The following is a 144179-nucleotide window of genomic DNA, read 5'->3' on the forward strand; positions in this document are numbered from 1 at the left end:
GATGGCACATTCATGACTAGAACTGATATTTGGTCATTCTCGCAAGTAAAGAATAATGCAAAATTTAATACACATCGTATATTAATAAACAATACATATAACATGTCGGTGATTCCCGTTTATAAAGAAGGGTCTACAGGAGTTGAATTAGTACCTTGAATCCTTGCAGTCGAATGTTCATTATGCATCGATCTATTTATTCGAGGGTCTGGGAATCGAGGGTTTCATAGGTCGTGATATTACGAATCATTCCGGTAAAATATTAGTTTAGCAAGTACGGGCAGTAACTCTTCAACAGTAAGATGTTTATTTTAAAGAAAGAAAGAAACCCGAGAATTATGTGGTACAATAAAATCACTTTGTTGATTCAGATGAGAGTTTCAGTAGTGTATTTACTTTTATTATTTTTGTTTCATTTCTGCACAGAAGAAATGATTTATGTAATCAGAACTTTGAATAGTAATACTTAAATTGTGCAATATTCAAATATAACAAATCTTTGTCGTGTTATAAGGGTTTCTGAAAGATTTAAGTAGAAATCGTTCCACTTCGTTGTTTCGAGGTGCGGAGGACATGAATTACCCTATTGTCTCTGCCCAATCCACATTTGACATTACGATGAGTATTTTTCCTTCCATCTAAACCATATAATTAATGTGTTCTTTTGATTTGGATATAATGAATACACAGTATCACATATTAAAGGTATACAATTTAAAACTACACGAATCCCATACAATAAATAGCTGAACACTTATATAAGCAAAAGAAGTGATATATACACAGTTAATGGACTCGAGCGTAACACGTATATTAGCAAAATAATGAACATATACAGTTATGGTCGCTAATAGTGAACACTAAACCCTATTAGATAAAATAATCGGAACCAGCATGAAAATGTATATAGAAGAAAAACAAAGGATAGGAAATGATTATGATACACAAAGATGACCCATAAAATTTATAAATAAAAAATATACAGAAAATGAAAACAAAGCAGAACAAAAGCTTATTTGCAATGGAGTCCTGCAGCAACCAGATTTTCCAACAGGATAAAGAAAACAAAAGTTATATACTATAGTATTCAAGAAATGACTTCTCCAATTAAGAATAGTTATTACAAATCAGAATTACATACTCCAATAAAATACATTTCGAGCTAGCAATTTACCACTAATCAGATTCCCCTGGCATACTTTGACTTGAAAGCGATTACTTAACAGCTGAATTGAAATGACGGATTTACAGCTGATCTCCATACATTTTAGAATTATTTATCCAAGCCATGTTTCCTGAAAACCTGAAGGTGAACTTATTAAAAGAAAACGTTACCACAGTTTAATCTTAACGACATGATACAGATGAAACGCTTTAAAATATTCACGACAAGCAGCAGAGAGGGCGAACCCACCTTTTGCTGAAGCGTCATTTTTGGAAAAATAAGGCTTCCTACGAAAATGAAAATACAAGGTCAATAACGCCAACCGAAGCCTCTAACCAACTTAGAGTTTCTCTGATTGGTTTAGTTTATTTTTGTTACTACATTTTTGTTGTCGTCGTTTTTTAAAAAGTATGCACGCGCGTTTACCCGCCGTGACACTTATTTGTGGTAGCGGCAGGAAGGTTGAACCCACCAAGGGGAATAGAGCCCTTCGATCGTCAAATAAAGGCCTCCATTCCCCCTCAAAACGTCTGTAATTGACTACCCCACCAAATCGCAAAATAAGCTTTACACAATGTGCATACACATGCACTTCGCGTATACGTATTGTGTATTGCTCATCGCGTACACATGCACACAATTTTGTTTTTGTCCGTGTAATAATCACATAGGTGACTCGAATGCGGGTACTACAACTTGGTCACGCCCAACCCCCGCTGCTCTCCTTAAAAATATTTTAACGGCCCTGTAAATTTTTTGTTGCCTTTGTCATTAACTTTTCGTTGCTGCTAAGTATCTTAATATCTTCTCGCCGCATTTTTTCTTCCTTGGTTCGATCCTTTTCAGCAAATTTACGTTTTTATTAAATTTGAAATTGTTATGTATTTTCATAAAATGCCTGAAGAATCTAGATTGACTCATCCATTTCAGTTATCTGAACTATATGAAAAGACACTTTTATAAAATGTAGTAATTTTATTTATATGTGTCATGAAATTCATAATTCGAAAAATTGAGAAAAAAAGTGAAGCGAGCTAACTACAGAGGAAAGGAAAATTATACGGATACACCTATAGCAATTCCTTACTCAGTGGTGCATTTACGTTACAGTTTATTTTTTAAAGGAAGTGGATGATTATAAAGCAAAAGTGGAGAAAGAGCTAGATGGATAGAACGGACCGAAGAAAAAAAGAAACTTTTGGCAATGGTGGACAACTTAATAAATAATGCCGCAAAATAACTGCGAGATAAACCATTGACCTGATACAGTTATCAAAACACAACTACTGCTGCGTACCTACGACTTTTTCACGTTCGCGTGGAAACTCCTCACAGCAGTTTTACATTTTTTGAAAATTAAATTTGAAATAGTTGAAATTAAAGTATTTTTATAAAATGTCTTAGGAATCATCTAGATCGAATAGTCCATCTGAGTTATCTGAACCGGATAAAAAATATGCCTTGATAAAAGTAGGTAATTGTATTGATAAGTGTCATAAAATGTATGAAACATTAGAAGAATTAAGAGAAAAAAAGTGGAGAGAGTTAACTACAGAGGAAAGGAAAATTGTACAGGATACGGATACACCTATAACAGTTCCTTACTCAGTGGTGCATTTACGTTACAGTTTATTTTTTAAAGGAAGTGGATGATTATAGAACAAAAGTAGAGAAAGCTAGAGGGAAAAATGAGGAAGAACGGACCGAAGAAGAAAAGAAACTTCTTGCAAAAATAGACGACATAATAAATGAAATCGCATGAGAAAACTATTGACCATTTGTAATCCAAGTCGCGTTTATTTTTTCGGTCAGGTCGTTTACAGACGTTTAATTTCTTTTTTATTATATCATTCACTTCGTCATTGACAAAGTCATTGATAATGACTTCGTCAATGTCGTCATCTATAACAATTCTCCGCCACTGATATATTCTTCTGACTCGAGACACTGCGAGATAAACAAAATTTGACCACACGATACGATTATCAACTATCCAAACATCTGTATCAGAAACAGTGAATCCCTGTAATGAATGGATCATCATTGCATATCCTAGCGTCCACGGGGATTTTTTCATCGTTAAAGCTTCTTCAACTACATCAGTAGGAAATTAGATATACCACCAAAACAAAAAAATAATCGAACACACGTCATATGGGTCAGGATTGGTCCTAGATAAAATTATTGCAATTAAAATACACACATGCATTTGATATATGAACAAAAGAATTAAGTATAATGAAACGCAAAAACATCGAGACCATAATAAACCAGGTTAAGATGAGATCTAAAGAAATACTAAGACCAACAAGGTTCCGAGGAACAAAAACACCATATGAGATACTTGATCCAGCTTTCATCGAAAAAGAATACCGCGAAGTTAAAATGAGTAGAACACGTGGCAGAAAAAAACATTATCAAATGAATATCGTATAATTAGGATAATTGAAAACGCGGTGAAAAATTCACTTGAGTTTACACGTAATGAAGAAGTTAGGGAGTATGTGCCACTTTCTTGTGCAATCAAAAAAGTTAAAGACCGGTTAAGTGAAAAATATAATGCACGACTGGATTTTGTTGATCATTTAAATGCATTATCAAAAATGATTGACCACCCTGCCATTTGTCATTGCGACAACGAAAGCGCCCCCTTTCCTGAAGAGAAGGTGGATAAGTGTGATATTAAAAATATTTTTTTACCGCGGTTGCGCGGTGATGGCATTCGGGTGGTATATATATATACCATATATATTTACCATAATTACGCCCGAATTCACACTCGCATCACATATTGGAACTGACCTGTTTATCAGCAAGAAGCCTTAGATTAATAAATTAACTGTTGTATTCAGTAATCACGGTATATCTCGGTCATCAAACATCTTGAACCAACCATTAACACTCCATACATGAAATTTTAACATTTCTGAATGTTCATCTGTTTTCATAATATCGTTTCCGCCATAAAATCCTTCGCCTGTTATTGTTTTCCTCCATTCATCATTATCGATAAAATCTGATTTAGGCCAGATAGGGTATTCTAAAGTATAATCATCTCGATCAGTATTTTTATTGTTCGGCGTTAAAGAAGATTCGGATCCTTTATAAGTCATCAAAAAAATTTCTATGATGTTTCTGGTCGTCAATTTTCGTGATTTTAGTTCAGTCTCGGGAAATATGATAGTCCAGTTTTTCACCATGTCGTTATATTGAACTTTATCATGCTTCATATTCTCAGCATAGATTCTGATACCCGACACAGGTATTTTTGTTTTTGACAGATCATCAGGAACTACTCGGGGAGATTCAACATCGTCAGGAAATCTCTCATCAGATTAAGTTTCTCACGAGGACTTATTTTGTCTGATCGAAACATCGTTGTATCGATGGCTTGTCCGCTGTTAAATTTATTAACAATTACTCGTTGTGCTCGTTTCATTTTGTTAGATTTTTTTGTAAAGGACTTCAAGCTCATCCGCGGATAATTTTCCAACATCACATTGAAACAGATTATCCAGGTAAGATTTCTTTGCCGGGTATGGTGGCAAATTTTCTTCGCGATTAGCATGATCATGATCATATTTGTAGTATTTTATGGCTGCGTTATGGCTGCGTTATCAGATTGTACCCGCACTATTCGTTCACCAATGCTCGTCTTCAGAAACTCATCAACGTCGTTATTATTCTTAATTTCTTCCTTGCCGGGACTAGGATTCTTCTTTTTTTGCAACTTTTCCTCGTACTCATCAGGACAAAACTGTATGATTTCGTATCAGGTATCTCCCGTCATCGTGATTAATCGCGAAGTAAAATACATCGCAGAATTGTTTTCATCGATGATATTACTGATACACGATTATCGGACGGAGTGTTTATTTCACTTAAATTCGGTGTTCTAAACAATTTAGTTTTATCATCTAGAAATCTTTCACGATCAGTTATGACCGCGATTATCTCGTCACGGGTCTTAGGTAATTTATCACGTCGCCACGTTACTTCCGAGTAATGGATTTCATTGATACATACGAATCTATGAATCGCTTGTTTCGTTGACTCGACAGATCCTAATTCCAAAGAGATCACGTACGTGTGCTTGAATCTATCGTCGGTTATACTGACACCAGCTTCAAGAGTATTATTGTATATAACAACATCAATATCGTTATAAGCGCCGTTGACGTCAGATAAATCTGATTTCTTTTGCTGCGGATTAGTATCTGCATCATAGTATCTCACACGATATTCTCGATGTTGTAGTTGCGCCGCAAGACTTTCTACAGAGTAATTTGTGCTGGACTTGTTATGAGTAAACACAACTGCGCGATTTCCTGATTCTAGTCGCGTTAATGGCTGTGCAAAATTATCCTGGTGGGAATTTTTCACAATATTTTTTTTTTTACCTTGATCGGGTTTATAATCGTTAATAACAAATTTCATCGTTGTTCTTTTCATTTCGTCGCGAAATAATCTTAGGTCGTCGATGTTTGCATCGGCATAAATGATTATCAGGCACTTACTCTCCGCAACCAGACCTGCAAATTTTCCCCATTTTTTATGACTTGATTTTACCGATGAGAACTGCTGCCTTGAATTCCATGCCATTCTTCAACAATTATAACGTCAGGAATTCCCTGCACTCGTTCCAGTGATTCCCACTGGACTGTGACCTTACGTTGATCGCCTGGTTTAAATACTATCTTGCAGGTAATATTAGAGTAGGATTCAATATTATAATCTGACTTTGTTTTCTCGGTAAATGTTTTTCAGTAGCTTACGGCCAGCGCGGGCTGATCCTTGCGCAAAGATCTTCATGTGTCCTCGGATTTTCCCATCCCGCACGCGGATTCACCGATATAATCTTCCTCGTGTATCACTGGACATCCCGGGCCGGACTCATGTGTAGCTGATGCGTTGTACGAATAATCTGGTGTTTTTTTTTTCTTCTGGGAAATATCCTGGATAATCTCGTCTAAGATAGTCAGACCTCACTAGGTATTTTATGAACTCCTGTTCCGGTGTCGCGCTATCGGTGTCACGAGGAACCGTTATCCTGCTGACAGGAGATCTTGGACATAATACAGTATAGCAATCTGAATAAACATAAACAAGACAATTGTCGCACTTATCCTCGATACGGTCATGAAAACCGTTGTATCCGTGTCGACGTTCACAGATGTTACAGCAATGACCAGGTAGTCTCGATACAGTGTGTCCCTGTCCTCGATATCCATCGAGGATAAAATAACACTTATTAATTGATCAGGTTGACCTGTCAACAGTTGCGATATCCTTGTTATGTCATCGCCGGAAATATGATCGCGCTGTGGTATCACAATGTTATGATTCTCGATTTTTAATCGTTGTTGTTGAATCCACGTCGGACAAACAAGTAATTCAGATGAGAAAAATTTACCGTGACGTGAAATAAAAGTTTTACACAAACTTGTCTTGCCCGGTTTGTATGATCGCGTGCGGAAAGGTTTTATGCTATAAACTTCAGCTTGTCTATCAATTTGCCATGCATGCATTTTTTTTCATCAGCGGCTGGGTTTAACAGTTCTTTGTATTTTTTAAAGGATACCGGTGTTGACTTGCACAACACGTGATATCCTCTATTTGTCTCAAACAGAAATATTTTATCGATGGAACAGTCGCATAATCGCGAGAAATAATCAATGACGTCGTCGGTGTTATTTTGTGTTTTGTGTTGAGATCAAAAGCTGGACATTTCTCTATGTCGCGAGGAATATTTTCAGTGACGAATGATTGAACAGCAAATTCACCAGCAATAAAATTTAAATTTTCATCGGAGGAAAAAAAGTAAAATCTGCCGAAATGCTGTATTGTTACTCCTTGTTGTAAAAACCCATCATAACTGACGAGAATATTAGTTGCTTGCTGTTTAGTATCAAAATAAATAGAGCTATCAAGTGAACTAACAAAATATGAACAGTATTCATGTAGATGAACCCAACTGAGTACAGCTACATCACGTACCTCACTGTTGGGTGTGTCCTCAAACAATACATAATCGGAATAATTCACATTAGAATCATAACGCCAGATTTTATATTCAATTAAAAAAAGTTTAACGTTTGTCTTTTTACATAATATAATATGCCTTTTCAGATCGAGACAAACAAATGCAAATGGCTCCCAAAAGGATCAGTTGATATACATACATGCATACATACATACATACATACATACATACATACATACATACATACATACATATATATATATATATATATATATATATATATATATATATATATATATATATATATATATATATATATATATATATATATATATATATATATATATATATATATATATATATATGTATGTATGTATGTATGTATGTATATATATATATATATATATATATATATATATATATATATATATATATATATATATATATATATATATATATCCTTCGGTAGCTTATGAAAGTAATGATTTACAACAACGACATTTTGCAGATGTGTAGGTGATTCACTCGTTAAATTCCATAAAAAATAAATCTTTCAGAGAATCAATAGCTGATTCGTTGATACGATCCGCGATGAAAAGTAAACTAGTATTATTAGCCGGTGATTAACCAACCGATTATTAAAATAATGGAATCGATTTATTATAGCCCAAGAGGATATTGGAGGGGTAGTGCAGCGATTAGTAAACTCGCTGATGCAGCAAATGTTACATGTTCTGTTGCTGCGAATTGGTTAGCACGACATTGCCTATGGCAAATTTTCTACCAGCACCTAAAACAATTCGGCATGCACATTTTGATATCAGCACTCATATTGATGTTCATCAAGGAGGTATTTTATTTTTACCACACGATACTATTAAAATTGATAGACGTCAATCACGTACATACAAATACGTGTTGACTGTCGTTGACGTTGCAAGTAGATATAAGGAAGCAGAGCCGTTATCAGCTAAAACAGCAACTGAAGTGTATTCTGCTTTTTAACTAATTTATCAACGAGAACCCTTGCGATGGTCACAGTTGCTACAGATTGATCCTGACAAGGAATTTCTTTGTACAGTATCATCTCTGACGAAAAAACAACAACACATAAAGTCAAAATCAGACGAGGGCATACTGCAATTCATCGTGATCAGGCAATTGTTGAATGATTTAATCGAACACTTGCTGAGCGGTTATATGGATATCAATATGCGAAGGATGTAATTCAGAAAGATATGAGATCTCGCGAATGGGTTGCAAGATTACCAAGTGTGATAGCTGCGTTAAATAATGAAATTACTCGTGCAAGTTCTATGCAACCCATTAATGAGGTTACAAAAGAACATAGACCAATACAACGAAATGACTTTTCAAAACAATCACTATTGAGTTATGTTACTGTAAGATATTTATATGAATCTGATGAACCTGAGGGTGGTAAAAGAGAGCGACTGATCATATTTGGAGCATTACGACACATACAATTTCTAACGTGGTAAGATCCACGGGTAGACCTGCAATCTACAGATTAGATTCAACTGCTTCTCAACGTGCATTTATAAGTGAGCAATTACAAGTAATTCCTAACGACACACAAACACCACCGCATTCACTTTTGTAAACTAGCACCTCGACATCGAATACATTCAAGACAGGTCATCATCACCTTTTCGCGTGTGTGACCAAAATTACCATTAATTCTGTCTACGGTAAATTGTCTTTGATTATTATTTGAATACTGCCACAACATTACTATTACAGCACGCACAATGATTATTTTGCTGTTATTTTAATATCATGATAAATTCAGCATCGAGATCAAAGTCGCGCGTATGTTTTTTGGCACACAGTTTATAACTATCTAATTATTTTCTTACTATATTATCGTTAGTTTCCTGAATTTGATTATTATTTTCTGTGAAGTCTATGACAAATCTCCGCAGCTGAGATATTTTTCTGACTCGAGACACTGCGAGATAAACTACGTTTGACCATTCGATACGATCATCGACTATCCAGACATTTGTATTAGGGATGGGTAATCCTTGTGATGAATGAAATGTCATTGGGTATCCTACCGTCCATGGAGTTTTATCCAAAGTTAACGCGCTATCAACAACACTGACATGAACTAAAAGAATATCATTTAATACAAGATTGTGTGTCTCTGACGATTCTGGTATATCAACGTCGATATTTTATCGTCGCTTATCTGCTTGTCATGGTAAAGGTGGATTTGAAATTGTTTCTTTGTGTATCATTAATAATTGTTTTTGAAATGTATATACTTGCCACTTTCAATTCAGCTGATCTCCTTAAATTCCAAAAATTGCTAATAGGATCAATAGCTCTATGATAATCAGTTATTTCTTCATAATAATCCACAAAATTCCTCAGCCATTTATGTGGAGGCAATCCAACAAAAGTTGGTTGTTGACAATGATCGCCACACATTATTACAGTAGTATGTTTTGGTCAATAACCAGTCAAGAAATATTTTAAACATTTCTAATGAAACGGTGCATCTTTAATCCCAAACAACACTCCGTGGAATATATTTTTCACCCATTCGTTCATTAGTCCATTTATCTCCGTTCCATCGAAAGAATTTATGATAAGTGCATGATTTTATATTTCTTGCTTTAATTTCTCTTGCGAGGCTGTGAGCAGGTGTTAATGCAACTATATCAAAATTCCGAAATAGTTCAATCACACGAGTTGTTTTAGCACAACCTCCAGGCCCATATAGATAAACTGTTTTATGTCTAGCTACAGGATCATATGCAGATGGTGCAGATGATAATTTTGATATTTTTTTTTGTTGATAATAATTATCCTTAATCTCAACGTCGGCGGATACAGAATAAGTCAGTACTTTTTCTTATTTTCTTCTCCATTCACCCCATGATACGTAAGTGCCAATATGTAGTTGCTCTAGGAATACTGTGTTGTTTATTGATATAAAATGAATCCGTAGCGACTCTGACAGCAAATTCAGAAACTCTATTTATCATCAATAATAGATTTATCGAAACATAAACAAGCATTGAAGATCTTAAATGAGTAAACTGCGGTGACTCACCATCAATATAACTCACAATTGTGCCTTATTTAGTTCTGTCTGATAAGTAAAATTACTTCGACTTATAAATGTGGTTCTATTCGTTGTATCAGCAATTATAAAATCGAGTTCAGCACCATGATAATTAATCTTGCACAATGTCGTTTATGATCATATGATCCTCCTTGGGTGAATTTACCGATTATTTTTCTTCCAAGATCTTTGGCGATTGTATTTTCAAAATTTGTCATATCAGAATTTTCATCATCAGAATATTTCTTTTGTTGTGGTAACCAAACTTGTTTCGGCTAACTATATGATACTTTTGCTTCACTTACAATCAACGATATAAGTGTTTTTACATCGATCATATATCGTAATAATGCTGGTGGTGCCCACATTGTTTTTTTCTGAATTTTTTTTTTGCCAAACCAGACATAATAAATCAGATGAAGATCTTCGGAAAACTTAAATGACTCGACACAAGCGAATCCAGTCAGGTCAAAATCTGGTAATGGTCCATTTATCGATAATCTGGTCATCTCGAGTGTTGGATGTCCAAATCTCTCAAACTTCTTAGAACACTGTCCATTACTAAGAAAACGTCTTTGATAACATGCAACCATATCAACCGAGACAACATCCTTATAATCGTATCTATTATTCCATAATCCACAGTGTCCGTATTCGACACAACTCGATATTATATCATTGAGAAAATCAAGCCTCGTAGGCTTCCACGAATCTTTCTCTCTCTTGCAAAATGATCAGCAACCGATGTAACGGTAAAACAATTACTCAGTAATTATTCAGCATCGTCATGGTTATATTTCAACGCAAGATTCTTCATTATTTCATGGAGAGATTCTGTGCGATAAATATCTCCATAAGGTCATACAATCTGATCATAATTTCCATTATCTGAACTTTGGAACAATCACACGGATACAGGATGATTCTTACTTATTTAGTTAATAAAACCAAATATATCTCCCTGGTAAAATTTAACAATTCGATTTCGTGGAAATATTGTTACTGCATTAGTCCACGCATGCGCATTATGATCAATAATTTCAATCGAAGCTCCTTTCGATTTATACTTTGATTCGTACAAAAGCTTTCCGGTTATCGTTCTTATTGTTACTGGGAATTTTACTTTCTTTCATAATTCAGCAACATCATTTATTGTAGCTCTTTTATCCTTGACTGATTCGGCCCATTTGTCTATTTTATTATGTCGCTGATTTGTCAGTTGATTTCCACGTATCGCGTTTGTAAAAAAAAATCCGTTACTCGTTCGGCTACACAATTTATTTTCGAAAATTTCATCGGGTTTATATCATATACACTGGGTTTATCATTCAGCGCATAAATTGCATAAACAACTGCGGTTACATGATACGCTGTTTGAAAATACGGTTTGTCAATACCAGTCAGCATTCCTGGTCTGGAACGTTTACTTAATACGGCGATTTTTTCATTATCAAGGAGAGGGTCACGTTTGTCTCTGATAATCCAAGTATCATCTACTTCTTTAATAAACTTTACAATAAAATATATCTTTGATTGTCGAGATATTTACTAATCGTCACCGCTGGTTGGTCGTTCATTGTAGCATCGATGACTTCGGTGTTGCTTATGATTTTAAATGTTGACCACACATGAAATGCATCATCGTCGCAAAATTCTTTTTTAGCAATAGGAATACTGTTAATCGGAGTTTCCGTCGGATTAACCAGAGATCGACTTCGTGGGTCAGGGGTTCCTCTATCAAGATCGAATCTATATTCAAATGGTTTAATCTTAATCGCTGACAATAACTGTTCCAAATTATCATTAACACAAATATATATATATATATATATATATATATATATATATATATATATATATATATATATATATATATATATATATATATATATATATATATATATATATATATATATATATATATATATATATATATATAATGATTCAAACAACGAATACATGACAATGGCGTATGATAGGCTCTACAACTCCTTTTAACAAAGCTTGCGTAAAGGAATTATGTGGACTTCACTTACACAGTGTATGGAGAGGGTGTTTAGGACCTGAACCGTGTTAAAAATGGGGTGCTGGGGTTAGAGAAAAGACGGAGTTGTGTGTGCAATGTTGTGGTAAGAAATAAAGAGTACTGAAAAGATATTATGATAAAAAAACACTGAATTAGTGACAAAGTTATAAAAAGCGCAGATCATTTAGCCATATTTTCAAAATAATCATTTAGACAAATAATCACTTAAGCAAATAATGTTTATATAAATGGAGCAAAAATAATTTGTAAAATACCCTATCATAAAGAATTATGAAGGATCTTGTGATTGTGTAATCAGGAACTGTCTACTAAAACTATCCAGTTGGTTTTGTCACTAATACTGGTTATCTAATGTTTGGTATTGATGGGAATATAAACTATTACTCTCATAATTTTTTCAACTAATGTTTTTTGGGGGTAATCGAAGACGCGCTTGTGATCGATCATATTAATGGCAAAAACTCAATAACTCTTTAGATAATTTACGAGACATAGTCAAAATTGTATATTTGGAAATACTGGTTGTAGTAGGAAGATCATCAGAGCAGTTTTGTTGACAAATGTACAAACTGGTGAGGAAATTATATTTCATTCAATGAATGCAGCTGGCAATCATTTTGATATTTGCATGCCTTTGGTTTAGTGCTTCGCAAATAATATTACCAGATCTGCTTTATCTGTGAAATATAAACAAAAGATAATTTTTCATTATTGTTGAAGGTAGATAACTTTGTCAAGTTAAAACTCTCTGTAGCAGAGTAATTCAGCAGTTACTTCGCTTGTTACTGTGAATGACCGCGAGAAGGGAGATAACTCTGTAGTATATATTTCTCCGGTAGAGCTTAATTGTTTGTCATCGTAACTAATTATTAATCATCTGTGAGATATTAATTATCATTGGAGTAACATAATTTTTATAATAGTTCAAATTAGTAGAAGGGTATTTATACCTTCTAAGTTATCGACAAAATCATGGCAGAAAACAGTGGTCACACCCCCAGTTATAATCAGTACTGTTCAGTTATTTTAGGTGTCTATGTTTATACAGAGACATGTACTAATTATTTAATACGATGTGTTCTGGAAAATGGAAAATAAATTCATGCCGTGGTTGTGTGTAGGAAATCCAGCATAGGTAAATTTATACTAATTTCTGAAACTTATGTTGGCGTTCGAATCCTGAGACTAAAATATGTCGAGGTACTTGCGGTATTAATGGATACAGAATATATCCTTGCTGGACCTGATTGGATTTTACAAGATCAATTTGATACCTGCCATCAACTGCATCACATGCAAGATCGACTGCAAATGTTGCTGTTATATTTACAATTCCTGTTGAAATATGTCTGCCACCACCGTACGGATCATTGTTATGTTTAAGAATACCTGATGTTGGATTTATTTTTGTCCAGGACTCAATAAATTGTGGAGAATTTTCATTGATAATATCATTGAACCGTATTTTCAGGTCATCCGAATCAAATCCTGGTAATATAAAATTGACTAAATCTGCTTCAGCTATTTTATAATGTTCAGTAAATAGTTGCTTAAAATGTATTTTTTTTTCTCACGTTTCCTAACCGCCGAATACTGCTAACATTTACCTGCTCAATAATAATTCGATTATCATAATCAAGGTCTAATACAATTTGATTTAAATATTGTATTGTTTCAATGATTTTCCTTTATAGATTGTTATTAGGATACTCCAAAATATAATTTTAAAATAACTTTACTAATGTCGTGGACATAATTATATGCTTATCTTTAACTTTATTAGCCAGTGATCTAAATTCACGTTCACTAACAAAAGTTATATTGGTTTTTGGACATTATTCATGTACAATAGAGGGAAATAACGAAGATCAGGATTCCATGGCCACATATTTCGATATTCTGGAGGATTTATACAATTTTTCGTTAATAGAGAAATCATCTCGTTGAGGTTCTGGTGCTCCTTGCTATTCAGGTGGAATTTCAGACCATCCTAACACTAATCTGATTGATGATTGTTAAATATCTAAGTCGCAGTCTGGTGCATTTATTTCTATCGCAGCTGTTATAGTTGGGTCATGAACAGTAATAACTATTTTTAATTCTTATAGACGAAATACTACACTGGAATTCATCATTGATTTGTTAAATAGGATAATTACCTGTGGGATTTCCGACAACTTGCCAATCAGGAGTGCTACCATCTTTTTATATGAAAATACAAGCGAATTATTTGCTGGCAAGCCTTCAAATGATTTTGATCTGATATTTCGCCAGATGTAATACAGTAATACCTCGTGCATTCGCGTTTCTGGATTCGCGAATTCACGGATTCGCGAAATTTTCATTGGTGCCCTCTACGTACATGTTTTTTTTTTATTTTATTGAACTGTACCTTCGTTATATGACTTCTGTGACATATAAAGTTTACCTAGTTTACCTTCCTGACAATGACAAAGAAAACGTGAGTCATTAAGTTTACAGTCCCATTCGTTACTTGGTTTTACCTTACTGTGAGTGCAAAAGAAAACGGCAGCCAATGAATTAGTATAGGGGGTAATATTAGTATACATGTACCGTACTGTAAATGCGCTAGTGTGGCAAATACCCATTAGGTGATACTGTACTCTATTTTTACGTCAACCATTTATTTCTCTTTTTTAAGGGTAGTGTATTAAGCTAACTTTTAAATGAAATTAAAGTGCTTTGGGAGCATGATTTGGGTCATATTTAGGGTTCAAACCCTAGAAATAAGCATTTATTAGCATTTTTAGTGACTCGTACCAAACATTCGCGATTCCTCCTGATCCGCGACTGGTTCTGGAACCTAACCTCGCGAATGTTAGAGGTATTACTGTATACTCGTAAATGTGCTAGCGCTATTTCTTTTCCTGGAATCTCAGTTGGAAAGTTAACACTAAATTCTGGATTAGTTTAGCTCATCGTAGTTTTTCACGGATTTGTAATATCGACAATTTGCTGAAGTAACTCGTTCGGAGTTGACATTATTATTATTTTCTAAATCCTGATTTTCTAAATCAGACGTGGATTCTATGACAGTCATTACTTCCTTGTAAATTTTAATCATCTCCGTGAACTCAAAATTTGATTTTTTTTCATCCCTAAGACTTCATGGTAATAACGAGGATACTTTTTAGTGTGCTAGCGTCACGGTGTGTAATTTTATTGTATAATCATGCGATTTTGCATTTGTGCATGTACATATTTTTTGCGATGCTATAAGAAGGCCAGCAATTGTTGGCGCAGCTGAAACACAAATTGTTGCAACTGCTTGTGATGTTATTGTTATTGTCGATAATAATGCGCCGGTTCCAACAATAACAGCAGACACCGAATATACAAGTATGTCAACAGCAACTACACGTCTGCGAGATTGGTTTACTTTTACTGTATATTCGTCAGCGATATTTTTTTTGTTGTTTCTATTTTCGTGCTTGATTTTATCGAAAATGTTGAACGTTGATTGGGGCAGCTCATTATATTTTAAGTAGGGGTAATTTAGCAACTAATTCAAGACATCAATAATACAACACGGGGTTAACTTTTTCGTCGGATTCCACCACGAATATTCCCTCGTCGTGTTGATCTAACATCACTAACAAATATCCAGATGATCCAGTTAGTAGAAAACGCCGTGAAATTGTAGCAGATATTGTAGATGTTGTAGTGCCGTGTATTGAAAATCTATATATACCGGTAGCCTCAGCGCGATGTTAATGGGGTTAATGAGTGGTAACCATAGTGATGATCCAGATGTCACCGTATATACAAGACGATCGGTATTGTTTTTATATCAGAGAGCTTAAAATCGATGTCTGGTAGATTTCCCAAAAAAATCTGTAATAGCTCTATTTATGTTTCTGCGAAAATTTAAAAACGTTTGTACATGATTAGAATATTGAGATTTAAATGTTGTCATTCCATCGTTGATTGTTATTAACGATGTCATCTTCGGAATGTTGCTATTATCTACATATTTCTTCGTTGCAGCGTCATCGCTTGATTCTGGTTCTCCAAGACCAGTAAGTTTATTATTAGTCATATTGTGAGAACCAGTCATAATATCGCCTGCGGTTAATAAACGATCATTGCTGTCTACATATCTTTGTTTTTACACATCATCATCTGATTTTGTTTTTTTCACATTAATAATTTTATTTTTACTCATATTGAGATCCCATACATAATATGTCCAATTCTTCTGATACGTCAGCAAGTTCTTCCATGATTGATATAATTGATTCATCTGATCTTTTAATTTTACCGTTTTTAGCAAACACCACTAATCTTTCTTCTGTTGCATCTCGAACCAGCAGAATAATATACGTCAACGGGATATTACTCGTCTTTAATAGTCCTTATTTATCCTGAAAAACAACGACTTCATTTCGGTCCACCTTTGCAAGACTCAAAAGATTAGCGTGTTCATCCTTGACTCGTCAAGGGCTGCATATTGAGATAAGTCGCTTTGTCTGAGTATATCTCAGGCGAGAAGATCTTCCGTAAATATATACTATTATAATTTAAGATCTGTTTAAAATGACGCGTCTACCTGCATATTCGTGCACGACTTTATGAGTTGGTAATATTGATGATGACACAGCGTAAAGTACAGCAATTGGTTCACGCCCGCATATTGGCGGATCTGTTATTGTCTGTGTTGGTATTGTTTTATTGTTGAGTATTATTGTCTTTACATAATTTAAAAATTCTTTTGGTGGAGCCAACCCTTACAAAAAAAATCCAAGTGGATCAATCGCTTAAGCCATCCAAAGAGTACCTTTGAAATGTGTGATATTTAATTTTTAGCAGCATCGAGTAAATCAATATTTGACATTGGAAAGACCAACGAAGTGTTCTTGGAAGTCTCAGTCATTTTCCGTATCGATAAGGTGTCCCTGGTAATCTCAGATACCTTCCCTTTTTAAACCTTTGTCCTATTGTTTTCTGTATTGCCATCCCATCAGCAGTTACAACAGCACCAAGTCAAGATGCTTTTGCAACAGCTGGGGCTGCAGCGGCTATTAACGCTGGTATAGCTGCAATAAATGGAAATATGCCGCCTGTTTTAATTAGGTCTTTAACTGCACCAAAAGGAAGATTGAGGTTAACGCCTGTTTTTGATTGTTTGGCGTCATTGAAATGCCTGAGTTGACGTTCTGACACTGATATTTTATTTTGACCACCTGTGATTTGATGTTGTTAGCGATAGTTTTATTCCACAGTTCTTTGCTGAATTTGATTGAAGCTTTTTAATCTGACCAGGAGTTAGACTGGTATTAACATGATGATATGACATTATAAATATCGTGAGCGATTTAATTACATGTTTTCTACTGGAGCATCAATACCTCTCAGTCGTTCAACAACAACTTCAAATATCATTGTTTTGTCTGAGAGAATAACAGCGATTGCTCTGTAACCACCACAGAGGCGTAGCTGTGGTGGGGGGGGGGGTACATATGTCCCCGGGCGCCAAGGTACAGGGGCGCCAAAATGAGGCTTACAACGTTACATTATAATAAGTAAACAAGGGTAATATTCAAAAATGTGATTAAACGGGGAGGGGGCTGGGGCGCCAATTTTATAGTTCGTCCCCGGGCGCAAAATATCATAGCTACGCCTCTGAACCACCAGCAAGCAGTCGAACTACACGCGCTCAAAAATGTATATCATCGACAGATTTCCTGAATTAATCTAAAAGTTCCAACGAAAAGTAATAGATTGGATATAATGTTGTGAAATCCCGCTGAGATAATTGTAAACCAGTGTCAACATTTCGATAACGCCCATTTATGTCTTCAACAGATGATAAGCACGTGCAACATGATTTTGTTCAAAATTTAACAAAACTTCTTGAGAAGGTTGTTGATGTCCATTTATCCTTAAAGCAACTTTAGAAACTCCAAGTGTGTCAAATATCATTGGACTTCGTTGTGAATCTATTCAAGCATTTTCCTGTAAAACCAATAAATACAGGTCTTGGTGCAGAAACTCCTTGATGTGTTGCTATTTGCCATGTAAATAAATCAGCTGCTTTACTTTGAACGCTATACTTAGTCATTGTCAACCATGATAAGAATAATTTACCACCTGAAGTCATAAACGCAAGTAGTTTTTCTTCTTCATCAAGCGATGGAGTCATTACCGGCATCAACAGGGACAGTTTTGTTAGTATTACTTACTATACCAGCATCAACTGCGCTGGGTCGCCAGATTGCATCATTATCAGTAGCTTTTCTTACAAGTACCACAGTGTGTTTTGCACTAAATGTAATTTTTCTAACATTTCTACAAAATCCAAACCTATGTGACGAATGGAATTGTACATGAAAATGTTTCGTCTCCAATTAAATTGATCTACGTATGGCGAATCCTAAGTTAAATTTTTACCCTTACCTCTTTGCCCTTTGCTCTGCTATCTCGCGACGTTGACCTTCATCTTATACCCTTCAAAAATCTTGTATCTGTTGAGTGATCCTTCATTTGTAATATTACCTATGGAAATATTGATCTGTCTGGCATTATTTGATAGGACCATATAACTAACAGTTGTTCGGTCAATATTATGAGAAAGGGTCATAAAAATAGAAATTATTGGAGAAGGCCATGCAATAGAACATGCCCAGTATATATTATAGGAAAGGTCAATAAAGAATAATTGCTCGGTATATACTACACGAAAATGCCATAGAAATAGAAATTGTCCTGTATACATTACTGATTACAAACTTTCCAAGTTTGCTTTTAAATGTATGTATGTATGTATGTATGTATGTATGTATGTATGTATGTATGTATGTATGTATGTGTGTTTGTGTGTATGTGTGTGTTAATGTGGGGATTGTATATGTGTGCGTGTTTATGTGTGTGTCTTTATGTGGTGGGTTGTATGTGTGTGTGTGTGTGTGTGTTCGTTTCTTAAGAGACGATGACTACATGAAGTCCTTTAAACATTCGTTAATCTGTTCTAGGAAAAGTACGCCAACGAAAGCGAATATCACGACAAGTCGTTATGTAATCTGTGTAGGGCATCATGTAACACCATACAAATGTAATGTTTCAGGGAAACTTGATTCTATAGAGAATGACTACATGATTCTTAATTCGTTAAACAACATGATATTATTAATGTACGAAATTTTCATGCAGATATGGACATGAGTGAGTGAATTGAAATTTTGTTTATCGAAGGTCCAAATAGCAGAATACACGAACGTGACGATCACAACACTTGTATTGTAATGGGTTTTCTGGCCCCCGTAACTGGAAACAAAATCAAATAAATGTATCAAAGTGTTATTCGAAAGTATACACCCTTCTCAAATCTTGAGAAATACACTAACGTTTAAATCAAAAAATTTCAGAGAAATAAAGTTTAATATTTTAATATATAAATGTAATAAGCCATTAAAAAAAAATCAGTGACATAAGTAGCACCTGGAGGATTCATGATAACAAATACAACATATACAACTTGAAAACGAAATATATATATATATATATATATATATATATATATATATATATATATATATATATATATATATATATATAATGACATACTATGCTAGATAAATTGATACATGTATTTGAAATGACTCCAATTTATATCGAGTCCATACAAATTCACACAGAGTCCCGGACATTCAGGCATAATATATATTGAGTTGTTTGTGTCCATTTTCGACAAAAATTCTTAATTCTTGCACTGTCTTCGTGCTATGATGGTATTATTCGAGACATAATGGACTTGATCTAAACTTAAGCCAAAGTTATTAAGCTGACTCAATTCACGACCTGGTATAAGTACTGTGAAGGTTTGTTCTTCCTTGTTGGTCAATCTTTGCTAGCCAAGGTTCCGATATGATAACCCTATATACACCTTGGCGGATCGAACAGATATACTGTTGCTTTGTCCTAGCGATATCTATTAGATTTCATGCGTTGCCTCCCTTAGTATGAAATAGAGTGGTGAATTGTACATCGGCTGAAAATTGGGGCAATTGACCTTAAAGGAATACTTCGGAAGTTAAACATCGAAAGTATGACTATGTACCAGAGGGAAGCCATTACTGATGTATTTGAGTGAAAGGTATTTGTGCAAGCACAAACCGGTACTTGAAAATTGCTTTTTTTATCAGTCCATTCAAGTTGTGTGCTCCATTTGTCTCGCTCATGTAGGAACAGTGCTCAAATTTGAACAACTTAATTTTGATTGGATGTTGTGGCTTGCTGCCGGATCCAATGAAATTCACAGACCCGAAGCACATAAATATTTACCCGATAAGCCAAGGTGTAGATAGGGTTATCACATCGGACCCTTGGCTAGCGAGGATGTTGTTGCTCGTGAACATTCATTTCACACAAGTTACATATTAGTTATTTTGTTAAATGTGAACACTATTGGATGCACATGTAAATGATCACATTCTCTGGATATAGGGAAGTAGATAATTGCAGTACATACATCTGGAGGATGCAGAAGATACAGCTTATATACTCCGAGGGTGTGCGAGATACATTGCACGTACCCAGATGGTGTGGGAGATACAGTGCATGTACCGAGATATTGTGGGAGATATTTACAGTGAATGTACCCAGAGGGTGATGGGGATATTTACATTACATGTACCTAGAGGGTGCTAAGGATAGTAGTTGGTATTATCACATCGCTTAATTGTTCACTTTCCGTCACCAGCGTCAAATCTAGGGACATATTATTCACTGTTGACATTTACTCTTCTTCCACACTTAAGATTTCATTCATACGGAGATAATACTTATTAAACTGGCTATACCCTGAAATAAATAAACTTTGCTTCAGTAAAGTCACAGGGAAAACTGCTTCAGTATTATCCTGACGTAGATTAGACACCTTGTTCAGGACACGCCATTAAAAAGAAACAACAAAAAAAACACAACCCCAATAAAAAAACAATTGTCTACCTATATCGTTTATGTACAGGGATGTGGCGGGGCGGGGTGGGGTGTCGGTACGTTCTGTGATGAAGAATGTACTTCACTCTTTATATAAAGCTATCTATGACATCTACGTTATTTGAATGAATAGTGCTCACGTGACTACAATTCAAACTCATCATCATGACAATTAAAGCATACAGACGGTGCTTGGTAATTCGGCAATGTTAACAATGTACTGATCAGTGATTGATAAAAGTCTCTTGCGCACAATTCTGCGGTTTTCAAAGTCGTAAAGGCTCTTTTATGGATAGGAATACATGCTAATATTTCTTATTTTGGACAGATAAAGGATCTCTTCGATTATATTTTGTTTACTAATACATTACAAAACCTTGTACAAGATATAAACAAAATTAACAAGTGATTTTTTTTCAACATCGGTCTTTTTTGTATCTACATACGTCATAATAAGATTTCTTTCTCCCAGGGTTTCGCTATCTAAATGTAGCGCACGTGTTAGCATCTGTTTCAATTCCAAATGGATAAATACCAAAACCTTGGAATGTCTACATATTCTGTTTCAAACTCTGCATTTTGGATAAACTATCCGTTCAACACTGAATGAAATAACATAACATGTACTTTCACGATTTTGTATTCTTTAGAGCGTCTATCTGCTGATTATAATTTTGTATTCAGATTAGTTATAGACATGTATATTATTACCAGAAGATGAGCAATAGTTTCATCAAAAATATCAGTGACGTTATAGCGGTCACAGAGACAAGTGTTGCTGACGCGGACGTACGTCCCTTTTGGTTGGTCTGTTTGGCTTTACTTATTGACACCACTGGTCTGCTACAGTGAATTTTTCTGCGATTGAGACATTGAGGGGGGCGGTAGTCGTCGGATATATCTTTGGTTGTTTCGTTGGCATAGTTCTCGTGAACCGTGTGTCTGAATTGATCCAGCTGAAAGGAACGGTATTTGAAAATCTTATGAAATGAAAGAACAAATCATCATCAGATCAATATATCTCAGTTATGTTGGTTGCATACATACATACATACATACATACGTACGTACGTACGTACAGACAGACAGACAGACATATATGCATACATACATACATACATACATGCTTATGATGACACTTCCACTCATTGCTTCCATATGTGTCGATAATTTTTTCAAAGAATAAGCTTGCGCAACAAAGAGAAGATATTGTATAGATTCAGTTGCAAATTAAACGGGCGTATCTTCACCAAAAAACACGAGTGTTATTTAGTGATTACAATTCAGGTTCATATTTACCTGATTTTCAGATATCTCAATCGTTTCGTAGAATATGGACCAAATAACACTCTCATAGCAAGGAGGCGTGGTTAAGCTTCCATAGTAACGGTAATATCCGTCCAAATTCTCAGGCAGAAGCTCACGCAAGGCAAACGTCTCTATTTGCGTGTGTTCATCTGCAAAACGAAACCACTCACTGTACGTTTATTCCATACTGTTTAACTTATCGATAATTGGTACGATATTTTTTATCTACATTTTTTATTCCACTTACTTCATCAAAATAATAACCTTAATTCACGGAAAGCTTTGAATTTATCCATACACGTAAGTCCATGAGATGCGTATGTCAGTACAAGAAGGGTGAGTAATGAATCTGGGTCATTTTAGTGTCCTAACTGGAATCTTATCCATGTCTTAAATATTAAACGATCGCGTTACTAAACGGTTTCGAAAAGTCAATAATTGATCCTAACATGTTTGCCTTGGCTACCGCGATAATCAGACGTAACATCCTATAACGCGAGCATTTAGATCAATTCGGCTTTTCTGCTATCATTTTAATTACATCCAATTCAATCCATTAGTCGAAGTGTTTGAAACGGAAAAAATGAGAACCGCTCAGATTAGAAAACTAGCTGAGATAATAATAATAATAATAATAATGAGGAATTTGTATAGCTCCTAATCTTTAGAAGCTCTAAGCGCTTTACCAAATTAGACAACACCTATAACATAAAAGACACATAACAATATGATTACGAAAAACAAACATCATAAAATTAGAAAACATAAAACATGCTGAAATATTTAAGGTAGGAAAGGTAGGAAGTTAAGTCTTTTTGTTTGTTCTTGCAGTCGAAATAGGTGCGTTTTTAAAAGCACTCTTAAATTGGATCACTGTGTTTATGTGTCTAAGTACAGTGAGCAATTCATTCCACGTTTCTGGGCCCTGGTATGCAAACGAACGTTGTCCATATGACTTTCGTAGTGGGAATAATGAGTATACGATTTTCAGAAGAGGAGCGTAAGTGTCTTCCTGGTGTATACACATGGGTGAGGTCAGATAGGTATGTTGGACTGGAGTCCGCCAGTGAAACGTGTCACAGAAAAAAAAACATTTTTGATTCTGGATCGAATGGATAGCAAGTGTAAGGTACAGAACAGGGGATGTGTGCTCTGGTCGTGGTACTCTAAGCCGTGTTTTGAACTTTTTAAAGTTTCTGGAGTAGATATTGAGACGAAACATGATTGATCTGAGTTACAATAGTTCAGTTTTGAAAGTACTGTGTGATGTGATTTTGATTTTTAACGTAGCTTTAACGATATTTCAGTCATATCGCTATGATGTCTGCAATGCGGCAGTTTATAGTGATGTCTAGCGCTGAGGCATCATGCCGTAGACATGTAGCATGATGTCCTACCCAGTCACATTATCCTGACACCAGGCCGACCTGTCCTACCACTAACCTCTTAATGGTGAGTGCCAAGCGAGGCAGCTGTTAGTATCATTTTTGAACATCTTTGGTATGACATCTTTGGTACGACCTGCCGCATCCGCTTGAAAGTAATACTGAACACACGATAGTTTTAGTGGCATCAACTGAAAGATATTTGCGAATGGAGCTGATGTCGACTGGAGAGGTTGTAGTTGAAAGTGGTGTACATTTGTTCCTTGATATTAGCTTGTAGATAATCTCGAAGAGCTCTTTGCAGCTGTAACGTTGATAAAATTAACTATTTCTGTGCGCTTTCCGGTGGTCCTACATTGAATAATACAATACGCTGTGGTAACTCTCGGATAAATGACACAAAAGATGATGATTTAATAGGGATTTGAATTAGTTTATCTAAATTAACGGCCGAATTTTTTAACTGTTGAGCAGGAAAGGGTGAAAGGGAAATAATTGGAATTCTTCTTCCTGTTTTACGCCGGCCAGCATTGAAACGACGTTTAATTTTTCGCTTCCGTTTACATTTAGGTAATGGTGAATGTAGTCCCAGTTCGTTTAGTCTGGAGCACAATGTAGTGTGGAGAGCCAAGGAGTGGTCATTTAAAGCAATTAATGAGGGTCCGACATAACGAAAACGGGATGACTGGCGAGTATCACGTAATGGCGGTTTGTTCAACAACAAAGGATGTTGTAGCAGTGGAGAAAAAGTCTAATTGTTCTCGTTTCCAAAACAATGAGATGAAGAGACACATTCGAACTAAACAGCCAATGCATGATGAACACAATAACGTAGACAAAGACAGATAACAAGCACATATATCATGAAAAACGGTACCAAAACAAAGCAAAAACGGAACAGCTGCTTCAAGCCGGTTAAGCGATATCGATAGCGGCCATCTTAAAGCAGTCTTCTGTAACAGGCAGCGTCTTTTTAGCATTCAAAAGACAGTAAATGAATTTATTCGCTGAAACTATGTACCGCACTCAAAGACACAGATATATTAGTTTAATATATCTGCTAGTTTTTCAGGTCGGAAAGGCGGTCGGTGGTTCTTTCCGGGGTTTTCTCGGGTTCTTCCTCCTCAATTAATACTGGCCGCCATGTATAGCCTATCGTGTGCTGCAAAATGGCGTTAAACCCCACAACAACAACAACAACAACAACATGTCGGAAAGGCCCTTTTTTGTTTCCTAAAGACGACCAATTGACTAATTGTTTGACTAATACAAAGTCACTGCCAAACACCAGAAGTCATTTGCATGCTCTGCATGTAGTCTGTATGGTTATTGTTGTTGTTGTGAGATTTAACGCCATTTTTCAACACACAATAGGCTATACATGGCGGCCAGTAATAATGGTGGAAGAAGAACCCGGGAAAATCCCAGAAAGAACCACTGACCCAGGAGAGACCACTCGGCCACTCGGGGGCCCAGTCTGTATGGTAATATTGATATTAGGTGAAAAAGTCGGATTGCTAGGATTTTGTCCACAGTCGTGGATTAAGATTTCTTACATTTTACATTTTTTATTTATTATTCCTTTAACCAGTGAAAAAGAAGACATTGGTTCTGTGCTGTCCGTCTGCCTGTCCATTCGATGATTACGTCACGGATACCTGTGAAGTCTTGCTGTGCATATTTTCAGGTAACATGGTATCTGTACTTCATCAGACACTTACTCTTCAAAACAGTTGATAATAGCTTTTAAACAATTCTTTTTTAAACAGCATCGTACTTACATTATTTATATTTAAATGCACGTGCCTATTCACATTGGGGTGAATTCTAATTCAAGGGAAATAACCGATAATAAGAAAACGAAAGTAATGTGTAGTAGTTGACACAGTTGTTCTTTCCTGCAGAGAGAGAGAGAGAGAGAGAGAGAGAGAGAGAGAGAGAGAGACTTTGATTTTATATAACGCTAACTCAGGTCTTTTTTCTTTTAAATTTATCTATGAAATTTTCTCTCTAGGTAGGAATATGCACTTTTGCATGTGTTATCGCTCAATCATGATTTTTGGCACAGTTAATTTTTCGTGTCCCATGTATATTTTCTTGGAACTAGTAAAAGTTCTGTTTGCTTGGCTCCTGTCAATTTATAGAAATCATTTTAATACACATTTTTGCCTGTGAGGAAAAATGTTAATTTTGTTATACTTTCGTTGACTGTGCTTGCTTATGGATCTGAGATATAAGGTTTCCACCAAGTTAAAGTTGTTGAAAAATTCACACATAAGTTTGTAAACAATTATAAGAGGTTTAAAGATCTATTCATTTGGATGTTTGCTGTGTTGAATTGGGGAAATATTCAATGTAGGAAAACTAAAAATATACGTTTGCTAAACCTTTGGACTCGAAGATTGGTTGAACATACACTATTTATAAAAATGTTGCTGATAACACTAATTGTAACACTAATAATAGAAAAATTGGGTTCAGGTTACGTCTCTGCTAGACTATCTATATTTGCAACAATCGGTTTAATTTTGTGGTACCAGTCAATTAAATAGGGATTTTGTTTTATTAGTGTAAGCAAAACTTAATATCCTCTATCAGGTCATCAGGCAAGCTAGAACAGTATTCCTTGTATAATGAATGCTTATCGTTTGAAAAACAGTACTCATATGTGATAAATTAAGATTTCTTTTAAAATTACACAAACGAGTAGTCATCAAGGTGTACCTAGGAATGTACTTAGGTACGAGGTGATTTGAAATATGTATAATTTAAGAACTGGCGATGATGAATATATTGTTTATTTTACAGAGAAATGAGAGGAGAATATATTTACAACAATATTGTTGTTTATGGTCGAATATTGAAGTCATTAAGCCCATTAATTCAAAAGGAATCTTACACGCGCTATCAAACTTTATAAACTTTGCACAACAGAAAAGGTCAGAAAATGCCTACCTTTTTATAAGTATTTAATGGTTAAATAACATTCCAATAAAATAATAATTCAGCAGAAATTGGCATGTACATTTTATGTAAATTTAATTGTATTGTACTTATACTTAAGTGTGAACTATAGCTAATAATTGGTGAAATATATTTCATACTCTTTTATTCTTATATAATCATATTTTGAAAAATATAGCCTTCTTCTGACAATCGTATACTCATTATTCCCACTGTGAAAACGAAGTCATATGGACAACGTTCTTTTGCATACCAGGGCCCAGCAACGTGGAATGAATTGTCCACTGAACTGAGACACAAAGACACAGTCATCCCATTGAAGACTGCTCTTAAAACTCACTTATTTCGAAAGATAGAACGAATTTAAAGACCTAATAATGTTTCCTAACTTAAATATTTCAGCATATTTCAGCATGTTTTGTATGTTTTCTAATTTCATGGTGCTTGTTTTTGTAATAATATTATTATATGTTGTTTTTTATCTTATAGGTGTTGTCTAATGTTGTAAAGCGCTTAGAGCTTGTAAAGATTAGGCGCTATACAAAGTCCTCATTATTATTATTATTATTACTATTATTATTATTATTATTATTATTATTATTTTCATATGAGAAAATACATTTCTCATCTATTTATTGCTTGTGTCAATGTAATTTATACTTGCAGCAGCAAGAACAACAAAGAAAACCCCATCATTTTGTGGTTATGGTCAGTTAAAAGAAACTGCATTAGTTTCAGGCATTTGCCAAGACTTTTAGCTCTCCAACGCTTTCTCTTTTACGAATTTATCTCCCGTAAGCAATCATGACAGCACTGTACTTCAGTTGGACTCGCCTTTGTGGTCAGAGTGTAAAATATTGATTAAAGTTCACCAGTTTTATTTATTGCAACAGGGTGTGCCATCGCAAACATACCGTTATATGAGGCCGCTTATATTTTTGTTAAAAAAAGGATCAGCCAATAAATGCGACTGAAATTGAGGCTAACTTACGAAAAGCGATTGAGCACGTGTGTATGCCGAAGGGTGAATTTTAATCTTTAAAACTTCGATTGAGAAGCAAGTTTGGCATATAATAAACAAATTCTTTTCCTGTGTAAATATCGAATATATTTCATCCCGTGATACAAAATTATGATTCGTGGTTAGTGCGCTCTTTCAAATATCACGTTTCTGTCGCACACGATGAAATATGTCCCGTATTAACGCATGAAAGATGCTATGCTATTTATTGGTCATTAAATGTTATCTGTATTATATTTGGTATTACTTATCCTGACCCGTACGCTACATGTGAATCCTTACGTCAATAGCTATTAATTGCTTTCATCAATTTAATGCTGAAACAAATTGTGTTCTATCTCAGTTTACTCTGTAGTATCTGAAGAATTAATTACTTTGTTTTGTTTTGAAATATCTAATTTGCAATTTTCCAAGCAATGCTTGTTCACACGTGTAATTCCTTTTGTTTGGTCTGTGCGCTAAACGTATGATATCTACATGCCATGCCCCACACACTGACTTAACATTGACTCATCCACACACACATAATCAAGTCTTACAGTTCCTTATACACACACACACACACACACACACACACACACACATATATATATATATATATATATATATATATATATATATATATATATATATATATATATATATATATATATATATATATATATATATATATATATTCAACTTTCTGTTAATGGAGTGGGTATTACTTGTGCTTTGCGCTTATGTCCGAATTCCGAGATATTCCTTTGTTTTATTTATTAAAGAAATCAGATACTAAATATTACTGTAACTCGGGTCTGATGTACCATTATGAGTCGACAAATCAGGCGCTGTGTTCATTATACGTGGTGCCACAATGGACTAACCTATCGATTGATTGAAATTGTCACCATCGCGATATTCATTCTAAAATTAAGCTAATGCCTATTTTCATCGATATTACGTCGAACTGTCGTTAATAACGATAGTTGTTCTAATTGTTCCAATCGCATCATATAAATGTTGTCAGGCGCTTTAGAAGCTGCTTTACCTAAAAATTACCAAATAATAGATCTGAAGCTTGTGCGCGTTACGTCACGATGTTACTGCAAATACCGATGCTACAAATATATAATGAGAGCACGTGATGCTATTACTTGCTAGGAGGAGTATCGGTTACAGAATTACATATTATGCTACACAGTAATGAATGAAAAACAATAGCAATACTATCCCAATAATGTTTACAATAGCAATACTATCCCAATAATGTTTACAATAGCAATACTATCCCAATAATGTTTACAATAGCAATACTATCCCAATAATGGTTACAATAGCAATACTATCCCAATAATGTTTACAATAGCAATACTATCCCAATAATGTTTACAATAGCTATACCATCCTAATAGTGTTTACAACTACAGCTATACCATCCCATTAATGTTTGCAACGATAGCAATATTATCCCAGTAGTGTTTACAACGATAGCAATACTATCCCAATGGTGTTTACAACGATAGCAATACTATCCCATTAATGTTTACAACGATAGCAATAATATTATCCCAATGGTGTTTACAACGATAGCAATACTATCCCAATGGTGTTTACAACGATAGCAATACCAGCCCAATAGTGTTTACAACGATAGCAATACTATCCCAATGGTGTTTACAACGATAGCAATACTATCCCAATGGTGTTTACAACGATAGCAATACCAGCCCAATAGTGTTTACAACGATAGCAATACTATCCCAATAGTGTTTACAACGATAGCAATACTATCCCAATGGTGTTTACAACGATAGCAACACTATCCCAATGGTGTTTACAACGATAGCAATACCAGCCCAATAGTGTTTACAACGATAGCAATACTATCCCAATGGTGTTTACAACGATAGCAATACTATCCCAATGGTGTTTACAACTATAGCAATACCATCCGATTAATGTTTACAACGATAGCAATACTATCCCATTAATGTTTACAACGATAGCAATAATATTATCCCAATGGTGTTTACAACGATAGCAATACTATCCCAATGGTGTTTACAACGATAGCAATACCAGCCCAATAGTGTTTACAACGATAGCAATACTATCCCAATGGTGTTTACAACGATAGCAATACTATCCCAATGGTGTTTACAACGATAGCAATACCAGCCCAATAGTGTTTACAACGATAGCAATACTATCCCAATAGTGTTTACAACGATAGCAATACTATCCCAATGGTGTTTACAACGATAGCAACACTATCCCAATGGTGTTTACAACGATAGCAATACCAGCCCAATAGTGTTTACAACGATAGCAATACTATCCCAATGGTGTTTACAACTATAGCAATACCATCCGATTAATGTTTACAACGATAGCAATAGTATGCCAATGGTATTTACAACTATAACAATACTATTGCAATGGTGTTTAAAACTATAGCAATAGCAGCCCAATAGTTTTTACAACAATAAAAATACTATCCCAATAGTGTTTACAACAATAACAATACTATTCCCATAGTATTTACAACAAAACCAGTTTGATCCCTAAAGTATTTTTAACCACACCAATACTGTCCTATGCGTGATAACAACTACAGCAATACGATCTCAATAGTGTTTACAACAACAGCAACACTATCCCAATAGTGTTTACAACAATACGTATACTATCACAACAGTGTTTACAACAAAATAATATTACCCCAGTAGTGTTTACAACAATAACAATACTGTCCCAGTAGTGTTTACAACAATAACAATACTGTCCCAGTAGTGTTTTAACCACCGCAATACTGTTCTACGCGTTATTACAACTACAGCAATACGTTTTCAGTAGTGTTGACAACTATAGCAACATTATTCCATTAGTGTTTACAACTATTGCAATACTATCCCAATAGTGTTTACAACTATAACAATATTGTATCAATAGTGCGTACAACAACATCATTACTATCCCAATATTGTGAACAACTATAACAATACTGTCTCAATAGTGTGTACAACAACAGCAATACAATTCCAATAGTATTTACAACTATAGCAATACTATTTCAGTTGTATTTACAACAATAGCAACACTATCCCAATAGTGTTTATAACAATAGCAATTCTGCCACAATAGTGTTAAAACAATAGCAACACCATCCAAATAGTGTTTACAACCATAGAAAAAACTATCACAATTGTGTTTACAACCATAGAACTACTATCCCAATAATGCGTACAACCCTATCATACTTTCACAATAAGGTTTACAATCATAGCAATAATATCACAATAGTGTTTACAACAATAACAATAATATCCATAAGTGTTTAAAACTATAACAATACTATCCCAATGATGTTTACAACTATAGCAATACTATCACAATCGTGTTTACAACAATAGCAATACTATCCGAATAGTGTTTACAACTATCAGAATAATATCGCACTAGTGTTTACAAATATAGCAATACTGTCCCAATAGTGTTCAAAACTAATGCAATTTTATCAAAATAGTGTTTACAACCATAACAATACTATCCCAATAATGTGTAAAACCATAGCATTACTATCGTCGTACGGCGTCGGCACAACACGGGAAGTAGAAGTTTACCGGTTCTAATTCAAAGCTCGACTGATGTATAGATTTGCGCCAGGGGTTACTTCTGACGGTGGGAGAGATCACCATGTCTCACTGGACAGCTACAGCCCGCCTCAAGCTAGGCAACTTCCAGTCAATAATGTGAAGCCCGCCATGGCCTGCCTGCTTCGCTGGGTGGGTGGAGCTTAGAAAACCATCTCGACAAGTGGGCCACAAACTCCGCACCAGGAAAGACTCAAAGAAGAAATAAGAAGACTCCAGCTCTTCATTTTGCAAGATGGAACATCAGGACCATGTGTACTTGACTGACCACTGACCTACAGCAGATCGACGATGCACGGAAGACTGCCGTCATTGACAAAGAACTCTCCTGACTGAATATCGACATTGCCTGCCTCTAGGTGACCCGACTGGCTGACAGCGGTACAATCAGGGAAGCCAATTACAACTTCTTTTGGCAAGGGAATCCCTATGATGAGGCAGCACGGTGTAGGCTTTGCCATAAAGAACACGCTAGTCCCCTTCATTGAACCTCTGTCAACATCCTTAGGCCCGGTCAACATCTTAAGCGTGTACGCCCCAACCCTTTGCTCCATCCACGAGGAGAAAGACAAGTTCTATGAGCCTCTGGATCAGGCAATATCCAGCATCCCCAACACTGAAGGCCTCTACTTATTAGGAGACTTCAATGCTAGAGTGGGAGCTGACAATGAGGCCTTGTATGAGGCCAACTGGGAGGAGATGGAGCCCGTGACTGAGGTAAAGAGGAAAGCCCTCCTGGCATGCAAGGTTGCACCTAGCCCCAGAACACTACAAGCCCTCAGGACTGCCAGGAACAAGTCACAGAAGACCGCCCGCCACTGTGCTAACACCTACTGGCTGAACCTTTGCACCAGTATACAGACAGCTGGCGACACCGGGGATGAAAGAGGAATGTATGAGGGCATCAAGAATACGACAGCCCCCCCCCCTCCAAGACCGCCCCCTCAAACACAAGACGGGTGAAGTCATCACAGACTAGGGAAAACAACTGCAGCGATGGGTTGAGCACATCTCGAGCTGTATGCAACCCAAAACATCGTCACTGACACCGAGGGACACCATCCCAGACCTGCCTGTCATGGAGGAACTAGACACACCGCCCACCCTAGAAGAGCTCGGAAAAGCCATCGATTGCCTTGCCTGTGGAAAGGCTCCTGGAAGCAACGGCATTCCGCCTGAAGTCCTCAAGAGCGGGAAATTAGCACTGATCCAGTCCCTACACGCATTTCTTTGCCTCCGCTGGGAACAGGGACACATCCCACAGGACATGCGTGACACCAACATCGTCACTTTGTACAAGAACAAAAGAGACCGTAGAGAATGCAACAACTACCGGGGCATCTCCTTCCTCAGCATCATCGGAATGGCTTTCGCCCGTGTTGCCTTGGCGCGCTTGCAGATCCTATCCACCCGCGTCTATCCAGAATCTCAGTGTGGTTTGCGAACCGACAGGTCAACCGAATACATGATCTGCTCACTGCGCCAGCTGCAGGAGAAATGTCGCGAGCAGCAGATGCCCCTCTACATTGCCTTCATAGACCTGACGAAAGCGTTTGACCTGGTCAGTGGGAGTGGACTCTTCAGAATCCTGCAGAAGATAGGCTGACCCCCCCCCCCCCACGACTGCTTGCTGTCGTCACGTCGTTCCACGAGAATATGCACAGCACAGTGTGCTTCAATGGCGCAACATCAGAGGCATTCCCAGTCATCAAAGGAGTCAAACACGCTGTGTCCTTGCGCAGACGCTCTTCGCCATCTTCTTCTCTATGCTTCTCCAGTACGCCTTCAACGACTTAAGCGAGGGAGTGTACATCCATACCAGGGCTGACGGCAAGCTGTTCAACATCGCCCGTCTCCGTGCTAAGACTAAGTCACAGAGGTACTCATCCGTGAACTGATTTTCGCTGACGATGCAGCCTTGACACAACACACGGAAGATGGGCTTCAACAACTGGTATGCCTCCTCTCACACACCTGCAAGGAATTTGTACTGATCAGTTTGAAGAAAACGAACGTCATGGCGCAGGACGCAGACTCTACTCCCTACGTCACCATCTATGGACACAACTTGGAAGTTGTTGAGATCTTCACATACCTCTGGTCCACCATCTCCAGCCCACACTCCATTGATTCCGAGGTGAACACCGTGATGGACAAGGCAAACAGCAGTGATGACCAGTCTTAACCAGAGCGTCTGGAAACTCCAATATCACTGAGAAGACCACACTGCGTGTCTACCAGGCCTGCGTGCTCGACTCACTCCTTTACAGCAGCGAAACCTGGACCACCTATGCGAGGCACGAGAGGAAACTCAACAGCTTCAACCTGCGATGCATGCGGCGCATTCTGCACATCCAGTGGCAGGACAAAGTACCCAACAAAGAGGTTCTGGAACACACCAACATGAACAGCATTTTCTCCATTCTCAGCGAGAGGCGACTTCTCTGGTTCGGCCATGTCAAGAGAATAGACCCAGGCCGCATTCCCAAGGACCTGTTACACAAGAAGTTGGCAGAAGGTGCACGACCGACTGGACGACCACGTCTACGCTACAAAGATGTTTGCCAGAAGGACATGAAGACGGCCAACATCAATGTCAACGTCTGGGAGAGCTGTGCTAACGACAGTTCCACCTAGCGCCTAGCTGTCCGACAGGGCGTTAAAAACGCCGTGGATGACAGAAACATAAAGCAAGCTGAAAAGAGAGCTAGAAAGAAGGAGAAACAAAAACTTACTTTGGAGCTACACTATCGTCTCCCGAAGGCTGACTGATGCCAAGAAGTATTTTCAGCAATATCAGTACTAGTGTTTACAACAATGGCTATAATATCCTAATAGTGTTTACAACTATAGCAATGCACTAACATTGGTGTTTACAACTATAGTAATACTATACCGATAGTGATTACAACCATAGCAATATCATCACACTGGTGTTTACAGCTTTAGCAATACTATAATTTCATCTGAATATTATACATCGGTATATTTGAGTTTGTAGTTTTCGCACTTGAAAGCGCATTGTACAAGAATAAATATATTCTTAAGTAAAAAAACATACACACCTCTGTGAGATATTTCTGTGAAATGTTTGATGATGCGATCAAAACGAAGGTTAAATTTTCCAACCTGGAAAAGATAAGAGCGAAATGAAATCGTTTTTCTTCAATACGCACTTTATTCAGGCATACAAACGCATTCTTTCTTCAGTTCAAAGCTTCTTAATTATTTTGCTTTTGACCTATATCAGAGGGCTTTAAAATAGTTTTCTTCTCTGCAATGTTTTACATCTAAACTAATTTATTTCGCAAATTCACGGAAATTTTCTAATATATTGGAAAGAGATATATGTTCTGCATGGACTTGAAAAGACAAAAACGCCATTTGTAAGCTGTAGGGTGCAAGCTGGCATAATAATAATAATAATAATAATAATGGAAACAAATAGATGTTCTGCGTGAACTTGCCAAGACAAATACACAAACTTTAAGCAGTAGGATGCAAGGCTGGCATGCTACTACTACTACTAATAACAATGATAATAATAATATCAAAACTAATGAAAAACAAATTGTAAAAGTAATTAAAAGTAATTAAAATTCAAAAATTCAACATGTTGCTTGTAGCTAATTTAGCAGGAGTACTTTTAGTGCATATTATAAACCAGCTCCATGTTAAATAGTCCTCTGTGTCGGCAACAGAAGGGCATCGTTGACTGTCACTGTCCAGCTGGTTCTCAATGATCTTGGCCACACTGAGATTTGGTCAAGGTGCGTGATCTTTAGCTAAGCCTACTTTGCAGAAAAAAATATTATCTATTATCTTCATCATGTAAATATATGCCTCACAACATATGGTTTATTTCTTACCCTAAATGCAAGACATCTATAGACTATTGTCTAAGAACTTGCTGTAAAACTGAGTTTATTCTTTGAGTCACGATGACCTTGATCGTTGTCAAATCAACGGGCTTCTTTTGTACACAAAGTGTAGGCTATCAAGAAACATTGATGATAGTGTGAAGTCGATAACGCAATTTGTAGACGAAGAAGGACAAAGATCAGCAGAAGCAATTGAAGAGGAAGAATAAGATGATGATGACGACTAAGACAACGATGGCAATGGTGATTCAAATTCACAAGAAAACCTACCTCGAAAAAAAAGCCGAGCACAGCTAGACCATCTTCTTTGTTCAAAGCTTCAGTGAAATTCTTGTACTTCATGTTATAATGGACAATGTGCATCTGAAATAGATGGTCTCTACATTCCGTTAGGCAGTCGTAAACATTTATGATCAAAATACGAATTTCTGTCATCGTTATTACATCTTTGGAATTTTGATGTTTATATATGAAACCACTGCCGAGCTTTATTTATCCCTATTTCATACCCAGCTACTTACAGCGGCTTACGTCTCCTGGAAAGAATAATATCAACGCGAAAATGATTACATTGGTTGGCAAAATGTCTCCTGGAAAAAATGAACAATTTGGTAATCAAAATACGCTAACTAAATTTATTGCTTATTCTTTGATTTTGAATCTGTTTTAGTGCTTAATGGAGGAATTCTTTATTAGCTGTGATGGAACACAAGTCCAATGATGCTAATAGATAGCATGTGCGCAAACCTCACACTGTAATACTTATGGGTTCCAAAACAACTGCATTATACTTCGGTGGGCGTGAGATTGCATATAACTATAAACCGTCATCTTTAAACAAAGTAATCCATCATGCACTGTTTAGTAGGTCCTCTTGCAAACGAGCACATCTGGCCGTCATGCTTAGAATGGTTCAATTTACTTGGTATTTAGTAGGATTCCAATCCATGCTATGAGCAAAACAAAATATAATCCATTCAAGGTTTCTCATGGTCTGTGTTTTTGGATGGCATGGTGGTCACAAGAACGTTACAGCATCGATGTATTCTAAAAGTCTATAAGCTTCTGCTAAATTTGACTTTTGTATGTCGAATGCTCTAGTGACATCAGCTATAATTGTTTATTTAGTTGATATGAGGAAATATTTCACGAGTGAAGTTGAAATGTATGTATGTATGTATGTATGTATGTATGTACGTACGCCTGCATGTGTATATATATATATATATATATATATATATATATATATATATATATATATATATATATATATATATATATATATATATCATGAGCGAATTGTCTTTTACAAGCAAATATTTCTCAAGAGCGAATGCTGATGACGTGCGTAAGTAAAATCAACACCAGAAAGGATACAGTATACGTCATCACCTTACATCTTGGATTCTTCGTCTGGACTCGAACATACATCCATTAGAACATTTCACTATTAGGACTTCTTAAATTTTATTCGCGGATTAATCTTAGATTATTTTTGGATTTGAGTCTGGAAACCGTAAGTTTTTTAAATATTTTTACAGCATTTTTTCAAGGGAAATAAATAATTTGTTAAATTTTTCAAAGCGGATTAATCTTAGATTATTTTTGGATTTGAGTCTGGAAACCGTAAGTTTTTTAAATATTTTTACAGCATTTTTTCAAGGGAAATAAATAATTTGTAAAATTTTTCAAAGCTTGTTGTTTTTACTCCTTCTTATGTTACTGTTTCTTCGAGCATAAACACGTAACATACGAATGTATGTGTGCATGTATGCATGTATGTATGTATGTATGTATGTATGTATGTATGTACGCCTGCATGTATGCATGTATACCTGTATACCTACATGTATGTGTGTATACCTGCATGTACGTATGTATGCATGTATGTATGTATGTATGTATAGGTAGGTAGGTAGGTAGGTAGGTAGGTATTTCATGACTTTTACGGATTTCTATTGTTTTAGAAACATTAATACAAGTTTTACATTGACTTTTTGCATGTTTACCTCCATAGGGAAATATGTTCCATCAATGTCATGTTCGGATCCACGCTTATCTTCTTTTCCCCAATGAAAATGGAACTGTTGGGCTATATAAACATTTGGTAGACCTCCTCCAGTGATGGAAACGTACTCATTCTTAACCATAAGATCAACCTGAACTGTAATTGAAGTTCAAAGTTGGATAATTACTTTTCCATCAAGACTGTCCATGTATGAGGATGTTTCAACGAAAAACATGATATTTATGTCAACTATCTCTTACCACCCCTTTACCTATACTGACTGATTATTAATTGAAATAATTTACTATGTTTTTTTTTTTTGTCAAAGTAAATCATACTCTTCGCATTTTTAAATTCATTCAAGTTTGTGCACTGTTGTAATCACATATATCTGCCAGAGGTTATGCATGAATATTCTTTATCTACCTGATATCGTGGTCATAGATATTGATATTTTCTCGTTCTTGGAATTGGATTCTTCTACTTTCTTACTCCGCAATTTAATTATTGCATCACAACACCATTTCCACCACATTTCATATCATTTTGATCTAAATTCCCCACTTATCATTCAGAATATATTTTTTATATACATGTCACTCGTTTCTCCAATGACGTTCATTGCATTAAATTCCTTCGATTGCCCAGTTGTTGAATAAAGAAATATTTTCGACAACCCTTGAAATGCAGATTATTGTGCATGGAGTTGCAATAAGCCTTGGAGAATTGTTCAAATGCAAATGCATTAAGTATCTCGTAATCGAAACTGGTAAGTGTAAAGTTATCGAATGTCATCTGAACATGTGCATACATTATACTATCATGCTTACATTTTTCTTCAAAACAAGACAGCCTAGTTCGCATAGTATCGTAACAGTGAGACAATCAGGCAGAATATACATGTGTCGGATTAATGATAGGTTAGCACATCATTTCTAGCTTTTTGTGTAAATGTATGGAGGTCAGAGGTGTAAAGCTAGATTGTCGGTACAATTGTATTAAAAGGTTGGATAAAGAGCCTTTTCATTTTCATTAATCATAATACATTTGATAGTTTAACGTATGTCAGAAGAAATCAATTTGAATGCATTCGATGTAAGGTGTTCCCAGTTCTGTACCACACTGAATTACCGGTTTTCATTAATATTTTTACACCTTTAATTCATGCTCAATATATATATATATATATATATATATATATATATATATATATATATATATATATATATATGAGGAGAGAGAGAGAAAGAGAGAGAGAGAATTAGAGAATTACCGGTATGTCCATTGTTTCCGAGCTGCATTGTCAGGTTTTGCATTTGGTCGTAACCTTTCAGTGTAAATGGAACTAACCATTCAGGATCTACGATAGCTTCATCCGTCTTTATACTGACAGGTGATTGACGGACTCCACCACAGTTGGGAAAATCCAGATGCCAGTGATCTGGTCCTGAATACAATAAAAATAAGTTTATTAAAGTACTCTCCAACAGATACTTCATTTACGCATTATTAAATGTTGTGGTTATTTGCATTTATTTACATTGTGTAATGCTGGCACAATATCGCAATAAACGACCAAACTCGGCACACAAATTAGACCAGCTTGGAGTCAGTGCTTGAAGCAGATATGAGTCGCAGATATTAAGAGGACTTACATTCATAATTTGTTTCTATTTTGGCTTCTTTTTAATCATTGTTAGCGTGTACCCAGGCTGCACTGACATTCCGTGCTTCGTAAGAACTGTATACAATTCCTTTTCATGAACACTTCCTTCGTTCTCGAAACTTTTTAGACCATGGATCGAATATACAACTTATTAAGAATAATAGTTCGCCCCTAGACTATCAGAACAACGGTCTGTTACTGTGCACCGAAATGTTGCCGCAGCTATACTTTGACTCAAGACATGTGTAGTAGCTTATACCAAAAGAGACTTAGGCTGGTTGCAAAATTTATTGTCTGATTTGACTTCAGCCTCAGACAGATTTTAGGTATCACTGGATTCATTTTAATGCATGTCTAGATAAAATGTCATGACAAACCTATCTCAAATTGAGAGACAACAATAAATAACGATTGGTGGCTCTAATCTCAGTTAGTGTCATAGCAACCAATAACATGAAATGCAAATCATCGCCAAGTCAGCAACAAAGTGTGACGTTGTGGACTTTAACAAATGGAGAGGCATCACCCTGTTATCCCTCACCTGCAATGTCTTAAGCACAATTATTCTCAAAAGGATCACCATCACAGCTGATGACCTCAGCAAAAACGGAGGAACAAGCTGGTTTCAGAGAAAGAAAATCCCGCATTTACCAGATTTTCACACACACACACACACACACACTCACACACACACACCACACACACACACACACACACACACACACACACATATATATATATATATATATATATATATATATATATATATATATATATATATATATATATATATATACAATACCAGCTGTATCAACGTCATAGTCTTTTAAAAGGCTTCACCACGACTCCCTCCATTAAATACCCCGGCTCTATGGTATACCACTAAAGAATTTTAAAATTATCAAACTATTTCATAAAGATTTCCAGTGTAAAGTCCCCTGAGATAGTGATCTCACAGACTGCTTCAACATCAAGTAAAGATGTCAAACAACCCAACATTCTTGCACGTGTCCTTTTCACCAACGCCGTCGATTGTTAGAGAAAGAGACAAATGTGGACCGCAAAAGAGAAATTAGTTGACCCTCACATCATCCCTGGAAGATATCGACTACGCAGATGACTTTAGACTGTTTTCGAATCAGCATGTATATATATGCAAAAAGATAGATAAACTCAAGGATCAAGTCATACAGATAGGACTGAAGGTGAACAGCAAGAAAACCAAATTACTTATGAAGAACCATAAAACCAACGATCATATCACTGCGAATAACGAACTAATAGAGGTGGTACATGAATTCACATACCATGGAAGCACAGTGTCCAAAGACGGAGACTCAGAGGAATGTTTTTTAAATTCTTAATGACATATTTAAATAAATCCTCCACCCAGCAACTGACAATAGTGTTGGATAGATTCAATTAAAATGAAGCATTTATTAGTATTATTATTATTATTATTATTATTATTATTATTAGTAGTAGTAGCAGTAGTAGTAGCAGCAGAAGCAGCAGTAGTAGTAGTAGTAGTATTGTTATCGTTTGTTTAAATACTTATCAGAACCGGAGGCAAACACACTAGCACTCAAATGCAAGATCATATATATTGAAAATACAGACAAAAGTAAAACTAAAGGTTATCTTGATGAATATCGTGTACTCTAAATGTAATTCGTCGATTTTATGTCGGATACACTGATCAATTGTCTATAACTAAATATTAATGTTTTATTTATGGCTTCAAGGCGAAGAACTACACCTTTTTTCGGTGGTTCTGTGATAAAGACTTTCGAAAAAAATCCAGTTTAATGTGATTATCTTTTTATTTCTTCAATCCCAATACTTGTTGCATCGCAAAATTATATAAAACAGTCGAGCTTGGATCATGGCAAATGTCATATGCAAAATAGATCCTAATGTAATGAACACCAAACAGGTTTGCAAAATTAAATTTCGTGTGTGTGTGTGTGTGTGTGTGTGTGTGTATGATTTGGATTTTAACGTAGCTTTAACAATTTTTCGGGGTCCCGAGTGGCCGAGTGGTCTAAAGCGCTCTCCGTTACGGATCACTGCCATCTCATCTCTGTCTGCGTGGGTTCGAGTCCAGGATTTCGGCCAATGTGGGTATGTGAGAAAGCTTGCCAGTAGCTTCTCGTGGGTCGGTGGTTCTTCTCGGGGTTTTCCCGGGTTCTTCCTCCACCATTAATACTGGCCGCCATGCATAGCCTATCGTGTGCTGAAAAATGGCGTTAAACCCCACAACAACAACAATTTTTCAGTCATATCGCTACGTGTCTGCAGTGTGGCAGCTTATTGTGATACCTAGCACTTGGGCATTATGCCGCAGACATGTAGCATGATGTCCCATCATCCTGACGCCAGACCGACCAGTCCTAACACTAACCTCTTAATGCTAGGCGCCAAGCAAGGCAACTGTTAGTATCATTTTGTAAGTCTTTAGTATGACTCGGCCGGGGATTGAACCCACGACCTTCCGCATCCGAGGTGGACACTCTAACCTCTAGGCCACCAGAGCGGTCGATCTATTTCGTATTAGTATTCTTGGAAATCAGAAACAAACTCACATATTTCAACGTTAATTCAACATAAACCAGCCGTTGACGGGTCATTTTTTCAGTATTTCGCTTTGCAACAACGGTCATGTATACTAACATTTATTATATTTTGTTCATCTCAATAGTGTGCTCAGCGGTAAGAACATTCTCATAAAATAACAAAAGAAAGAAAGAAAACTAAACATCCACCTACCCCGGCAACCAACCCCCATCTTCGACAGAATATCACGTAGAGCACAATGCAGTACACTGTGACCTGATAACAAAGTTTTGAGGCCTCTGCGGCTGAGCCGCTAATGGGCATCTGTGATGAAAGGGTCTGTTTAACGATGTCGGATATTCAGCTACGATCTTTTTGGAGGGGGGGAGGGTAGATCCAGCATCTATGCCAGCCAAAGGTCAGCGACCCGTCGATGTGGAACTATGTTAATCGACATTGTCTGGCGAAGATGCTGGTTAATGGGCTACATCTAGCCAGTATGTGCAGCTAGATTACTCGATTACTATTACTTGCATCAGTATATGAACTGGTGACATATTATTTGCTTAAATATATGAACTGGATATATATATATATATATATATATATATATATATATATATATATATATATATATATATATATATATATACAACACCAGTTCATACATTTGAGCAAATGGAAGAAAAAGAAGAAGGTAAATGAAAATTGAAATAGGCCTAAGCAAAAAAATACAGATTTAAATAGGGCACAAATATTTTCTGAATAATAAAAATAATGTCGGATGTATTTATAGTTCAGATATTTGCCTAATGATAGGGTACAATGTTTCATTTTCAGTCTCACTCCAAGAAGAGCATAAAACACACACACACACACGCGATAGTTTTTAGAATACATTTGTCAATATTACAGAGCTTCCATAATATCACTTTAACATTTCGTTCCTAGACCATGGTTAAACCGTGTTATGCTATCCAAATGCACCATAGACAAGTGCAATATGTTTAAGCAACAACAGGTAAGTAATCTACACAAAAATGACATTTATATATACATGCATGATACTATTTATTACTGGACCTTGTACATAATTCAGTACGACACGGTATTTCGTTACAGGATACAAGCTCATGATAGCTTTGTATAATTTTGAATGTGCTTTGCTATATACAATAGACATAAAAAGAAAATTACAGGGAAAAATCTTGAAATAGTTTAAAGCATGCATACGATTGCATGAAACAGTTCCAATATTGGCATGTTATTTTCGCATTCGATTATAATGGTTTGTCCCTTGTTATCTTAGCATGCAGTGCTTTTATTAAAACTAGTTATCGATACCGATTTATCGATCAATAGTAGGGAGTATCAACCTCAAAACAAGGCTGACCGTGTGTTTACTGTGGAGGATTTTACACCTCTTATACTGTATTAAAGGAAACATTCGTGTAATTTAAATTTCAGTTTCATGTCTTTTTTCATTTTCTAAGTCACTAATCTCTTGTTCACTGTCTTAAAAAACTACTGCATTGGGAATTTGAAGTGCAGAAATGTATATTCAGAGAATCAGATGGAAATAAATATTAAAATTGCCAAATTCAAAATTGTACCAACTATATAACCTTGATAAAACAATACTTGCATAAGATGATTGATTCACTGAAAAAAAGTGAAAGTATTTAATACAAGAGATTAACTTACACAAATCTTAATGATAGGTTAACTCACACGAGTCTTAATGACATGTTAACTCACACGAATCTGATGACAGTTTAATTCACACGAGTCTTAATGACAGATTACTTCACAGGAATCTTAATGACTGGTTAACCCACACCCATCTTAAAATACATCTTAAAAGATTAAATTACACGGGTCTTAATGATAGATTAACTCACACGAATCATAATGTCAGATTAACTCACACGAGTCGTAATGACAGAGTAACTCATACGACTCTAGTAGTTAAGTGGGGCGATCTAGCGACAATGGGAATTAGCATTAAAATACCCCCTGGGCCTGTCTAGCGACAATGGAAAATTAACATTAACCACCCTGGGCCTGTCTAGCGACAAGGGAAATTTAACATGGGCAAAAATCCCTGGGCCTGTCTTGCGACAAGGGGAATTAACATGGGGAATATATTTTGGGCCTGTATAGCGACAAGGGGAATTAACATGGGAATAAATTGTGGGCTTGTATAGGGACAATGGGAATAAATCGTGGGCCTGTATAGGGACAAGGGGAAATTAACATGGTTTTTTTTTTTTTTTTTTTTTTTTAAATTTTTAAAAAAAGGGTAGGCAATGGAAAGTCAGTCTCTTTTCGAGACCTATGAGTGGCCCTGAAAAGGGCCTTTGGATTTATGTCAATATGCTCTTAACATAAAGGGCATCTGCGGCGTCTTCTTGTCCTCAAGCTGCGTCTTACTCGAGGGCCATAAATCAGTGTCCTCTTGAGGCAACCTTGTCTCTCCACGTACACTCTTTGTATCCACAGACTGGTGTCTGACTTGTGGACAACTGTCCACTTGGATCGGACATACATTAGCATGTCCGTCCTAAACATCACTGAAGAAACAAGGGTGGATGATTCGACTGTGGTCCACATCTTGAGGCGCCGAGAACAGGTGAATCACTGCAGTGAACTGCGCTTATTTATAGGGGTAGGAAGGATTGAAATGGATTGAGTTCATTGACCAATCCAAACACGCGTTACAAAATTCAGTCAGCCCGCATCCAATCCGAAGAGAGCAGTCTGTGACGTCACGTGGTCTATATAGATTCGCTAGCGCCTGTCTGCAGTCAATCTATGTGACAGTGATTCAACATGACGGAAACTCAGAAAACGATTAACTGGGGTGCACCAGCAGTGGAGACCGCCCAAGGGAACCCGGACTTACTTTCAGAAGAGGTAAATTGGGATTTTGTGGATTTTCTTACCTCGCAAGAATTTGTTCCGGAACCTTCGTCTCCTTCTTCATTACCACACGTGGAGAATTTTAGACAGAGACAGAAAGAAGAATTGGAGAAATTTATGCAACGACAAAAGGAAGCGGAACAAGCTTTTCTCCTACAGCAACAGCAGCAAGAAGAAGAGGTAAGAAAAAAACAACAAGAAGTAGCAGCAAAGAAACAAGAGGGTGAAAATCAAACGGTCACGGTACTGTTGGACATTTTAGCGGAGTTAAGAAGTCTGAAACAAATGTATCAGACTTCTTTATTACGACCGAAGAGAATACGACCTTCCCGAGCTAAACACGTCAACCCTGTGACTAAGCCTACCGTACCACCCTTAGTGATTTCAACCAAATCATCATCATCAACAGTACGCAGTCCAGAAGTAGGCCTTGGCCGTGGCAAAGGCTTAAGATAGTTAAAGTTGATTGCTTAAACTCACCCCTACACCAAAAAAGGCCCTTTTCAGGGCCACCCACGTCTCTCGAAAAGAGTTAGACTTTCAATTGCCAATAACTCAAAAAAAAAAAAAAACATTTTACCCCTATAGTACGTTTATATGAGTGCGTGAGTGTAGCTTCTTATTTAAAATCAAAACTCAAAGACACTTACCTTATATAATTAATTTATTCTTTTCTCAATAGTTACAATCCAATTCACAATTCACAACAGAACACATTAAAAAGTCCATTGACTTCTTCTGTCTCATTGTTTAGTCTCTCTTTTTTTCAATTTCTTCACCTTCACAGTCTTTTCCTCTTCTTCCTCCTCACTTTCTTCCCTTCTTCTTTTCTTCTCCTGTTTCTTTTTCTTCACCTGGCTGCTTTCTTCCTCTGAAGAATCCCTCTCTTCCTCTGAAGAATCCCTCTCTTCTTCTGAAGAATCCCTCTTTTCTTCTGACTCCTCTTGTTTCTTTTTGGGCATTCTGGAGACCAATGTCCTTTTTCTTGACAGTATTAACAGGTATCTTGACTTTTGTCTTTTCTAGCCCCTGTTTTTCTTTTTTGACGGTCTGGACACTCTGAAGACCAATGCCCTTTCTTTTGACAGATATAGCAAGTATCTTGACTTTTATCTCGAAAGGAAGGAGAGTAGTCCGTCGGCTGGTCTGAAGAGAATTTTCTAATGACCCCTCGCAAAGCTCTGATGAAACGTTCGATTTGGCTAGTCTCTTCCATCGTTGTGCTCGGTTTGAGAGTGAAATGAATAGTGAAAGGACAAGACACACACCCTTTTATATACGCTGGTTTGCCATGACAATAAATTAGTCTATGGTGTTTAAACTTGAGTCATTTGACGTTTTGCACTCAAGATGAAACGATCCAATTCATTTGAGAAGAAAGAAGAAGAAAGTAAGAGGCAGAAACGTGATCTATCGCCTCGTACCAGGGCTGAAGTCTTGGCACAAATTCATGCCAGTGATTTTGAAGAGGACATGAGTGAACCAGAATCCGAACCCTCTAAACAAAGTTCACCACCCTTAGTCAACCATGAAAAGTACTATTCCATTCGAGAGACGGAAAAGCGCTCCTCTAGAAAATTTAGAACCAAGGCTTACAAATACACAGTGAAGTTTAAATATTTCAAGGCTGAAGTACCGTTAGAGAAAGCAGAAGGGTTCATCACTGGGGTGTGGGATTCTTTGCTCACCGCACTCAAGCGACAATGTCAACCCAAAGAAGACGATCGCTTGAGACTTTCCATACAACACGACGGTTTGAAATCCCCTGTTTGGATCGAGTTTAGCAGACCCGCAGAACTAACTGCTTCCAAAGTCATGGACAAGATTCAACATGTGCAACAATCTAATGACCAGTTTGACATCACCAATGGAAAAGCCACAATGGACATGACCCACGTCTTTCCTCCTCAAGGGACCGGTCAACGCAATAAGGTGTTATTGGTGAACGCCCTTCGCAACACCAAAACAAGTCTCGTCCAAATTCACAATTCTCAAGACCAGATGTGTTTAGCCCGAGCCATCGTGGTGGGAAGAACCTATGCCAACAAGAACGACATGGCAGAATGGAAAAGAACCTGGAAAACTATTCAACGATCCGACCGAGCCAAACAACGAAGTGAAGCAGAACTCCTGTTACAACAAGCTGGCCTGTCCAAAGACACACCCTGTGGCATTCCTGAAATGCAAAACTTGCAAGATGTCCTAGCTCCACTCTACACCTTGAAAGTGCACCCTCAAGAAGTGCGCGGACCTCTGTTGTTTCGAGGGAAAGACTTTAAGGATGGAAAATATATTCACCTTTATCATCACGATGACCATTTTGATACCATTACCAGTATCACTGCATTCCTGGGATACAGTTATTACTGTGAGAAATGTGACTATGGCTATAACAATCGAGAGCAACACAAACATTGCGGATTGAAATGCTCAGGATGTTTGGCCTCTCCACCCTGTCTGAGCGAAGGACAAGAAAGAGTACATTGTCCTGCTTGTCTACGCACGTTTGTCAGCCCTGCCTGTTACCAACAACATCTGAAGACGCAAGGTTCACAGCAGAAATGTGCTTGTCAACTCCTGAGATTGTGCCCTACGTGTGGACAAGGCCTACGGACCAATAATGCCAAGGCACATGTATGTTCAGGAAAGAAAAAATGTCACATTTGTCACCACATCGTGAACTTGTAACACGAATGCTACGTGCAAAAATACCAACCCCCACCAGAGAAAGACGACGGTCACAAGAAGAAAGGCAATTTCATCTTTTTCGATTTCGAATGCATGCAAGAGACCGGTATTCACACTCCTAATTTCTGCGTGGCTCATCGAGCGTGCGAGAAGTGCATTCAAGAACCTATTTTCAGTCATTGCCCTCACTGCAGTAAGATTCCTGGAGGGCGTGAAAAAATCTTTCGAGGACCGAACACGTTAGCCGATTTTGCCCAATGGGTCTTAGACCCCATCGACAAGACGTGGAGCCAAGAGGACATCGAACGTTACGGAGATTGTCATCGTCATGCCACGGTGATGGCTCACAATTTCTCCGGATATGATGGACAGTTTCTTTTGAGATACTATACGGAACAAGGCACCGAGCGTCCTAAAGTCACTTTGAACGGAGCCAAAATCATTTTCATGCAAGTGGGACAAGTACAGTTTAAAGATTCGATGAGTTACTTGGCCATGCCTTTGAGCCGAATGCCTAAAACGTTTGGAATGACAGAAATGGCTAAAGGGTACTTTCCACACTTTTTCAATACGGAAGCCAATCAACACACTGTTCTACCCCATTTGCCTGAGGATCACTATTACGACCCCGACAACATGCGTACCGAACAACGAGAAACTTTCTACGCTTGGTACCAGGCTCACGCCTCCGACCCTTTCGACTTTCAGGAAGAAATGCTTAAGTATTGTCGTTCCGACGTGGACATTTTACGGCGTTGCTGTGGAAAATTTCGAGAACTGTTCATGGAACACGGAAGGGTCGATCCTTTGAAAGAAGCTTGTACCATTGCCAAAGCATGTTCCTTAGTGTACAAGCAACGATTCATGCCTGAAAACACCGTGGCTGTCATCAGTTCTCAAACGACCCACTATGTCAAACGTCAGTACTCGGTCAAAGCCCTACGCTGGTTACATTACTTGTACGACAAGGAAGACAAATGGATTCAGCATTTCCGCAACGGAGGAGGTGAAAAGACCATCGGAACGCATTCAATCGATGGCTGGGACTTAGAAAACCCCAAGATCGTGTACGAGTTTAACGGTTTCTTATTTCACGGATGTCCAATCTGTTACCCTGATCACGACACTAAAAATCAGTTTTTACAACGAACCATGGAAGACTTGTACCAGGCCACTTGTCAGCGATGCCTAAAGTTAGAACAGGAAGGATACCAAGTGGTGGAAATGTGGGAACACCAGTACGATCACCGTTTGAAAACCGATCCCGAGTTTAAACGCCTCGTGGAAGGTTACCAGTTCATGGACCCGCTGAACCCGAGGGATAGTTTGTACGGAGGAAGAACCAATGTCACCTGTTTGCTGTACCAAGCCGACGAAGAGAAAGGAGAAGAAATCAAATACTTGGACGTGTGTTCGCTGTATCCCTACGTGTGCAAATATTGTCGCTTTCCTGTAGGGCACCCACAATTGTTGACGGAACACATCGACCTGAAAAACATTCGACAATACGAAGGTCTGATCAAGTGTAAAGTTTTTCCTCCCACGGACTTGTACCAACTTGTGTTACCTCAGCATTGCCAAGGCAAACTGATGTTTCCTTTGTGTCGTACTTGTGCCGAAACGTGCAACCAAGAACAGCCTTGTCAGCACATCCAGGAAGAACGGGCCTTGACGGGAACCTGGGTCAGCGTAGAATTGTTCAAAGCTCTGGACATGGGATACCAACTGTTAGAAGTGTACGAAATTTGTCACTTTCCAAAGACACAACAATACCACAACGATGACCCCACTCAGAAAGGCATTTTCGCAGACTACGTGGATGCCTTTTTGAAACTAAAGCAAGAAGCCAGCGGCTTTCCTTCCTGGTGTCACACTCCCGAAGACCAAATAAAATTCAAAGAGAAATACTATGAACAAGAAGGCATCTCTTTAGACCACATCGAGAAAAACGAAGGCAGGCGATCGTTTGCCAAAGTGATGTTAAATTGCTTGTGGGGTAAAATGGCACAACGACCGTGTTTACCCAAGACGGAGTATTTGACAGAACCTTCCCGCTACTTCCAGATGATTCACGACAAAACCAAATACATGAAACACGTGGACGTCGTTCGCGAGGATTTGATCTTGGTCAATTATGAGGAAGATCTGGACTTTGTAGAAGACGACCCTTTTGGAAATGTCATCATTGCGGCTTACGTGACAGCTCATGCTCGCTTAAAATTGTACGAAGCTTTAGAACTGTTAGGGGAACGCGTCCTGTACTTTGACACGGACAGTTGCATTTACATCCATCACCCGAGTCAACAGCACCCTGACATCGAAGGGGACCGTTTAGGAGCCTGGACAGACGAGCATCCCGACGACAAGATTCTAAGTTTCGCCAGTGGTGGTCCTAAAAATTACGGTTACGAATACCGGGACAAACAAGGAGAAGTGCACACGGAGTGCAAAGTGAAAGGATTGACTCTGAATTATCGTACCAGCCGAGTGGTCAACTTTGGGGAACTGAAAGAAGCCTTGCAATCGGGAGTGGATGGAAACTTTAAAGTGACCACCTATCAACCAAACAAGATTGTACGTTTACCCACTCACCACCTCGTCAGTCGACCCTTGGAAAAAGTCTATCAAATCGTGTACCAGAAGCGAGTGCGACTTCCCAATCATTTCACCTTACCGTATGGACACGTCGGTATTGGTCTGTATATAAAAAGGAACTCTAGGCAAGATCGATAGTTCATTGTAACTACCAAGACCAAGCGAACAAGATGAATACTTTCAGAGAAACACAAAACAAGTTTAGAAAGGCACAATTCAAGTGTGGGGCTTCGGAAGTGGAATGCGATTGTGAGCCTTGCGATGGGTACGATGCTGTACGTTGTGACCTTCGCGATGCCGTAAAGCATCATGGGAACTTTTGTTCTCACTACCCCTATCATGGAAAGTGATGCTGTGCGTGTCAAACCTGATGGATGCGAAAGCGATGCCTCTCGTGCTCTTGGACATTTTACTGGGTTTCGTTTTAAAGGGGGATGTTCACCTTCACGTCTACCCCCCTACGCATGTCATCCAGCCCTGAGCAAACTCCTGTCCATGTCATCCAACCCTCATCGAAACGAACCTGTGAAAGACGAATATTCGTTTCCTGTGCGTTTGTCGGAATACTGCGACTTTGAAAATCGTCTTCAATCGTGCAAAGGAAAATGGCCTAAGTATCTGGGAGGACCGACCCCCGAAGAATTAGCCAGAGCCGGATTTTTCTACTTGGGCGAAGGAGATAAAGTCAAGTGCTTCAGTTGCGGTGTGTCACTTCACCACTGGGAACCGCAAGATTCGGCCTACGTAGAACATGATCGATGGTCACCGAATTGTCATTACTTATCCTTAGTGGGACCGAGACATTAAAGTAACTTACCATAATCTGTTCATGGATACTTTACACGAGAACATTCGTGCTTTGCCTGTGGAGTTGAGAGAACGCATTTACCGAGAGCTTGTCAAAATACAAGTCAAACGTAAAGAACAATTGCATCCGTTACGTCACCAGATGTTTAATCACTGGTACCTGAATGCTATAAAAGGACTGATTCAGTTGAAAGTGTTCCATTGGACAGACATTGATCAACAACCCCCTGGTTTTAAATAGATTGGTTTGTTGTTGACGCTTCTATCTACTACAATGTACTGCATCGATTTCCAGAGGAAGAGTTAACGAATTACCGACATCTTTTACACAATGTCAACTTAGTGAAAGAGGAAACTTCTGAACGAATTGTAATGTGTAAATTAGTGACTAAACGATTTAAATTTGGCACTGAAGTAAAACCATGTCTGTGCAAACGGTACATTTCTTCTGTCAGACAAAAGAGGATTTAGTATGACCTGTTTATGGATACTTTACAAGAGAACATTCGTGCTTTGCCTGTGGAGTTGAGAGAACGCATTTACCGAGAGCTGGTCAAAATACAAGTCAAACGTAAAGAACAGTTGCATCCGTTACGTCACTAGATCTTTAACCACTGGTACTTGAATGGTATAAGAGAACTGATTCGTCAGAAATTGTTTCAGTGGTCAGACCTTGTTCAATACTTCCAAGCCCCCGATGATCCACGTGTTGATCATTTTGGTTACTTCGAGATTCACCTAGTACAACACATTGAGGAAGACAAGGTAAAGGATTACCGATATATTTTACGTGGAATCTACTTAGCGGAAGAGGAAACTTCTAAACGAAGTCTGACGTTTCGGTTACAGTATGCAACATTTAAATTCCCCACTGGAGAACGAAGATCTCTGGCTAGAAAGTATGTGTATTGTTTCCGAAACAAAGAGACTATAAAAACAGGCTGCCATGCCACGACTTTTATCACATGTAATCCAACAGATTCCGTGGAAGGAACTCAATGTCCATATTCAAACCGTGGATCATTAGCATCGATTATTACAAGAACTGTATCCATTCAATTTGGGTCGACAAGTGGTGTGTGTCTAAGTGACTTGTTTTCTAGGATTTCGTTTACCAGCCGATTCCTTGTAGACTCTTTACGATCAGTACGTACCACACCCCCATGGCCTTAAATGGTCACGAAAGACTCCTTTTGCTCAAAGCCTTGCGGTTTCATCTGGATACTTCTCGACCTCTACGGGAAAAAAAGATTCGTCAACTTTTAGCTACCCAAGACGTGTATGACGATGTGTGTGTAGCTTGTGACTTACACCCCCATTGGACAGATGTCCGTGCCTGGAATGAATGGGAAATTTTGAGGCTTGGACCCAAGAAGTGGCCCAGTATGCACGAGAGTTGTTCAAGGAAAAAAGTTACTTTTCAACCTGTGTTAGTGACGGTGCCAGAAGAACCCGTCACCCAGGACAGGACTGTCGTGGACAGGCCTGAAAGACCCTTTCGGGAGGACACTTGTGTGACCTTACCCCCTATAGAACTGGTCAGAACTTTACCCAAAACATGTTGTACAGACACTTGTTTTTATTCCACGGTAATGGTTATCATGTGCCTTTTATCCTTGTACTTAAGCCTTTGGCTTTTATGTATTTTTGTCTTTCGCATTCATGTTTAAAACATTCAATAAACGTGTTCTGAAAAAAAACTATATAAACTCTTGTCTTGTTTGTTTTCGTGTCACAAGTGACATTCCTAACACTATGGCTACCTCTGCTGTCTCTGCTCCCTCTTCCTCTACTGTCAAAGTCATCGACGAACACTTAGATCGTGCCAGTTGGGAGGCTTTGTATCTTCGCCATCCCTTTAACATGCTCATTGCTGGACCTAGCGGTTCAGGCAAAACCGAATTCGTCAAACGTTTGATCGAACATAAACATCATTTGATCGATCGACCACCTCAGCGGATCGTGTGGTGTTACAAAGAGTGGCAATCGGCGTACAGCCTCTTGTGAGAAAGTCAAGGCGATTCCATCGTGTTTGTGGAAGGCATTCCTAAAGAAGACGATGGCATCGTCTCTGACTCCCGTCAAACCCATTTGGTCATTTTTGACGACATATTATAAGAAGACGAAGAAGAAATTAAACTGTGGTTCACGCGCAAAGGGCATCACCGTAATGCCAGTGTCGTTTACATCACCCAAAAATTTGTTTCAACAAAGTAAAGCCCATCGCACCATCAGTCTCAATGCGCATTACGTGGTCTTGTTTAAAAGCCCTCGAGATAAATCGCAAGTGCAAGTCTTAGCCAAACAGTTTGGAACGCCTTGGCTGACTCACGACGATGCCACTCAAACTCCACACGCCTATTTACTCGTCGATTTGAAACCTACGACCCCCGATGACTTGCGATTTCGTACCCACTTGTTTCACCACTGGTGCCAAGACGGAGGACCTGTCCTGTACACGTTTCCGTCCTCGACTTAATTTCACTCCACAAAGAAATCTATAAAAACCTCAGACCCTTTTCGTCTGTCTCACACAACGTCAAGATGACGTCCCTTCAGTCGCATCTTCCCGTCAAATTGATTCGTGCCTTGTATGGCATCAGTCGAGAAAAAAATCCACAAATACGAGCTCGTGTCTTAGAGGCTAGTCTCAAAGAAGTCTTACGATGGTTCACGGTGACGGCACGTCAATTACTCCAAGGAATCATTCAGATTCCTCATCAAACCAAACGCTTTTTTGATCGAAACAAAGTCGCTTTGACCCAACTGGCCGATCTCCGCATCGACACTAAAACCAAAAAACAAATCATTTTGAAACCAGGAGGGAGCGGTACTCTAGGAGGGGTCATCATTCGCTCTCTCTTAAGATGGGACCCTAATGCCCCCAAACTTCTCCCCAAGAAAAAAGTCAAACGAAGCTCCAAGAAGAAGAAAAAGACCAGGTCCCAAAGGAGAACTTCTCCAGTGGCGGGACCCTCCTCTTACCAGACAGCACCCCGGAAAAAGAAAAGAAGCCCCCAGAAAAAGAAACAGAGAAAAAGTCCCCAGAAAAAGAAAAGTCCACAAGAACCTAGTCGCAAGAGAGGCACTTCGGCCAGGACGCAACCTTACACTCGCAAACCACGACCTGCCACGACGGTGACTGCGTCACCGGCAGCCTCACGTTCATCCACTTCTCCGTTGATGACACCAAGAACTGAAGAGTACTTGGAGACGTTGATCACACCAAGAACTTCTCCGTTGATGACCCCAAGAAGAACTTCCCCAGTGGCAGGACCCTCCAATTTAGTGGCAGTGGCTGCTGCTCACAAAGTACCTTCTCCCAAAATCAAAGTCCAAGAAAGATCGGGCATGTTACAAAGTTTACTGGATTTGTCCAAGCAAGAACTGGCTCGATTTAGTCCGTTGCGTACCCCTGCACGACGTGTCATGCCTGTTCTCAAACTGATACGACGTAAAGACAATCAGTGGCGACGCGTTCCAGCATAAAAAAGGCCTGTGATCAAGTCGGGGGTATCAGTGTTTTTGGTGCTGAAGACTCAAAAATGTCACCCTCCAGAAAACATCCCTCTTCTAAACAGCCTCAAGGAAAGAAAAGAAAAGGGCTGCCTCCTCGTTTAGTCAAACATGGGGACATGTTATCTGTCCTGTCCAAAGCTTCTCCACCTCTACGAAATAAACTCATTCAATCAGCCTCCAAAGAGGTCATCGATACCGTGTGCGAATGTTGTTTGAACGTGTTGAAAGGCACGATCTCTTTGTCCAAATACCAGAAGCAATGCTTAGGCAAACATCGTCACGGTCTTCGCCAAATGGTTCAAAAGAAAATTCCCATTCGTCAAAAGAAGAAGATGTTGGTCCAACGTGGAGGCATTTTACCCCTCTTGTTAGGCCCCTTACTGAAAGGAGTCTTGGGAACCATGTTGGGAGGACTGGTGGGAGCAAGATAAAAAGGCCCTCGGAAGTACCAAGATCTCAGAATCGACCCCTGACAACCCCATGTAATGACGAAAACTAGCTTTAGTGCCTTACAAACGATGGATGGAATACCATCGTTGGCAAGAACAACGCACCCCGCATTTACCTCCCAATCCCAATTTGAGCGAGATGTCCCAGTTACAACACGAATTGCAGTCCTTGATGGATCGCCAAGATTTGTCCAAAACAGAAAAATCGCAAAAGTACGGTCAACTCTTGCAACGACTGCAACTCTTTCACCAGAAAGCTTTAGACGAAACAGCTCTACCCACTCTGAAAGATTTTAAGACCTTGATGAAAAGTCCAGCACCATCATCACTACCACCACCACCACCACCACTACCATCCCCAGGGGTCACCAGAGATGCTACCCCACGAAGACCTGAGGAAGAAGAGATGCGAGAAGTGTTTCAAACACCGTCAGCAGCTCCCATTTCGAGTAAGATTGCAGCATCCTTGTTGACCCCGTCCCCCACACCCCAACGAGAAGAAATGAAAGCTTGGGTTAAAAAGATGATGTCCACTCCTCCTTTGACAGAAGTGAAAAAGAAAGAAGGGAAACCAGAAGTGAAAAAAGAAAAGAAGACCAAAACCATTCCATTGCCACCTCCACCACCACTACCTTCGACTTCTACTCACGTAGCCCATCGGACACGTAAATCCGTTTCTAAACCAACCTTTCGACCCACCCAAAGTAGCATCACCGAAGAGTGGGTGACTTATTAACACACAAACAAACACAAAAAATGGAAAAAGTCTTAGCCAGCATTTACTACGATCCCTCCCATCCTGCAGGTTACGCAGGAGTTCAAAAATTGTATCGTGCTGCCAAAATGCGACTGAAAAGTCTCCGTTTACCTCAAGTGCAACGATGGTTACAAGAACAAGCTACTTACACTTTGCACAAACCCATTCGACGCAAGTTTTCCAGAAGTCGCACCCGAGTGGAAGGCATAGATCATCAATGGCAAGCCGATTTAGCCGATGTCTCTCATTTGACCAGCTACAATCGTGGCTACAAATATTTGTTTTGTGTCATCGACGTCTTTTCCAAATTTGCCTGGGTCGTGCCTTTGACTTCCAAATCGAGCAGCGAGTTAGTGCGAGCCCTGCAACGGGTGTTGAAACAAAGTGGTCGTCACCCTCTTCGATGGCAAACGGACAAAGGTACCGAATTTCTGAACCAAGCTTTCCAAAAAGTATTAAAGAAACGTGACATTCATTTTTTTACCACCGAGAATCCTGAAACCAAAGCTAGCATCGTGGAACGTTTTCAACGCACTTTCAAAGAACGCATGTGGAAATATTTTACGCATCACCACACTCTGAAGTACATCGACATCTTACCGCACCTGGTGCAAGCGTACAACCAATCTTACCATCGAAGCATCGGACGTGCCCCGCAAGAAGTGACTCCCGACAACGAAGTGTTGGTGTTTGAGCGCCTGTTTGGTACGTCCCCGATGAGGGCTGTCCCCAAGAAAAGTGGAATGTTGGCCGTAGGAGATTGGGTGCGCTTTGGCAAAACCAAACGGACTTTCGACAAAGGTTACTTACCTAACTGGACGACCGAATTGTTTCGTGTCACCGGACGAGTGCATGGCCGTCATCCTGCCGTCTATAAATTGGAAGATATGAACGGAGAAGTGCTCAAAGGAACGTTTTATTTGCCCGAGTTACAACGTGTCACCAAAAAAGAAGACGACGTGTGCGACATCGAAAGCATTCTCGAACGCAGAACCCGTAAAGTAGGCAAACGACGTGTCAAAGAAGTCAAAGTACGTTGGAAAGGATATCCACCCAGTTTTGATTCTTGGATCGACGCTTCGCAAGTCATCGACTATAAAATGAAGTGACCATCATGCCCATTCACACAGACGCAGCTACTACGGCTACCAATCCTTCACCCAGTGCTTCTCTACAAGATTTGCAAAAACAACCCTTGTGGGTGTGGTGCGGAGAACGTGTGCCTAAAACGCAAATCGTCGTTTTCTGCCAAATCTTCGTGGTGTATTGTGTCATCGGGGCAGCCATTGCCAATTTGAATTTGCAACAAGGAGACAAACAATTGTGGACCATTTTATTGAGCAGTTGCATCGGTTACCTGCTTCCCAATCCCTCCCTTAAATTCTCCTCGAACGGGAACCACGGGAACCTTGTGTCCAGTGCCAGTGCCAGTCACCACTCCAATAAGAACAACAACGACCCCATTTTAGGCGGAGACACGCCTCTGACGTCCAGTAACCCCTCGGACAGCCACAGAACTCTGGAATTATGAGTCACCAAAACCAATTTTACTTAACCTTACCCAGTGACAGTTCCATGGAGGTGTTTCCAACAACACGTTGTGCTGTTACAGGGCCAAATTACCTCAGGCCATCCCATTAGATCACGAAGCCCATTGGGAAGTGGCTTTAGTAGAAATCATTCACCCGACCCAAGTCCTCAATGTCCTTCCCAATCAAAATTTTTTTGATGTGGAAGTTCATGACGAATCATTGCAGCAGTACTTGGATACCTATGGCAAATATGACAAGAAAACCCCTGGCACACAAAATCAAAAGTACACCACCTATCACTTGTTCATTCCTCCAAGCTATTATTTTAGTGGTCAACATTTGGTCAGCACCATAGCCTCCAGGTTTAATGTCGTGTTTCTTAAAGCTTTGGAAAGTGTCAAAAAAAGTGTCACCATGGAATACCGCAAAGCAGCTCGTCGCTTCTTGATGAAATTTGACGGGAGTAAAATCCAAACATGTTATTTTGTCGTGAATTGTTTGACATGTTGGGCGGAGTCATGGACATGAGAATGGCCATGATCAAGAAAAACGAATTACCAATCATTTACGACAACGAGTCTTTTAGCAAGTTATTTCGTGCCCCGGTAGAACTGAACCAAGGACTGAATTTGATGTTCGTGTATTCCGATGTGGTGAAGTACAACGTGGTGGGACACACTTCTGTACCGTTACTGCGTGTCATTCCTTTCAAAGTGGATTCTGCCACGAACGCTGACGAGGAAGGTGGAAACACTTATCACGTCCACCGCGAATTTGTACATCCTCAATATATGCCTGTCAGCAAGTCGTATTTGGACACGGTCAACATTGCTATAAAAGGAGATCTGGGACAAAATATTCCATTCACCAAAGGAAAAGTCACGGTGAAACTCCATTTTCGAAAACGGTTCTCTCACGACTCGTAAGTCATGTATCCAGTGTACCGAGGGGTTGCTCGACAGCGAGGACACGGTTTAGAAGATATGTTAAAATCGGCCTTTCGTTCGGTGGCTCCAGTCTTGAAACCGATGGTGACACACGGATTGCACGCCTTGAAAGATGCGGCACTGACGCAAGGCAAAGAATTTCTCCAAAATGTCATCATCGACAAACAAAACCCTAAAGAAGCCTTATTGAGGGCAGGCAAAAATGTCTTGCTGGAAACGGGCAAAGACCTTTTGGGCCGACGAGAAACACCTATAAATGCCCTGCACGCTACCGAGTCAGGCATTCAGCAAGGACAAGGCAGAAAGAGACGACGAAGAAAACACCCTTTCACCAGACTTCACACGTCTAAAGCTAGAAAAACAAAGAAAAGAAGAACCGTTCGAGACTTAGACGTTTTCGATTATTGAGACACAGAACAAAATGATGCACCGAGAATCTTGCGCTTGTTCCAAGTCGGAACTGGATCTGTTTGCCATGCTCCCCCCCCCCCACCATGATGACGATGCAAGAATCCCAGTGGGTGGAATTTCATCCCGTCTCCTCATTGACCGATTCCGCTCCCATTGAGTTTGAAATCAAAGGACAACCCGAAGATTACATCGATCTGAATAGCAGTTACCTATACTTGAAAGGGAAAGTGATCAAACCACCCAACGCTAACCTAGACAATGATGATGCAGTAGCTCCCGTCAACAATTTCATGCATTCGTTGTTTAGCGAAGTGGACTTGTACTTGAATAACAAACTGGTCAGCAGCAGCATGGATACTTACCCTTATCGAGCGTACCTGGAAAATCTCTTGACGTACAGAAAAGAAGCCAAGAACACTCATCTGGATGCTTGCGTGGTATGGAAACCTGACAAAGCGACTAAGTTCAACGGCCTTACACTTGCTGGGGATGCTTCAAATACAACGGGATTTGTAGAACGACGAACGAGAATTCATCTAAGTCGTAGTTTGGAACTGATGGATTGCTTGCATCTAGACATGTGGTTACAAGAAAAGTATTTGCTGAACGGGGTGGATGTTCGCCTGAGACTGAATCGCAGCAGTGCCGCTTTCCATTTGATGGCTGCTGATGGTTCCACTTACAAAACCATCATCCAAGAAGCCAGACTCTACGTGCGTCGTGTGGAAGTGTTACCTAAAGTGGGAAACGACGTCAGTCAGACGTTGAGCAGAACGACCGCCAAGTATCCGATACGTCGCGTGGAAGTGAAAACCTTCACCATTCCCAAGGGACAGCGATCCATGATCGAAGATCATCTGTTCCAAGGACAGTTACCCAAGCGTTTGATTGTTGGTATCGTCAAGAATTCAGCTTTCAACGGAGCCTACCATGAAAATCCTTTCAACTTTCATCATTACAATGTGTCCAAGATTGAAGTCAGTCGCGATGGAAAGACCTTGTGTACCCGACACTTTGAGCCTAACTTTGGTGACAGGAATTATTTGAGATCGTACTTGTCGCTGTACGAAGCCACCGGACAGTTAGGAACCAACACCAGTCACGGTATTACATACGAGGATTATGCAGGAGGCTATGCTTTGTGGGCTTTCGATTTCACTCCAGACCAAGGCAGCGACGAGGGACATTTCCACCCTATAAAATCCGGCCAAATTCGTGTGGAAATTCAGTTGGCGAGTCCACTGGATGCAGGGAACACAGTGAACGTCATCCTGTATGCCGAATTCGATAATACGATAGAAATCAACCGTTTGAGAGAAGTCATTCTAGATTATTAGAAGCTGTGGAAGACTGGTATCCCTCTTTACCTAATGGAGAAACTTTAGACGTGGAATATGAGGAGACTGTGAAAGAAGAAGAAGAGTCCCAAGACGAAGAAGTGATCATGATGAAGTCAAGATGGCCAGAACAAGAAGCCCATTTAGTCTCCTGTTTTGCTACAGTCCTGACAGATGTAATGAAAGAATTGATCAAGGAAGAGTGCTATGGATGTCACAACGATCATCCCAGTCAAATTCAACACGGCAAATGTCAGATGTTGAGCCAAGAAGAAAAAGTGGACGAATATCTGGACAAAGCTTGGGCTGTCATCGAGATAGAATTCGTGTTGAACGAGTGGTATAAAGGCTTGGATAAACATTCTTCTCCTCCATTAACGTCTCTGGAGTGCCGTCGCATCGAATCTCTCTTGGACCAGAATAAGAAGTCGGAGCCAAACGCCTTTTACTTGTCAGACATTTTCAAGCAAAAAGTCAGGATCGAATTGATCACTTATCATTACCTGTGAAGAAAAAAGCCACACAAATCAATGGATACCTGGGAACTTTATTATCTTTTGAACCACAGTTCGTACACGGCTTCTTGGAATCCTGTCGTCTGTGCTAAAGATGAACTTCCTCATCGCAAACCTCAAGACCATCAAGTTTATGTCATCAACACGGACGACAGTCATCTCCCAGGAACCCACTGGGTAGCCGTCTACTTTCCTCAAGAAGGATGTGTGGAATATTTCGATTCGTACGGATTGCCCACTTTGGAAGACGATATCATTGACTTTATGAGAAGAAATGCTCAGACCACCCGATTCAATAATGTGAAATTACAAGGCACAGATTCCTTGGTGTGTGGACAGTACTGTGTGTATTTTCTGCATCATCGCAGCCTGGGCTACTCCTTAGAACATTTAGTGACTCATTTTGATCCTCGTTCTTCTTCAAGAAACGATGTGAAAGTAGATCGATGGTTCTGTGACCATTATGCTTATCTTTTGTCTCAAGCTAGGAAACGTAGTGTCCATCAATGGCCTAATGACTTCCAACAGTGGAAATCACAATTTCATTCACAACGTTGTCAGCCCTATTTAAAGTCGAGTGTTAATTGAAAAAAATGTTTCTGATTTGAAAAAAATGTTTGATGTTTTATTGTTGGATTATTGTTAAAAATGTTAGAGTTGTTTGTTAGTGTTAAGTGATTTTTGAATAAAAAATGTTGTGTTTTGAAAAAAATGCCTTTGTCTTTTGTTTGGCTATAAGAATGTTGATTCATGCTCTTTGACTTCTTACTATCCCTCTCATGACACTCATTGAACGTTGCGGTTCGAAAACCGTAGAGGGATGTTTTCCTTTACGTCCGCGCTTTGACTTTAAGAACCGGGGTAGTTTCCAGTCAAACCATCCATTGTCGACTCATCCTCCTACGAAGATGTGCTCCAAACTAGCTAAGCTAAACGAAGCCTACGTGAATTTGCATAGGGTCAGACACAGTCTGATACCGAAGCCAGAAGAGATAGAGAATGTGAGAATGTTAAAAGTCACTGAAGACCTGATAGACGAGCTCTTCAGAGAAGAAGTGAACAGGGAGAAAGAAGAATGGACAGAGAAGTACAGACTTCAGAGACAGCAGCAACAGCAACAACAACAACAGCAGCAGCAGCAACCTGAACCTGACAGAGGCTTTGTCGATTGTCGTATCGACACCAAAGAGTTCTTCTTCTCTTTCCGAAGAAGCAGACCTATCGTCAGAAAGTCTATCCTCAGAGGACGTCGCATTCTTAGAAACTAAAAGATTGCCATAGCAAACAAAAAACAGCCCTTTTCAGGGCTACCCAATACTCTAGAAAAGAAATAACAATCGATTTGCCAATGTGTGTAGGTAGAGTAGTGTGAATATAAACACTAACTCTTTTTTATAGTGTGAGGGTATGTGTTTGTGTTTGTGTTTGTGTGTTTGTAAGTGATCAAGTACGTTTGTGTTGATAGTAGATTAAGATCATTTTTTATTTGCTGTTTGACGTGTGGGGAGAGTAGATTTGGGGTTTGATTGCTTTGCGTATGTGGATAGTATATTATTTGTTTAATAAAATTTTTTAGAATAGTGATGGGTAGTATAAAAAAGTGAGTGAGTGTTTCTTTTAGGTCCGCGCGTTGTTAGGTTATTATCTAGGTAAGATCAATTTTGTTTTGGGGGATGTTTTCCTTCACGTCCGCGCTTTTAGTATAAATTGAAACTCTCTGGGCAGTCTAGCTACCCTGTTCATTCGTTGACAAGACAATGAATACCAGAATTGTGAAACTGCTAGAACTCCGGATGCACCTGGAATACGCCAGGCGCATACTAAATGAACTGGCCGCGGAGGCCATTGTCGAAGAGGGAAGGATGAAAGAGGAGGAGGAAAGAAGAAAAAAAGAAGAGGAGGAAAAGGAGAGAAGAAATTTCAGAATCCCAGAGACAGAAAATTGGGATTCTGAAGCCACTTATCCCGCCTCTGCAATACCAAGAAAAAAGGTAAAAGGAGACTGGGGAAGAAGATGTGTGTGTGGTGCCAGGCCTGGAAGGTGCCATCATTAACCAGGTGTCACTGGAGTTCAAAAACAAACAGCCCTTTTCAGGGCTACCCAAACCTTTAGAAAAGAAATAGTAATCAATTTGCCAATGTGTGTGTGTAGGTAGAGTAGTGTGAATATAAACACTGACTCTTTTTTTATAGTGTTTGTGTTTGTGTTTGTAAGCGCTGACGTAGGTTCGTGTGGATAGTAGATTTGGGGTTTAATTTTAATGCTTTGCGTGTGTGAATAGTAGATTAGGGGGTTTGTTTATTGATGCTTCACGTATGTGGATAGTAGATCATATGAAATGAGAAAAGTAGGGGATGTTTTCCTTCACGTCCGCGCGTTGTTTGGTAATGATCTAGGTAATATCAATTTTATGTCTTAGGGGGATGTTTTCCATCACGTCCGCGCTTTCACTATAAGACCCCACAGTATTCGTCGTTGAAACCATTCTACAAAGAATAAAAAAAGAAGATGGAAGTGTCCCAACTGTTCAGTGATTTAAGGCATGTTTATTTTTGGATGGTGGATGGTGAATATGGAGTTGAAAGGGTTGAAAGAGATTGGAGGTTAAGAACCAGTGTGCACTACGTGAACGAACTAAAATTAGCCAGGGAGATGATAGAAGGATTAATTGAAGAAGAAGTGAAGAGACTGAGAGGGCTAATAAATCCCCCTTATGTCAGAGTGGGAACATTAAAAGAGGCCCTGGAGAAGGTAGAAGAAGTAAGAAGGTTTTTGGAAGAGATAGAAAAAAGGTCAGAGTGGCCCTTTGTCAAAAGGAGTGTTGAAAGATTGAAAAAAGGGGAAGAAAAGATGAGAAAGGTGATAGATGAAGAAGTGGAGAAAATAAAGGACAGGTGGGCAAAAGATAGAAAAGAAGAAGAAAATAGAAAGAAAAAGGAAGAACTAGAGAAACTGAACGCTAACGGGATAAAAATCCAACAGAAGTTCCGAGCCATGGGTCATCCGGACTGGATACCGGAAACAGAAAAGAAGAAGAAAGGAATGATGGAAAAAATAAGAGGATGGATAAAGAAGTTGAGGAGTTAGAAGAACAAGAAGAAGAAGAAACCCAAAGGCCCTTTTCAGGGCCACTCATAGGTCTCGAAAAGAGATTGAATTTCCATTGCCAACCCTTTTTTAAAATTTAAAAAAAAAAAAATAAAAAAAAATCCCATGTTAATTTCCCCTTGTCCCTATACAGGCCCACGATTTATTCCCATTGTCCCTATACAAGCCCACAATTTATTCCCATGTTAATTCCCCTTGTCGCTATACAGGCCCAAAATATATTCCCCATGTTAAATCCCCTTGTCGCTAGACAGGCCCAGGGATTTTTGCCCATGTTAAATTTCCCTTGTCGCTAGACAGGCCCAGGGTGGTTAATGTTAATTTTCCATTGTCGCTAGACAGGCCCAGGGGGTATTTTAATGCTAATTCCCATTGTCGCTAGATCGCTCCACTTAACTACTGACTCTTAATGACAGTAACTCACTCGCGTCTTCATCATTAATAAGACACTAATAATATTTTCAATGAGCGAATAACAGCCCCTGCTTGTTATAAAAATGTAAAATCGCACGTGACTAACAATATACCAGGTTTGATGCATTTGTAATGAACAAGCAAATTGAGATCAACATAGTTTTATAAAAAATTTACTATTCTTAACATAATTTCATAATTGTTTTCTCGCATGATTGAGAGGAGTGATAAATTTGAAATATAATTTGATTTAAAAAAGTGAAAATACCATTTCACCCACATGAGGTTGCAAACATACGTAAATATGCCACATAAAAGCAGTGATGCAGTTAGTGTAATATGATCAAGTATCACAAATCACGTGACGTTATGTTATCTAATGCAAAAATATCTCTGTATAAATCATGCAACAAAGAGAAATAAAGGACGCAGGAGAGTACAGCTTACCTTTTTCTCCGTCATATGCCCATTCATTACCTTAAATATACAAAAAAAAAATATTAGAAATGTATATGTACTGCATTGTTATGTTCTCTGTAAGGCATACGGTGAAGGATTATGGGGAATTTGATAAACCAACTATTCCAAAATACCCTTACACACACTGAACCTTATATATACATCTCAGACGCATATACTATGAAACATTAAATACAGAAGCATGAAGAAACTCTCCACCATTGATGATACTCCAACCTCACAACAAATAATACAATAAAAATCCTATTTCTGTCCTAGCTATGAATTAGCGAAAGGGCCATTTAACACACGAGTACATCGTAAAGAGCAAACTAATAATATACAGTATTAATATAATGTTATGCTTAAAAGTATACAACAGCTCACTATTAAAAATACGAAATGTTTTATCTGAATGCAATTCTGACATTCTTTCTACAAATGCCACGTGTGTTTCGATCATTTAATTCAGGACTGTTTGTCATTTATGTAGTTAAAAAGGTAAGAGTTTCTTGCGCACTGGAATTTAAAACTGGAAATCAATCTTTTAAGGAAGAATTAATAATTTTGCAAAGTTGGAAATAGAAAACAAGTATTTCGGCATTTCCACCGTCTTAACTACTAATATGTCTTTTTAAGCCCTGTATATGCTAGCTGAAGCATTATAAAAATCACTTGCACCCGTGTAATTCTTATTTGAATCTCACTCAAATTTACAGTCTTAAATTTTTTGATAAGTTTAAAACATGTACGGATGCTCGTGTGTGTGTGTGTGTGTGTGTGTGTGTATGTGTGGAGAAGATAATGGATGCGTAATCAAAATTATCGGCTTCAATATTTTAAAGTAACAACGTATTTAAAATTGGTCCTGCTCTGTCTAGTCATGGTGAATGAAATAATGAAAAGTGATCAGAAGTGTAAAGAGTTAGAACTGTACATATTATATTGCCAGAACTGTCCCACTCCACTGGACAAACTCTTGTCTGACCAATAAAGTATACCGTCTCGTCATGATACATGAACATTGGCACATAGTCCTTTACATCTTTATTAACAACCTGACTGAAATAATGAAATAATACTAACTGTAATACTCATCTACCACAGTAATTGCTCTCGAAGAAAACCCGGTTCTTACATTACATCACGTTAAAAACGAACTCCTTTTGCGAAAGATGATATAATATTTTTTTAACTTATGGGGATTTTTTGAGACTAATTTATTTATAAACTACAAATACAGTTGACACATATATAATGCGTGAAATGTGTCGGTAACACAATGTTTACTAAATTACACAAGTTATTACTTAATGGCATACCTTCTAAACGCTTGACTTTACTCTTAGCGACTTCTGCTCCGAGCCTTATGGTATTTTCTTTCTATTCTAGTCACATTTGAATATGACAAAGCACACTTGCATGCACAAAACACATCCAAATAAACAGTTGGAATTTGGCTTTTCACCCTTGTGTTTATGTGATGATCATATACAATTTTACCAGTATTATGTTTCGGGAAAGTCATTGCTTGTGAGATAATTATGACGCATGAGATTTCATTTATAAATCTGGTTTCTGTCACCAAATACAAGCATTTATAGCTTGAAGGGAAATGGGTGTACCAAACCTGATACAGTCAAGCGACTATTTCAACGAGAGTCATATACTAAGGACATTAAAAAATATCTACAGCTGGTTGCCATATCTTCGGATGTTAGAATATTTGTTTGGGAAAACTAACAGACTATGTTTTAGTCGGTACATTTATCGTAATATTTCATAAGTGATGACGAAGATCGTCGTTTCTGTATTATGAAACAAGTGTCAGCTAGGATCCACAATAAGGAAAATACGATGAAATTATCTTTCATGCTCAGAATAGGAATGGATGATAATTTTGTTTGTCTGCATACAGACTAAACATCTGTGTATTTTATCTTTCCTTTCTGTTCTCTATATCTGGAAGTTTCATTGTTTTAAGTAACAGTCAGAAACAAAAGATAATATCCAGTTCTTATATACTTGAAAATCGAAGATCTTATTCGATTTCATTTTTGAGAATGATGCAATTCAACGTCATCTATCTTTGTGCCACAAGAACAGATGGCGATGGACAATATTTCGGCTATATGATTTATTTTTGTTTCATACCTTTGTATGTCTTTCTATAAGCAATTCCATAGAAAGGAGTCGCTCAATAATCTGGTATGGCACACACTTCCTGACGGGAAGGGGGTGGGCTTTCTACTTGTTTCCATAAACCAAACATGCTTTGAAACTCAGTGTATCAAGAGTAAGATTTGAAGCAACGCTTTTATTCAGGCAGAGATTGGCGTATAGTCGATAACTAGGAGTATCATATTGATTATTCAAGAGTTTTATAACGATCACTAAGAACATTATATGGATTACTATGAACATTATAATGATTAGTAAGAGAATTATAGAGATTAATATGAGTATTATAATCATTAGCAAGAGAATTATAGGGATTAATATGAGTACTATAATCATTAGCAAGACAATTAGAGGGATTAATATGAGTACTATAATGATTACAATATGAGCTACTAAGAGTATGTTATAAATTATAAAGAGTATTGTAATGTTTACTAAATGTATTATAACGATTACTAAATGAATTTTAATGACTATTAAGAGAATTACAGGGATTACTGAGAAAATTATGATCATTACTAGGAGCAATATAATGATTAACTACGAAGAATATAGGGATTACAAGGAGCACTATAATGATTACTAAGAACATTATAATGATTACTAAGAGAATTATAATGATTATTACGAGAACTACAGGGATTACTAAGAAAATTATGATCATTACTAGGAGCAATATAATGAGTACTATGAACAATATTGGGATTACTAGGAGGAATATAATGATTACTACGAAGAATATAGGGATTACAATGAGCATTATAATGATTACTGAGAATATTATAATGATTACTAAGAAGAATTATAATGACTATTAAGAGAATTACAGGGATTGCTAAGAAAATTATGATCATTACTAGGAGCATTATAATGATTACTAAGAGCATTATAGAGATTCCTATGAGTATTATAACGATTAAGAGTATTATAGAGGTTACTAAGATTATTTTAGGGATTACTAAGAGTACTGTAATGATTAATTAAAGTATTATAACTATTACTAAGAGTTTTATACGGATGAATAAGAGTACTATAATAATTGCAAAAGTTATATCGTGATTACTAAGAGCATTTTAATAATTGCTAAGACTTAAGCATGAATTACTAAGAGTGTGATGATTACTATGAATATTACAGGGATTACTAAGAGGATTATAATGATTACTAAATAAATAATAATGATCACTAAGATAATTATAATGATTACTAAGAGTTGTAAATGAATTACTAAGAGAAATATAATGATTGCTAGGAGCATTAATACGAGTATTATAGAGACTACTATGAGTATTATAATGATTAAGAGGACTATATGGGTTATAAAGAGTATTTTAGGGGTTAGTAAGGTATTATAATGATTACTAAGAGCTTACATGAGTTGTAAAGAGTATCATGATTACTATGAGTATTATAGGGATTACAAAGAGAATTATAATGATTACTAAATAAATAATAATGATAACTAAGATAATTATAATGAGTAGCTATGGGGTTAGTAAGGTATTGTAATAATTACTAAGAGTTTACATGAATTGTAAAGAGTATCATGATTACTATGAGTATTATAGGGACTGCTAAGAGGATTATATTGATTACTAAATGTTTTATAATGATTACTAAGAGTATTGTAATGATTACTAAGATTATTGTAATGATTACTAAGAGTACTGTAACGATGACTAAGAGTATTAAAACCAGCTATTGCATTTTGCGATTATTAAAGACCATTTTCGGATTGTGTCTACGTTTTGCCAGTGATTCGCTACCAGTGTGTTATTCTACACAATCATATATGTGCCTGGACCAAGTCCTGTAATAATGTTCACTGCTTTTATTTGAACACTTTCTAATAATTCACCTTCAACCTTGGTACAATGACTTAAGCCAGTGATTCCCAACCAAGTTAGGTATACCAGACAAGCACAGATGTGCCTCGCCAGTCCTTTACTAATGTTTTCTGCTTAAATTTTAGCATTTTCTACTCAGTCATTTTCAGGTCTCGTGCAATTACTCCTACCTCATATCAGCATAATCAAGACTGTCATATACAAGCAGTATGTATTCTAATGAGAGAGGTATTGTCTAAATTATACTTTAGTAATTTTAATAGCAATGCTCTTCTTTGTAGCCTTTAGAAAAAATTCATTTGCATGATTCTCCAATCTAGCATTACACCGATATATCAGTCCTAAGTATTTATGTAAATTGACTTTCTCTAAATTGTATGTAGTTATGAAAATTGACATCTACATTGTATCCAAAATTATCTAAATTATATGCATAATGTGAATGCATAAGAGAGGATGTTTAGGCAGTAAAATTGATTTTATTTCAGAAGAATTGCTTTACGCGTATAATATCTGTAGATATTATCTTGAATTCCTTGTCTCGAATGTTTCGCTTGTACATAATCTATAAACTTAACATAGCAACCTAAGCAATACAAATAGGTCACTACAGCCTAAACTTAATGTTTACGTGTATTAACATAAACGATAATGGTGAATGTACACATAAACTTTCATGATCATACACTCAACACTGTCAGGAGCTTGTTATATAGATGTACTCCCATAAAGTGTTAGGACTGAAAATAGAACGGAATAGAAATAATAAAAGTAAATATCAAGTCAGACACAAGTGGCACATAAAGTTACCAAACCTGCTGACTAATACCATTACATAAAGTAACATATCAAACCTATAGTGAAACTCGTGACTTGACTGCTCAGTCATTTGCCTTCTTTCACTTTCCAAACATGTGCTATGAAACTTAATGATACGTTTAGAAGCTCATCTTGGGTCATATCATGGCTAAATAATTCCGTTTCTTGGCTAGATGATTTGCAAGTGTACACTATGTACAAGATCCGAGTAATATTAACAAACACTGCATTGGTCTGTATATGAATGAAGTTGAAAAAACAGTCCAAGAGGAAAGTACTCTATACTTCAAGAAATGAAAAAAAGAATCCTCCCAAAATTAGAGTACATGAAAGTAGTAAATGGGGTCACCCTAGGGACAATGGGACTTAGCATTAAAAACACCCCTGGGTCACTCTAGGGACAATGGAAATTTAACATGGAGAAAAATCGTCGGTCACTCTAGGGACAATGGGAATTTAACATGGAGTTTGGGTCTGTCTAGGGACAAGGGAAATTAACATGGGAATAGAGTTTGGGTTTGTCTAGGGACAAGGGGAATTGAATATGGGATTTTTTTTAAAAAAATTTTTTTAAATTTAAATTTAAATTTCAAAAAGGGTAGGCAATTGAAAGGCTATCTCTTTTCGAGAAATATGGCTGGCCCTGAAAAGGGCCTTTGGGTTTCTTCTTCTTCTTCTAACTCCTTAACTTCTTCCACCAAGTCCTCACTTTTTCCATTATTCCTTTCTTCTTCTTTTTCTCCTCTGGTATCCAGTCTGGATGGCCCAAGGCTCTAAACTTTTCCTGGACTTTGATCCAATTCTGATTTAGCCTATCAAAATCAGCCTGTTTCTTTTTGTTTTCCTGATCTTTTCTTTCTTTATACCATCTCTCTTTAATCTTCTTTACCTCTACCTCCATCACTTTTCTCATCAACTCCTCTCCTTTCCTAAGTCTTTCCTGACCTCTCTCCACATAAGAGCACTCTGTCCCATGTGACATTTTTTCAAGAAAACACCTGACTTTGCTTGCATTGTCAAGTGCTTCCCACTCTGACATAGGTGGGATTTATCATACCTCTCATTCTCTTTTCCTCCTCTTCTATCATTCCTGCTATCAGTTCTTTTGCTATGTTTAGACATTTAGCGTAGTCCAGGTACTCTGCTATCTTCCATTCTTTTTCTAGTCTCTCCACTACATAGATACCATCTATTATCCAGTTGTATATATGTACCAAATTGTTGAACAAGTCACTTGCAACCACCATCTTCGTTTTTTATTATTCCGTAGAATGGTTCTAATGACGAACGTGGTGGGTTCTTATAGTGAAAGCGCGGACGTGATGGAAAACATCCCCCTAAAAACGTAAAATTGATCTTACCTAGATCATGACCAAGCAACGCGCGGACGTGAAGGAAAACATCCCCCACTTTTCTCATTTCATATAATCAAACCCAAACTATACTCTCCACATACGCTAAGAAACAATAAAGAAACCCATAATCTACTATTCACACAAACTTCCTTGAACATTTACAAACAAAAAACACACAAACACATACACTCTCACTATCAATAAAGAGTTAGTGTTTATATTCACACTACTCTACCTACACACATTGGCAAATTAATAGTTATTTCTTTTCTAGAGCATTGGGTAGCCCTTAAAAGGGCTGTTTTTTTTAAACTCCAGATGCACCTATCTAATGGTTGCACCTTCCTGGCCTGGCGCCACACACGCATCTTCTTCCCCAGTCTCCTTTCACCTTTCTTCTGGGGAGCGCAGAGGGAGGATGATTCGCTTCAACACCCCAATCCTCTGTCTCGGGAATATTGTACGACATCCTCTCTTCTAGTTTCTTTTCCTCCTCTTCCCTCTGTCTTCTCTCCTCCTCTTCGTTCTTCACTCTTTCCTCTTCTACTATAGCCTCCGCGGCCAGTTCATTTAACAGGCGCCTGACATATTCCAGATGTATCTGGAGTTCAAGAAGTTTGCTTATTCTGCTATTCATTCTTGTGTTGATCAATCAACAAGGGTAGCTAGACTGCCCAGCGAGTTTCAATTTATAGTGAAAGCGCGGACGTGATGGAAAACATCCCCCTAAAAACATAAAATTGATCTTACCTAGATCATAACCAAAAAGCAACAACGCGCGGACCTAAAAGAAACACTCACTCACTTTTTTATGCTACCCATCACTATTTTAAATTTTTTTTATAAATCACTTCAATAGACTATCCACATACGCAAAGCAATCCAATCTAACTCCCAATCTACACCTCAAACACCAAAAAAAAAACATCATTTTAATCTACTATCCATACCAACCTACTTAACCACTTACAAACACAAACACACAAACACATACCCTCACATTTTTTAAAAAAAGAGTTAGTGTTTATTTTCACACTACTCTACCTACACACATTGGCATTCTTTTTTAGTTTCTAAGAATGGCGATAGGTCTGCTTCTTCGGAAAGAGAAGAAGAACTCTTTGGTGTCGATACGACAATCGACAAAGCCTCTGTCAGCTTCAGGTTGCTGCTGTTGCTGTTGTTGCTGCTGTTGCTGCTGTTGTTGCTGTCTCTGAAGTCTGTACTTCTCTGTCCATTCTTCTTTCTCCCTGTTCACTTCTTCTCTGAAGAGATCTTCTATCAGGTCTTCAGTGATTTTTAGCATTCTCACATTCTCTATTTCTTCTGGCTTCGGTATCAGACTGTGTCTGACCCTATGCAAATTCACGTAGGCTTCGTTGAGCTTAGCTAGTTTGGAGCACATCTTCGTAGGAGGATGAGTCGACAATGGATGGTTAGACTGGAAACAAACCGGTTCTTAAAGTCAAAGCGCGGACGTGAAGGAAAACATCCCCCACACGGTTTTTGAGTCGCAACGTTTAGTGAGTGTCATGAGAGGGATAATAAGAAATGAAAGAGCATCAATCCAACGTTCTTATAGCTAAACAAAAGACAAAGGCATTTTTTTCAAAACACAACATTTTTTTTATTCAAAAATCACTTAACACTAAACAACAACTCTAACATTTTTAACAATAATCCAACAATATAACATCAAACAATTTTTTCAAAACACAACATTTTTTATTCAAAAATCACTTAACACTAAACAACAACAACTCTAACATTTTTTAACAATAATCCAACATTAAAAGTTTCTCCACTAGGTAAAGAGGGATAACAGTCTTCCATGGTTTCTAGTAATCTAGGATGACTTCTCTCAAACTGTTGATTTCTATGGTATTATCGAATTCTGCATACAGGATGACGTTCACCGTTTCATCAGGGTCTCGGTCTTTAAACTGAATTTCCACACGAATCTGGCCGGATTTTATAGGGTGGAAATGTCCCTCGTCGCTGCCTTGGTCTGGAGTGAAATCAAAAGCCCACAAAGCGTAGCCTCCTGCATAATCCTCGTACGTAATACCGTGACTGGTATTGGTTCCTAACTGTCCGGTGGCTTCGTACAGGGACAAGTACGATCTCAAGTAATTCTTCTTGGTAAAGTCAGGTTCAAACGGTCGGGTACACAAGGTTTTGCCATCGCGACTGACTTCGATTTTGGACACGCCAAAGTGTTGAAAGTAGAAAGGATTTTTTTCGGCAGCTCCGTTGAAGGCTGTATTCTCGACGATACCAACGATCAAACGTTTGGGTAACTGTCCTTGGAACAGATGATCTTCGATCATGGATCGCTGTCCCTTGGGAATGGTGAAGGTTTTCACTTCCACGCGTCGTATGGGATACTTGGCGGTCGTTCTGCTCAACGTCTGACTGATGTCGTTTCCCACTTTAGGTAACACTTCCACACGGCGTACGTAGAGTCTTGCTTCTTGGATTTTGGTTTTGTAACCGTCACTATCAGCCAATAAATGGAAAGCGGTACTGCTACGATTCAGTCTCAGACGGACATCCACCCCGTTCAGCAAATACTTTTCTTGCAACCACATGTCCAAATGCAAACGATCCATCAGTTCTAAACTTGTGTCGACTCCCGTGATTCTCTTTCTTCGTTCTACAAATCCATCATTGTTGTCTTTCTTCTCATCAGTTTCCAATATTTCAAACTTGGTAGGTTCGTCAGCTTCCCATACCACACAGGCATTGAGATGAGTGTTCCTGGCATCTATTCCGTACGTCAAGAGATTTTCCAGGTAGGCACGATAAGGGTAAGTATCCATGCTGCTACTGACCAGTTTGTTATTCAAGTACAAGTCCACCCCACTGAACAAGGAATGCATGAAATTGTTGACGGGAGCTACTGCTTCATCGTCTATAGCACCTCCAGTCTTATCTAGAATTTTGACTTTCAGGTACAAGTAACTGCTACTCAGATCGATGTAATCTTCGGGCTGTCCTTTGATTTCAAACTCGATGGGAGCGGAATCCGTCAAAGAGGAGACGGGGTGAAATTCCACCCATTGGGATTCTTGCATGGTCATCATGGTGGGGGGCATGGCAAACAGATCCAGTTCCGTCTTGGAGCAAGCGCAAGACTCTCGGTGCATCATTTTTTTTGTTCTTTCTCAATAATCGAAAACGTCTAAGTCTCGAACGGTTCTTCTTTTCTTGGCCTTTCTCGCTTGAAGTCTGGTGAAAGGGTGTTTTCTGCGTCGTCTCTTTCTGCCTTGTCCTTGCTGAATGCCTGACTCTGTAGCGTGCAGGGCATTTATAGGTGTGTCTTGTCGGCCTAAAATGTCTTTGCCCGTTTGCAGCAAGACATTTTTGCCTGCCCTCATGAAGGCTTCTTTAGGGTTTTGTTTGTCGATGATGACATTTTGGAGAAAATTCTTTGCCTTGCGTCAGTGCCGCATCTTTCAAGGCGTGCAATCCGCGTGTCACCATCGGTTTCAACACCGGGGCCACCGAACGAAAGGCCGATTTTAACATATCTCCTAAACCGTGTCCTCGCTGTCGAGCAACCCCTCGGTACACTGGATACATGACTTACTTACGAGTCGTGAGAGAACCGTTTTCGAAAATGGAGTTTCACCGTGACTTTTCCTTTGGTGAATGGAATATTTTGTCCCAGATCTCCTTTTATAGCAATGTTGGCCGTGTCCAAATACGACTTACTGACAGGCAAACAGTGAGGATGGACAAATTCGCGGTGAACGTGGTAAGTGTTTCCACCTTCCTCGTCAGCGCCCGTGGCAGAATCCACTTTGAAAGGAATGACACGCAGTAACGGTACGGAGGTGTGTCCCACCACGTTGTACTCCACCACATCGGAATACACGAACATCAAATTCAGTCCTTGGTTCAGTTCTACCGGGGCACGAAATAACTTGCTAAAAGACTCGTTGTCGTAAACGATGGGTAATTCGTTTTTCTTGAGCATGGCCTTTCTCATGTCCATGTCTCCGCCCAACATGTCAAACAATTCAGGACAAAATAAAATGGACAGGATTTTACTCCCGTCAAATTTCATCAAGAAGCGACGAGCTGCTTTGCGGTATTCCATGGTGACACTTTTGTTGACATGCTCCAAAGCTTTCAGAAACACGACATTAAACCTGGAGGCTATGGTGCTGACCAAATGTTGACCACTAAAATAATAGCCTGCGGGAATGAACAAGTGATAGGTGGTGTACTTTTGTGTACGGGTTTTCTTGTCATATTTGACATTGCTATCCATCCACTGTTGCATTTGCTCGTCGTGAACTTCCACATCAGAAAAATTTTGATTGGGAAGGACATTGAGGACTTGGGTCGGGTGAATGATTTCTACTTAAGCCACTTCCCAATGGGCTTCGTGATCTAACTGGATGGCCTGAGGTAATTTGGCCGTGTAACAGCACAACGTGTTCTTGGGAAACACCTCCATGGAACTGTCACTGGGTAAAGTTAAGTAAAATTGGCTTTGGTGACTCATAATTCCAGAGTTCTGTGGCTGTCCGAGGGGTTAGTGGACGTCAGAGGCGTGTCTCCGTCTAAAATGGGGTTCTGGTTGTGGTTGAAGTGGTGACTGGCACTGGCACTGGACACAAGGTTCCCGGGGTTCCCGTTCGAGGTGAATTTCAGGGAGGGATTAGGAAGCAGGTAACCGATGCAACTGCTCAATAAAATCGTCCACAATTGTTTGTCTCCTTGTTACAAACTCAAATTGGCGATGGCTGCCCCGATGACACAATACACCACGAAGATTTGGCAGAAAAAGACGATTTGCGTTTTAGGCACACGTTCTCCACACCACACCCACAAGGGTTGTTTTTGTAAATCTTGCACAGAAGAACTAGGTGAAGGAGGAGTGGTCGACGTAGCTGTGTCTGTGTGAAAAGGCATGATGGTCACTTCTTTTTATAGTCGATGACTTGCGAATCGTCGATCCAAGAATCAAAACTGGGTGGATATCCTTTCCAACGTACTTTGACTTCTTTGACACGTCGTTTGCCCACTTTACGGGTTCTGCGTTCGAGAATGCTTTCGATGTCGTACACGTCGTCTTCTTTTTTGGTGACACGTTGTAACTCGGGCAAATAAAAGGTTCCTTTGAGCACTTCTCCGTTCATGTCTTCCAATTTATAGACGGCAGGATGACGGCCATGCACTCGTCCAGTGACGCGAAACAATTCGGTCGTCCAGTTAGGTAAGTAACCTTTGTCGAAAGTGCGTTTGGTTTTGCCAATGCGCACCCAATCTCCTACGGTCAACTCTCCACTTTTCTTGGGGACAGCCCTCGTCGGGGACGTACCAAACAGGCGCTCAAACACCAACACTTCGTTGTCGGGAGTCACGTCTTGCGGGGCACGTCCGATGCTTCGATGGTAAGATTGGTTGTACGCTTGCACCAGGTGCGGTAAGATGTCGATGTACTTCAGAGTGTGGTGATGCGTAAAATATTTCCACATGCGTTCTTTTAAAGTGCGTTGAAAACGTTCCACGATGCTGGCTTTGGTTTCGGGATTCTCGGTGGTAAAAAAATGAATGTCACGTTTCTTTAATTCTTTTTGGAAAGCTTGGTTCAGAAATTCGGTGCCTCTGTCCGTTTGCCATCGAAGAGGGTGACGACCGCTTTGTTTCAACACTCGTTGCAGGGCTCGCACTAACTCGCTGCTCGATTTGGAAGTCAAGGGCACGACCCAGGCAAATTTGGAAAAGACGTCGATGACACAAAACAAATATTTGTAGCCACGATTGTAGCTGGCCAAATGAGAGACATCGGCTAAATCGGCTTGCCATTGATGATCTATGCCTTCCACTCGGGTGCGACTTCTGGCAAACTTGCGTCGAATGGGTTTGTGTAAAGTGTAGGTAGCTTGTTCTTGTAATCATCGTTGCACTTGAGGTAAACGGTGACTTTTCAGTCGCGTTTTAGCAGCACGATACAATTTTTGAACTCCTGCGTAACCTACAGGATGCGAGGGATCGTAGTAAATGCTGGCTAAGACTTTTTCCATTTTGTTGGTTTGTTAATAAGTCACCCACTCTTCGGTGATGCTACTTTGGGTGGGTGGAAAGGGTGGTTTGGAAACGGATTTACGTGTCTGATGGGCTACGGGAGTAGAAGTCGAAGGTAGTGGTGGAGGTGGAGGTGGCAATGGAATGGCTTTGGTTTTCTTTTCTTTTTTCACTTCTGGTTTCCCTTCTTTCTTTTTCACTTCTGTCGAAGGAGGAGTGGACATCATCTTTTTAACCCAAGCTTTCATTTCTTCTCGTTGGGGTGTGGGGGACGGGGTCAACAAGGATGCTGCAATCTTACTCGAAATGGGAGCTGCACACGGTGTTTGAAGCACTTCTCGCATCTCTTCTTCCTCAGGCCTTCGTGGGGTAGCATCTCTGGTGACCCCAGGGGATGGTAGTAGTGGTGGTGGTGGTAATGATGATGGTGCTGGACTTTTCATCAAGGTCTTAAAATCTTTCAAAGTGGGTAGAGCTGTTTCGTCTAAAGCTTTCTGGTGAAAGAGTTGCAGTCGTTGCAAGAGTTGACCGTACTTTTGCGATTTTTCTGTTTCGGACAAATCTTGGCGATCCATCAAGGACTGCAATTCGTGTTGTAACTGGGACATCTCGCTCAAATGGGGATTGGGAGGTAAATGCGGGGTGCGTTGTTCTTGCCACCGATGGTATTCCATCCATCGTTTGTAAGGCACTAAAGCTAGTTTTCGTCCTTACATGGGGTAGTCAGGGGTCGATTCTGAGATCTTGGGACTTCCAAGGGCCTTTTTATCTTGCTCCCACCAGTCCTCCCAACATGGTTCCCAAGACTCCTTTCAGTATGGGGCCTAACAAGAGAGGCAAAATGCCTCCACGTTGGACCAACATCTTCTTTTTTTGACGAATGTGAATTTTCTTTTGAACCATTTGGCGAAGAACGTGACGATCTTTGCCTAAGCATTGTTTCTGGTGTTTGGACAAAGGGATCGTGCCTTTCAAAACGTTCAAACAACATTCGCACACGGTATCGATGACCTCTTTGGAGGCTGTTTGAATGAGTTTTTTTCGTAGGGGTGGAGACGCTTTGGACAGGACAGATAACATGTCCCCATGTTTGGCTAAACGTGGTGGCAGTCCTTTCCTTTTCTTTCCTTGGGGTTTTCTGGAGGGTGACATCTTTGAGTCTTCAGGAGCACCAAAAAAACACTGATACCCTACTCGGTCACAGGCCTTTTTTATACTGGAACGCGTCGCCACTGATTGTCTTGACGTCGTATCAGTTTGAGGACAGGCATGACACGTCGTGCAGGGGTACGCAACGGACTAAATCGAGCCAGTTCTTGCTTGGACAAATCCAGTAAACTTTGTAACATGCCCGATCTTTCATGGACTTTGATTTTGGGAGAAGTTACTTTGTGAGCAGCAGCCACTGCCACTAAATTGGAGGGTCCTGCCACTGGGGAAGTTCTTTTGGGGGTCATCAACGGAGAAGTTCTTGGTGTGATCAACGTCTCCAAGTACTCTTCAGTTCCTGGTGTCATCAACGGAGAAGTGGACAAACGTGAGGATGCCGGAGACGCAGTCACTGCCGTGGCAGATCGTGGTTTGCGAGTGTAAGGTTGCGTCCTGGCCGAAGTGCCTCTCTTGCGACTAGTTTTCTTCTGTGGACTTTTCTTTTTCTGGGGACTTTGTCTCTGTTTGTTTTTCTGGGGGCTTCTTTTCTTTTTCCGGGGTGGTGGTGTCTGGTCAGAGGAGGGTCCTGCCACTGGAGAAGTTCTCCTTGGGGACCTGGTCTTTTTCTTCTTGGGGCTTCGTTGCACTTTTGTCTTGGGGATAACTTTGGGGGCATTAGGATTCCATCTTAAGAGAGAGCGAATGATGACCCCTCCTAGAGTACCGCTCCCTCCACGTTTCAAAATGATTTGTTTTTTGGTTTGAGTGTCGATGCGGGGATCAGCCAGTTGGACCAAAGCGACTTTGTTTCGATCGAAAAAGCGTTTGGTTTGATGAGGAATCTGAATGATTCCTTGGAGTAGTTGACGTGCCGTCACCGTGAACCATCGTAAGACTTCTTTGAGACTAGCTTCTAAGACACGAGCTCGTGTTTGTGGATTTTTTTCTCGACTGATGCCATACAAGGCACGAATCAATTTGACGGGAAGATGCGACTGAAGGGACGTCATGTTCACACTGTGTGAGACAGACGAAAAGGGTCTGAGGTTTTTATAGATTTTTTTATGGGGAGTGAAATGAAGTCGAGGACGGAGACGTGTACAGGACAGGCCCTCTGTCTTGGCACCAGTGGTGAAACAAGTGGGTACGAAATCGCAAATCCTCGGGAGTCGTAGGTTTCAAATCGACGAGTAAATAGGCGTGTGGCGTTTGAGTGGCATCGTCGTACGCCTGAGTCAGCCAAGGCGTTCCTAACTGTTTGGCTAAGACTTGCACTTGCGATTTATCTCGAGGGCTTTTAAACAAGACCACGTAATGCGCATTGAGACTGATGGTGCGATGGGCTTTACTTTGTTGAAACAAATTTTGGGTGATGTAAACGACACTGGCATTACGGTGATGCCCTTTGCGCGTAAACCACAGTTTAATTTCTTCTTCGTCTTCTCCTAACATGTCGTCGAAAATGACCAAATGGGTTTGACGGGAGTCAGAGACGATACCGTCGTCTTCTTTAGGAATGCCTTCCACAAACACGATGGAATCGCCTTGACTTTCTCGCAAGAGGCTGTACACCGATTGCCACTCTTTGTAACACCACACGATCCGTTGAGGTGGCCGATCGATCAAATGATGTTTATGTTCGATCAAACGTTTGACGAATTCGGTTTTGCCTGAACCGCTAGGTCCAGCAATGAGCATGTTAAAGGGATGGCGAAGATACAAAGCCTCCCAACTGGCACGATCTAAGTGTTCGTCGATGACTTTGACAGTAGAGGAAGAGGGAGCAGAGACAGCAGAGGTAGCCATAGTGTGAGAAATGTCACTTGTGACACGAAAACAAACAAGACAAGAGTTTATATACTTTTTCAGAACACGTTTATTGAATGTTTCAAACATGAATACGAAAGACAAAAATACATAAAAGCCAAAGGCTTAAGTACAAGAATAAAAGGCACATGATAACCATGAACGTGGAATAAACACAAGTGTCTGTACAACATGTTTTGGGTAAAGTTCTAACCAGTTCTATAGTAGGGGGTATGGTCACACAAGTGTCCCCCCGAAAGGGTCTTTCAGGCCTGTCCACGACAGTCCCGTCCTGGGTGACGGGTTCTTCTGGCACCGTCACTAACACGGGTTGAAAAGTAACTTTTTTCCTTGAATAACTCTCGTGCATACTGGGCCACCTCTTGGGTCCAAGCCAAACCAATCTGGTTTCTTCTTCGTCAACGACATGGTAAGTTACTTCAATGAACAATGAACTATCGATCTTGCCTAGGGTTCCTTTGTATATACAGACCAATACCGACGTGACCGTACGGCAACGTAAAGTGATTGCGAAGTCGCACTCGCTTCTGGTATACAATTTGATAGACTTTTTCCAAGGGTCGACTGACGATGTGGTGAGTGGGTAAACGTACAATCTTGTTCGGTTGATAGGTGGTCACTTTAAAGTTTCCATCCTCTCCCGATTGCAAGGCTTCTTTCAATACCCCAAAGTTGACCACTCGACTGGTACGATGATTCAGAGTCAGTCCTTTCACTTTGCACGTCGTGTGCACTTCTCCTTGTGGGTCCCGGTATTCGTAACCGTAATTTTTGGGGCCGCCACTGACGAAACTTAGAATCTTGTCGTCGGGATGCTCGTCTGTCCAGGCTCCTAAACGGTCTCCTTCGATGTCAGGGTGATGTTGAATCGGGTGATGGATGTAAATGCAACTGTCCGTGTGAAAGTACAGGACGCGTTCTTCTAACAGTTCTAAAGCTTCGTACAATTTTAAGCGAGCATGAGCTGTCACGTAAGCCGCAATGATGACATTTCCAAAAGGGTCGTCTTCTACAAAGTCCAGATCTTCTTCGTAATTGACCAAGATCAAATCCTCGCGAACGACGTCCACGTGTTTCATGTATTTGGTTTTGTCGTGAATCATCTGGAAGTAGCGGGAAGGTTCTGTCAAATATTCCGTCTTGGGTAAACACGGTCGTTGTTTCATTTTACCCCACAAGCAATTTAACATCACTTTGGCAAACGATCGCCTGCCTTCGTTTTTTTCGATGTGGTCTAAAGAGATGCCTTCTTGTTCGTAGTATTTCTCTTTGAATTGTATTTGGTCTTCGGGAGTGTGACACCAGGAAGGATAGCCGCTGGCTTCTTGTTTCAGTTTCAAAAAGGCATCCACGTAGTCGGCGAAAATGCCTTTCTGAGTAGGGTCACCCTTGTGGTACTGTTGTGTCTTGGGAAAGTGGCAAATTTCGTACACTTCTAACAGTTGGTATCCCATGTCCAGAGCTTTGAACAATTCCACGCTGACCCAGGTTCCCGCCAAGGCACGTTCTTCCTGGCTGTGATGGCAAGGTTGGTCCTGGTTGCACGTTTCGGCACAAGTACGGCACAAGGGAAACATCAGTTTGCCTTGACAATGGTGAGGTAAGACGGGATGGTATAGGTTCGTGGGAGGCAAAACTTTACACTTGATCAAGCCTTCGTATTGTCGAATGTTTTTCAGGTCGATGTGTTCTTTCAGCAATCGCGGGTGCCCTACAGGAAAGCGACAATATTTGCACACGTAGGGATACAGCGAACACACATCCAAGTATTTGATTTCTTCTCCTTTCTCTTCGTCGGCTTGGTACAGCAAACAGGTGGCATTGGTCCTTCCTCCGTACAAACTATCCCTCGGGTTCAACGGGTCCATGAACTGGTAACTTTCCACGAGGCGTTTAAACTCGGGATCGGTTTTCGTACGGTGATCGTACTCGTGTTCCCACATTTCCACCACTTGGTATCCTTGCTGTTCTAACTTTAGGCGCCGCTGACAAGTGTCCTGGTACAAGTCTTCCATGGTTCATTGTAAAAACTGATTTTTAGTGCTACGGTCAGAGTAACAGACGGGACATCCGTGAAATAAGCAGCCGTTAAACTCGTACACGATCTTGGGGTTTTCTAAGTCCCAGCCATCGACCGAATACGTTGCGGGCATGCTGAATCCATTTGTCTTCCTTGTCGCACAAGTAATGTAACCAGCGTAGGGCTTTGACCGAGTATTGACGCTTGACATAGTGGGTCGTTTGAGGGCTGATGACAGCTACGGTGTTTTCAGGCATGGATCGTTGTCGATACACTAAGGAACACGCTTTGGCAATGGTGCAAGCTTCTTTCAAAGGATCGACCCCTCCGTGTTCCATGAACAGTTCTCGAAATTTTCCACAGCAACGTCGTAAAATGTCCACGTCGGAACGACAATACTTTAGCATTTCTTCCTGAAAGTCGAAAGGGTCCGAGGCGTGAGCCTGGTACCAAGCGTAGAAAGCTTCTCGTTGTTCGGTACGCATGTTGTCGGGGTCGTAATAGTGAGCCTCAGGCAAATGGGGTAGAACGGCGTGTTGATCGGCTTCCGTATTGAAAAAGTGTGGAAAGTACCCTTTAGCCATTTCTGTCATTCCAAACGTTTTAGGCATTCGGCTCAAAGGCATGGCCAAGTAGCTCATCGAATCTTTAAACTGTACTTGTCCCACTTGCATGAAAATGATTTTGGCTCCGTTCAAAGTCACTTTAGGACGCTCGGTGCCTTGTTCCGTATAGTATCTCAAAAGAAACTGTCCATCGTATCCGGAGAAATTGTGAGCCATCACCGTGGCATGACGATGACAATCTCCGTAACGTTCGATGTCCTCTTGGCTCCACGTCTTGTCGATGGGGTCTAAGACCCATTGGGCAAAATCGGCTAACGTGTTCGGTCCCCGAAAGATTTTTTCACGTCCTCCAGGAATCTTGCTGCAGTGAGGGCAATGACTGAAGATAGGTTCTTGAATGCACTTCTCGCACGCTCGATGAGCCACGCAGAAATTAGGAATGTGAATGCCGGTCTCTTGCATGCATTCGAAATCGAAAAAGATGAAATTGCCTTTCTTCTTGTGACCGTCCTCTTTCTCTGGTGGGGGTTGGTATTTTTGCACGTAGCATTCGTGTTCCAAGTCCACGATGTGGTGACAAATGTGACATTTTTTCTTTCCTCGACATACGTGTGCCTTGGTACTATTGGTACGTATGCCTTGTCCACAGGTAGGGCACATTCTCAGCAGTTGACAAGCACATTTCTTCTGTGAACCTTGTGTTTTCAAATGTTGTTGGTAACAGGTAGGACTGACAAACGTGCGCAGACAAGTTGAACAAGGCACTGGTTCTTCGCTCAGACAGGGTGGAGAGGCTAAACATCCTGGGCATTTCCATCCACAATGTTTGTGTTGTTCTCGATTATTATAACCACAGTCACATTTCTCACAATAATAAACATATCCCAGGAATCCGATGATACTGGTAATGGTATCGAAATGTTCATCGTGATGATAGACATGAATGTATTTTCCGTCCTTAAAATCTTGGCCTCGAAACAACAGAGGCCCGCGCATTTCTTGAGGGTGCACTTTCAAGGTGTAGCGTGGAGCTAGGGCATCTTGCAATTTTTGCATCTCAGGAATGCCACAGGGTGTGTCATTGGACAGGCCAGCTTGTTGCAACAGGAGTTCTGCTTCGTTTCGTTGTTTGGTTCGGTTCGATTTTCGAATGTTCTCCCAGGTTCTTTTCCATTCTACCGTGTCGTTCTTGTTGGCATAGGTTCGTCCCACCACGATGGCACGGGCTAAGCACATCTGGTCATGAGGGTTGTTAATTCGGACGAGACTTGTTTTGGTGTTGCGAAGGTCGTCCACCAATAAGACCTTTTTGCGTCCTGTCCCTTGAGGAAGAGAGACGTGAGCCATTTTCAGTGTGGCTTTACCATCGGTGATGTCAAACTGGTCATTAGATTGTTGTACGTGTTGAATCTTGTCCATGATTTTGGAAGGGGTTAGTTCTGCGGGTCTGCTAAACTCGATCCAAACAGGGGATTTCAAACCGTCGTGATCTATGGATAGTGTCAAGCGATCGTCTTCTTTGGGTTGACATTGTCGCTTGAGTGCGGTAAGCAAAGAATCCCACATCTCGGTGATAAACCCTTCTGCTTTCTCCAATGGTACGTCGGCCTTGAAATCTTTAAACTTCACCGTGCAGGTGTAAGCCGTGGTTCTAAATTTTCTAGAGGAGCGCTTTTCCGTCTCTCGAATGGAATAGTATTTTTCAGGGTTGACTAAGGGTGACGAACTTGGTTTAGAGGTTTCAAATTCTGGTTCACTCATGTCCTCTTCAAAATCACTGGCATGAATTTGTGCCAAGATTTCAGCTCTGGTACGAGGCGATAGATCACGTTTCTGCCTCTTACTTTCTTCTTCTTCTTTCTTCTCGAATGAATGGGATCGTTTCATCTTGAGTGCAAAACGTCAAATGACTCAAGTGTAAACAGCATAAACTAATTTATAGTCATGGCAGACCAGCGTATATAAAAGGGTGCGTGTCTTGTCCTTTCACTATTCATTTCACTCTCAAGCCGCGCACAACGATGGAAGAGGCTACCCAGATGGAACGTTTCATCAGAGCTTTGCGAGGGGTCATTAGAAAATTTTCTTCAGACCAGCCGACGGACTACTCTCCTTCCTTTCGAGATAAAAGTGAAGATACTTGCTATATCTGTCAGAAGAAAGGGCATTGGTCTTCAGAGTGTCCAGACCGTCAAAAAAGAAAGAAAACAGGGGCTAAAACAGACAAAAGTAAAGATACCTGTTATTATTGTAAAGAAAAAGGACATTGGACTCCAGATTGCCCAAAAAAGAAACAAGAGGAATCAGAAGAAGAGAGGGATTCTTCAGAGGAAGAGAGGGATTCTTCAGAGGAAGAGATGGATTCTTCCGAGAAACAGGAGAGAAAAAGAAGAAGGGAAGAAAGCGAGGAGGAAGAAGAGGAAAAGAGTGTGACGGTGAAAAAATTCAAAGAACAGAGAGACTAAACAAGGAAACAGAAGAAGTCAATGAACTTTTAATTAAAGTGTTGTGAATTGTGAATTGGATTGTAACTATGGATAAAAGAATACATTAATGATACAAGGTAAGTGTCTTTGAGTTGTGATTTTAAAATAAGAAGCTACACTCACGCACTCATACACAGACACGTACTATAAGGGTAAAATGGGTGTTTTTTTTTTTTTGAGTTATTGGCAAATTGAAATTGTATTTCTTTTCGAGAAATGTGGGTGGCCCTGAAAAGGGCCTTTTTTCTTTATGGTGTAGGAGTGAGTTTAACCAATCAACTTTAACTGCCTTAAGCCTTTGCCACGGCCAAGGCCTACTTCTGGACTGCGTAATGATGATAATGATTGGGTTGAAATCACTAAGGGTGGTACGATAGGCTTAGTCACAGGGTTGGCGTGTTTATCTCGGGAAGGTCGTATTCTCTTCGGTCGTGATAAAGAAGTCTGATACATTTGTTTCAGACTTCTTAACTCCGCTAAAATGTCCAACAGTACCGTAGCCGTTTGATTTTCACCCTCTTGTTTCTTTGCTGCTACTTCTTCTTGCTGTTGTTGCTGTTGTTTTTTTCTTACCTCTTCTTGTTGCTGTTGCTGTTGCTGTAGGAGAAAAGCTTGTTCCGCTTCCTTTTGTCGTTGCATAAATTTCTCCAATTCTTCTTTCTGTCTCTGTCTAAAATTCTCCACTTGCGGTAATGAAGAATGAGACGAAGGTTCCGGAACAAATTCTTGCGAGGTAAGAAAATCCACAAAATCCCAATGTACCTCTTCTGAAAGTAAGTCCGGGTTCCCTTGGGCGGTCTCCCCTGCTGGTGCCCCCCAATGGATCGTTTTCTGAATTTCCGTCATGTTGAATCACTGTCGCATAGATTGACTGCACACAAGCGCTAGCGAATCTATATAGACCAACTGACGTCACAGACTAATCTCTTCGGATTGGATGCGGGCTGACTGAATTTTGTAACGCGTGTTTGGATTGGTGAATGAACTCAATCCGTTTCAATCCTACCTCTACCTATAAATAAGCGCAGTTCAGTGCATTGATTCACTTGTTCTCGTCGCTTCAAGATGTGGACCGATGTGCAATCTTCTACGCTTGTGTCTTCCATGATGTTTAGGACGGACATGCTCATGTATGTCAGGTCCAAGTGGACTGTTGTTGATAGGACAGATACTAGTCAATGGATGAGGAGAGTTTACATAGAAAGACAAGAATGTCTCAAGAGGGTACTTGTGTATGGACCGGCAGTTAGAAGGAGTTTAAGAAGAAGAAGAAGAAGATGTGACAGATGCCATCTATGTTAATATTAATATTGACATAAACCCAAAGGCCCTTTTCAGGGCCAGCCATATTTCTCGAAAAGAGATAGCCTTTCAATTGCCTACCCTTTTTTAAATTTAAATTTAAATTTAAAAAAATTTTTTTTTAAAACATCCCATATTCAATTCCCCTTGTCCCTAGACAAACCCAAACTCTATTCCCATGTTAATTTCCCTTGTCCCTAGACAGACCCAAACTCTATGTTAAATTCCCATTGTCCCTAGAGTGACCCACGATTTTTCTCCATGTTAAATTTCCCTAGAGTGACCCAGGGGTGTTTTTAATGCTAAGTCCCATTGTCCCTAGGGTGACCCCATTTACTACTCATGAAAAACTAAATATAACATAGAGGACACTGGCGTCCTCTAAAAATTTCTGTGCAAGACTATACAAGACATCTATACTGTTAAAATCTGTAGTCGGTTGTTTTGAGCTGTTAATCTTTCTACGCCTATATATACTAATTGCTTCGACACTAACTGGTTGCCCAGGTCACGAAGTATACCGTACTGTATTATCTGCTCTCCCCTTTGAGTGTTTACATTAAGAATTTAGTTTAATTGAAATAATAGTTTTCTGCTGTTGGAGGTTAATGATTTTATTGTTGTTCATTTTGACCTTCAATACTAGTGTACCGCAATTGAGAACACGGACTTCATTGTTGACTATGTTTACGCGCAATAACCGGTGCACCTCATTCACTACGCCTGCAAAGTTCGGAGATCATGACCTAGAATGTATAAAAATGAAATGAGACCCGCTAGTAGTACTTTCAGCTCATTCATGGAGAGAGAGAGAGAGAGAGAGAGAGAGAGAGAGAGAGAGAGAGAGAATGCGACATTAGTTTAAACGCATTTGGGACTACAGACGTCTACAATTTTTGTTTATATAAACATTATTATTAGAATTCAAAACCACAATCTGATTTTTGTTTCTTCATGAAACAATTTGCATGCCAAATGTATTCCCGCAATCTTCCACACAGTGCATCAAAAAAACACATTACAGGCGACTGGCATAAAGATCTTCGAAGCGGGCGCAAAAAAATGAATATAATTTTTGGCACATTCCTGCAGTAGTTCCTAAAACATTTGTGACGTGTTATACATGTCAACGGTAACTGCGGGGGAGGAGGCAGGTTCGGTTCAGATAATGTATGGGGTTGAGCTCTCGGCTAACAGATCTGAGTTTTTCATTTAAAAGTCGCTGAAAGCCGTGGGATCAGTCATTTCAAAACTTCTCTGGTGTTAATGTTTCACTCTTTGTTGAAACAGGGTCGTTGCAGTTTTTAGAGACAAGAGGATGTGTGTCCCGAAGACAGAGAAATGTGTAACGGCTATTTACATAGGACATTTACTCTAAGAGCTTATTTAGCAGAGTGCCGCAAGCATTTCTCTCTGTCATAAGCACATTTGTATATATGTACTACTACTACTACTGCTACTAACTATAATAATAATAATAATAATAATAATAATAATAATAATAATAATAATAATAAAATTTCTTTTTTTATACATATATATTACTTTCTTAAAATTTGGAATGAAAAAACCCCAAAAGCAAACAAAAACAAAAGATTATGGCAGACGGTTGATTAGTGAAAGCCAAGTGTAAAGATGATCATTATGGACAAACATAGAAATGATCTCTGGTGGGTCGGCGTGCAGGTGATTAATGGGAGACAACTGTACATGTGATGACTATGGACAGACAAATAAATGCTTAGTAATGGACCAGCAGACAACTGATTACTATCGGGCAAGTGTATAGGTTGGTAACAGAGAAATGATTGTGAATGAACTGACGAACAAAAGATAACGAGAGAGAGAGAGAGAGAGAGAGAGAGAGAGAGAGAGAGAGAGAGTTTATGGTCGGTGGTACTGTTTCTAAAGCAGAATAATGACTTAGATCAACTTTAAATATATTAAAATATTTTAATTACCTATTACTGGTTCATCATTTCACTTAGTTTCTATTCACATTAATTTCCATTCGCCGGTACCTTTGGCTAACTTTCGTGTGAATGACGTAGCTAAACATGTGTTTATAGTGCTCTACTTTTATCATTAAAGCCATCTTTCATGTTTAAATTATAAGTGTGTATTATATTGATTTAATCAATATGAGGAAAAATAGAAACTAAAAAACAGGAAACAATTAACGTATCAATATGCAAAGGTGATTGTGAATAGCCACAAAGGCATAGAACTACATTTTGTAGCTGACGCGCTCTGGGATGTGAGGAGTTCATTCACTCGGTCAATACACAACTGTCTGTAGTCAATCTTGTCTCCGTTTAAAGGACAAATATATGTATTTGTATGTGATGTACATAAAATATATGTGCAGTATGTACGCGGTATCACTGATATACCACTCGGTGTATAAATTTTTCATTAACAGGAAACTCGGCAAGCCTCGTGTCATTTTAATGAAAAAATTACACATCTCGTGGTATATCATTGATACAGCGTATATATATAATATCATGACATATTTTACCTTGTAAAAATTCTTCGTTCAATACATCTGATAATGTATAATTAAACAACTTTATGATCGTTGTGATATAGTTTCGTAGCGTTGCCAGAAAAGCTTATAACACTTTTAACACAGATCCGTACAACGAATCATAGGTTTCCAATTAAATCTGGAATGTGGCCGAATAATATATATATATAAACGTGAATTATGTTCCCAAGAATAAATAGGTAAATACTTTCCGAATCCTTTTCCAACATGAAAAATTTAGTGAATTGCTAAAAAAACACAAATGTAAACATACAGGTAAGATTAAGTAAATTTAGAGAACTGACAATAAAAACTATTCTCTTTCCATATAAACTCAAAATAGCTGTATATAACCGTTTCCTTCCGCTTTGTCATGTATGTCCAAATTATGTTTATTGTTAGACCTGAGATGGCCATCAAGTTAATGTAGTTCTGTTTTGTTACAAGAGTTGCATAGTGTCTGTTTCGAAACTGTTTATTTAAGGATTTGTCCATCTATTAGTGTATTTTGTCTGCCAGTTTAAACATCCGTCTGTTTGTCTTGTCAGAAAAGTTCACTGTTGATGTCATCTTCAAACATATTTGTTGAAACAGAATATATTTAAAAATGTAACGCAACATGAAATTGTTTTTATACTTGTGCCTCCCGATTTATACTTTAAAATATTATTGTTTTAACTTGCGTTCAGATGAATCAAATTTACACAGGAAGCTATCTTCATCGTTCTGGATGCCTACATACATGCACTGTATGTGTGTATATATATATATATATATATATATATATATATATATATATATATATATATATATATATATATATATATATATATATATATATATATATATATTTATTTATTTATTTATTTGGAAATAACTACAAATGCATGTCATGCGAAAAATATTCCTTCAAGCACATTTCTTTGTGATGTGATGTGATGTGATTTTAATTTTTAACGTAGCTTTAACAATTTTTCAGTCATATCGCTACAATGTCTGCAGTGTGGCAGGTTATAGTGATGTCTAGCACTGGGGCATCATGCCGCAAACATGTAGCATGATGTCCCACCCAGTCACATTATCCTGACATCAGGCCGACCAGTCCTAACACTAACCTCTTAATGCTGAACGCCAAGCGAGGCAGCTGTTAGTACCATTTTTGTAAGTCTTTGGTATGACTCGGCCGGGGATCGAACCCACGACCTCCCGCATCCGAGGCGGACGCTCTAACCACTAGGCCACCGGAGCGGTTCACATTTCTTTAATGTTGTCTTGATCGTTTTCCATTTGGTCTAACATCCAGGCGCATCAAAATATGTAATATAAGCTAGTCACGTTCGCAATTTAAAAACTTCGGCGAAGGCGAGATGACTCCAACTTACACAGGGATATTAATATCATTTTTTCGCAAACAGCACATTTCGCAAGTGAGGCTATGTGTAGGGTGTTCCACAGTGAGTGTGTGTATCGCGTGTGTTTTGTTTGTTATGGGATGTATTATCGACAAAAACAAGTGATAGTGCATTTGACTTGTAATACGATCAGATTTACCTCGTTTAATTTACTTCCATGACATATGTATCCATTCCAACCACCTTGCGCTACTAAGAAACCATACATACATACATACATACATACATACATACATACGTGTTAGTGTGTGTATGTATGTGTGTGTGTGTGTGTGTGTGAGAGAGAGAGAGAGAGAGAGAGAGAGAGTGTGTGTGTGTGTGTGTGTGTGATGTTTATTTAATGCTTGATGGTCTAATCTATTCGAAATAGCGGAGATGCAAATCCCTTGTAATTTGCGAATGAATCAATAAAATAAAATGAAAGCAGTACATTTTAGTAACTTTTTTTTAGTACTAAAGTATGCCAAGCCTAAACTCTTAGGACCGTAATTTACCTAAGAACATTCAGAATCTAGCACACCGTGTTGACCTGGTTCGCACGCTTATCAAGGGACATTCAGAATCTAGCACACCGTGTTAAATGAAATAAATATATGCTCTTAGGGATCTATCTTATCAAGGTACGTTTGGAATTTAAATGTTAAACGCAATAATTCTAATGAGATGCATGAATTTAGTTTTAAACCATCCTGTTTGCAGAAGCGGAAGTGCAAGCATAAAATATGCAACAACTGGAGTTGAAAGGTTGCAGACAATATTGTTCTAGAAGACAGTAGGAAAATCTCAACTGAAGAGACATTCAGTATATTATAAAACGATTTATAAATTCATAGATAAAAGAAAGAAACACACTCATTATTGTATTAAATCTGATAGAGGAACGTTTTATCAGATTGATTCTGGTTGAACTTGAAAAGCAAAAAGGAACGAAAAAGGAAATAGAACTAACACAACCAACATCCATATACATGATGAAGTAAATAATTGGCATTTGATTGAATCATTTCACATATAATCATTTAGCAGAGGCTACATCATTAACAAACTTGAGACCTGGCCTAAGTCATTACAAAACTTGAGACTTGGCCTAAGTCTTTACAAAACTTGAGACCTGGTCTAAGTCATTACAAAATTTGAGACCTGGCCTAAGTCATTACTAAACTTGAGACCTGGCCTAAGTCATTACAAAATTGAGACCTGGACTAAGTCATTACAAAATTTGAGACCTGGTCTAAATCATTAAAAACTTGAGACCTGGCCTAGGTCATTACAAACTTGAGACCTGGACTAAGTCATTACAAAACTTGAGATCTGGCCGCAAATCATTACAAAATCAAGATACGAAAGGTTCAACCATAAAACAAGAAAGTCTTCTAAACGCATAAGGTCACGTACACTGTAACTGCCAAGCTAATGAATTTTGTCGCTAGAATCGGTGTATCACAGAGGGACAATAATACAGAGTGAAATGAGCAAGGACGGAGCCTGTGTACATCATAGCCCTAGAGCCTACTACTACTACTACTACTACTACTACTAATGTTATTATTATTATTATTATTATTATTATTATTATCATTATTATTATCATTATTTAGTAGTAGTAGTAGTAGTAGTAGTAGTAACAGTATCAAAGTAAAGGAGTCACAGGGGACAGTAATACATGGGGTGAACAAAAATGACGGATCTTTTGTAATCCAAAATCTAGATACTACAGCATATAAAAATTATGTCAGAGTCAACGTATGTCGGAGGGATAATTGCATGCGAGTCGAGGTACCCCAAAAGGACAATAATATACGGAGTGCTCGGCACAAATGGAGAGCCTACAGCATTTGATAATAATAAGTCAATCATACTTTAAACCAATGGTACGCAGTATCATGTTAGCCTATTTCTACGCAGCATGATGTCTGCATATTTCTAATCAGCATGATGTCTGCATATTGGTATGCAGTATAATATCATCATATTTATATGCAGTTAGATGTCAGCATTATGCTATGCGGCCTGATGTCAGCATATGTCTAAGCAGCATAATGTCCGCATATTGCTATGTAGTATGATATCAGCATATTTCTAAGCAACATGATATCAGCATATTTCTAAGCAACATGATGTCAGCATATTGCTAAGCAGCATGATGTCAGCATATTTCTAAGCAACATGATGTCAGCATATTGCTAAGCAGCATGAAGTCAGCATATTTCTAAGCAACATGATGTCAGCATATGGTAAGCAGCATGATATCAGCATATTTCTAAGCAACATGATGTCAGCATATGGTAAGCAGCATGATGTCAGCATATTTCTAAGCAACATGATGTCAGCATATTGCTAAGCAGCATGATGTCATCATATTTCTAAGCAACATGATGTCAGCATATTGATATGCAGTATGATGTCAGTGTAATGCTGTGCGGCAAGATGTCAGCATATTTCTATGCAGCATGATGTCAGCATATTGTTTTGCACAATGATGCTAGTATATCGATATGCGACTTGATATCAGCATATTTCTATGCAGTATTATGTCAGCATATTTCGATACAGAATGATGTCAGCATATCGTTATAAAGAATGATGTTAGTATACTAATAAGCAGCATGATGTCAACATATTTATATGCAGCGTGATGTCAGCATATCATATAAACTGTCATAAAGTGAAAATAACACCACGATTTACCAAGCAATATTAGATATAAATTTCATTGTTAGCTACATCATGATGCTTAAAGCACTATTTAATTACAAGATATATGCACATCAAAAAAAAATATATATAGAGAGAGAGAAGACTCTATCATACTAGTATCTATATCAGACATAACTGCAAACTATTTGATCCCAAGGTCCCAAACGGTTTTAATCCTGGTGGATATATATATGTATATTCAGTTGGTCAGCATGAAACGTAACCATTATGATTGACATATGGGCTAGGCTCGCAATAACTTGGCAGCATTGTGAAGGTTAACTTCTCATGTTTGGAAGCATAACTGAATTTTAAGTAGTGTCCCTTCGATAACGAGGAGACAGTTACGTTATTGGTATGGCCATGTAACGAAAAAAAAAAAAAACAAAGCTAAGAGAAGCCAGAGCCAACATTTCGGGAACTCTTGGGCCATTTGAAAAAGGTGTCATACAATTATACTTTTCAGAATAGTTTTTTTGTAAATGCGATCTAGATGTAATTATTCCAATTTCGATGAGAGTGTTAAAATTTTGTGCGGTTAGAGAAAGATAATCCTGATTGCCTTTGCCTATGCTAAACGAGAGAGAGAGAGAGAGAGAGAGAGAGAGAGAGAGAGAGAGAGAGAGAGAAAGGGTGGGTTCATACGAAATTCAAGGTTTTAAGTAATCTCTCGTGAAATTAGCCAGACTAAGTTTCTGAGGGAAGCCGGAATTTAGCTCTGGGAAATAACAAGTACGTCTCGTTAAACTGTCCAAGGGACGCGTGTTGGGAAGTGTGGGGATAGGACAAGAGAGAGAGTTAGCTGCATAGTATCAACTAGTCTCAATAAAGTACAAGGGGAAAATAGTTCCATACTTGTACAGCACAGTGGAAAACAGCAGTCAACAACCAAGTTACGGTTGATGACCCGAGGAGGCTGGAAGGAAAGAGAGGTCGAAGGAAACAAAATACGACAACTCTGACCTAACAACAACAGTGATTTGGAAAAGACCGGGAAGTAACCAGGTTATGCTGACATACCGTTTGACTTCGACCAGTTACTTGAATCTATGATGAAATTTGGGAGGATGGGCTTATGTTGTTCTGTTGTATCTTCCTGCTCAGATATATGTTATTAAATCAATTACTTTCATATTATATTTTTTTGTTAACTCGATCCTGGCATTAAAATCGTTATCCGATCATCTCATAGATAACAATAGCTAAAGCACCATAAAAGGTGGGGATCATACATCTCCTACCACTTCTGTTATATATAACAGATCCCAAGTTTTGTCAAAACATTTTTGTTATTGCCCCCAAGTTTTCTTATAAAGATGTATTTGTGATTGCTCCCAAGCTGTATCGAACGTGATCTTGGGACTAATTCCATGTTTTCCAGCAACTAGATTTTTGGTATCGATCCAAGTTTGGTTTTACATACTTAGGATTGATCCCAAGTTTTTATAATAAGAGATTTTTCCAATCAAACACAAGTTTATTGGAGAGTCTCATTAAATTGTTTCCAATATTCTCCGTAAGGAAGTATCTAAATATTTTTAAAATTATTTTCTCTAGTCATTACCATTAAGTAAAATATATTCACTAGGTTTTACTGCTACGCTAAATTAAAGGCTCGTCTTACAGAACCGTAATATGACACTATTATTGATTTTGAAAGTGAAAACAATACTTTAGTAATTCATAAAGACAGAACATTTAGACATCCTATTAGAAACTTTAAAAAGCGCATAAATTGGTTACATCACAAGTCGAAATAGTGTTGTTTTGGGTTTATCGTCATTTCTCAGAGCGTGCTAGGCTATACAGGATGGCCAGTATAGTATGGGGTGGATGAACCCTGAGAAACCCCGGTAAGAACCGCGTACCTACGGGAAGCTGTTGGCAAGTCTTCTGATATACACACATTGGCTGAGTCCGCGTCTCGAACCCACGCTGACAGAGGCGTGATGGAAGTGATTGGTTAAGGCGAACGCTATAGACCACTCGGTAACCCGGGGCCGAAAATGTATACGCATGCATATGTTTCTCATGTTTAAGAGTTAAGTAACATACGGATGTTAAATTGTATTGTGGCATTCTTTTAGGTCTTTGGTTTGGGGTCCTTTGTGTATTTAGATACATTAGCAAGATATGAAAGTTTGCATATTTGTGTAGATCATGAAACAAAGATAACATAGTCGTCAGAAAGTTGAGTACAACATTATTCAAAGACACTTTATTCTTATAAAAATTTGAATTTTGTCAACCTCAAAGGAGTTGAATAACCAGAGATATGTTTTGTCATCGACATATTTTCAATCTTCGAAATAGAAGAAACATCATATTGACATAAAATGAATGAAAAGGGTTTTGTTTGCTATGGATCATAAAGGAATTTGTCTATGTCAATATTTAATACTATCAAGCAAGATGTGTTTGTGTGTGTTTTGGATTTTTAACGTAGCTTTAATAAGTTTTCAGTCATATCGCTACGATGTCTGCATTGTGACAGTTTATAGTGATGTCTAGCACTGGGGAATCACGCCGCAGACGTATAGCATTATGTCCCACCCAGTCACATTATCCTGACACCAGTCTTAACACTAATCTCTTAATGCTAAGCACCTAACGAGACAGCTGACTGAACCATTTTTATAAGTCTTTGGTATGACTCGGCCGGGGTTTGAACCCACGATCTCCCTCATCCAAGGCGAACATTCTAACCACTGGGCCACCGGAGAGGTCTGTTATCGAGATGAAGTTTAATAATTAAACATTATCACCATTTCATTTAAGTGTTTTTACTTCATTCTTTTTTTTTTTTTGGGGGGGGGAGGTATTTGTTTGTAATTCGTGTTGTTTTTGTTGTTGTTGTTAGTTTGTTTTTCTTTGTTGCATGATAATACAGGTATTTGTATAGTTAATTTTATATTTCGCCTGTTTTCTGGAAGCCTATATGCTTGAATCGGCGGTATCGGGAAATTCAGACCGTCTACAATCATAGTTAAATTACGATCTAAATCATGATATCTGTTCAAAATGGAATAAATGGTTCAAAGGTGCTATATGTTCACGGTCAAATCTTATTTCTATAGACTGAAATAAATCTTGAGTTTCCCCAGAACATTATGTTATTAGCCAGTTGTACATTCAACTGTAAAAGTTAAAGAGATCATACGATGGTGAACACATATTATTATTCCTGCTGGAGGCGAACGAGAAGCTTCCTTCAAATCATTACACACGACGCACACAGTGCAGTCCTTAGTTTTCGAGTAGACCGTACGCTAAAAATACTCTACTGAACGGTCAAAGGGATATGCCGTCTTTTGGCGATTTATACCACTTTGATGTTATCAGTTGGAAAAGAAGTACTTATGTTTTATATTCCTGAAAAGCAATCCACTCACTGCGTATCTTTGATCCTCTTCTTCTGACACAAATTCCTAATCTTTATATATATATATATATATATATATATATATATATATATATATATATATATATATATATATATATATATGTCTTCAATATAGAATTAAAGTTAGAATTTGGTCTCCACGACGGAAGGTGGAACATGATATGTGTACTAATACCAGTTACAATAACCTCTGCGTCATTAGCATTTTTATTAGCATAGTGAAATGTCATGTTGCACTGATAAAATCACTGATGTTAAGATGGATATAAGTAGGCAACTTTGCTTTCTCTAAACAAGGACTTCCAGACCAATCTACGCATCAGAAAGTGTCTAAAACAGCCACTACACATAATCAAAGATTAACGTCATTGTTCCAAATTATACTCACTGTAGGGGAATATTTGAATTCGTACAGGATCGCCAATGACTTTGAACAATATCAGAGTATTTTCTTTCCCAAGTTTTCTTTTGTTTGAAACTAATATCAGTAACTTGCACGAGAAGTGCAGCAAAATTTAGTACACATTAAACGTTCATATTTACCCCCCCCCCCCACTTCAATCCTCTTTTAGGTCAAGGGTTGTGCAATTAATATGACAGCATGTTTTCATCGCCTTGCGCTAAATTACAAGTGAAAAATCCTATTACGACGTGTAATGTGGCGGATGCTTCACGCCATCACGCTATTTACTTGGTTAAACATGAGCTATCATGTCCCTAAGAAGGATATTTTCCTATACAAACAATATCTCCCGTAAACAGTCTGAAGAGAAATCAGTACATTTTAACAACAATGCCGTCAGCATGAGGCAATGGCATCTAAAAGACACGGATAAAAAAAGTGTTTTTGACGTCATTTTAACGAATTAATACGTAAACACAATTGAAACATGACCAGGGAGTTGTTTTTGTTTCGTGTAAACTCTTTAGCTCAACCGCTATAATCAGTCCTCGTCACAGAATTTATTAAAAGAATATATATTTTTAAAAATACTCGTCATATATATGTATTTTCGATACGCGAATGCTTTCTGTTTTCATTGCTGTGTTCAGTCCACTAAAGTATTCGCTCTCATTTTTTGTGTGTACAGCAAGCGTCGTTCTGGCCCTTTTCACGCATAGTTCGAATCATTTTATTGCATAACGACACCGAGTATTTGGGCCTTGTATCGGCAGTAAAGTTGCTTGTTTGTTTTTACTTAACAAATTAGTTTTTTTTTTTAAGGAGCGTATCATTTGGCAGTCTTTAAACCATCACAATTTATTTTGAATTTTTTTGTCAAATTGCAATATATGGAAGGAATAATTGTGTTCGAAAGACGTTAAATATTCCTGCGTGTCTTTCTTTCTCTCCATCTATCTCAATACGCTGCCGTACCCCTAACGTGGATTTGTAACGGCTTGCGTATTGGTAGTAAAAGTAAACAAAATAGATGGATAAAAAAAAGTAAAACAAGATGAAGGGTTAATACAAATACTATCTGGATCAAATAAAAGCGTTTAAAATTCACGGTGTGTTCAAATATGTGTTGTATAGTTGCTTTTTTAATAGCTTACATTGAACGCTGTTTACCATGTCAAATGCTGTTTAGATTTTGATGTGTTAAATTAAATATTCAGGTGTTTAATTTATTATTGCTACATTTGAAGCGCGGGAGTTTATTTATCGTCTTTCTTATTCTGGCATATGAATCGCGATTAGGATTCAAATTAAAATGGTACTAAACTGGACTTATATATACTACTGGCGAGCTTTTTCACATGTCCATGTTGGCCGAGACTAAAATACAAGCGGACAGTAGTGAGATGTCGATTATCTGTAGGCATGCGTCCTAGACCACTCAGCCACCCAGGCCCCTGTGTGTGTGTGTGTGTGTGTAAGTGTGTGTGTGTGTGTGTGTGTGTGAGAGAGAGAGAGTATGTGCTTAGTTATATATTTTCATGAAATATACGTCGTACTTCATAGATGTTGATAAGAGCATTCATGTAGTCAGCAATGTAGTCACGTTATATGATTAAATATCGCTTATCTCGACAGACGATATACATGCAGTTATGACGATATATCAGGCAGTGTCCCCTTAGCCAGGTGTATTCCTTGATATTTTTCTTATACTGACTTTATGCTTTCTGTCACCTTGTTTATAAGAAACAAATAGCTCGAAAATGCCGTAAGATGTGTGTTGTACACAATATATTCTTAATAATAATAATAATAATAATAATAATAATAAGATGATGATGATGATGATAAAGAAGAAGGAGAGATGAGGAGGAGGAAAGAGAGATGAAAGTAAGCATATATGGCGATGATTGAATAGTAATAATAATAATAATAATAAGAAGAAGAAGAAGAAGAAGTTGAAGAGCAATCGTGAAGGAAAGAGAGATGAATGTAAGCACATATGGCAATGATTGGATAATAATAATAATAATAATAATGGCAATACATTCAGATATAAATGTACACACAGGTGCACTTGATGAAACAGTGATAACTGTATTAACTTACCGGCACTTCCGTACGTGTGATCCAGACAGACAAACAATACGATTGTAATCAAATGAAACATCTTTATGCAGAATGCAGTTTCCATATTAAAATTTTTTTTCTGGTAGTTTGTATTGGACTTCCTTGTTCAAGCCGTGCCGAAGGTATTCTGTATATAAAGCAATATGTAATGTCCTCTGTGTTTGAAGTGGCTGATATAGTACAGTGCTTTATCATAAAACAACGCGCGTAATCAAGTCCTCGTCGCTGAGCATCCAAGTCCGGTATTTCTGTTAGTTTCAAATGAGTCTTTTCCTACTGGTGATAGTCACCTAATAATAAGTAATTGTTTTAACTACGTAGGTTTCAGCTGAACCGGGAAGGGACATACATAGTTATGTTACGATATCAATTGTCTATGTTCAGCACTAAAGTCAGTTTTCAAAGAGAAGACATGTCTCTCTGCGGTGGTATTATATAGGCATAGCTCCTGACGCGTGTGTGATATCAGTTTCGCGTGTCAACGGTACTGATGACTTTCAAAACAGTTCTCGTCTTCTCGAGCGTAACCTTTACATTACTTTGGGTTGATCGTTAAAAGTCCCAACAAGTGTAAGCTTTCGCAATTTAAAAGCATTGACGCATTTGCTTAAACACTCGATGTTATTGAGGGAAGTCTTTTTGTAAGAATCTCCGTTCTTTTTTCCGTGTTGTCACGACCTAATGCTAAATCTGTTTCATGAAAACACTGTTGATGGAAAGTTATGACCTGAAGCATACAATTTCAAATTTAATTTCTCTCTTGACTTGGATTTAAAACTGAAAAAACTGTTGATTGCATAGTCTACGAATGTTGACGCAGAGTGGGAATAGCACTGCCTTTAGACATTATTGACAATCTGTAGAAAATGCAAGAAGATTTTGATCTTTGCGTTTTGCCTTTTCATATTTATAGAGGTGTATTTCGGACAAAATGTTCTCTTTCCTTGACTGAAAATGGATGGATATACACAGCTATTGTACAAAACATTACTTGTTACTCTCGTGGTGGTAATGGCAAAGACCTCCGGGAAAATACTTGCAGGAGGCATTAATTGACATCAAGTTGGTTACTTATACCTTATTCATTATTCCCGATTGATTTTGGGAAAAGTAACCAGTTTTCGGTTAAAAAAGGAATAAGTAACCACTTTCCAGTTCAATAAGGACAAATAATTCAAATATTTTCGATGAATGTTTTATTAATTTTGCATACTGATTGAACAGTTCCCTAACGAGAAACTTTCAAACAAGGGTTGAAATCAAAGTGGGTTCACGCGTCGCAAAGGTTTGCTACAATGAGTCCGAATGAATTAACGGTTTAATAGTACCCGTAAATACCCTCTTATTTCTCCGATTGATCTAAACGAACTCGTCAATACATTTCTCGAGAGTCAAATATATATACGAACTGTTAAAGAACTATTCATGTCGAAATCATTTTAGGGTGGACTTTAGGCTCCACACATAGACTGAAAAGGTAATCGATCTCCATGTGGGCTTTGTTACACCTACCATATACTGAGCTCCCCGTTTCTCGAAATCAGTTTGACGAATTTTCTTGAAACGTTTCTAACTCTTCGAACTGATTTATAACTAAGATGCACTGAAATCAAAATCCTCTAAGTAGGGGTTCAGTTAGAGCAAAAATTATTGATATAATCTATTAATAGTTTACCTGCATTTCATACACTGTACCCTAAAGTTGCCCCTTATTTCCTCGAATCCTCTCAACGAAAGCCGCCAGGATTTCTTTCGTGACTTGAAAATTTCCCAAGAGATAAAATTTTCGCAAAAGGTTCGTGTCGAACTTCTTATAAGAGGGGATGTTTGGGTCTATATGCATACATAAGGCTGAATCCCCTTTAGGCCTGTGTTATACACCCATAATATGTAGCCCCCAATTTCTCAAAATTGGCTCACTGAATAGTTTTATTAATTTTTCCTATTGTTGGAACAGTTCCCTAACTAGGAACTTTCAAACAGGGATTGAAATAAAATTCTCCAAGCAGGGGTTCACGCATAAAGGTTTGGCTACAATCTGTCCAGAGATTGTACCATTATAATACCGACGGTATAAATAAAAACCCACCTATTTCTCCAAATGGTCTTGACGAACTTCGTCAATAATTCCTTCTGGACTCAAATATCAAATTTCGTTAAATGAAGTATCGTTATTTCTTTTAAAAACCTAATAGTTTCAAATCACAATACAGAATCAAGAGACATAATCTAATTTCACACTTGGGCCGTTTTTGTGTTTGACATTTGCATGCCTCATTCTAAAAAGAATACTATCACTTCCCACACCACGAGACATGTTCCAAACAGCTAACACGAACACTTATTCCTATTTCAAATTACTAAACATGTATAAGTAAGAATGTCCAGAGAATACCTTACGATAAGGAGTTAGGGAGAGCCCATTTTGCCAATCTAATCCATGCTTTCATAAATTCTCGTCAGTATTGTATTACCGGTGTATAATAATGGCTCTCCTGTTTCTCTGTCTGCTCTGAATAAATTGCCTCACTACTTCTTTTCTTTGTCAAACATTACCCGAGGTTACAAATATCAAAGTACGATGTATCTCTAGACCTCAAGATCTTTCTTAGGGCTATGACAATAATATATGTGTGTGATTTAAGAGGCGCCGTAGCGGACAAAAGCTGGTCCAATGATAAAGTTGCAGTTGAAAGTTCGATGACCTATGTCGAGAAATCCATTACCACATGTTGGATCAAATTGCACGTCCTTAAAGTTCCATTATCTAGGTCGAGATTTTAGATTGTATATGTTGAATTATACAGTAGTGGTTTAAAGTTATATTTTCTATGTCGACGTTTAAGATTGTTCGTTTGTACACGGAGGTGGTTGAAATTTCAATTTCATACGTTGAGAATTCCCAATTCACGTATTGGTTCAAAGAGTTTATGTTGAAAGTTCCATTTCATATGTTGAGTATTTAGATTTCATCTGTTGAATTACACAGAGCTAGTTGAAAATTCGATGTCCAAAGATTAGTTTTTAGATTGTATCTTCTGAATTACACGGCGGTTGTTGAAATTTTAATGTCATATGTCGAGAGTGTCAATTGAACATGTTGAATCACATTGATTGTGCTGAAAGTTCCAATTCGTATGTTGAGTTTTTAGATTGTATCTGTTGAATTACACAACGGTGATTGGACATTTTACTGTGCTTGTCAGAATAGTTATTTTAATAAGGTGAAATGATGGGTTGGTGTTAAAAGTAATATTACACATTGTCCACTTTAACAATTCAAAATAATATCAAGTATTAAGGTATATCATTTGTGTATTCAATTAGCCTACAAGGCGTCATTACATTTCATGCATTGACAGTTTCAAAGTTACCATTCACAGGTCGAGAATTGTTATGAATTTCTTCGCTAGAGGTCGCTCTCGTGAACGGACCGCGTTATTTTTAAACAAAAAGGCTGTTTCTCCTTGTTGTGAAATTCAACAGATGAAATCTAAATACTCGCTATATGAAATGGAACATTCATCACAAACAGTTACATTCAACGTGTGAATTAGGGATTCTCGACACATGACATTGTAATTTCTGCCACCGCTGTGAAATTGAAAATATACACTGTAAAACGTCGACATAAGAAATAGAACTTTAAACCACCACTGTATAATTCAACATAAAAAATTCTAAAATCTCGATCTAGAAAATGGAACTTTAAGGACGTGAAATTTGATCCAACACGTGATATCGGATTTCTCGACATACGACATTTGAAATTTCAACTTCAAATTTCTCATTGCTTTTATCCGCTTCGGCTCCTCATATTGATTCACTCGTGTTCAGACTGGTTAAACTGACAAGAGAATATATCAAGGGTACGTTTTACAAACAAATCGTATATTTCAATGACAAACAATATGATATACATGATTTAAAACTGTACAGATGACGGTTAACTATATGCCTTAGGCAAATGGAACATATGCAATAAATCGTTTAGTATTTAGAAACAAGATGTAATTATTGTAGTATTAAATAAATGACACCTACATAGAAGACAGAGGAAGCACATTTTATAAATGGCAGTATTAGGGATCATGAACACATTTTTAAACATTGCCTGTTCAAATTAAATTTTATAGACGTGTATACGCAAACATTACTAGCGAACAACAAAAACACGAAAAATGTAATTAGGAGACGATACTGTTAGCAATTTATAGTAATAAGCCAGATAAAATAAAATAATGTACCAATTTAAGACGAAAAACAATAAAATTTGTTGATTACCTCAAAATAAGAATTGTTTTCTCTTGAATCTAAATCACATATACCTAATGATTAGGCATTTGAACCAAATAGCATTGTTAACATGACACAATTAAATTTGATCTTCTCAAATTTCAATGTTCTACAGCATCACGACTGGAGGTGCCTAAAATGAAAGAATTTTCAAAATTCAAAGATGATCACAGATATTATTTTAAAACATTAAAGAATTATCTCATTTCTGAGACGAATATTTTTTAAACCGGAGATAAATATATTCGTGGAATTGGATGTAGGTACGGTAAGTCATCGTGTAGGTATTTCAATGAGAAAAGTTATGCACACGAGTCAACGGACAGTGGAGTTTACTGATAACGGTATTTCACAATGTTAAGTCAAAATATCAAATCATAGAATCTGTATTTTATTTGCACAAGTTTACACAGAACTTTTATTACAACTTTTTTTTTTATAAAAAAAAAAACAGACAGATGCTATTACACAAGTAATGGAACTCTTCATATTAAGACGTCATGGTTGCGACTCGGACGAAAATATTATGGCAACATTTAAAAAATAAAAATATAAATTAAATTACAAAGTAAATTTTGATTGTACTATCTTTCCATTGTCAGGTGACATGGTTATAAAATATATCTAGCTGTCAGAGATCACAAACGTGTGAAACACCCAAAGACTCGTTTGAAACGATTTTCCAAAGACGGAGATGTTAATCTGTGACACTGCAACAAGAACCGCAGAAAAAAAGCAAAAAAGACAAAGTGAGTACCGATACGTAGTGTAGACAACGATGATTATAATGACAATGTTCCTACCGTCAGGACGGCATAGCCTGGGCATTGCACATGAGGGTGTTGACACACACAGTGCAGGAACCAATACTTTGACGTTCAGACTATACTTTGCAAACAAGATGTGTGGACCAAACATAAATTTAGGAACTTCAAAAACTAAATTGTTATGAAATAAACAATCACTTATATTGATATTACTGGTTGCAGGAGACATTGTACTCGTTTAATAGTTTACCAACCGTTGATCGCGCTATAACAGTACATTAAGCTCGGTCTTGCTCGTTGCTTTATTTTAACCTTGGATCAAAACTGCAAATAATGGACCTGCTAATGCCAAAAGAAGTGGACAAAAACATATTCAGCTGAGAAAATTAAAGAAGCCCAGCTTTTCTAAAAGTCAGCCTATTACAACTGCCAAGACCCCTTAGTAAAAGTGATGACGCTTTTCTCTGACTAGCTCAAACATGACCGCTCCGATGGCTTAGTGGTAACAGCGTCAGCCTCGGATGCGGAGGTCGTGGTTACGAACCCCATCCTAGTCATACCCAAGACTTACAAGAAATGGTAATAACAGCTGCCTTGCTAATTGCTCAGCATTAAGAGGTTAGTGTTAGGACTGGATAGCCTGTTGTCATTATAATGTGACTGGGTGGGACATGATACTACATGTCTGCGGCATGACGCCCCAGTGCTAGACATCACAATCAACTGCCACACTGCAGACATCGTAGCGATATGACTGGAAAATTGTTAAAGCTACGTTAAAAATCAAAATCACACACACACACATATCACATACACACACCTATCACACACACACACACACACACACACACACACACACACACAGAGTTCAAACATGCAAATACCAGAATATTACAAACATAGTTAATTTTGTCCATGACTATCATTTTCATTCCCGGAAGAAGTAGTATCTACTCCACGCTACCAAATATTAAACCTTTCGCAAATATTACTATAGACAGAGCAAAGGGAGACATCGTAAAAACTATAGCAACGGTAATATCAACTATGTTACAGCCCTTTTATGCTTCTTTAAACATCTTAGTATTTCACTAACAGTTTGTTAATCAGTTTAATTTTCTCTGTAACATTTTTATTGACTTTGCCAGATGTCCAACTAACTGAACTTTTTACTTTTCTACAATTTCAGCAGCTCTTTTTCGACATAGCCTTTTGGTTACAGTCTGTAACACTAAAATAACTTCTATATCTTTCATACATTTTCGAATCAGATTTATCTGGCTCTAGTTCTGATTTGACAACTTTCACAGCATTTATATAATCCAAGAGCTCCCGCACTTAGGAGCAAAGAGGAGGGTTGGGGTTGTAGCCTACATCCGTAATATTTTATAGGTGACCACTATAACGCAATCACTCACAGAGAGTTCATAAACCAGATCAATACATAATCTCGAGGACTTAGAAAATAGTCGTGTTTGCATAAGCCAGATTCATGAGTAAATAAGAATTCTGATAAACGGCCTTGCGAAAACCACTTTAATAGTGATCGTGCTTGCAAACCACACGTTATCTGTTGTTTGTGAGATAATGATGTCACTTAAAACAGACAACAAAGTAATTTAGGGGGGAGACATTGACTGACAATTACCAGCCTTTTAAAACCAATAAGAAAAAATCACAGACGACTTTCGGAATTGAATTTTAAAAAAAACTACTTTATAAACGACAACAGTACGACATCCAGCAAGTTGTTGTTTTTGGTTTAACGCCATTTTTCGGCACAAAGTATGCAAGCAAATTTAATATGAGCTTCCAGACATTTGTATCATGACAAAGAAAGTAAAAAATTAAATACATCCTCAACACAAAACAATTACTGAATTACCCATTTGAGATATTTGCAACATTATAGAGGCCCTCCGTCTTCCACTGCTTCGTTCTGAAGAGCAAGAGAAATCTTGGCTATGGCAGCAAAGCAGCAGGACGGGTTGACAGAATTTTTTTTGTTTTTTTAAAGAGCCCTCAAATCATCAAATAAACCCTTAAAATGCTATAAAATAACTACTCGCAAAAGCAATAAAAACCAGCGTTTTGGCACGGCATTGAATACATCAACCCGTTCTGTTGCTGTTCAGAATATATTATCGAGACCAATTCGATATCGTTATCGAGGATCATGTAAATTTACCGTGATGAAGCTGTGTGGGGTTGACTGTGCCCAGCCAAAGAAATTTTAAAATACCATTATATCCATGTCGCCGCTACACCAAGTCTGATGAATATTTCTTAGCGTATGTGAATCCACTCCGTTAAATACAACTAAAATATTACAGTTGTCTCTGATCACTTTTGGTATTTGAGTAACATAAATTACATCTGTGTTTTTAAGTCTTCCACTGGAAAACATTTTAGCTGGATTCGACTGTTTGTCCAACATTACGTCGTCGTATACTACTAAATTATTAATGAGTCCGTCAAGATCATCAACAGACGGGGCTTAATCAATATCGTTGATAAAATTAATAATATTATTGCCGTCCTCGTCTAGCAATTTTGCATTTTTGTTAAAATCTGTAAGCACTTCGTAGCATCGTTGATCATCAACTGATGGAGTAACTAAATACAGATTATCCCATTTTAACCATCTCATTCTCAAATTAAGTAGCAATTGTGTTTTGCCACACCCAGATGGACCTATGATAATTGATCTGATAGATTTTGATACAGCTGGACGATGTTTTACTGGTTCTTGCTTTCGTCACACTGAAAAATAAATTACATTCATGTTGTACAAATATAATAAATAATATGAATTTATATTGTGTAAAATGTAGAGTATTTACGCGCACCAACAATTTAACAACAACGATATCAACAAACAAGAAAAATTCACTCACAGGAGTCTATGCGCGATGTGGCACTAGCAAGTACAAATTTATTCATAATATTCAGACAGGTGGTGAATTGCCAGGAGCTCCATGGGCCAAATACCCAGGAAAAAACATATCCTCGGATATTATTATTGTGGTCCCGGTAGGAGACTTGATATTCGACTTGATAACCAAGATCAACTAAAACCTGGATAGTTTCCTATAAACGCGATTGATCAAGCATGTCTTGTTCATGATTTAGCTTATAAAAGTAAAGATCTTCAGCAACGACATATCGCAGACGTAAAGTTGATTCATACATTAAATTATATTTTAAAAAATCTCTCTGAGAATCATTAGCTACCTTTTTAATAAAATCTGCAATGAAAAATTAATTATTATTTGGAGCCGGTAATTATTCATCCAATTATAAACATGATGGAGTCAATTTATTACAGACCAAAATGAAAGATGTTGGAAAGGTAAATCTGCAATTGACAAACCCGCTGATGCATCAACTACTACGCGTTCTGCTGCTGTAAATAGGTTAGCACGACATACAATATGGCAAATATATCTACTACCACCTAAAATAATTCAGCATGCACATTCTGATGTCAGCGTTCCAAATGAAGTTCATCAGACGGATATCTTGTTTTTACCGCACAATACTATTAAAACAAGTAGGCATCAAACATATAAATATGCATTTAACCGTCGTCGACGTTGCAAGTAGATATAAAGAAGCAAAATTGTTATCAACTAAGACAGCAAGTGATGTTGCATCTGCGTTTGAACGAGTTTATCAGCGAGGATCTGGGCCACAAGGTGGTCTACGATGGCCACAGTTGCTACAGGTTGATCCTGGCAAAGAATTTCTTGCTGCAGTATCGTCGTTGATGAAAACAAACAACGTCGAAATTAGACGATGACATACTGCAATTCATCGTGATCAGGCAATTGTTGAACATTTTATTTGAAGACTTGCCGAATAGCTATTTGGATATCAATACGCAAACGAAATAGTTCACGCAAAAAATCTCGTGAACGGGTTGCACGATTACCAAGTGGAATAGCTGCGTTAAATAATGAAATCACTCGCACAATTGCTATGAAACCCATCAGCACAATCACAAAAAAAAACATATACCGACACAAGGACGTGACTTTTCAGAACATCCAGTGCTAGGTAACGCGACTGTAAGATACTTATATGAAGCCGGTGATTATGAAAAACGTAAAAGAAGCGACAGATCCTAAAATTTCTAGCGCGGTTACATGTACGGGTCGGCCAGCAATGCACAGATTAGATTCGACTGCTCCTCAGCGTGGACGTGAACAATTTACAAGTAATTCCTAAGGATGTACAATTACCACCGCGATCACTTTTGTAAAGCAACAGGGGTGCTAGCACCCTTTTGTCGATTACATTCAAGACCAGTTTGCATTGTATTTTCTCGTGTATGGCTAAGACTGTTATTGATTCTGTCTACCGTAAATTATCTTGGATTATTAAGAATATTGCTTAACAACATTACTGTGTTACAGATTGCATAATGATTATTTTGTCGTTGTTTTAAAATCATAATAAAATTAGCATCGATATCAAGGTCACGTTTATTTTTTAATCACATTTTGTATAACTGATTAATTTTCGTTTTATTATATCATCAACTTCGTCGTTGTTATTATCATTATTTTCGGTAAAGTCTATGACGATTCTCTTTAGCTGAGATATTCTTCTGACTCGAGAAACCGCGAGATAAACTAAATTTGATTATTCAATACGGTTATCAACTATCCAAACTCGAGTTTCAGAAATAGTGAATCCTTGAGATGAACGAATGGCTGTAGCATATCCTGATTTCCACGGAAATTTTTTTCATCGCTAATGCATCTTCAACTACACTCACAGGATCTAAAACTATATCATTTAATACAATATTTTGTTTTTCCGTCGAGCCTGGTTTATCAACGTTGATATTTGGTTGTCGTGTATCTACCGGCCGATAACACATCGGTACAAATAATTCTGAAAACTTTTTCTTATGTAATTCAAATAACTTTCGTTGAAGTCCATCTCTAACGATTTTTGTACTAGATCATCTGGTTTCAACGTATCCCAGAAAACATCAATTGGAGTCTCCGAAATCACTGTACGTAATATCTCACATTGAACTTCATTTGGTTTTAATCTAATCAATTTTTGTAAAAAAACTCTTTCAAAACAAAATCAAGTGCTCTATGATAATCGTCTATTTCTTCGCTGTAATCAGCAAAATCTTTCAACCATTTATGTGGAGAATCCACTAAGAACGTGTTGGTCGACAATGATCACCACACATAATTACAGTAGTATTTCCTGTTATTTAACCTACCAAGAAATATTGTTAGCATATATAATAATACTGTATATATTTCATCCCAAATAATTATTTTGGGTATATATTTTCTCCTATTCGTTCTGAAGTCCATTTATCTCCCTTCCATCCGAAAAAGTAATGATAACTGCATGATTTTATATTTCTTTCTCTCATTTCTCTTTCTAGTCTATGCTTGGGTGTTAATACAACATATATGAGAAATTGTTAAATAAAGTAATCACCCAAGTTGTTTTACCCGAACAACCTGGTCCGTTGAGATAAACTACTCTGTGACTAGCTACTGGATCAAGCACCGATGGTGAAGCCGATAATTTTGGTATTTGATTATTTTCACGATAAATATCTTTAATCGCAACATCGTCTGATTCAGAATAGCCGTGCATTTCTTCTCGCTTTATTCTCCACTCGCCCCACGACATAATCATTTATAATAAGATGATTTTAAAAAATTTAAATTTTGTTTTACTGATATAAAATGAATTTGTAGCTACTCTGGCAGCGTCAGGAACTTTATTTATCATCAATAATAAATTTATTGAAACATACGCACGCACTGAAGATCTTAAATGAGTATATCGCGGTGATTCGCCATCGAAGTAACTTATAATTGTACCTAATTTAGTTTCATCTGATAAATTCGTTGGTTCTTGGTTAACAAATATATTTGTGTGTGCTGTTTCAGCAATTATAGAATCTAGGTCAGCATCATCCATAATCAATCTTTTACAAAATCGTTATGTTCAGATGCTCCTCCCTGAGTACCAATTATTTTTCAACCAAGATCATGTGCGACTTTATTCTCAAAATCAGTTATATTGGGATTTTCATCAGAATATTCTTTTTGTGACGGTAACCACGCTTTTTTCTGAGAACGATATGATATAATTGCTTCATTGACAAACAACGATACTAATATTTTTACATCAAACATATCTCTTAATAAAATGATCGGTGGGTATATTTTTTCTGAAAAGTGTCTGTCAAACCAAACATAAGAAATCCGATGAGGATTCTCAACGAGTTCGAATGACTCAACACAAGCAAATCAGGTCAAATCAAGATCCAAAGGTCCGTTTATTGCAACTCGTGTCATATTGTTTGTTGGATGTCCAAATCGCTTAAAATACTCAACCGAGATAACTTCGTTGTGATCGTAAAAATTATTCCATAATCCACCGTGCCCGTATTCGATACAACTTAAAATTATATCATTGATAAATTCTAATCGTGTTGGTTTCCACGAATTTTGTCTCTGGCAAAATGAGATGCAACTGATGGAATTGTAAAACAATTACTTAATATTTCATCGATTTCGTCAGAATATCGCCGAGCAAGTTTTTTCATCTTTTCATGTAGAGATTCTCTACGATATATATTACTTTTAGGTCTTACAAACTGATTAAACTCACTTTTTTCTTCGTCATAGATACTTCCATGGGATCGCTATCTTCAGATCCTTGAAACAACGATACAATTACATGATCATTCTTACTCATTTCAGCGATAACATCAAATATATATCCTTGGTAAAATCTAAAAGTTCGATTCCGCGTAAACACTGTTACCGCAAATATCCATGCATGTGCATTGTGATCAACAATATTTATCGGAGTTCCCCTCGATTTACGTTTTGATTCAAATAAAATCTCTCCAGTTATTGTTTTAACCGTTATTAGAAAATCTAATGTTTATCTTAGTTGTACAACATCTTTCATTGTTGCTCCCTTATCTTTAACTGATTCTGCCCACTGATTTATTTTTTTCACGTCGCTGATCTGTTAATTTATTTCCACGTATCGAATTTGCAAAATGGAATGTTACTCGTTCGGCTACACAATTTATTTTTGAAAGTCTCATCGATGCAAGAAAATTATTTGTGAAATATCGCACAAATAACTACCGTCACAAGATACGCTCAGTTATAAAACAATCTATCAATTCCTGTTAACATTCCTGGCTTGGAATATTTATTTAGCACAGCTATTTGTTTCAGGAAGAATGGGTTCACGTTTATGAAATGACCCAGTTAACGTCGCTCTTAATAAATTTTATTTGAATAAGATAATTTCGATTGTCAAGATAACTAATAAAAAATTTCTTTGCTCGTTTATCATCCATGGTTGCATCGATGATTTTATCTTCGGTGATTTTAAACGTCTACCACGTATGAGTCATGCCCGCGTTTCGATATTCTTTTTTAGCGTCGTTGATAGATATTCTCAAATCACTGTATCTATGTAGAATTCTTCTTTCAGTATCGGGATTAAATCGATCAAGATCAAATTTATACAAAAATCTCTTTCGGGTAACAATGAAAAAGTATTAATGCATTACTTAAGAAATGTTTATGACTAATTAAACATTTTTCATTGATATAATGACCGAACAAAATAAATGTGAATGGTTAATTGGGTCTACCGATTATTGTAATCGTAAATGAGAAGGCGAATTTTGTGAATCTCACGGACAATACTTAGGATAGGGAAATGCAGGACCAATTCCATGTGTTCGTTGCCAACATGGAGTGCGAGGAACATCACAGTTATGTGGAAAACTCGGAGGTAAAATATGCCGAGAATTATCGCGATATTACAAAAACAAATGCGGTCTTGATATAACTACCAGCGACTACGTAAATAGATTTTCCAATTAAATATTTTGCTTTTGTAATATGGAGGAAAAAGAATTAACGAAACGTCCCATATGCAGTAATTACGAAGCATCTCGTGATGAAACTATTAGACATTGTAAATTAAGAAAACATTGGTTGTATTGTTAACACAGGTTATCATGCAGTCGGTGTTCAGAATAACAAACATCTTTCTTATCAATTTGTCTACGAGTGCTTTAATGGTTTAATAGATAAAAATCGTGTAATTGATCATATTAATTCAGATAAGTTCTATAATCGTATAACAAATCTGAGATCTGTTACTCAGAGTCAAAATTTAAAATATGGTAACGCTGGCAGATTTATAAAGAAACAACAGACCAGGTACTGGAATTATTGGCTAAACCGAAATTAAATATCATTCGATGAATCTTTGCGCTAAATATTTTTCATATGTATTCATTCTCAGTGAAATGCGTTGCTGATGGTGTGTATCTTTCAACATATTCACGCTAACACACCGCGTGGATATCATTCTATTATTTTAAATATGATATAGTATTTAAACAATTAGTGAAATGTACATAGTATTATGAACCGCACAAACATCGATGGTAAAATAAGTGAGATCTAAAAATATTGAAGCCGACAACTCGTCGAGGTAATTAGAAAACACCATATGAAATACTTGATCATATTTTTATTGCAAGCGAATTTAGTGGAGTTAAAAAGTGCAGAAATAGCAACAGAAAAACACTATCAAATGAATATCGTCAAATGAATATCGTATCATTAAAACCCACGATGGTGCGATGTAGGAATCGCTTGCGTATATAGACTTAAAGGATCTTGAAAAATTTAAACCACTTGCTCGTATGATTAAAAGTATCATGGATGAACTGCGTGAAGAATACGCGCTACAGCGAGAGGTTGATAATCGCATGCTTTTACTAACAAATATTAACAACGACGACGAATTTAAATCATATTCTGTAAATGATAAATCAGACCCTGTAGATTTAACTCTGTGCTAGATTTTCTATAATATCATCAAATGATTTATACTGCAGTTTTTCTCTTGATGCATGTTTTGTTTTGCTTTGCGGCAATCGAGCTATATTTTAAAAAAACAACTGATTTCATTGTATTGTTCAGTTTTATCGGTGAGTTCGTTTTTAGCTTTATCGTAGGCGAGATCCAACTCAGATAATTCTGTCTTGAGCGCTGATAGTTTTTCAGTTTTATCGACGAGTTCATTTTCTGCTTCATTGTACTTGGTAGCAAGTTCTTTTGACTTGTGTTTTAAACTTATTATATCATATTTTTCTTGGATTCAACATTGTTTAAGTTTGTTTTTGTTGCAGTTTCTTATTGTGTACATTTATTTTACTGGCATACTCACCTCGTGCTATGCTAACTTTCTCGTTGAGTTTTTCCATTCTCTTAGTAATATCTTTATCCGCCATTGTTCCAGCATTACGGGCGGAAAATCTTTTATTGGTGCTCGCATGCTTCCAAATCCTATACAAGCGATTTAAACCAATGCTGTACGTTCTGACGAGTTTCGGTGGTGATTCAACACTACGTAAACTTATTATTTTTTGTTCTCGTCTTGGTCAGACAAGTATGTATGCGCACGAGGCATGTACTAAATAAAATAAAGAACTAAAGTGGAAAAATAAAAGTGAAAGGCAAAAGTAATGTTGAAAGTAAAAGGTAAGAATAGAAAAAATAAAAAAAGCGGTCAATTTTCATATTCGCTTCCTTTGCCATTACTTTTACTTTTCCATTTTCATTTTTCCACTTTTACCTTTTACTTTTTCATTTTAACTTATTCATTTTAATTATATAGATGATGTGTAATTATATAATAGAACCTCATTATGCTAGATTAGCTCGAGAGCGATTGGAAACAATTCAAAAATATCTTCCCTTGCACGATTATGCCAACAACAGCTACAGGCTCGCCAAGAAGCACAAGTAGAATTTGCAGAAGGCGCAGAACAATTATTGAAACAGGTTACCGAAGCTACTAAAAGTATTTTGCCAGCCAATAACGCAAACGGTTGAGCAAACTGAAAAGAGAGCGACGAGGACTAAACGAACAAATAAGATTCTGTGAGATCTTTCAGCTGTTCAACTACAATTACAAGAAGAAATTCAACAAGTAATTGATAGCGTTGATAAAGTCCGCGAGGAGGTCGGCGATGTAAGGGATCATGTTATACCAAAACCAAAACCAAAACCGCCAAAGAAGGTCGTAAATTACTTGGAAAAGACACTGCAGGGATGCCGCAGTGAGATATCCAAATCGCGATAAATTGTTAGATCAAAATACCACTGATGTTTCAGCAAGAAATTGGGGTTCCTTTTGTATTTCGAAAATTTAAGGGTATATCTAAAATCACTGACGAATACAATGATGGATTTGCGGAATTTAAAAAACAAGTCGATGAAAGAGAAAGGTCGCCGGAACCCTTGTCACTTTGTCCATCTTGGATTGGAAGCGGATTTAGCAAAGTTTCGTTATCTTGTCATAATGATCTTGCCGACGTCGAGCGACTTGAAATCTTATTGAGGAAAGACGCGCAGGAAATAATTATCCTGAAATTATCAATGAGATATCCGATGTATATAAACGATTACTTAAAAGCAACGTTATGTATATTGATATTTATCGATCTCTCATCGGCAAAATTGTTGATGATTACTACAGCAATTATTTTGACACTGATAGACAAGATGATTATACATAAGTGTGTCACAGAATTAGGCAAAGAAATAACTTGGTTTTGTCTTAAAACAATTAGACTATTTCTCGTTGTACATGCGTACAACGTTATATAGGGTGAATGTGTTTTTCCAGGTAAGCGACTGTATTACATGTACCTAGCCACAGATTACTTGTGTCGGGTATCATGACTAACATGATATGCACGGGTATTCTACCCCGACTTGTACTCACTCTCCTATGGATTTAAGTAAGACGAATCACGAAAAACCACACTGGTCGTTTTTGGATCACGTCAAGGAGTATACACTCTCCTTTATTCTCCAGCCATAGGGGTAAGTGTTAAATTTACATTCTTTTTATTTGATAGGCGAAGCTTATTCGGTATGTACTGTGTTATAGCGTAATAATGTGTTTATTACAACGCAGATTTTTAAAGTATTATCAATTATCTAGAAATTATACAGAAACTATTATGTCCCATTTGGTTTTATTATAGCTGTTTGTGTCTGTGTTGGCAGCTGTGTCTGCGTTGGAAGATGTTTCTGTGATGGAAGCTGTTTCTGACTGTGTTTGAAGATGATTCTGACTGTTCGTAGCTGACCGTTTGTAGCTGACTGTTATAGTAGCTGACTATTATGGTAGCTGACCGTGTTTGTAGTCGTGATAAGATTATTGTGAATCTTAGTCGTGATAAGATTATTGTGAATCTTAGTCGTGATAAGATTACTGTGAATCTTAGTCGTGATAAGATTATTGTGAATCTTAGTCGTGATAAGATTATTTTGAATCTTTAGGTGTATCAAAGATTATTTTGAATCTTAAGTTGTATCAAGATTATTTTGAACCTTAGTGGTGTCAAGAGTATTTTGAATCTTGTGTAAGATTATTTTTGAATCTTTATAATTTTGTTCGAGATTTTGTGAATATCTTGTTGAACAAAATACTGTTTAAGGGGTATGTGCAGTCCATGAGGGTTCTTGGAACGTTAACTAGACATTTCAATGACGCTAAACATTCAGGAACCGGTATATAACTCAAATTTTGCAAGCGCCGTTAAGGACTCATTTAAAAGGGTGGTCTATTTCCGCTTCTTGCAGCGATACCAGTGTTGATTGCCACAGCCGCATTAGCTGTTGCAAATGCAGATGCACCTGATGCTGTAAGAACCGCTGCTGAAATGGTACTAAAAAGATACAGGACAAGAAATAGAAAAGAGGGAACGGCCTAAGATTGCCTGGAACTCATGCAAGAACAGTTTAATTTTACATATGTCAGATTTTAATTTACTTGATGATGCTAAAAGAACAAAACATTTCTGCGTGAGTTAAAGTCGTCTTTGTTCGACCAACGTCTCCTGTGAGAAAGCTTGCAAGTAGCTTCCCATGGGTCTTTGGTTCTTTCTCCACCAAATGTACTGGCCGCCATGTATAGCCTATTATGCTTAAAAATGGGGTTAAACAAACCGTAACAACCTTTATTTACACATAATGGATTATAACTATCCATATATATATATGTTCTCACTTCAAAGTCAGGCCCCGAATTCAGGACTTCAACATCTGATTCGTGCCATTTTTAAGTCATGCCCTGAATTTAGGACTTCAGGATCTGATTTATGGCACTTTTAAAGTCAGGCCCCGAATCTAGGATTTCATGATCTGATTCATGGAACGTTTAAATTCAGACCTCGCATTTATTACTTAAATATCTGGTTCATCGCATTGGTAAAGTGAGGCCCTGAATTTAGGACTTCAAGATCAGCTTCTTTTGGCCAATCCTTTAAAGGTATCATGAATTAGATCTTGAATTATTACATTCGATGGATATTTTTAAAAATGCAATCAATCTGATCTTGAAGTCCTAAATTTTGGACATGACAAAAATGAAAGCTCATTAAATCCTATTCATTGTTTCTCTTCCACATAATAGTTTATTTTTTAATTATTAAATGTTGAACTTTACTGATTATTTTACAATTTTGGTTTAGTTTGCTTTATATTTCTTGCCATTTATTGGCATTATTATGTTGAAATTTGCAAAAGTAGCTATAAACCTGACCTAATTACTCGACTGAACTGCTGACAGAAACAGTCCAAAGTAATGTATTTCATTTCTAAAGTCTGATAGAGTAATATTACATCATTTCAAAGCTGTATGCAGAATAGGTCGACATATCGCGAGTCATGCAAACACAGGGGTGGTATTTTGTTCTAGACAAATGTAACTATTATTCCGATTGGATCAGTTTCTGAGCTGTATTTAATCAGATTGAGGAGCAGCAAATACTGTTTCGGCTGATACATATGCTAGTGCTCATGTGGATCGACGAACACTGGCTGGCATAGATGGCTATTAGATTCTGCCAAATGTATACTTATATTCAGAACATGAAAGTACGTAGTCAGTATTCACAACACAGTGAAACATATGAAATAGCCTGCTGCACAAACAACCGATACTTACTTTCCTTGTGGTCTTGTAGAAGCATTGTTTTTCCCTCTAAGTGTATGAACCTAACAGCTAAATATAACAGTAAGCAAGCAGTTGCCGATTACATTTGAGGGTGATTTGTTTACAAATATTTAAATATGTGCTGTTAATCTGTTCAGTAGGATACACATGGCATGATAATTGTGCACAATACCGGGTAATAATAACTATATTTATTGGAATACGGTTATTCAAATCAAGGTTTAATCATGTTTTAAATTGTAATTGCGCTGTGGGTGTCACAGGGGTGGACGTTGAGCCATGGTACTGCACTGTGCCTTTCATGTCATCGTGGAAGGACTGGATCATGCTTAGCAGCTTTGGAAGGCATCCAGTCTTCGCCAGTATTGTGAAGAGTTCGTCTCTGCTGACCAGATCGAACACCTTGGTGATGTCTATAAAGGCCAAGAAGAGTGGTCTGTGTTCTCTGCATTTCTTCTGCAGTAGCCTGACGAAGAACATCATTTCGATTGTGGACCTCTCTGCGTGGAACCCCACTGCGACTCTGGATACACTCTGTCGGCAGGCGTCTGCAGTCTGTTCAGGATGACGAGTGGGAAGACTTTACCCAAGATGCTGCGAAGGGATATGCCCCTTTAGTTGTTGCAGTCGTTTCTGTCGCCCTTGTTCTTGTTCAGGGTTATGATATTGGTGTATCTCAATGTCCTGATGCACTGCATCCTTATCCCAGCACTGGCAGAGGAGATCGTGCAGGGGTGTGAGCAGCATTTGATGACTTCTGCTGGGATGCCGTCCCTCCCAAGGACTGTCCTAAGGACAGCTTCTCTAAGGTCTTTGTTTCGGTTACTGTAGCTATCTCGTCCAGTTCGGCCATGTGAGGAAGGTTTTCAATGGCTCTGAGGGTATCGTCGGTCACGTGGTTCTCTCCGGAGTACAGTTCAGAGTAGTATTCCACCCAAAGCTCCATCTGCTTACCCTTGTTGTGAATGGGATCGCCTGCGGAATACTTCAGTGGTGCTGTTGCTTTCTTCGTGGGACTGAATCCATTGCTTTCTTTATGCCATCGTATATGCCTCTAATGTTTCCTGCTGCTGACTGGATGCTCTGATAGAGGTGAAGCTAGTATTCATTTGTGCATTGCCGCGCTAACCTCTGCACTTTGCGTCTGGTTGACCTGTATGCCTGTAGTGTATTCTGGCAGGAGGATTGTTTGTATTCGAGGTGAGAACTGAGGCGCTATTTTATGGCTGGCATTGAGTGTGACGGAGGTAGACTCAAACTAGTTGTTGTTCTGTGACTGCTTCATATCAAAGGTCGGTGTGGCTGTGCCGTACACAGTCTCTCTGATGTGATCCCGTCTCTCTTTGACACTGCCGTTCTGAATCAAACGTCCTAGAGAGGGCATATGTGAATTCTTCAGCCTTGTCTGGATATGAAGTTTTGCTCACATCAATGATTGGTGTAGCCTCTTGCCTAGAGCGGTGGATCTACTTTGAATGAAGCTTCATTTTTCAGCACATCAGCGAGTGGTCCGTGTCGCCGTCAGCGCTGTGGGAGGTACCGGTAAGAAGCATACCCTTCATGGCAGACCGTCTCGTAATGATCAAGTCCAGTTGGTGCCAGTGTTTGGACTGTGGATGCCTTCAACGTAAACAACCAAGCATATACGGATGAAACGTACATTATTGTTTATGCAACTTATCTCGAAATAGCATACAAATAAATTTATCCCGGTATCCTCTGGCGCCCTATTTTTCTAATTTTTATTTGAAGCGTTTATTTATTCTGAAGCTAGATTCAACCTGAACGAATTTTCCTCCATGTGCATTTGCCGCTTGCACCTGTCCCGTGCACCTGAACATACGTTTCACCTCTAGTTTTAAAGATAAATCATCTTGGAGATAGCCAGGTGTCTGGTCCTAGCAAATTGGCCGCAACGAAAATTTCAGATGTTTCTGATTAATAATGTTGAGTCCGCAAAAAGATTTAAGCAAAGCCCCAAAATATCAAACCACCTAAATCTGACTATGGGACCCCCTTGATCCCACTGGCATAACTTTTAAATTTCATCACTTTGATTTTGGTCTTGTCCCACCTACCTCCATGAAATACCCTGCGGACGCCCATACGATCAAGCAAAGCAAATGTCCATTTATAACAATCGGGTGAATCATGCTAATAATGGAGATACCTAAAAAGTACGTAGGTTGTAAATAAAAAGGATACGTCAATTGAAGATTAAATTGTATTTCGTCAAAATGTCACAGAAGTCTTTCCTGGCATAGTAGGTATCCGGTGTCCTATAGTATATTGTGTCTCTTAAATTAATTGGAGACACAATAATTTGAAGTTCCTTTATTTCTTACAAGCTTGAACCTTCAGTGAGTCAAAGAGAAATGAAACAGATCCTTTTTTCTTACCTTGAAATTGCTGTATTTGATATTCTTTTCAATCGCACTAGTAATTTGATGTTTGTGTAGGTCTATCAAACTGTAATTCGACCTTGCGTATGAATAGCTTATATTACGGATTTTCAAATGTGGGAAATTAATTCAATAGCCATTGATCAATGATGAATTTTCAGTTTTTAGACAATAATAAAATTAGAAGAGAACTTTTTTTAGTGTGTATGTCATTATTTTCATGTCCTTGTATATGTGTATGCTTGCGTGATTATGTGTGGTTTTGTGTGTATGTTACTGTTCAGTGAACGCCTTAATAAGTAACAATGTCTTTGTCTATGTGTATGCTTGTGTGAATGTGTGTGATTTTGTGTGTATGCTACTGTTCAGTGAACGCCTTAATGAGCAACAATTATAAAGTATGTTTGTAAGGATGATTCAGTTTATAATACAAGATAATTTTGACATCTTTCCTGTTAGTTATTTGATCCAAATAGAATGTCTTCACGTCTGGATTTAAAGATGATAGATAGCCATTTGCCTTTCTTTGCAAAGTGCCCGTAATAAAAATTACAGATGTTCCCAATGAAGAGTGTGCTTCCAAAATACGATTTAAGCAAAGCACCAAAAATATTAAACCACCAAAATCAGACAGTTGGAGTCTTTTGACCATACTTGCATAATTTTCAAGGTTTTTGTCTCTTCTACTTTGGCTTTGTCTCCTTCCCACTTGGAAACATTGATGTGGACGGCCATGCGATCAAACACAATGAAGTTTCATTTATAACAGTCAGGAGAATCACGCAATACATAAAGCATGTCTACGTAGGTTGTACATTAAAATACATGTCCATTGAAGTTTAAATTATATTTCTTCAAAATGGCGTCGAAGACTTTTCCCAGCATAGTAGGTGTCCTACAATATGGCGTCTTTCGCGCTACTTTCAATAGTATCCTGTAATTTTAAAAAAATAACTGGAGACTCATTAATTTGAAGTTGCTTTCTTCCTTACAAACTTGAACCTTCAGTGAGTCAAAGGGATTAAAACTGATCATTTTCCTACCTTGAAAGTGCTGTATTTTATATTCATATCAATCAGGCTAGTAAATGTGTGTAGGTATTTCACATTGTGATTCGACCTTACATAAGAATACACTTATAATCAGGTTTTTCATTTGCGGGAAATTGATTCAATAGTTACTGATCGATGATGAATTTGTAGGTTCTAGACATTTATAGGTTACTGCATTTGTATGGAGAAATATGAACGTTTTTCGGATGGAATACTGCACGACCTTGGAAGTGCTGTATATCCATCCGACAAAATGAGTTCATATTTTCTCATACAAATGCAGTAACCTCTTTATTATATGCTCATTTTCTTATTCTACCGAAGGCTCAATTATATAAATAAAATACACCACAAGAAACAAAGTAACTGAATGTAAGCCATATTCCAAACTAAATACACAAGCGCAGAGTCATCATTCACAAACTTAGAAACCTAATAATGTTTCCTACCTTAAATATTCTCAGCATGTTTTTTTTTAATGTTTTCTAATTTCATGGTGTTTGTTTTTGTAATCATATCATTATGTTTTTTTATCTTATAGGTGTTGTCTAATGTTGTAAAGCGCTTAGAGCTTCTAAAGATTAGGCGCTTTACAAAGTCTCATTATTAATATTATTATTATTACACAACAACCACATTATTAATGCGTACATAACTCCGCCCAGATAAATTTGAACTCAGTCTCGCTAGACATAAGTTTCGAAAGAAAATGGCGTTTTGTCTACTTAAAATTGAAATTTGGAGTCATATTGTGAATGATTGAAAATTTTTCCAATTGATCTGGAATGAATAGATTTTGGTATTTTTGTCGATTCTATGAAATTCCGTGATTATAGACTGGATTCATCTGTGCAAATTGTAAATGACATACATCGGATTGAAGCAGCAAGGGAGAAGCGTGTTGACCTCTGCAGTATATTTCTGTTCAGTCATTGACTATTTGAAATCATAATGTGGGGAAATTATGAAGTCTTTCAATTGCAATTATCAAACAAACGCAATGGAATTTAACGCTTATTTCATTTTGAGTGCAGTAAAGAGGATATAATTTCACTTAGAATATAGTCGAACTTCCAGTACAATTTCGAAATGTGAAATAAAGCTTGAGAACTCATGACCTGGCTTATGTAGTTCGGATTTGTGGAAATAAGAAAAGTACATTTTGAAGAAATTCAGGATGTAAAACTAAGTATTTTTTTCCCATTCTCATTACCAGCTAAAAGAGACAGTTTATGCCTCGTAACTTGCATGTTTTGTGTAGGTACCCAACAATTTTATTAAATCTGGCATGTATCGCCAAAATCAGTAACATTGTACCAAAAGAGTTAACGCGGAATGTAGCAAAGCAACTAGTATGTGGCAGTCCACGAAACATCTGTTTTAGTTCATTCAGGAACAAATTTAGTCAACCAAAACATAAAGCATCTGCTACACGAGTGTACATGATTTCTTTTAAAAAGTAGTGCCTAATACAGTATTGGGCACATGTGTCCTGAACGTGAGTGCAATATAAAGATGTGCAATATCGTAACATACTGAACGATTCTGACAGTGTAAAGTGAACGAAGAAAAAACTGAGCATATAATAACAAATATAGGAAAATAACTCTGTGTGTGTGTGTGTTCGTTATTTGTATGTCTTTGCGCATGTGTATGTGTGAATGTGTGTGTTTGTTTGTGTATGTTTTGCTGTGTTTACTGTTAGCGTGCACCCTGTCAATTGTGCAATAATGGGGCATTCTACAGATATCATGAACTTCTGAGAGTGGCGTATATAAGGTGAAGTTGTTTACATTTGCGCAATGGAGAGAATGTTGAGATGCCCGTATGCTGCTTTCATGTATTGTGGTTGAAATTTCTTTGGATAATGTACTTGTGGAAACTGTACCTGATCTAAATACACAGCTAACTAAAATGACTGCTCCCCTGTGCTTACGAATTTAGCATGAATTAGTCCAAAGTACATTATATTTAGCAGAAAATAATAATTGTGCCAGACTAGTAAATAACAGCATCTGAAAGTGCAATAAATGAATTGCCAAATATACGAAATATTATAAATGTTATCAGGTCTTTGTTTACAATTTATCTCTGAAGCCCGTTACGTGAAAAAGACCAAGCAGAGCTAGCAGCCTTTTTTGCACATCTAAAGTAAGGCCAAGCTGTATACTCTATAACCAATATTACACCCACCAATCATACAGCACATTCAAGTGAAATTAATGTATCTGAATAATGCGTAACTTATACAAAATCTTTCTTACATAAACATTATAACCATTGAGGAAACCCAAGGAAACTCTTTTTCTTTCTAATCGCTACGCAAAATACGAAACTGTGGAGGGCCACAATTATCAAAACTCCATCAAAACATAATAATTATATTTAAGCATGGCAAGGTGTGAACGGCGTACAAACAGAGATGGACTTGCTATACTGACTAGATTCTTTTCCACTGAAGTAAAATTTACTTTGCTTCTGTTTATGCACGTTCATAAATAAGTTCAAAACTTTAAACAATGTATAACCTGTACAAAAGTAATCAAAAAACCGTTTTCACATAAAGATGATTTAAGTGTTTCAGTTCCATACTTAATTATTTACTCCATCATCTACCGAAGATTGTTTGTTTTTTTTAAAGTTTGTATTACCTCCTTAATTTTTCGTATTTATGTACTATTGCATTATAAATGCATCTCTAGCAATGGATAACTTTTTCTTTGCATGATATAGGCTGGTATATGATCACAGAACCTTTGAAACTAATCGATCTACCAACTATGTTTTTTGACCGCAATGTGACAAGATTAATTACCAGGAAAAGAATTGTCTATTTTCTTTCAATAAAATGTTTAAATTGACCACCAGGTAAACATGATATCTAACATACATGTAATGCACATACTTGAATGAAGGGAACATAGACTACACAAATTTTCAATTAACCGAGGATGGAAAATAAAAAACAAGGTCAAACTCTATCAACTTAAAAAATAGACCTTTCTCGGCTCGCAGCGTTTCCTCTTTATGTTGATTTTGGGTTTAGACCAGTATCACTGGTTTCAATAAGCTTATACTTCGTATTGGTTGTGATCAATTCTATAAAGCCATATTTTTCTATTAGTTTCTTATTTACTGCCTTCAATTTGAATGTTAAAATTACAACATGGCAATGCTTACGTTGAGTTCTAACTGACATATAAGATCTACGTATTTTATATTTTAAAAAATAGATCGCTATTTAACTTTGCAGCATTTGTATAGTTCTTCTTGATCTATTTTAACTTATTATAATTCAAACTCATTTTAAAAGTGCAAAATAGTTTATGTCCAGATGCAAGTCACAAGAGATACAATAAACATTTTGCCGGAAGTCTGGGCTAAAAAAAAATTGAGAAAAAAACAACAATTGCTTCAGACGAGCTTTTTGACTGACATAATGAAACACTGACGACAAAAGATTAACAGGTACACAGATAAACCATTTATTTTAAAATAAAGCAAGAAATATCAATTAGTTTAAAAATGTCAACCATTAACAACCGATACAAAAGACAAACAAAAAGTAAAGGCTATGGAGGGGGATTACCGCCATAATTATATGCGTGTATTTCCCAATCTTCCTCGAAGCATTATTGTAAATGGCTGCTTGCAAGTGATACTTTCATAAATCTATGTGTTGTATTTTCATTGATGCAAATTGGACGTGGCAGTTTGCAAGAGCTACTTTCCTTCTGCATTATTGTAAAAGTCTGCTTGCAAGTGCTACTTTCATAATTCTATCAATGTACATATATTGTATTTTCATTGATACAAATTGGGTGTGGCAGTGCGCAAGTACTACTTTCCTTCTGCATTATTGTAAATGACGGCTTGCAAGTGCTACATTCATAGTTCTAGTCATGATTTGTTTATTTTTCATTGATCCAAGCTGTAAATTGTTGCTTGCAAGTTTTGCGATCTACTTTCCTTCTGCATCATTGTATCTTGCGATTTGCCAACTACTGAATTGATTCTGTAGTTTTGTCGTTTGACAAACGCTGTATCAGTTATTACAAGTTTTGTATATTCTGTTTATAAATTTTACAATTACATCATTCTAACTGCTATTTTCATACAGATTTGGCCTGAGCAACAATTTAGATGCTTAGTTTTATCAGTATCGTCTTTTGTTGTCCAGCTCGTGTCGCCATCTGTTGTCATAATAGCATACCAGAGATTAGCAAGGCATAATGACAACAGACGGCGCTCTAAATTTCTAAAGTTTTTCCTTTACCAGAAATAATAAATGCTCCCCAAGGAGCTTTACGAAATTTTTGTGTCCATAACTCTTTCAGTCCTTTTTTTAAGGTGTACGTTAGCAGCAAAGTTTTAATCGTCTCTAAAACCATATGCTTTCTCGAAGATCTAAGTGATTTATAGCACCTTACGAAAACAAAAACGCATACAGTACAGTAAGGTGGTATATCTTTTTCATCCCCAGTTTTGACGCACTTAAGTATTTACCTTCACCGTTTAAGAAATCTACTTCTTAGTGAGATCTCTCATTACTTTGGAAACACTAGTTATTTTAGTAAGGATTAGAAATGACAACGATATATTCTCTCGTATTCCTAACGATCTTCTCTTGTACATAAGCTAACGAGAAAATAAATTATTTCAGAGCAACATCAATAGCACATTAAAAAAAACGTTTATAGGTAAAATGACATAAAAAATGAAGCATTCCTTAAAGGTGTTCTCGTTCTTGTTCTTATCACGATCTTCATTTTGGAACATATCTTGCCGCAAAAACCGAACTAATCAAACTGAGGAAAATCATGATCATATCATGGTAAACATGTTTACTTGCGATTAGAAAGATTAGATTTAGTGTGCAATTGTTTTTCAATACTTAATTTGCATTGTTAACGTACAGAACCTCAACTTTGGATCGTATTTATAAAAAAACAACAACAAAAGCAGCTTTAAAACTGGTTTGCATCCTTTAAAACGTTTGTCTCTAAATGTGGAAATAATCAGAGACAAAAGATGTTACAGGAGATTAAACTTTTATCTATTGTAATTCTTACATTATCAAACAAATTAAAATTAATAATTTGGTTCAAGAATTTTAAAAATATAAATATAGCACCCTTGGGTTCTAATTATGTAGCTACTCTTCGTTACATTAAAGATTTAATAAAAAGCAATATAAAGAATTTTTGAAATATAAATGTAGTGATGCATGATTCTGACTTGTAAATTGTGCTGCTCTTTGCAATATTAACGTAGTTAGTGAACTATCTATGATCAAAGAAAGAGAGAAAGAAAGAGAAAGAAAGAGAGGGAACGAAAGAGAGAGAGAATGCACCAAAACTGCGTACTTCATTAAGTCGTTGTAATTGTATACATGTATCCTGGTTTGATGAGCGTGGTTTGGGACAGTGTTCAGCAAGTGTCAACAAAAGAATAAACTCTACTGATCTTACTCGATAGTTATACAGGGCAAAATTTTACAGATCACTGTCATTTTATTTGGTCTAATTCGATTTAATTGCCTACATGTATCCTGGGTAGCTGAGGGTCTTTTTGGACAGTCTTCTGTTGTTTTAGGGTAGTCATGGGGTCTTTTATTTCGTGATAAATACCAATATGGGGAAACAATCCTCTCCTGATCTTTCTCGAGAATTATACAATGCATGATTTTACTGATCACTGCCCTTTTTAATGATTGATTCAATATAATGGTATGCATGTATCCTGGGTAGGTGAGAGTGTTTTCGGACAGTCTTGAGCGAGCCCTAATACTGTCAGGGTGACAGATAGAAAAATTAAACTGTTGGATGTCTAATTCATGCATACGTTGTTGGAAATAATCAAACATAAAATTTGCTGGACAGATTTGGGGAGGCAAGCAAGCGTTAAAAAGTATTGCCTAAACTTTTAGAACAGTTTTTGCTTTACTATTCTTCAAAGGAATAGACTATGGAAATATATTGAGGACGCACACGTTATGGTCAACACATATTGGTTGCTTGACTTGGTATTAGGTAAAGAACCGACAGCCTACCATTTTTCTGTTAAATGGCTTGTCAAATGGTCGAATGCAGTAATAGGTTGCAGATAGGCCTTAGATATCTTCTGACTGGGATTTCCTACCATTTGACAAGTGTGACAAGATCTATGGTACTTATAACATCATATTTAATTTTCGGCAAATATAAATGATTCAGGATATTGTGATAAGTCTTATTGACACCAAAATGACCAGCTTAAGGAGTTTAATGGGCTAGGCAATGCATTTCAAGTCTATATGACTTAGGAACAACAATTTGATTGCTCACTGACCACTCATCACCTGCAGGTACATCAGGTTACTCCAATTTCTCAGGTTGACCCCATTTTGCACAAAGTAACAAACTGGTACTTGTGAGGCTTTAATGTCTAAAACACAGCCTTGTGTCTTCTCTGAGGAATAAAAGTACTTGGTGGCCTATAACGCACATTAAAATGACTTGCATGCTTATAAAGTAGCTGTTACTTTCTGCTCAGATATCTTACAACTGCAATCAGAAATTGGCTACTGGTTTCTATTATTTTGTGAAGAAACTAACTTACTTATGAATCTCTCTCTCTCTCTCTCTCTCTCTCTCTCTGGGTGATTAAGACATTTAAATTATGGAATTTACCTTATCCATTGTTCCAAGACACATACATTAGGGATAAGAAGCCAAATTTACAATTTCATCTCAGGTTGATAAATATAACAGTTTTGTGAAGGTCCAGTATCAACAATAACAAAGTAGCAAATAAAATATAATCCTTTACATGGTCCTTTGCTCATAGCAAGTGCAAACAACTTGTTTTTATTGCCCATAAAATAAATTCATCAAAAAGTGAGCATTTTTGTATAGTATATATATTCAGTAATGGAATGGTTTTGGGGATTAACTCTTGACACAAACACTAGGGAATATAACTTGACTGTTCTTGAATCATAATTTAGAAATGTGTGTAGTACACAAAAGGTAATGTGTCTTGGTCAATCCAGAAGTTACAGTTTTAATTCCTCAGAATTTGCAATGATAGGTGTATGTCCAATCTAAAAGCCAGGTTGTGTGAAAAGCTTGTCTTCATTCATGTTTTATTCATGTGAAAGTGAAGAAAAGAAAGGGATTGGTAAATAAATATATAAGAACAATGTAACAAGATAATCCAGGTATTTGATCTTTATAATTGCTTACCTTCATGATAATTTTTGTTTCAGACTTATTCATCTAACAATATTGTTTTTATGAATGCCGGTTTAAATTAAACTTTTTTCCTCTTATATTTCCTATGAAAAGTTAAACATAGGACTTTATATTGTTTTCATTTATTTATTTTGCTTTTTTGAATAGTTGTATTGTGCTGATATTTTTTTTGTGTCATGACAATATTAGCTTATTTTTTAAACAGGATAAAATAATGATAAAATCACAGACAAATAAAGATGTTTATGTTGGTTGGTGGGGTTGATGGATGCTACAACAGCCTGAGCTGTGACTAGCCTTAAAAACTTCCCAAATTGTTTAGAAAAGTATGTGTGGGTGTGTGTCTTATTCTTCTAACAGAAAACAATCACATCTGTAGAAGATACATGTAAAATTTTGTATTAATATTTTTAACTACTACATTAATTTCATATCCAATTGTATCAAGCACTTTTAGTACTGTACGGTAGCAGTAATCATACAAACAAACTGAGCTGGTTACTGGTATCAGTAGCAATGTTATTTATATACAATATATTTTTATAATTGCTACCAAAGGAGTCTGATGTTTAATCATTGAGGTACCATACAATCAGCCACCTTGTCTGTATTATACATATCGTTTCATATATGGATGAATACGGTTTTAAATAATAATAAAAATGTAGTTTCCAGTTTGATATCTGTCGAAATAAAGTATCTCATAATAGTATGGAAGTGTTCTTTATGTTTACATATAGAAAATAAATTTCATACTCTTAGAATTTCTTTCCTTATATAATGAAATAAGTTCATATTTTTGTAACATATATGCTTTGTATGTTATGTCCTTATTTCAAGTCATTTGCTTCTTGCTGTTGTATTGGAATTGGAGATTTAAAATGAAATTGGAGATATACTTGTCACAGACAACTGGTCACAATACTTGCTGGCTATTGCATACACATCCATGCCATACATATATAAGATTTCTGTATAATTTGACTATTTACTTTACTTTTTGTTATATATATATATATATATATATATATATATATATATATATATATATATATTTAACTTCCACTGTAAACTGTATATTAACAGTAAAATTTAATTACATATGGTTGAGAGAATGAACAGAATCCTCATCTCTGTAATGTACTCTCTCTCTCTCTCGTGAATAAAGAAATGAAAGTATGGCCTCGAGGACAAATTATCTGCACTTTGCTCAAACCTTATGAGGTCTTTACTGCTACAAAAAGCAGACTTTGTACTGCACTCTAAAATAATAAATATGCACTGAACTGATGACATTGTGAATGAGAATATATAAACAAATTAGGGCCTTAAATCCTACTTGTAAGCGGCTACCCAATTCTGCCACCGTGCGGCAGTGGTAAATTAAACAGACAAAATGTTCAAATAAAATGGGATGGGAAAGGTTAGCGGAAATATAACGTTGTGTAAATGTATCTAACTGTATACAATTTTTGATACATTTAATTTATTTTGTGCTGCTTGCAGGCCATCTCTCTTCCGAGTGTTAATACTCTGAGACATCAGCTGCTGTAATTTAATTCGAATGATATGTTAAATAAAACGCCCAAACATGCCATAAAGTGGTATAACCTCTTGTTGCTAGGGACAGGGGAGTAGTCGTATTGTAAGACATTGACGTGTCACAGCGCCATCTATTGTCATAATGAGGCATTATTTTATGCTTACTTTCTTGATTCTAATTTGCAACGTGATTGATGCTACAGTATAGTCATGATTTTGGAAGGTGCAGTTTGTGAAACTTGTGATATAGCAAGTTTATAAATGGAATGTTAAAACTTGCAATAACTGACATATCAATTGTCATACGACAAACTACATAATCAATTCAGTAGTTGGCAAATTGCAAGATACAGTGACGCACAAGGAAAGTAAGTAGATCGAAGCACTTTCAAGCAGTCATTTACAGCTTGCATCAATGAAGAATATAAAATTCATGAATAGAATTATAAATGTAGCACTTGCAAGCAGCCATTGACAATAATACAGAAGTAAAGTAACACTTGCTAACTGCCACGTGAAGTCTGCATCAGTGAATAATACAATATACATTGATAGAATTATGAAAGTAATTATGAAAGTAGCACTTCCAAGCAGCCATTTACAATGGATCATCAAGGAAGATTAGAAAATACATGCGTATAATTATGGCGATAATTCCCCTCCATAAAAGGCAAAATATGCAGATTTGTTTTTATTGGTTAATAATAAATGAAACTTCAGACATAGTTCTGTCATCAGCGTATCATACAGAGAGCTGTGTTTCGTGACGTGTGTGTGTGTGTGTGTGTGTGTGATATTTAGATTTTAACGTAGCTTTAACATTTTAGTCATATCGCCACGATGTCTGCAGTGTGGCAGTTTACAATGATGTCGAACACTGGGGCATCATGTTGCAGTTATTTAGCATCATGTTCCACCCAGTCATATGATCCTGACACCAGACCAACCATTCCGAACAATAACCTCTTTATACAACCGGTAAACGTCAAGCGAAGCTGTGCTAGTATCATTTTTATAAGTCTTTGGTACGACTGAGCCGGGGCGGACGCTCTAGCCGCTTAGGCTACCGGAACAGGTCGTTTCGAGAAGTAAAATGTGTCATTAATAAAGATTTAAAATATGTAAGGCTCCGAAATTGAGCCTTGTGGTACTTTTATGAAAAAAATGAATTCTCTCCACATGTAGATTGCTACCTCTAAAATTTGGACGCAAACTAAGCTTCGTTGTCATTGTTTGATGAAATTTGCATTTTTCATGGCTTTGTTATCATTTAAAGATAACTTTGATAACGGTTATCAGGATTCGTAACGATATTTTAATTTTATCATCATCGATTATGGCAACAACAACAGGCTACAAGAATATCTTCAACAACAACAACAACAACAATATTATTATTATTACTATTATTGTTATTATTATCCTTGTTATTGTTTTTTTATCATGAAAATGATATACAGTATCAAAGTTTCAAAAATAATATTTTTTAAAATAATTTACAACCATATAAACACTTTATGATGGAGTATAAAATATATCTTATTTCTAAATTGCGAAATAAAGAGCTAGAGAAGAAAGAAAAGAAAACACAACGTATGAATAATATTTTCCAGTGTTGTATTTAGCCCTCACGATATCTACCGTGAACATGTGAGGTAAATATATGTGTCTGACGAAAGAACGTTGACATTCTTTCAATTATTTTTTCCAAGGACATACATAGTAGCAAGATATATTGTTAGCACTCAGCGCAAAGTAACTCGCATTGGCAGTTTCGAGTGTTACTGCACACTTATCTGATATATGGTTAGAGATAAAACTTCCCGTCAACTTAGAAATTTCAATACTGATCCAGTCCTTGAGAAATTTAATCAATGCCAAATGTAGATCCAGGCAAATGAATGATAGTCTAGAGAGTAAAGACACTGGAGAGCTTCTTATATCCAAGAGTTTATTTTATCTTTTTTTTCATGTGATATTTTGCATGTTATGTCTTATCTACATTTATTATCACCGCTCCGGTGGCCTAGTGGTTAGAATGTCCGCCTCGGATGCGGGAGGTCGTGGGTTCGATCCCCGGCCGAGTCATACCAAAGACTTAACAAAAATGGTACTAACAGCTGCCTCGCTTGGCGCTCAGCATTAAGAGGTTAGTGTTAGGACTGCTTGGCCCGGTGTCAGGATAATGTGACTGGGTGGGACATTATGCTACATGTCTTAGGCATGATGCCCCAGTGCTAGACATCACTATAAACTGCTACATTGCAGACATCGTAGCGATATGACTGAAAAATTGTTAAAGCTACGTTAAAAATCCAAATCACATCACATTTATTATCCAAGCTTAAATATGAAATATCTGATAGTCATATCCAAATGAACAATACTTATTATAATGTAACGTTGTAAGCCTCATTTTGGCACCCCTGTACCTTGGCGCCCGGGGACATATGTACCCCCCTGCCCCCCCAGCTACGCCTCTGTATATATATATATATATATATATATATATATATATATATATATATATATATATATATATATATATAATTATTAACATCATTTAAAAAGACAATTTCCCAGATTAATACATAAAAAGGAAAAAATTGGCAAACATGCTGAAACATAAAGATGATGTGCAAGTTAAAGAAAGAAATATTCAGAATCAGTGGCTTTTGATATTTATGTATCAACATATTTTCAGATTATTTGTTTGTGTACATTATATAGTGGCAATGACATAATTTTGTTATATAACAGTACTCCTTAGTGTTTACTTTAATGTCTATAACTACATATGTTGCTTTACCTCTATTGCGTCTAAAAGGGTTCAAGGAATTTATGTAACATATTCGTTTTATCTTATTGTCTTTCTATCTCAGTATTTTGTTTTCTTTACATTTACTATCTGTGATAAAGTATATGTTCTCAGAGCGAAACAAATCAAGAATCAAATAAAAAGATACTTTTTTTCTGTGATTCGTTTAAAAACATTAGGTTTAATTTTAAAAATCTTAGTATTTTTTTAAATCTTATTTTTGTTTTCTTTACCTCTATTATCTGTAATTCAAATATATGTTTTTCAAAACCACACAAATACATTTTTTACTGTGATACGTTCAAATGCATAAGGTTTAATTTTTAAAATAAAAACACACGCTACAAGATCAAATGTGGATTGGGAAGAGTTAATAGATAGGATAACCCAAGTCCTCCGGACCTCGCATGCAAGTACAATATCAATTTTTATATAAATCCTTCATAACTTCAATTGCTCACGAATGGCTGGTAATATCTGAATAATTTGAATGTCACACATTAGCATTTAAAGGCGAAAAAAAAAGAGCCAGTTCTTTCTGTACAGGTATTTCTGTTCAAGTATTTGTTGGTTTAAAAAAAGTATTAATCATTACAAAAATTACAATATTTTTTATAATGATGTGTGTTTTTGCTAGATGATAGCATTATAATGTATGTTATATTTTGTTTTTCAACTGTAATTCACTTTAGAAGAGTTATTTCCCCTGTTTGCTAAATTACTAGTTGATCGGAAGGCTCTATAAATATCCTGAAATATTAAACGCGATTGTGATTTAACTAGAAAGGTTTCTGTACAATCACACGAAGAAAACATGCAAAATATCGCATGAAGAAAGGATAAAATAAACTTTTGGATATAATACGCATTTAAATATTTAAGAATAAGTTTAATAAATCCTTGAACACTTTAAAAGAAATAGAATTAAGTCAACATATGCAGTTATCTACATGAGATTAATCATTAAGGAACATTATTAGATAAAGCATTAGTCAATACTAGTATATAATGTGCCTTGTTCTATTAGATAAAGCATTAGTCAGTACTAGTATATAATGTGCCTTGTTCTATCGTAACATTTTGAAGTTTCTCTTTTTCCGCCCTTCTTTAAAATAATTCATTGTAGAAGAGTTACTACCTTCATTGTAGAAGAGTTACTAGCCTTGCTTGCTTTGAGCACAATTAACCGGAAAGATCTATAAATATTCCGACATATATGCACTGAACGTTAGACTTTCACAGCATACTTGAAATTATGGAAAGACTCTATACTCTGTAATATTATGATGAGCAAATATATCAATCAATGCCATGGTATGGAGGAATGGTATTGTGTACGAACTGTAGCACATATCTACTTCAACGCTGAGGTGCATTGAATTCGTTAGTTTATATATAACGTTGTGCTTATCAATTCGGTTATAAATTACAGCAAAGTCAAACCTGCCTGTACTTTGTAGCATCCACCTGTCGTCCTCAGCCAGTGTTTCCTATGTCAGAATATGTATAGGTCTATCTCGTAAGCTTCTTTTATCACACACTGGGGACGATTTTTCTGAACAAAATTATATTCAAATGAGAAATGAATGGACCTTGATATTATGTCATGAATATGATATGGCGCAAGCATTCATTTGGTTGCAATATTTTGTTACTTGTTTAGTTTAGAATTTTATGACGTAAAATACTTGCACATAGTTAATCAACCTCTTTCAATGGAACGGTGAATGTTAATTTTTGACTTGTTCAGTATTCAAATAGAAGCCGCCTTTGGCTTTGTATTCTTTTCCATGAAAGAGAGCAATCGGTCCAGTTTAATTTTGTGCGGTCCAGAGGACTTGGGTTATCCTATCAATGACTTTCCCTATCCACATTTGACCTTGCATTCCATTTTATACTGAGCATTTGAAACGTTTAAAGGTAAATTCATTTTGTACAACAAACGCTCAGTTAAAAATTTGTATCTTCTTATTGCCTGCTTATTTTAGATACGATGACGATATAATTAACAGTAAGACATATATACTGATGTGACGATGAAGATATAATAAACAGTAAGACATATATACTGATGTGACGATGACGATATAATAAACAGTAAGACATATATTCTGATGTGACGATGAAGATATAATAAACAGTAAGACATATATACTGATGTGACGATGAAGATATAATTAACAGTAAGACATATATACTGATGTGACGATGACGATATAATAAACAGTAAGACATATATACTGAAATGACGATGAAGATATAATAAACAGTAAGACATATATACTGATGTAACGATAACTATATAAAAAAAACAGTAAGACATATATACTGATGTGACGATGAAGATTTAATAAACAGTAAAACATATACTGATGTGACGATGAAGATATATTAAACAGTAAGACATATATACTGCTGTAAATAAGACATAATAGACACAGATATAAGATAAAATAAATAATGGGATATAAAACACAATTTAGAACTAAAGATTTATGTTACATAAATGCGAAAATTTATTGAAAAGGAAACTTAACTCATAACACAAATTAAATTACTCAAAATGGAATTCAAGACTCGACTAGGGTTATACTAAAGTGCTATGGTATCGCGGGTTTTAAAGTTAGCGATCGGTGAATAAGTAACAAAGACACCTTCTCCATGAAATACTCTCTTCCATCTATCCAAGAGAAATCAAAATTACAAATCTGTAATAATTACTTAGCTTTTGGAAATAAGAAGTAAACTACAAAGGTTGTTTCTTGTCAGCATATTTTTTGTACAGGGACGACTGTTTGTCATAATTTTAATTCTCCTACTAAACTTTAATGTTCAGAATGAATCAGCCTATTTAAAGTACACTCGGGTTTCCCATGTATCATCATAATACGTAAAGATAGAGTGGATTATGTGAGAGAATGAAAGAAATAATGAAAGCTAATATATTTTATGAAATAATGAAGCAATTATTTCGTTCAAACGATTTTGTAATTTCAGTAATCATTAAAATTCTTTACCTTGAATTCTTTTGCAGAAGCAAATAACAACTGTCATTTCGATGTTAAATCCTATTATTTCACTTGTGAACGTTTTAAAATGACTAACCTTGTTTTTATCCTGTGGTAATATCCGTATGATTCTCCTGTTAATGACCTGTGCCGAATCAATATTTGGCCTTGTATGTAATTTGTCATAAAAATATTCGGTTGTATATATTTTTATGTATTTGTGCATTTATTTAGATATAATAAATGTAAATAAGGGATAAAAAATCATATATAACATATAGTATATGACATGTATAAAATAGATATAATAAACACTGACATATAAGACATTTTATAACGTAAGGAATAAATTATTTGAGTATTTTGGTACTTCATTATGCAATAAAATTAAAGCAACATATACAATGATCTACATTAGAGTAAACAGCAAAAGACACAGTTGGATAAAGATGAGTATAACGGATAATAGAGAACAAAGAATAGCAACCTATATTGATACACAAGGAATACCCAACAAAGTTTATATACCCAGTGACCGCCCCCCCCCCCCCCCCCCCCCCCCGTTGCTGTCAATGGAATTCCGCCGCATCGAGATTTTGAAGCAGGAACAAACCGTTTTTAATATAATAAGTAACCGACTCCTAGTATCTAAAATCATAATATTTGCAAAGGTGAATGTACAGAAACCTTTCTAGTTAAATCACAATCGCGTTTAATATTTCAGGATATTTATAGAGCTTTCCGATCAACTATTAATTTATCAAACACGGGAAATAACTCTTCTAAAGTACATTACACCTGAAAGATAACAAAGAAAACTTTAGAATTCTATTATCTAGCAAAATCATTCATCCGAAGAAACAATGTAAGTTTTGTAATGATTAAAACTTTTCTAAACCATGAAAATACTGGTACAGAAAGAACGGCTTCTTTTTCATTCGACTTCAAATGCAATGTGTGACATTAGAATTATTCAAATATTACCAGCCGTTCGTGAGCTATTGAAGTTATGAAGGGCTTATGTAAAAAATTGATCTCCTAAGAAGTTGTGAGGTCCGGAGGACTTGGGTTATCCCATCAATTGACTATTCCCAATCCACATTTGACCTTGCACCGAGTTTTTTTAATTCAAAACATTATGGTTTTAAACGAATCACCGAAAAAGAAGCATTTGTTCAGTTTACGAAGAAAATACAATTGAATTACAGCTAATATATGTAAGGAAAACAGAAGACGCAACAAATACAAAAAATAAGACGCAAAAACTACTGATAGGACGACATTAACATAAAACGGATATGTTACATAAATACTTGAGCACTATTAAACGCAATCGAGGTACAGTAACATATTCTGTTGTAGACATCAAAGTAAACTCTAAGTAAAACTGTTAAATAACAAAATTACGCCATTGCCAGTATATAATTTACAAGAGAACAACATATGAAAATATGTAAATAGATAAGGATGAAACATCTCTATTTTTGAATATTTCTTTCTTAAACTTTCACACCATCCTTTTAACATGTTTACCACTTTTTTCTTTTGATGTATTACTTATAGTTATCACGGAAATTATTATTTTAATTGGTGTTAATAATTGCATAAATTTTGCATGATATTGGTCAATGATTTGAACGAAATCTTTTCATTGCTATTTAGTAACTTTCAGTTTTTAGTAGATTTGAAATAATTTAGTTCTTTGTTTATTTGGTATACAACATCGAAATTTCAACTGCAACTTTCTCATTGGACCAGCTTTTGTCCCATACGGAGCCTCATACTGAATTTTACATATTCACAGCGCACTTGAAATTATGGAAAGACTCTATGTTCTACAATAGCATGATCAGTAAATATATCTAGGAATGCCATGGTATGGAGGAATTGTATTTTGTACGAAGAGTAGCACATCTCTACTTCAACGTTGAGGTGCATTGAATTTGCTAGTTTATATATAACGTTGTGATTATCAGTTTGCATATATATTGTAATAAAATCAAACCTGCCTGTATCTTGACTGTAGCAACCACCTGTCTTTCTTTACGAGTGATGACAATATTATGAACCATCTTATTGTACAAAGGAGATTTTGAAAAGTAGCCGCACGTGTAAGGGCAGAATTGTAGTTTTGATTTTCTTTACAATAGCTGGAACAATGGGTTCGCTCTCTCCCTCTTTATATATATATATATATATATATATATATATATATATATATATATATATATATATATATATATATGAACCGCGAAGAACATATAGGTCATATTTAACAGCGTGGGTGGGGGTGGGGGTGAACAGGAAAATAAATCGGAGAACACGGACATTATTGTACCTGTTCACAATTCCAAGGTACCCCCGAACGCATTTTTGTCAATATTTCTGTTTTAAATCTTATATAAGATACTTGTGGTTCAATATACTAAAGCATCTTATTGTGTCTACGTACTACTTGTAATTGTATGGGAATTTTTTGTTGTCGATCTTATAGTTTCTTCCTGATTTTTATCCAATCTCCGTAAGTTCATGATTTTTATTTTGTAGCTATTATGTATGCGTTGATGTATGAATATTAGATATTATTTTAGTGACTCATTTGTTTAATATTTCTGAGTATATCATACATGTTTCAGTATGTACGATGTCACGTTTTATGTATCTATTTCAGTGTAATTATATTTATATTACTATATGTTACATGATGATCAGATCTCAATAAATAATGAGGATTTGATTATGACGAACAGATAATTCATATTTATGCTTAGGTAATAAATGTAAATAAGGCGCCTAGCATCCAACATATCATATGAAAAAAGATATAATAAACTATTGGATATAATACGCATATAAATTATAGAAACTGTAATGTCATATGTCGAGAGTTTAAAGTTAACATGTTGAATCACATTGATTTTGTTGAAAGTTCCATTTTGTATGTTGAGTTACGGTGGTTGGACATTTGATTGTGCTTGTCGGAACAGCTATTTTGATTTGGTGAAGTAATGTGGTGGTGTTAAAGCCAACATTACCCAATATCCACTTTTACAATTCAAAATAATATAGAGTGTAAATATGCATCATTAATGTATTCAATTATGAGGCGCCATTACAAATCACGCATTTACAGTTTTTAAAGTTACCATTCACTCTGAATGTCTTCGCTAGAGGTCGCTCTCGTGAACTGACAGCGTTAGTCTTAAACAAGGAGGCTCCTTCTTGTTGCTGTGAAATTCAACAGATGAAATCTAAATACTCGTCATATGAAATCGAACTTTTATCAGAAACAATTACACTCAATGTGTGAATTAAGGATTCTCGACATATGATATTGAAAATTCAACCACCGCTGTGTAATTCAAAATATTCACTCTATAACATCGACGTAGAAAATTAAACTTTAAATGACCGCTGTATAATTCAGCATGTAAAATCTAATATCTCAATCTAAAACTTTAAATGACCGCTGTATAATTCAGCATGTAAAATCTAATATCTCAATCTAGAACTTTAAATGACCGCTGTATAATTCAGCATGTAAAATCTAATATCTCAATCTTAAACTTTAAATGACCGCTGTATAATTCAGCATACAAAATGTAATATCTCAATCTAAAACTTTAAATGACCGCTGTATAATTCAGCATACAAAATGTAATATCTCAATCTAAAACTTTAAATGACCGCTGTATAATTCAGCATACAAAATGTAATATCTCAATCTAAAACTTTAAATGACCGCTGTATAATTCAGCATACAAAATCTCAATCTAAAACTTTAAATGACCGCTGTATAATTCAGCATACAAAATCTAATATCTCAATCTAAAACTTTAAATGACCGCTGTATAATTCAGCATGTAAAATCTAATATCTCAATCTTAAACTTTAAATGACCGCTGTATAATTCAGCATGTAAAATCTAATATCTCAATCTTAAACTTTAAATGACCGCTGTATAATTCAGCATGTAAAATCTAATATCTCAATCTTAAACTTTAAATGACCGCTGTATAATTCAGCATGTAAAATCTAATATCTCAATCTAAAACTTTAAATGACCGCTGTATAATTCAGCATGTAAAATCTAATATCTCAATCTAAAACTTTAAATGACCGCTGTATAATTCAGCATGTAAAATCTAATATCTCAATCTAAAACTTTAAATGACCGCTGTATAATTCAGCATGTAAAATCTAATATCTCAATCTAGAACATTGAACTTTAAAGACCTGCAATTTGATCCAACACGTGATATGGGATTTCTCGATATACGACATCCAAGTTTCAACTGCAACTTTCTCATTGGACCAGCTTTTTTTAACCGACTCCTAGTATCTAAAATCATAATATTTGCAAAGGCGAACGTACAGAAACCTTTCTAGTTAAATCACAATCGCGTTTAATATTTCAGGATATTTATAGAGCTTTCCGATCAACTGTTAATTTAGCAAACACGGGAAATAACTCTTCTAAGGTAAATTACAGTTGAAAGATAACATAGAAAACTTTAGAATCTGTTATCTAGCAAAATCACTCATCCGAAGAAAAACATGTCAATTTTGTAATGATTAAAACTTTTCTAAACCATGAAAATACTGGTACAGAAAGAACGGCTTTGTTTTCATTCGACTTCAAATGCTAATGTGTGACATTAGAATTATTCAAATATTACCAGCCGTTCGTGAGCTGTTGAAGTTATGAAGGGTTTATATGAAAATTGATCTCCTAAGAAGTTGTGAGGTACGGAGGACTTGGGTTATCCTATCAATTGACTATTCCCAATCCACATTTGACCTTGCACCGAGCTTTTTTTTAATTCAAAACATGATGGTTTTAAACGAATATATAATTGAATTACAGCTAATATATGTAAAGAACAGTCAAGACGCAACAAATACAAAAATTAAGACGCAAAAACTACTGATAGAAGGACATTAACATAAAACGGATATGCTACATAAATACTTGAACACTATTAAACGCAGTCGTGATACAATAATATATCAAGTTGAAGACATTTAAGAAACCACTAAGTAATACTGTTAAATAACAAAATTACGCCATTGCCAGTATATAATTTACAAGAAAACAATATAGGAAAATATGTAAATAGATAAAGATGAAACACCTCTATTTTTGAATATTTCTTTCTTAAACTTGCACACCATTCTTTCAACATGTTTACCACTTTTTTCTTTTTATGTATTACTTATAGTTATCTCGGAAATTATTATTTTAATTGGTGTTAATAATTGTATATATTTTGCATGATATTGATCAATGATTTTGAACGAGATATTTTCATTGCTATTTAGTAACATTCAGTTTTAGTAGGACATTTGAAATAATTGAGTTCGCTGTTTATTTGGTTATGACGAACAGATAATTCATATTTACGCTTAGGTAATAAATGTAAATAAGGCATAGCATGCAACATATCACATGAAGAAATATATAATAAACTCTTGGATATAATACGCATTGAAAACTGAAAGGACATGTTACATAAATACTTGAACACTTTTAGAGCAATCGAAGTAATACAACATATGCATTTAATTACATTAGAGTAAACACAAAGCAACAGTAACATTTTCAAATTGTTATGGAATTTTGTTAGGGTCAATAGCTGCATCGCTGCATCGTGTGGTAGCATTGCATCGGGCGATGGAGAATAATTTACCTGAAAGATCCATAAATATTCAAACCTAGGAAACCCCATCTTGTGCTATAATTAGACATATGTGCACTGAAGTATGAGGCGCCGTAGCGGACAAAAGCTGGTCCAATCAGAACGTTGCCGTTGAAATTTTAATGTCATATGTCCAGAATTCCAATTTCACGTGTTGGATAAAAAATGCTTGTCCTGAAATTTCCATTTTATAGGTCGAGATTTTAGATTGTGTCTGTTGAATTAAACAGTTGTGGTTGAAAGTTATATTTTTTCTATGCCGAGGTTTTATGATTGTTTAGGTTGATTACACGGCAGTGGATGGAATTTCAATGTCAAACGTCGAGTATTCCTAATTTATGTATTGGTTCAAATAGTTCATGTTGAAAGTTCCATTTCATATGATGAGTATTCAGATTTCTTATGTTGAATTACACACCGCTGGTTGTAAAATCGACCTCCAATGTCGAATGTTTAGATTTTATCTTCTGAATTACACGGCGGTTATTGAAATTGTAATGTCTATGTCGAGAGTATAAAGTTAACATGTTGAATCACATTGATTTTGTTGAAAGTTCCATTTTGTATGTTGAGTTACGATGGTTGGACATTTGATTGTGCTTCTCAGAACAGCTATTTTGATTTGGTGAAATAATGTGTTGGTGTTAAAAGTAACATCACACAATGTCCACTTTAACAATACAATATAATATAGAGTGTAAATATGCATCATTAATGTATTCAATTATGAGGTGCCATTACAAATCACGCATTTACAGTTTGAAAGTTACCATTCACAGGTGGAGCTCTCGTGAACGGACTTCGTTAGTCTTAAACAAGGAGGCTGCTTCTTGTTGCTGTGAAATTTAACAGATGAAATCTAAATACTCGTCATATGAAATCGAACTTTTATCAGAAACAATTACATTCAATGTGTGAATTAAGGATTCTCGACATATGATATTGAAAATTCAACCACCGCTGTGTAATTCAAAATATTCACTCTATAACGTCAACGTAGAAAATAAAGCTTTAAAGCACCACTGTATAACTCAGTATATAATATCGAAAATCTCCATCTAGAAAATGGAACTTTAAAGACCTGCAATTTGATCCGACTCGTGATATGGGATTTCTTGATATACGACATCCAAGTTTCAACTGCAACTTTCTCATTGGACCAGCTTTTGTCCGCTACGGAGCCTCATACTGAATTTTACACATTCACAGCACACTTGAAATTATGGAAAGACTCTATGCTCTACAATAGTATGATGAGCAAATATATCTAGGAATGCAATAGTTTGGAGGAATTGTATTTTGTACGAGGAGTGGCACATCCTTTTCCATAAACAATAAATATCAGCAACGCCAACATTAAATTCACACAGTCAGTACAAATCCTAGGTGTTACTCTACTCTCACATTGCACCGACATGTCATGAACATATGCAAGGCTGCATATCTTGAGCTGAGACGCATCAGCTCAATTCGCAAATATCTTTCAGTTGGTGCCGTACTCCAGAAACCTCAAAAAGTTAAAAACACAGCGGCTCTTAAACATGCTTAGATTACCACGATCAGAGAACATCTCCCCACTGCTCTGTACCCTACACTGGCTATCCATTCGATCCAGAATCAAACACAAAATTTGTTCTCTGTGCTACATTTCACTGCCGGACTCTAGTCCAACATACCTGTCTGACCTCACCCATGTGTACACACCAGCAAGATACTTACGCTCCTCTTCTGACAATCGTATACTCATTATTCCCACTATGAAAATAAAGTCATATGGACAGCGTTATTTTGCATACCAGGACCCAGCAACGTGGAATGAATTGCCCACTGAACTTAGACACAAAGACAGTGATCACATTCAAGAGGGCTCTCAAAACTCACTTATTTCGACTGCAAGAACAAACTTAAAGACCGAATAATGTTTCCAATCTGAAATATTCTCAACATGTTTTTTATTTTTTTAATGTTTTTCTAATTTCATATTGTTTGTTTTTGTAATAATATTATTAAGTTTTTCATCTTATAGGTGTTGTCTAATGTTGTAAAGCGATTAGAGCTTCTAACGATTAGGCGCTATACAAAGTACTCATTATTATTATTATTTACTTCAACGTTGAGGTGCATTGAATTCGATAGTTTATATATAACGTTGTGATCATCATTTTGGATGTATGTCATAATAAAATAAAACCTGTCTGTACCTTGACTCTAGCAACCACTGTCTTTCTTTAACAGTGATGAAATTATTATAAACCATCTCATTGTACAAATAAGATTTTGAAAAGTAGCCGCACGTGTAATGACAGAATTGCAGTTTTGATTTTCTTTAGAATAGCTGGAACAATATGTTCGCTTTCTCCCCCTCTCTCTCTCCCTCTCTCTCTACCTCTCTCACTCCCTGTATATATATATATATATATATATATATATATATATATATATATATATATATATATATATGTATGTGTGTGTGTGTGTCTGTGTGTCTGTGTGTGTGTGTAAGTGTGTAAGTGTGTGTGTGGAAGAACATATACGACATATTTAGCAGCTGGGGGTGGGGGTGCCGTGAACAGAAAAAGCTATCTGACAACACGGACCATTCTTGTACTTGTTCACATCTCCAAGGTATTCCGGAACATATTTCGTCAATATGTCTATTTTAATACTTATATAAGATACTTGTGGTTCAATATGTTTAAAACATCTTATTTTCTCTACGTGCTACTTATACTTGTATGGGAAGTTTTGTTGTTGATCTTCTAGTTTCTTCTTGTTTTAGCTCCATTCATGATAAGTTCATGCTTTGTTATTTTGTAGTCATTACAGATGCGTTGATGTATAAATATTAGATATTATTTTTGTCACTCATTTGTTTAATTGTTCAGTGTATATCATACCTGTTTTTGTATGTGCTATGTGACGTTTTATGTATCTATTTCAGTGTAATGATATTTATATTACTATATGTTACATGATGATCAGATCTCAATTAATAATGCGGAAATTAACTTAATAACAAATTCCAACAGAACAAATCGCAAGACCAAACGTGGGTTTGGCATAGTCATTGAGATTACAACCCAAATTCTTTGCGTTACGTTCCTTGCGCCAAACCCTTGACAGCATTTTATTTTAAACTTAGTTTTATGTATTATAATAGTGCCTCAATATAATTTTATTCTTAATTACTATGTACTCAGATAAACTATATTTATCTTTCAAATTATGAATCGTACATTTTATCTAGTTTGCATAACTGTATAGGTTGTCCTACACGTAGTTCTGCTGCAGGCATTGAGAACTTTAAAATGATCGTATCTGCAAAGCTGAGAGTTCAGAGTACATCAATCTATTTTAAGAACATTGGTGTTTAATACTTCATGATATTAATAGAGCTTTTACGGTAAAGTATTATTTTGGCAAGTACGGGCAATTACTCTTCAAAAGTAAATCCCATTTAGAAAATAGCTACAGAAACTTGAAAATACAATGTATAGTATAATCAAACCTAAGTTCAAACTGAAGTTAAATTTGGATCATTATTAATTATTAATAATTATTAATTAGTATTACCTTTTAGCCCTGAAAATACATGTATATAAAGAATCGTTACTTCTTTAAAATCCGTGGTCGAAATTTTCATGTAAAATATAATTGTATGTGTTATAGCAACACTTGCCATATTTTCAATACCCAGTATTGAATCGTATCGCTTCCGTAAACTGTTTCCAAATTAGAAAAGATAATAGGTAAAGGTTATCCGGATACAATATTTTAATTTCAGAGCCTCGTGGGGAGACAAATAATGGAACTCCTTGACAGTGATTTCCTTGTCTCGATGCAAAGCCAAAATATATTCTAATAATATCGCTTGCTAACACAAGTAGTGAATTTGGGACGCTTCTAATTCATAGTCCATTTTGGAGAATACTGTTTATGAAATAATGAAGCACTGATTTTTTCGTTCAAATGATTTTGTAATTTA

The 144179-nt window shown here is 37.1% G+C and overlaps 1 protein-coding gene across 1 annotated transcript; it reads right to left on the reverse strand.

Annotated features, from left to right (window-relative positions):
• Window positions 1-19682: 19682 nt before the first annotated feature.
• On the reverse strand, window positions 19683-98765 carry LOC149781964 (carbonic anhydrase-like). Its single transcript, XM_089936152.1, has 8 exons — window positions 98284-98765; window positions 64124-64153; window positions 38726-38899; window positions 37454-37608; window positions 35715-35807; window positions 34629-34692; window positions 22550-22707; window positions 19683-22206 (listed from the first exon to the last, which is right to left on the reverse strand). Exons 1-8 carry the CDS (start codon window positions 98366-98368, stop codon window positions 21958-21960), a joined length of 1008 nt encoding a protein of 335 aa, XP_089792278.1. The 5' UTR covers window positions 98369-98765; the 3' UTR covers window positions 19683-21957.
• Between the last annotated feature and the right edge of the window lie 45414 nt (window positions 98766-144179).

The sequence above is a fragment of the Sinohyriopsis cumingii genome, chromosome 15, assembly GCF_028554795.1.
Source record: "Sinohyriopsis cumingii isolate HCF-2022 chromosome 15, ASM2855479v2, whole genome shotgun sequence".
Classification (NCBI taxonomy): Eukaryota; Metazoa; Mollusca; class Bivalvia; order Unionida; family Unionidae; genus Sinohyriopsis; species Sinohyriopsis cumingii.

What these genes read in the sequence shown, in the direction of transcription:
- LOC149781964 (XM_089936152.1), bottom strand. Translation starts at nt 98,368, where the DNA reads ATGGAAACTGCATTCTGCATAAAGATGTTTCATTTGATTACAATCGTA. An exon ending in TGCTCGGCTTTTTTTTCGAG is followed by an intron (nt 34,693 to 35,714) that starts GTAGGTTTTCTT and finishes TATCTTTTCCAG; the next exon opens with GTTGGAAAATTTAACCTTCG. An exon ending in TTGAGATATCTGAAAATCAG is followed by an intron (nt 22,207 to 22,549) that starts GTAAATATGAAC and finishes CGTTCCTTTCAG; the next exon opens with CTGGATCAATTCAGACACAC.